This window comes from Colius striatus, chromosome 4 (genome assembly GCF_028858725.1).
Source record: "Colius striatus isolate bColStr4 chromosome 4, bColStr4.1.hap1, whole genome shotgun sequence".
Classification (NCBI taxonomy): domain Eukaryota; kingdom Metazoa; phylum Chordata; class Aves; order Coliiformes; family Coliidae; genus Colius; species Colius striatus.
This window is the reverse complement of record NC_084762.1, coordinates 57,229,467-57,373,645: the sequence shown is the minus strand read 5'-3', so window position 1 is coordinate 57,373,645 and position 144,179 is coordinate 57,229,467. Positions and strand designations below refer to the sequence as shown.

The following is a 144,179-nucleotide window of genomic DNA, read 5'->3' as shown; positions in this document are numbered from 1 at the left end:
TTGCCCAAAATAGGAGAAATGAAGGAAATTATTTTGGTAGAACAGCTTTTATAAAAAGACATTCTGAGATACTCAAAGCCAATTTTAAGCTAGTTTTATATATTAACTCACAGTGAAAAACACACCTTCAGATCCTGCAATATTTGAAGTCTTGTTTGTGAGCAACTTATATCTTCTTTTTAGCCTCTGTGTGGAAACATGTTTAGTTCACAGTTCCCAGAAGTACTGAGACAATTGTAGAGGAATAGAATTGGAGCTAGAAGATGGAGCTAGAAATTCCCTGTTCCACTGTCACTAGCTTTGCCTTTGATCAAAAAGTTTGGTCCTGCTGCTCCAATACCTTTATTTGTACCTTGGGAAAAACAAAAAATAGTGACAGTGACAGAAAGGATGTAGAAACATGCTGTCCATATTTTTCACTAGTACAAGTTGTGGACAAGGAGGCTTCATGCTTAGACAATTTTTCAGGCTAACTAGAAATAGAATCTTCATCTGTTTAAGTCTAGATAAATGTTACTACTTTCTATATTATCTCATGACTTCCAATACTTCATATAATTTCATGAAGTAGAAAGACCTAAATCATCCAAAGAGCTCAGTTATGAATAGATCAAAATTCTACCTCAATTACTATTATGGATTTTTCCAGTTCTTTCTTCAGTCAATACAGTGCCTCTGTACAATACTTCAGCTACTGCAGGATGCCACAGACTGCTAATAAAGAATGACAGTTTTAATTTTAAAAAATAATGAGTGCAGATCTAATTGCCGTTTAACAATGTGCAGAACTCTTACTGAAGCCAAATAATTGATCAGGTGGCCATCCATTTTATTAACTAATCTCAGCTGGCAGCACTGCCTAAGGTGGCAGTGATTTAAATAGTCAGGAGGCGTTGCTCAATTCTTTCCTAAATTCCCTGCTTCTTGGGTGTTCATTGATCAAATTCATTGTGTTGGTGACAGTGGCATTCTAGAGCTTTCTCTGTCGCTTCCTCCACTGCTTCTTTCTCAGAAATGTGGTTAACAGATTAACACACTAATGTTTCCAACATGCATTTTGAATGTCCTTTGAGTCACCGTCACCTGATTTCTTATTGTGCTCTGGTTTAAAAGGATCATACCCAGGAATTCCATCTCTGTTGCATTGTCATTAAAGGCGGTCTAAGTAGCTTGTGTCTACAGGTGTGTATAATGTGTATACTTTGAGTTGACTGAATTCTCGAGATAGCAGGGCAGCCCTCTTGTCTAATGCAAGGAAGACTCAGAAAGCTCAAATGGTACGTTTTTCACTGTGCCACTGTAGCGGTTCTTCACTTGAAGCATTGCTTGCCATCTTACCAAGCTGCGAGCTGATGATAAAAGCCACTTCTTCATAAAGCTTTCCTACACAAGACATTTGATGTTTTGATATCTGCATTTGTAACCTGTGAGGCACAAACAAGTAGTGTAAGTAACATAACGTGTGTGTGGTGTTTCTATTTTTCACTCATCAGAGTCAAAAAGACAATGTAAGGACAGAAACTACTGATTTATTCATCTATTTCTCAATTGCTTAGTCAAAAGACCCACAAATCTTTAAAATTTGTTATTGCAAATTATATCTTCACTGGTAGGATTTTTAAATTGTCAGCATTTTTAATTGCATTATTTATGGCCTTAGAAATGTTTTTTTCTGAAGTACAGGCAAATCATTAGTTCCCCATGAAGAAATTATGCCATAAATATCTTACAATGCTAAAGGATTTACTTTTTACCAAGCTTAGTTCCTTCAAGAGAAAGTGTTTGTAAAGTGGCAGCTATGGTGAGCCCAGTACTAACAAGAGACATGCTGATACACAAATAGACAAAGCATCCAGGAATCAAATTCAACTATCTCCCATTATCTAACCCATCCAATCGGATAATTAGGAACTACAGAGGTCTTGTGAAAGTCTTCCGTGATCTAAGACACTAGCAGCTCTGTAGCTCTTCAGATGCTGTTACTGTTGCCTGTGGGTTAGTTCTATGTGTCTTCCAATATTGCAATTTATTTTCTTGATTTTACTCTTCCTTTCGACTGTATAGTCAGCCAAGTTGCATGTACCTTGCTAAGGCTAAGCTTTCAGAGCACTTCACCACAAAATGAGTATATGTAAAATAACTATTACTAATTTAGTTCTAGATCCCTTTGATTTTCATTTTAGCGTGAAAGACCTAATATCAGTTTCAGCTCAGTCATTACATACTTTCATATGCCTCAGTCATTATATACTTTAATGTGCTTCTTGAGTTTTGGACATTACTGAAGGTACACAAATTTCAAGTGGCCTATAAAGAATGATACAATGGATTTTAGTCTAGCATTGAAGGAGAACACATATGTAATTAAAGTACATATATATATACATATATATATGAAAGACGGAGATAAATATTAATTATATGGTTGTAGCTGCTAGTCTATATGTGTCAGGAAATAGTTTTGCAAAAAGGTTTAAATTCCTTGAAATTTCTCTAGTTGAGTCATACATACTAATCTTTTTAGAAGTATGCTAAATTATCTTTTCAAAACATTATTTAATGCTTCTTTTCTCACCCTTTGGTTTTCCACAGCTAAGTGAAATACAAATTTCATGCAGATGCAAGTATATAGATATTCTTCTCTTACGTTTACACACATAAACATATTTTCTTTTTTGCAATAGAATGGGCAGAGTAGAGCTGGCTCAAGAGTCAGCAGTGTTACTGGTCTGCAAGGGATTGATATGTTAGGAGGTAACAGGAATTAGATACTCCTCCAGAACAAGAAAGGGGAGTGTGATAGTCCTGAAAAGGTCTTTGAAGTCTCTACAAAGTCTGACAGCAAATACGGTTAAAGTAGGAAACCAGGTTAGACCTGATGTCTACTTTGTTATCTAAAGTCCTTCAGTATCTGTAGCTTATGTTTCCCCAGAAGCAGAAGGAATAGCAGTGGCTTAACTGCTAAACTGATAAATCTGAGCATCCCCACATAAATTAAGAGAAAAGCCACAATTCTAACCATGCGTCCAAAAGCAGGTGAGGCCCCACACTGTGGGCTCGTACTAGAGTGGAAATTAGAAGAAAGCTGTTTCCCTTCAATATTTAAGTCGTGTAACATAGGACTGTGCTTCCCTTATACAGATATGCTTACCACCTGGTAAACTGGTTGTGTTACTTTTATATAGATTTTTAATATATATAATTTCATGCCAGCTGTTTACTTGCTATGCAAAGACTTTACAGTGACTCTATAATTAATGATTTCTTTCAATTTGTGTTTTTTACAGTCTGCTTTCCAAAGAAGGCACATACTTCTACTTGAGAGTCAGAAGCTACTGCAATTACTAAAGTAAGAATCAGGAAAATAAATGTAAATACCTTTATACAAAAGCCAAGTTTGCTATATATCATCAGAATCAACAGACAGAATTCCAACATAAGGAACAACCTCCATAATTTGGGAATCATGTTACGCTCCTCACAATGTAAAACTTTGGTGACTTCAACCACAGATAACACCAACTAATGCACTGTTGTATAAATTCTCATCACATACACCTTGTAAATTAAAGGCATTGTTTCCAGCTTGGAGATGGCATCACAGTTAATGAAGTTAGTGTTAATTGATTCATTTTAGTGGTTTGTATTCCACTAAATGCATACCTTTAAAATAGCTCCTTCATTATTATTGCAACATAGGTGCATTCAGATCCTTATTAACATAACCTGTTAAAATAGCTAAAAGGAAAGTGCAGAAGGTTAATATTAGGAGAATTTTATAATACTACATTTGCAGCGTTGTGTTTCCATTGTGCTGTCAATAGGAAATGTCATCTTTCTGGGGAAATATGAAGAAAAAGCATTTAGCATTAACTAGCATTGCATGCAAAACAGAGAGTTGGTACATATTTAACTCTTAAGTGCATGAGCCCTCTTTTTGTCCTACTCTTTCTGTGTTTCAATGAAATATTTTTGCTTCTTGTTTCTTTGCTTTCTTATTACAAAACTATCCTTTGTGTTTGTCACGTGCAACCTAAAAATAATCTGAGAGACACTTCAGCCCCTGAGAGACAATTTGAGACTTTTGCATCACACATCTTTCCTTGATAGAAAAAGCATTGCTGAAGAAGCAGTTCTTCATATGGGATTGAAAGGCAGTTTGCCTTAAACTGTGGTACAGTTGGAGCTACCCTGGTGCTCCAGGTCACTGAAACTGAAAGAAACTGAAGAGATTCAGGTTAGCTGGAGAAAATGAGGTGTAATAAATGTTTACCTACTGGTCTGGCTGCAGGGGGAGGGCCACACAGGTAGGATAGAATTTCTTGCTTATGTGTCATTATTCTTTAGGAAAGTAAATATTCCAAGATTGTGATCTTTTTTATAATCCAACAAGGAAGTTGTAAACAACACTTAAACCATGTCTATAATAAATAGAACAACATGCCATGGAAACTGTTTCCCGTTAAGCTTTCCCATAAAACAGATTAGCTGTTTCGGTCAAAGATTAGAATTAGACATAAAAATTGAAGTTTTCCCCTCTGTCTGGCTGAGACTCAAAGTTTTCAAAGGGTACCAAGAAAGACTGGACCAAAGCACGCAAAATATCGGGGCAGGGGGAGGGGGTGTTGAAGGGGTTGGTCTTTTTTTAAACCAACCGTGGTGAAACAGACTGAACAAATAAAGGTTTAAATGTTTCTACAGCATTTATTCCTACATGTCCTATTTTTCTTCACAAAAACACAGAATGAAGAGTGTTAATTAAAACAGTCCTAGTCTTTCCTGATTTTTGTTTCTTAATAACATGATATCATTTGCTTTGTTTGCACATGAACATCTTCCTTTCATCACTGACTATCACAGAAATGCTCTCTGGAGCTTAAAAAGTAGAAGAAATCTTCCTGATGATGGAATTGCAGCTCACTTTAAATTGAAGACCTAACTGTACAACACTTGCTTATTTATACTGAAGTGTATTCGCTCACCCAAACGATCTTGCAGCAGTATGTGATCTCACTTAATTTTGATTATCTGGAAGCAAGGTGGCAGATCCAAGCTACTCATTCCCCTGCCTGATTGGTTTCTGATAGCATAAATCACTTTGCAGCAATCTATTTCTACCAGCAGATGACAAAGTTTGGATGGATTTTGTATCCTGAGATGTCCATTTAATTGTCTAAAAAATGAAGTAAAAGAATTCCACCTATGTTCTTAATGATGTGAGTTCAAATATGGGGATTTTTAATATTCATCACAAAACAGGAAGGAAATAGCTAATTTATATCCAAGTTAAAATGTTATTAAAAGTTACATACATAGTATAACTATATATAATGTCAAAGCATCAAAATACTGCTGATGTATTTTTAGTTCTTTTGTCACTTCATAGATTAGAAACTATTTATTACTAATAAATTTGTACTAATTGGGCAAGCTGGAAACAACAGATTCTGAGGTGAATACAGCAGGCAAATAAAACACTCAATGTCTTTCCTATGACTATTGAATTAGCTACAGGTGTTCAAATTAGTATTCTAAGTAAACAGCCTTCCTCTGGTAAAATCTGACTCACATCACTCATTCTCAGTACTGATAATGCTGAGTGAAAGATTTTATGCCTTACAGGATATTATCCTGAGAAATGCCATCGAGGTCAGGAATGAGGAGTTCCCATTTCTAAAATAGTTTTAGTGAGTGTGGTTTTGGCTAAAAGAATTACTTCTCATTTCTTATTTGCAACTCCAGAAAGGCAAACGTGTCAAAAAATATACCCATGAAAACACAAAGTTTGGGTTCAAATGCTGAATTTTCTCTCTTACTGTCACACGAATTTCAGGGTATGTTATAAGATTCTACATTAACTCAAAATGCTGGCTTTTTTTTTTATTAAAACCAAGCTGCTATAGAACAGAAAATGAAGGTTCTTTTCTAGATAAACAACTGCCTAAAAGGTAGGGACAACTAGTAAGAGCAAAGAGTTGATTTGCAGAGAGATTTGTGCTGGAGCCTGTGCTCATTTCATGCATTTGTTATTGATCTGGAATAGAGCAGGAGAGGTGAACTAACAATATCATGATAATGATATTAAAGGAATTTTAGGACACTTCAATGATTTATTTCACTCCCTCTTCACTCAGTACCTTGGTGTCCCAGACATCCACAGTTCAGAGATTCTAGTTAGCTACCAGTTAACTAAAGCAACCCAACCGTTCTGTTTTTATGTTTTCAGATTAGTTCACTGAAGGCCTGACTCCCCAGGGATTATGTAGACAACCCCATGGCCAGAATATAGGAGAAAAGAGGAGCTTGATGATCCATTGTAACTTTGAAAGCAATTTAAAGGTGATTAATCTGTCAGGGAGATCTTGGCAGACCCTCACTGTGACCTGCCTTCATTTACAGTGCAATGTCACAGCACAGAGAGAACTCAAATTTGGTTGTGGGTTGCTTGCTGTTCCTGCACAGACATCTCTGCTGGACTGATGGGTAGGCTGCAGTTTATTGCCAGTGAGCCAGGGCTGATGGATCAACAAACAGGTGCATTTTGGTGATCCCCAGTTTTCTTGTGGGTGAGAGGTATGTGGGCAAGAAGAAGGAAACGTGTTATGCTCTCTTTGAGCCTAGCACTTGGACATAGACCTAACTCATACAGTTTTACATACCTAGAGGTAAGTGCCTGCACACTAAACTTCAGAACATGCTCTGGCACCATGGCATCAGCAGCAACCCCACATCACACATATCTATACAAAAAGGGTGTCCTCTCACTTGTTTGCAACCTGATACTCTGATTTGTCTCCCACACTGTCCGATTTGCCACATGGTACCTTGTTGTCTGGATCTTCCTTCAGCTCACGAGTTGCTCCCAGGACCACAGAGGACAGCAGAGGCCAAAGCCTTGCCCTAAACCTGCTCTAAATCAGTTCCCTGGTACTTGTGAAACTGCACACTCCCCCAGTTTCTAACAGGGACCATGCTGCATGCCTGCAGTTTTTCTCTGTCAGCCCTCCTCACCCCAGGCAGGGCCATACATCCCAATACAAAACCAACAAGGGGTTGTCACCTGTGACCAACACTCACCATGGCATCTGGGCGAGGTGGGCCCTCCCTGCAGCCCTCACTGCTGTCAGAGGCAACCTTTCATGTTGACCTGAGTTCCTGAAGTGTTGTATTAACCCTGCATTAATCAACTAATGTATTAACCCTCTATTAATCCACTGATATATTAACCCAGTAGTCACTTTGTATTACTTATGAACACATGCATTGTATATTAATGGCTGTTTAATTCTATTAAACCTGTATCTTCCACTCCAGGAATTTAATCTATTAATGTAACACCATACAGGCACTTCATCTATTTTGAGTTTTTTTCCTAGCATGTAATTCCTAGGACACATCAATTATTTGAAAGAAGAAGAAAAGACTCACCAAATCAAACGTCCATAACCCTCAGCTGCAGTGCTAAATCCCTAAAGAAAGCAGAGGGATTATCCCAGGAGAGCAGAGGAAGTTTATTTTTCCCATCCAAATCGAGGCATGCATTCTGGCAAGAGCTTTCACCACTGGAAGGGACTGCAGGGTCCATCCTTTTTTCACTCCCTTCGTCTATCCGCTGCCTTCACAAGTCTTCAAAATTAGTTCACTTTTAAATGGCACAATGGGGTTATACAGCAAGAAAGCAATTTAAAGAGATTCATGTAATGCTGCAGATTCTAAAGCCAGATGTTACTTTTAAGATCTTGCCTGGCTGTACCATGCCATATAAGCACTGTGCACAAGGGAGCGCCCTGTACTGAGTAACAACATTTGTGTATCAAAAGCAATACCTCCTCACAGATATTTCAAAGCTTAAGTGAAATTTTCATGGTTTTGAGCTGAAAGTATTTTTTTCACTTTTTTAGAATACTGTCCTGTGTATCAGAAAAAATCATGTATGCCTTCTAAAGCATCCTGAAGCCATTCCTATACCTGGGACACTTCTTGGATTCCTTCTTTAAGGTTTTTCACAACAGCCTTACTAATACCTTGATTAGTTGCAAACCTGGCAATAAGACTGGGGAAAAGAGTGAAACTGGGAGGGCAAATTGTTATAAAAGTGCAGCAAGTTATTTAAAAAGAGACGTCCAGAAGACTGATGGATCCAAAATATTAGACATGGGATACAGCCAAATTTGGAAACCTTCGCTAACATGAAACAACAGAAGTCAACAAGATTGTCCAATGTTTACAGAGGGAAGGGAAGGATGAACACATAAAAATGCAAAAGAGTTGGGAATGGAGAGCCACAGCTCCTTCCCTGTGCATCACTTATGATTGATGAAGCATGGTTATGAGCACATAGCAGAAATAGTGTCCTCCAGGACATGATAAAGAGCCAGTTAAATCAACTGGTCTAATTTACACTGAGAAGTCATGTATTTAGGGTCTACTGCAGGAGACCGTTCTTATTCTCATTACAGTGCAAGTTTCCTTTGGCATTACATAGCTGAGATGTCCTGAATGGAGGTTTTCACCTGCTGTAAACATGAGGACATCCAGGATGTACAGCAGTGGCAAAAAATATTGATAAATCTGTGGTCCAGGTGCAGCATTCAGGAAGACTTAGTTCCTCCTTCTCATGAAGCAGATGAAGCTCCCTTTGCTGAACAAACAGAAAAAAAAGTGAAACAAATATATCCTTCTGCAAACATGCAGTATAAAAACTATAGGTGCTTTTGTGTACCTGCCTGAGAGCGTCAGTTACCACAAGACAGATGCAGTCATTCACAAGCTCCATCACTCACTGGCTCTGCAGCTTTTGCACAGCATGTGGATATGCTTTACTGGCATATCCCAACCAGAATGACTGTGCAGATAACCTGGAAATGATGTGTAGCTCTCTGGGGCAGACACACTCACTGCATGGCTATATATTTGTAATAAAATCTTTGTACACTCCTTATATGCTTTGGTCTCAAAGAATAAATGCTTTCTCCTAAACAATTTTAGTTTGAGCACCCCATCAAACAACATTGCAATTCTTTACGCTTTTACCTCAGTTTCTGTTGGAAAGCAAAAGCATTCCACAGCATGTTATAGCTCCTGATGTGTAACAGAGCACAAGAAAGAAAACGGGCTTTTGCAGGAACTCTGTCAACCTTTTTAGTTATCTGGACAGATGATATCCAAGGTACTGTTGATATGACCCAGGTGCCATCAGACTGTCCCAGTGGTACTGCTCACTGGCCCTGAGCTTCGGCTTTTAACATGTCATATTTAATAAATTTGCTGACAACTGTCAATCATAACTGCTGGCTTGTAATGTCCATGCAGTCAGTGAAAAGACCAAAGAAAAGAGGCTGAAGGCAGGTAACTAGTCGGAAGCACCACTGAGATTTTGAGTCCTCTTTGTTTATGTGACTGTGCGAATTAAGCCTGCCTCCCCAGAAACGTGTCCGTATCGCTGCAGGAAATCGAACACAGAGGGTCAGCTTCAGCTGGCTCACATTAGGCATGCATTTATAGAAGTAGAACCCTGAATATTTATACATAGCACGAGTTAGTAAACATTTGAACAAGTCAGTTACTGTGGGAAAAAGTCCTATAAATTTCACCAGGCTCTGGAAGAAGTGTTATTTATTCATTGTTAAAATCTCACAATGTCTGCAGCTGTTCTTACAGATTTTATTGAGACTGGAGAATTTATACTGAAATAATTTGCTTTAAAATAATGAAACTTGAATGTGAAACTTTACCCTTCTTTGAAATTCCCGTTTCTTATTTTATCAGGTGCACATTTTCATTTTCTACTTCATATGTAGAATACACCATCAGAAAGATCCTGCTTGAAGCTCAAGTGGAAAAACGCAAGTACAGTCTTACTTAAGCACTTAAGAATGTGTCTTTCCTCTTCATGGTCTCTTTCTCCTCTCTGCCAAATATTGATTAGCAAACATCAATTACTACAAACCTGGGAAAAATGTGCAATAAGATAGATTGTCAAACTTGTGGTCATTTTAAAATTGAGTCACAGTGTTTCAAAATCTTGTTATGGTTTAGGTGAAGAGGATTCCTATAGAATCACATGCTTCGTACATATTTTTCCAGTCCCATATATGCATATATTTAGTCCAAGAATTTCCATGAGTCTCAAGCAGAATTCTCTGGCAAAATGCCCTCTGAGGGAGGAATCAACAATTCCCAGTTTCTGAAGCCTCTGTTACTGACTGATTTCTCAGCTGCAGGGCTCAGTAGCAGTGAGGGATCGTTCTCCATCTGCAGCCTGAGAAGGTTAGACAGATCACGAAGAACAGTGTTGGAAATGTAAATGCAAACTAAATTATTACTAAATAAGATAGTATTATAATAATATCTAAATAGCCTATTGCAATAACAATATATTAGTATAGATGCTGTAAATTTCACAGGGGATTTCAGATGCAATTGAGAGGTTTTCAGATATCATTAATGAAGGGAATATACAATATTTTCAGGGCTAACCAAAAATGTCTTCTCAGTTTGGCACCTTCAAAAGTGATGTTAATAGTGTTTTTTATGTTACAATCTTTCATTGAGTGAAATTACCGTTTCTCAAAGATTTACTCAGTGAAAGAGAAATAATTGAAATCAAATGGCTCTGAAGATCTTAAATGCTAGCCAGCTTGCAATTTTTATGATTGCATCTGCCCCATGTTCTTGATCATATGGATTCATCTACTTTTGTTGCCTCCTGCACAATTTTGAAAACATGAAATGAAAATGAAACACAGAGACATAAAGAAATTCTGTGAAATGCAACTTATTACTCTGATTTTAGACTGGGGATAAGAGAGGAGAAGATAACTTCTACAGTTTTACGGGCTAACAGAAAGTCTGTATTTGCCACCTTAATTTTGCACAAAGAAAAATAATTATTCTCATTTTGAATTACTTTGGGATTTTCAACCATCTAGATAACAGCAGTGATCATAAAAGGAAAGAGTAAAACTAGATAGCTTTAAAGCATTGGTACTAGTATTTTAAACTTCTGTAGTCCTTAGTAGAATTAACAAGTTACTTAGGTTAAATCCTTGTTTAAATAATGTTTTCTGTATGATACAGAAGAGTTTTCAGGATGTTATTCTTAGTGTTTGTCAAAAAAATAATGATGCTCTGAAAATTGCTTTTTATTCTTCCACATATACAGTTCTATGTTGTTGTTTTTTAAAAAACACATAATTCACACTGAGTATCACATTAAATCTAGCTGAGCTCTTAACTCGTCCTTATTAAATAGTAAAATAAAATAAGTTATTTCAGTATTTATTTACACAATACATGCAAAAATGTAAAAGGTTACTTTTAAATAATTTCTGTGTAGACTGTGTACTCTATTTGTCAGTAAACGGTTGAGAATTTCTCCTGTTTGGAATTTCTAGCCTTCTATTTGATGATGGGGATCATAGAGGATATTAGATAACTGCCTTCCAATAATAGGCCATGAAAATATTCAATGCAAACAACAATACAAATAAATAAAGAATCAAATAAGAAAGAGAGACTATGCTACTATGGAGCAGGCATAATTTATTTCCTCTCTAGAAAGTAGTTTCCTCAACTTATTTAAGTATAAAACAAAAAAGCACATCCTCAAAAATAAATTATTGCCTTGAAATTTCCCCTCTTTTTTTTTTTTGAGTATTCTAAAACTGTATTTGTTTTCCTAGTTACCTGTAATATCTCAAATTCAAGTGCAATGGAAAGAAATCACAAAAATAATTCCCCACATTATGGCATTCAGCTGCAAATTCCACATAAGAGCGTGCAGATACATACAGAGTTATACACAGGTTCAAATAACATGCTCACTAATTTCAAATCTCATAGAATCATAGAATGGTAGCGATTGGAAGGGACTTTTAGAGATCACCTAGTCCAATCCCCCTACAAAGCCGGTTCACCTAGATCAGGTCAGACACAAACATGTCCAGGTGGGTTTTGAAAGCTTCCAGAGAAGACTCCATAACCTCCCTGGACAGCTTGTGCCAGGGCTCCATCACCCTCACAGTGAAGTCATTTTTTCTTGTTTAAATGGAACTTTTTGTGTTCCAGTTCCTTTCATTACCCCTTGTCCTGTCACTACATACAACAGAAAAAAAGTGATGACCCATCCTCCTGACATCCACCATTTAGATATTAGTAAACATTAATGAGATTTCCCCTCAGTGTCCTCTTCTCTAGACTTAGTTCCCACAGCCTTTCCTCATAAGGAAGATGCTCCAGTTCCCTGGTCATCTTGGTGGCCCTCTGCTGGACTCTCTCCAGCAGTTCCCCGTCCCTCTTGAGCTGGGGAGCTCAAAACTGGACACATTTAAATACAGAGAATGTTAGTTCCTGTCCCAGAGTATTCTAGATGCATAAAAGTAACTAGAGATATTTCCAATGCAATTCACTTTTCAACCAAGAATAAAGGATCAGTATGCTAGCCAACTTCTGAAATGAATTTGCTGTGTCTCAGTCTTTTGTTTATCACTGAAAATTGCAGCTGAGGATGCCTGGAGGAAAAGTTTAATGTAAAAGCAAGATCTTGCCTCTAGGATGGACGCTGGGAATCTGATCAACTGCACCTGCATTCTGTCATCATACCTCTTGGCTTCACTGTCCCAAACTTGGTCTCACACCCAAAGAAGCTGTAAAATCAAGATGGCAAACAACCACGGCAGAGTGATTTGGTACAGGATAGTAGCTCCTGAAGGCTTCATACTGAGACCTGCTAGAAAAGGGTGAGAACATAGAAACAATAAGAAAAGTGCCAGGCAAGATTCTGTGGTGATTCTATGGTGACTCTGAAACTCTGAGTCTAAAAAAAATTAAGCTGCAATTAACAGTGGCTACACTTGATACCTTCTTTTTTATCTAAAGTTCTGGAAATTTGACCTCCAGCCTGGCCTTTAGTATTCTATAATTCTTCAAATGAGTGAAGTAACTGCAAATTAAGCTGTGAAGCTATCAGTTGAACTAGGAATGGTTTGGGGGGGAATGCTAAAAAAATTATATTTTTGTAAAGAAAACATGGTAAATGCCAATTATAACTTGTGTTTGCATGACACTGTCTGCAATGGTCAAAATGACCAATGACCAGTAAAAAAGGTTTTCCTGTACAGAGATGGAGTTCATATTTACTTATTTATTCATGAAAATGAGGCACGGAAATTCACTTATTCTCAGAGGTCCTTCATGAAACTTTGACTGGGATCTCTGTCACCAGGTTTCCAAGATGTTGGTTCTACTGCACATTTTTCTTTTAAGTGGACACAACTGTATTTATCACTTAATTGCCTTATAATTCAAGCGTTTAGTTTTTAAATTTTCTGATGAATTCACAAGAGGTAGAAGATAAAGGAAGGTGAATTCTTATAAAAGGCAGAAGATAAAAATACAGGCACTATCTTAATTTAGTTTTATTGCTTTATTAGTATTTGTTTTTGCACTTTCCTATCAGTATCACAATCACTTTTTTTGTTTGTGTGTTCATGTGTCTGACAAGTCTGCCTAAGAGCTCTTGTCCTGGATAAGGAAGCCGTAAGTTTGACCAAAAAAATGGTATCGTATAGGGAGAGTGGAGGCTGGAATTCATTGGGTAAGGAGTTTGAGGCTGAGCACAGAGGAGAACTAGGGATGTTTTTGCAGACTTTAGGCCTCAATCATAAAAAATCTACATTTAAAAAAAAAAAAAAAGTTATGTCACTTCCTATGGCAATATTGCAGATGTTCAAATGGCAGAATCAAATGTGTTTGAAGGAAAGGATTTACTCTCTCAACATTTATACGGTGCTCAAAGAAGCAGGTATCAAGGTCACATTGGGACCAGCCTACAGCACAGGAACTAGGCAACTTTCTGCTCAGCTTTTCAAGTGTTCTTTGTACCTCACGCACTAGCATGGCATTGGACAGTCATTCCAGACCCTGTCCATACATCCTAGAGTCTTTATTTCACAGTCCTAGAGTGATATCCAAGAACACTCTGTCTCCTGGATAGGCAACTTTTATGACAGCATTTACCCCTACTGAGGCAGAGATAGGGAGCAAAGGGAATGACAGATGAGAGTAGTTGTCAACACTAAGCTGTAGATGCTTTTTGGCAATTGTGGGAAACCTTGCTGTGACGAGAAGGATCAAATCTTGCTTTTGACTTCTTTGTGGGAAGAGATTGTAGACAGCTGAGGAGAGGTCTGATGATATAGTCAAAATAAACAGCATGGCTGAAGGCTTTTTTTTCTAGGCGGATTGTTCTAAGTGCTGAAAATCCTGGTGACCAAACACATCAGACTCTTGTAGTCCAGCCAGGAAGCAAGTGAAGCATGAGTAACTGAGTAAAATGTCACTATCTGCCAGCATGGGATGGGGTCTTCTAGCCAATCAAAGATCATAGAAAGCATTACTCATGGGTAATGCTATGTCTGAACTTAGCACAATCAATGAATGCACAATCAAGGAATGCAAAAGGATTTCTAAATTATAGATTCAGTTGATCAATTACAGATGTGTATCGACTAACTCCAAAGTAGGCTGCATTTTGCACTCCCCAGAAAGGCTTTCCTCACATCATGATTCTTGTGTGGGTTCTGTTTCACACAGCTGTTTTTCATCCTTGGACTAACTTTGTCCAAGTACAGAGCCAACAAGACAGAAACAGCAGCATGTCTGTGAAGAGCAATGGACAGAGAAGACTGTATCACCTACCTTTCTCTAGAGCCATCTGACCTAAACAGGTGATAAAAAACATCCAAGAGATCGTTCTTGAACTCCACATGTGAACAGTTCAACGATATCTAGCAATTATTCATCACTACAAGCCTGCAGAAAGGACTGAAAGCAAATTAGTACATTTTCGAGCACTCTTCCCTTTCAGAAGAAACAACTTAATTTCATGGCTGACCATCTCAAGCGCTGCGGGAGGATATTGGAAGGGTGTGAACGTGCTGGTCTCCTCTAGTCATTTCTGTTAACGTTAGTGACATTTAGCCACTCAAGCTAAATAGCTCTGTAGGTCAATGGCCAGGCCTGCGGTCAAGTGATCCTATTTCTTATGCAGAGTAAGTACTTGCTTGTTGGAGAGCACAAGAGGTGAACATGTGGTCCACTCCTGAGCTCTGTAATGTGTGCCATTTCATTTCTTCGGTTAATTGATTCTAATGAAGACTGACGATTTAGTGACTGGAGCAGTTAAACGCAATGAGCCTGATGGAATATTTTTTCCAATTCTTTTTCAGCCATGAGAATCTTTTACTTCCTTACTTGTAGCACAGAAGAAACTAGTGTCTGGTCAAAACAGATATTCCGTAGTGTTACTTTACGTTTGGGTCTATATTTTCACTGCAGTGGAACAGGAAAAAGTAATAACATCTGTTTACTAATGGGCAGTTGCCTCAGCACAGCTATTCAGGATTTTTTTGATGGGAAAGTGTAACTCGCACCAGCAATATTTCTTGACTCAGAAAACTGTGAATAGTAGATGTGTTATGTATATATCCTTTCAATTCTGTCAGAAGATTATAAAAGCTGTGCAAACAAAGCAAACAAATTACATATTCCAGAAATTATTTTCTTTTCTGCATGGTTTCAGGTGGCCATTTCAATTCATATCATTCATTGTATCTCTACCTGTACTAAGCGGAGGCAAGATCGTTTCCTGCAAATGATTGACACCAGCAATACAGAATAAAAATAGAATTTCATATGCTTTAGGAAAGCTACTATATTACCTCACACATCTATTGTTCTTCTTTGAAGGAATCAAGAAGCCTGTAGACAAAGAGAAAAAGTTAACATACTCTGTAGAGATTCAAAAAAGACATTTGACAATATTTTAAAAAACACTGACAAGAGCTAGCAGGAAAAGCCCATGTGCTACTGCAATTGTTCAAAAAAAAAATAAGAGGCATAGGAGTAAATGCTAACTGTCATAGGCTACATGGACCATCTCTGGGACCTGTGCTCTGATCCAAAGTGTTTGTCATATCCAAAATTACCACAAAAAGGTGTGACTCAGAAAGAGACATGGTGTGCTGGTGATACAGTTATACATCATCATGACGGCTGACAATGAACCACAGAAGAGCCTCAGGAGACTGAGTGACTAAGTATGAAAATAGTAGAAGAAATCACATTTATATAAACAAAAATAAAATGACACATGCAAACACAATCCCAACTTCACATACAAATCTAATGATGGCCTCAAGTTGTCCATGCTACCAGGGAGTGAGATATAATAGGTAGTTACACGATTAATAAATAATGATTTATTTTTAAAAATAAGGGAAATGCTACAACTTATTAGGAAATGAATACTAAGACAAAAAACATCATGATCATAATTAATCATAATTATTAATCAATTCTGTGTTTGATTATTTTATTATCAATATTTTTTAAAATCAATTATGTGTATTATGAATACCAAGAGCTTGATTGAAAGAGCATAGCAGGAATGAAAAGGCAGAGAAAAACCTTGCATAGATAATTTTTAACTACAGAGTGGCCTTCCTAAAAAGAAGAGGTAGAACAGATTAGCATTAATAAACCTGGTGAGAGAGATCTGGCAATATGGTAAGAGGTCTAGAAATTGAGGGTGGCATGAAGGTCATAAACAGAAAATCTGTTCTAAAATACGAGAGACATAAAATAAATTATATTGGCAACAAAATGCAGTGCAGATACAAATGTGTAAATCATTACACCTTCGTTTTCATCAGAAGGATAGCTGCAAACTCTTACATGAACAGTTTTTAAGGTGCTTGAACCTACTAGCAACACTTCAATGTTTACTGCTGGCTGAATCTTCCTTATGCTTAGTGAGACACCTGAGAAACCACATTCTTTTACTTGACTCCCTTCAGATACATACAACTTTGGAGATTTTTGTGTTGCAAATAGTAAGATGTCAGTTGCTGACATCTACAAACTTAAATTCTCTTCTCCTCAAAAACAAGGTGGCCTGAGGGAACCACTCCTGGTCTGTACTGTCCTCAAAATAATGGCCATGTGTGGCTTGGGAGAGTGTTGACAGTAAGGGCAAAAAACAGAAATAGTGCCACAGTATAGATGACCATGGGAGAGTGCTCAGGCTCTGATGCTGTTTTCTTTACAGATGCAGACACTGATAGATGAAGAGGAAAACCAAGGGTATGATGCATCTTCACACAGTCTCAGGGGAGCCTGGGAAGGCTGTGGTGACTGATCACTTCCTTCTTGTGATTCATGGGCCACTTGCTGTAGAACCATTTAAAAAACTTCCAGTGCGGACGCTTTCTCTATTCTTTTTTATGGAGCACATATCCACAAGTAACCTGGGACAAGGACTGTAGCGATATCATAGATATTTCTGTTTAAAATGTGACATATAGACTTGTATCGACAACCAAAGAATGATGGCAGGGGTTCTTTGTAACCATCATACAGTCCAGAGCTGTGTGAATGATGTCACTGTTTTTGGAATCATTCCTAAATCACATGAAAAATACTCACAGGCTGCAGTAAGTGCAGCTGAACTTTGCCAGCTTTCATTACAGGCAGGCAGAATTAGCTTTTCTTTCCCACAGGACTTATCAGAGAATCATAAGACACGATGACTGGAAGGTATCTCTGGAGGTTTCTAACACACCTTCCCACTCAACACAACAAGGTCAATCATGGCTTTAGCTGAGTCTTGAAAATTATAAGGAGATTCCTCCATCTCCCTGGACTCATTCTCTAGTCCTGTGCTATCAGTCTAAGAAGTTTTTTCCTAATATCCATCCTGAACATCCCTGACCACAGTCTGTGGCTATTGCACCTTCTTATGAGGAGAATGACTTCACGCAACCTGCTGGCCATGCTCATCCCAGTTTAGCCCACTATGCAGTTTGCCTTACTGTCTACCAAGAACACAGTCATGGCTCAATTTTGGCCCCTATTTGTTGCCTTTTCCAGGAGGGTTGCTACTCAGCAAATGTCTCTCTAGTGACAGAGGAGCATGTCTTTGTGTCCATAAAAATGGACAGGTTGCTTTTTCCACCACATATTCAAATATAGAATGGGATTCAGCCCTTTTGTGACACAGCTAATGAGAAAGTTCAGATGAAAGGAATGTGAATTAATTAGTGGGTCAGCAATTATTATTTTGTTTAGACAAAACATGCATCAGGAACCCAAAATGTGGTGACTTATTGTAGACTTCATCTGTCCTTGCTTTCAACAACTGCAGAGAAAATGGCTCAAAATAAGAAGTGCAATTCTGTTTCCATAACGTGTCCTCTGCAAACAAACAAAAAAGTCTGTCAATAAGGTTCTTAACAAGCCAAATATATTCATCCACTCCACTACCATCTTCATAAACAGAGAACGAATTTACTACATAAAATGTGTGAAGTGGGGTATTCTCCAGTGCTCAAGGATTGTACAAATTGCCAACCTCATGACAAGATATCAGATAGTTGCTCACTGCCATTACAGTCTGTTCTTTACCTGATTCAGAGTGATAAAAGCCTCTCATTGAGATTGTGAGTATATCTGGTTATACTGTATGAGGCTGTGACTATGCAATCACTTCAATAGCTGGTTTCAGTAAATATCAAGTAGCACATACGTTGAAAGCTAGATTTGCTCTTGCAGAGCAGTCAAAGATCAGCATATTATTTTCAGCAGGGAAAAAGCCAGAAGAACTTAAATCTACAATCCATTCTCCAGGAACTGGAAACCTTTCTGACAAAAAAACTTGTACACAAAAGATCAGCAATATAATGAAGTCAGCAAAATAAAAAAAATAAATGCATCCCTGTAATATAGAAGCCAAGTTTACCAACTACAAATCTGCAGTAAAATGCCTGGAAAAAACACACAGTAGACTTTCAGCCTTGAGAGTGCTTTCTCCCTCTTCTGATGTTTCAGCATCAGCAAGCACAGGACACTGTTCAGACCCTCTGAGTGAAAAATGGTACTGCTTCTCTACCATTTGTCCAGCTAGCATGTGTTTTGCTCTGACTTTTCTCCATTACTGTAGCTATGTCTTTACTATGCCCACATTGTTTCTTCATAATTGTGGAATAAGCTCTTGAGCTCTGTATTCTCCAATTCTATTTAGGTATTGGGGGAAAAAAAACAAACAAACAAACAAAAAAAAAAACAGAAGCAGAAGTTATGACAACTGAGGCTAAAATTGTTCAAGTTTTTTATTAATTAGCCCATCTGTTGCCCTGTCCTACTGGATGGAAAGCTTCCCCCGTGAACCAATTTTTTTGTAGTCTGACATATAGTCTGAAAGGAGGGGACACACTGTGCTTCTTCCAATGCCCTTAACCTGAGGCAATCACATTAGGCCTCGGTCATCCCTGTCAAGAAGGCTGAAATTTTTCCATCTCCATTCAGTTCAGTTCTATTTCTTTCCTAAATTTCATAGACCACTTTGTTTTAATGCATCCAGCAATCTGAGTTCTTCCTACAGTCCTTCAGAGGGCCAGCCTGGAAGCCAACTTTCTTTTCATCCCACTCAAAAATACTTCTCTTGCATGAGCCAAAACCCATACAGCATTACTTGCTCCTACTTTACCCTCTGACATACCAAAGCCCTGCTCTCATGCATTTACAGCAGAGCACTACAACATCTTTCCTATGTCATAATCTCCTACAACATGCAAAGTCCTTACTCTGGTCCATAGCCACAGCTCTGCTCTTATCACCAGTGGGGGGATCATTAGGAGGACACTGCTTCCACCTGCAGCCTATAGTATTACTCACAACACTTGTGTCTAAATTAAGTTAATGCTACTTTCCAAACTGAAATGAAGGGGAATCTTCCTCTGTCAATTCCACGGTATTTTGCTCCTCATTCCTTTAAAATCTGATGTTACCATAAGGCATTTATGCTAATTTATTGCTGCAGATTGCATTGCTACAGATAGCAGAATAAGAGTTTTCTGTTTAGATTATGGTTCTCTGTGAATTTTACACTGAAATAAGTGGTCAAATTTCTACACATTCTTTAGTCATTAACATGTTTTCATAACAACAGAGGGAAGGTCTGGGAAAAGGAAAAGGAATGGAGAAGTGCCTAAAAGGCAGGTATCTTCCAGTGATGGCATTCCATCTTCACAAAATATTCTACTTCTTAGGTTTTTGCAAGTCAAGCAGTAGTCAAGATCAGGCATCAAGAACATTCAGCAAATCTTTCAGTTTTACAGTCTGGCTACACTCATACACTCATAGTTAGTGCTGAAAGTGTTACACTTAGTCATACTCCTCTTACTTCACACCAACACTTAAAAAGTTTGAAGACTTTCCTGATTGATGAATTTGCTCAGGAACAGATATCTTTTTAAGCTGAAGAATATACACTAAATTTGCTGGTTTGGAAAACAAACTGAATTTTAACAGAACTAAATAAGTGTCTAGCACAGCAATTTTACTGCTATATTCTTATTGAAGCAACTTTTCCTTAAATTGCCATTAGCAATTCCATGTATTAAATTCATTTTAAAGATTAAGTTCAAAGGAATCACTCAGGTATATAATGATGAGTCAGTATTGTTAATATCTTGACCATGCTTCAAGTGAAAAAATGCACCTTTCCTATCAGACCATCATGGATGAACTCTACTATTTGGTTTGAATGAGACTAGTTTAAAGCATGGGAATTAATAGTTTTAAAGTTGTCTTTGAGTTTCCTTTAGGACAACCTACTTTGATTCTACAAAGGAGAAAGTTAAAGACAAGGTTTCCAGCTAGGATAGAATAATCCAGACCCAAGGAGTTGCATTACTCTTAGCACCAGTTGAGCCATATCACTTTTATTAAAGCACAAGGAACAATGTTATCACTGGAAAAAATGGTAATGTCTTTTCAGACTACTGATAGCCACAGGAAAAGGGGGAAAAAAGAAGCCCATAACAAGTTTAGTTTCTTTTTATGAAACTTCTAAAAGAGTAAAATAAAAATCTGAGTACCCAGCACATTGATTTTATATCTTCTTTTCCTCTTTTTTAAGGTAGCTTTCCTTTCCTTTTTCCTTTCCTTTCCTTTCCTTTCCTTTCCTTTCCTTTCCTTTCCTTTCCTTTCCTTTCCTTTCCTCTTTCATTTTTCTTGTTTTTTGGGGGTGGTGGGGTAATTTTTTTAAGAGCAAGATACGTCTCTGTTTTGGACTCTTGCCGACTGACTCTTCCCGTTTTACCATTTGTTCTGCTAGTTCAATAATACCCAGTAGGTGGCCTCAGTGCATAAAGTATTTCTTCTTTACTCTCTTTTACTAGTTCTGCCTTGGTTTTTTTTATTGCAACAATTTTGTTTTCGTTAGAATCTCCTGCTTTTGATCATCTATTTTCAACATTTCAGAAACAGCTATTTGTTAAGTACTAATTCCTTTAAATATTACTCGTTTTCTGTTTGTGAGCAAAAATTCATTCCGTTTGTAGAGTGCAACATTCTAATGATTTAGAAAAAGCAAAAACAAGATCCATACAGTTCAGCTTTGGTTTAGAGATATCACCCATATATTTCTCGATTCTCCCTTTATGTCACATTTTCCATTCCTCCAGGCCTAGAGAAACATTTTCTTTAGAGAACATGACATATTACCGAAGTCCAGATAGACATACGCTCACAAACATGGAAGACCCCTGTAGTCTTCAGCTCTGAATCATTCAAAGAGCTGATGCTGACTCTTGTTCTCTGACATCTTCATCTTCAGAACTCAAGTAACTTTTGGGATACAGTCAGCCTCCCTTATGAGCAAGGGAGGCTTGCTACATTCATCATCCTGTGGGAACGCCCTCAAAGACAGGAAGGTTCTTTTGATATGAAAAGCAGGAAATGCATTCGTAACTGATTGAAGATTATATTTATCCTTCATGTGGGAAATGTTTCTTAGTTTCTAGGTAAGTGAGACTACCTACAGCTGGGATCGCTGACACAACATATTTGCAGATTTTTCTATCTTCAAAGACCAGAAAGAAATAAATGCAAGTATTTAAGACATATTCAAAGTCATGTATCTGCCCATTAACACAAAACAGGAAATTATGAATTGAGGTAATTAATGAAGTCACTTCTGTAACATTTTGTCTTGTCTCTGTATTAATTCTGTGTTGTAATACATCATGCAATAAATCCTGTAACCCAAGATCAGTTGTCATTTTCACTGTGACCTACACTGAAAGAAATGCCAGTGTATTTGTGAAACATATTTGCCCATGACGTATGTTTGACTAGCATGGATCTCTCCAAACCTCCTGACCCTATTTTTTGTAGATAATCAACATGTAAACTCAGTCTTTGGCTATTGCCAGTAAGCTAATAAGACATACAGTCTTATAGCTTTCCTACCATAATGAGGCCTGAAACCAATTTGGCTAGGATCAAGGAAATATGAAGCCTCCAAATATTTCTGGAATTGCCTCACTATAAACTTTTTCAAAAAGGCAGATTGAAATGTCCCATAATAGATGTGACTGTCTGCATCAAGCAGAAGATATTTTTAGATTCTTGTTAACAAGGGCTTCCTAAGGAGAAGCTGGTGTCTGGTCCCATCGTATGCTAACATCACTCTCAGCTAAGCCTGGGATCATCACTGACCAACAATGTGGCCTCAGTGCTGTCCTCAGACTTCGTTTACATGGGGATGCTAAGGAAAATATCTAGTCAAGACAAATTAACCAGTCGATGCACATAACTGAGGCTTTATCACATTGTCATTTAGAAGAAAGGCAGTTTTAGCTCAGAGTAGGCTAAAATACAGTGACCAAGGTTACAATGAAAGAGAGTATCCACATAGGGCTTTAGTGCAACTTAGCATATATGCATTAGTTTATTTCAGATTAACGATCCTGAGTGTCCCAGTGCAGGCAAGTTCTAAGAAAACAATGTTAGCCAAGATGAAAACTTTGGTTTGCATTTGTCTCCTCTATAGCCTGCTCTGCTGCCATGGAGACAGGCAGCTCTGTTAGGATCTAGTAATCTCATCTTCAAAGAAACAAAAACATTCTTGGTGAAAGACCCTGCAAAGCTATATTTGCCCTAAATGTGATCTTGCACCCTTTATTTAAATCCCACTTCATCACAAAAGGAAACAAAGCTGGTCTCTGCCACCCTTCTTTTCTTCTCATCTCTTGCTCCAAACAGGAATTAAAGCTCCTAAATTATAAATTGTTCCATGGAAAGCACAACTAATGGGTCCTGCACAATCCCCTACATCTCCCAAGCACCAACATAGCAACCCTGTCTCCTCTCTCGCACCCCTTTTGCTCCACAGTGCAACCCTTTCAACACATCCACATCAAGGCAGGACCCTACAATACTTTCAGTCCACCCTTGCGTGGCTAGCTCAGGCTTCTCTGTTCACACTCTTGCTGTCTCCTCTCCATAGCTCACTCTCGCCTCTCCATAGCTCCTTCCAGTTTGGCTGAGGACTGACAGCACCCTCTCCAGATAGCACTGGAGGACTGGCCAAGCATTGGCTGCTTCTCAGAGCAGGCAGTGACTCAATTCTTCCTGTGTTTCCCTCAGTTAGACAACAACTCTTCAAAAAAAAAAAAAAAGTATGGAAATTTAATTTCTATTTCCTTCTGCCAAATATTCCTGATTTAATTACTGGTAGGGCAGCCAAAAGACACTCTGGTTAGTAACGTGTCGTTGTGGTCAGAAACCACGTGAGATGAGCCTTTGAGACAAGAGTCCTGGGGTCTCAATCCATATTAAAAAACAGTTTTCCCTGTGCTCTCCATGAAGGGATTTAAGCTCATTCCTCGTTCCTTTGTCTATGGAACAGAAATGTGAAATTACTTACAAAAAGTAACTTTCAGAAAGGTGCTGAGACTTTAAGACACTGGTTGTATATTGGGATACTGCTGTTCTTTAGCACTGAAGAAAGAACAGAGTAGGTCCTCTAACCCTCAAGAACATATTGAAATGAGGAAATTAAAACTGCATTCAAGTGCTTGGGGATATTTGTATTTTGAGGGTATATTCTGAATACTGAACATAATTTAGGAGGAACTCCAACTATTTTGAAAGAGAGATAAAGTGACACATGGAAGCTATTTTCATGTTAGCTGGAGAGACATTGAAGGAAATGCAAATTTAACCCTCAGACTGGGAAGGACAAAACTGCAGCACATTCCACTTTCATGAGATTTAAATAAGTTTCCTCTTTGCCACAGATGAGTAGACAGAGCCCTCACAAGCAATCATAGATCTCAGCTCTGTTCCTTCCACAAGCTGCTGCCAGGAAATCTTGATCTCTTATTTCTTACTTCCCTGGAGCATTTTATATCCACAAGGTTTTACCTGATTTGGGTGACTATAGTGATTATAAGCTCTTTGTTAACATACCTATACTGTGCATAAATTACTGAGAAGTCATTGGCTTGGGCTCACCTCCCACCCAGTGCACTGATTTATCCCAATCAATGTAGTAATTTAACCACTGCAATGCATTCTCTGTTTCAATTCAATCTTGGGACAAATTCACCAGGCTGAGCATGAGAAGTGTCTCACCCTCACCGTTTCAAAGAAAAATAATCAAGCTGTTACCCTCATTATAAAGAGCCATCTCCAGATGCAGCACACCAGGTAACCTCAGTTAACCCATAACTACTGAACCCCAAATTAAACCGCTGTCTATGTTATGTCCAGCAACAGAAAATGTGAGATGGAAAGCACCGGGTTTTTACTTACCATTTTGCCCAGAATTAATCCTATTTCTGCTAAATTTTGCAATCACTGATTTCATTCTCAGCCACATTACTCTTAACACAAAGCTATACTTTCACAGACCTACCATGGACTCTCACAATCCCCTCTTTGCTGTACATTAGCAGCTCTAACAGGACCATGGGAGTCTGCCAGCAACACATGGTATAAATTTTCACTTTGGCCATTCTGGATTTCTTAGGGAATCTCTCTTCTTTTCTTTTGACCATATAAATGAGGTGAATCCTCTATGCCCCAGTGATAGTGCTCTCAAGCTGCTCTAGTTCATCCCCAAAGCTCTCAACTCAGCATCACCTAAGACTGGAGACACAGACGGATACCAGCAGACAATTCCAAGTGACTATTGCCAGTTCCAGAGGCAGAGCTAAGGTTCCAGTAGAATGTACCTTAACCCCTCACTCTGGTTTTCAGAGATCGGTGTGTTACTAAACTCCACATCCTGAAAGGGCATGAGAAATCACAGAGTGATTCTGGCAATGTGTTAACATATTTTTCTGTGGTGAAACTGGCAAGATTATGGGGCTAATGACCTGGCTCTTAAATCACAGACTCACCCACTTCCCCTTCATCCTTCTGCATGCAATCCTCTCTTCCCTCATGTGACCATCTCATTCAGAAAAAAATAAGACAGATTATCTCTTGAGTCTTCTGTGCATCGCTGGCCCTGTTTTTCTTGTTTCAGAGCGTATGCATGGTGTTCTTGTTTGCTATAAACTTAGTCATAAGCTTAACAAGCCTGTATTTTACCTACATAAACTATTCTGTAGAGTGGAAAATACAGACTAGAGAAATTGCATTTGAAACCGATGTGGAATATTGAAAAATAATACACTGCAAAGACTGTAGCTACTTTCACCTGCAACTGTGCTTCTAAGTGTTGCAAAACAGACAAAGTTTTGAAACTTAATCAGATGTGGAGAAAGGGGGGAAGATATCTTCGTCATTCAGCTTGTGTGATATGCTTGTGCTCAGGACTTGTAAAAGGGTGTGTAATTTTCACAATAAATACCTTGTCTTTATTGAAAAAATGAAAGCCCCTAAAAGTTGCATTTTCACAGTCAGTAAACAAAGAACAAAACTGTGCAGAAAAGACAAGTTAAAGTATTATAATCATCTGGACAGGTATGATCATGCAGATAACAAACAAGGAAAGTAAACGTAGAAGAAAAAGAACACATGTTTAAATTAAAAATTGGCAGTTTACTTCAAGCACCAACCTGTAAGGGAAGAAAATCCTGCCTTCCTAACATATCTAAGTGTCAGAGAAGATGTGCAACTCCAGGAGACGTGAACACGGGCTTAGAACTATAGGAACATTACCTTGGAAAAGAACTCTTCTCCTTTTAGCAATAGTACAAAGTTCTTTTATAGATGTACCTGTACAAGGTAATTGAATATGTTTTATTACTAAAGTACGTTGACCTATATGAGGTAAATAAATCTACCTACTGCTGACACAAACTTATCCTGTACGAAGCCACAAATATATACTGACCGTTTAAAATCTAAGCTGGCATTTGGACTTCTGCCCACAGTGAGCTCTAGTTCATATCTTACCTCTGAGCCTTCTTATCTCTGATGTTTTCGACTCATCTCCAGTTCTGTCAGGGCTTGTGAGATTATTGCCAGCCATTGGAACTAAACACAGCATGATGACAATCTTGCCTGCTCTATTTTGCATACATTTAATTGCACTATTATGAAAGCCCAGGACTTCCTTATCACACTTGTCCCATTTTTCTTGGTAATAGATCAGATTAAAGTGTCACATCTTGGCGTGTACCTTTTACTGTGGTTACTCCAGGTCCTAAACAAATGAAAGAATGCATCACTACATCTACGCAGCAGGCGGCAGAACACGGAAGACAAAGTTCACAGGATATATTGATAAAGAAAAAAATGGGAGAAAGCAAATGAAAGTGGAAATGTGGTGCAGGGACTTTCTACAAAGGGACACCAGAGATAAGATGCTGAGAACATACAGATAAGTAATGACTTCACTGGAAGGACTGGGCATTAGATATGGAAACCAGACAGCACTGGCTCAACTGTTCAGGATAAACAACTGGATGGCTCAATTGCTTCAGGTAACCTCATGCCCTTCATTGCATAGGTTTTTCACATAAGATATCACAGTCACACAAAATCACAGAATAGTAGGGGTTGGAAGGTACCTTTAGAAATCATCTAGTCCAACCCTCTGCTAAAGCAGGTCCATCTAGATCAGGTCACACACAAATGTATCCAGGCAGGTTTTGAAAACCTCCAGAGGAGGAGACTCCACAACCTCCCTGGGCAGCCTGTGCCTGTGCTCCTTCACCCTCACAGTAAAATAGGTTTTTATTATGTTTAAAAGGAACTTTTTGTGTTCCAGCTTCATCCCATTACCCCTTGTCCTGTTGCTAGATATAATAGAAGAAAGGGATGTCTCAACCTCCTGATACCCACCATTTAGATATTTGTAAATATTAAGGAGATTTCCCCTTAGTCTCCTCTTCTCTAGATTAAACAGCCCCAGTTCCCCCAGCCTTTCCTCATCAGGAAGATGTTCCAGTTCCCTGATCATCTTGGTGGCCCTCTGCTGGACTCTCTCCATAAGTTCCCCGTCCGTCTTGAGCTGGGGAGCCCAGAACTGGACACAGGACTCCACATGAGGCCTCACCAGGACAGAGTAGAGGGGGAGAAGAACCTCCCTCCATCTGCTGTCCACACTCTTCTTGATGCATCCCAGAATGCCATTAACCATACTATCAAAACTACATACAGAGGAAATTCCTCTATACTAGTACAAACACATCTTCTTTAAAATTAGATTGTTTTGTGAATTACATTAACCTATCAAATCTGAGGTCTGTGTACTGCAATGACCTTCTTAAATTCAAGGGTTAGATATTTTATAAACAGTTAATGTAACCAGAATGTAAGTCTAAATATACAGGGATGAGATGAAAACTGCACTTTCCAATGTAATTCTTCATCACCTGACTTTCAACAGAGAAGAGAAGAGGAAGAGAAGAGGAAGAGAAGAGAAGAGAAGAGAAGAGAAGAGAAGAGAAGAGAAGAGAAGAGAAGAGAAGAGAAGAGAAGAGAAGAGAAGAGAAGAGAAGAGAAGAGAAGAGAAGAGAAGAGAAGAGAAGAGAAGAGAAGAGAAGAGAAGAGAAGAGAAGAGAAGAGAAGAGAAGAGAAGAGAAGAGAAGAGAAGAGAAGAGAAGAGAAGAGAAGAGGTCTTTTCAGTTGGAAGGGATCTACAACAATCTACAACAGTCTGTCTGTCCAATTCAGGGCTGACCAAAAGTTAAAGTCTGATGTTAAGGGCATTGTCCAAATGCCTCTTAAACACTGGCAGGCCTGGGGCATAAATCACCTTTCTAGAAAGCTTCTTCCAGTGTTTGACCACCCTCTCAGTGGTAAAACACTGAAATGTTGTTCTTTTGCAGGAAATGTGATTCATTTGTGGCTTTCTGTGGCCCCACACAGTATATGCTGTTAAAAGACAGGCATACATAATTTCCAGCAACACCTAATGACCATCATCTCTCAAACAGTCACTATATCTGAGTTACAGTACTAAGAAAGCTTTTAATTTACAGGGTTTTTTAAATTATAGGGCCATCAGGAAATAGTGTTCAGTATTATAAACATTGCTAGGGAATGTGTTAAATGCCTCAGAGAAAAGTTTTGAAGTGTTTACAGTTCAATTTTCCACATGGCAAAGCAAGTTTGCCCAACATGAAGATTTACAGGGAAATACATGAAATAAAGTGCAGTGGGTTTCCTTTCCTATCACATATGAATACTGTGACGGGAGGAGAAATAGTTGGTAGATGAAGAAACACAGGCCTGTTTCTCTCAAAAAAACACAACAGAAAAAAAAACACAAAAAAAAAAATCCCAAAACACCACAAAACATATAAAGCACGTTACAGAAGCAAGCAAGCTACTGGGTGAATTTCTCTTGAGCAGTTTGCCTCCTACCCAAATTTCATTTACATTTCATTACATGCAAAAACAGTCATATGGAAGTGAAATACAACAGAAACAGAAGTGATTAAGAGGTGGGCAAGAAACATCAGTAAATTGTGGAGACAGATCTAATTATATGAATTATATGCAAGAAGCAGGAAGAGTAGATATGTCAGCCATTATTTGTATGGGTTTGGAAAGAATTCTGCCTGTGGCCAAGGTACTCCCATAATTTTTTGTTGGAGGAGCTCTGCACTTTACAGTAACCCTTTAGTAAGTTGCAGTGAGTAACCTACTTAATGGTTGGCATCATTCAGGCCTGAACCCTCCCTGAGCCAAGGAAAAGAAGTCAAAGAGTGCCTGTAAAATGTTTCTGTCCCCCACTAGCTCCTATTCAGGCCCCTGCAGCAGAAACCTCATACTGCAGTCCTAACCTGAGTAAGGCAGGCTGGCAAAGCACGTTCCTATGTGCTTTATTATCCCAGCTGTGATTAGGATTCACTTAAGGGAGGATGGACTATGATCTGTTTCTGATACCAAAAGAGTGGAACAAAGCATAACACCAGCAAAGGGAAGGTTGCAGTAACACAAGGTAAGCCAGGAATTGCAGATTATTTGAGCCTTAAACATTACAGGCATGGAAAAAGAGATACCAGCCCTGGCAACACAGAGAATCAGGTCTGGTTGTCATATGACCTGTACATTAAACCCCAGCATGATGAAATTAGAGTGGCAACCTGCTCACATGTTAGCATCCAGGTGTTTTCCCACTCGTGGAAATGTCACCAAGAGGGCATATCAAAGGTCTAAGCTCAGAGAAAACCTCTCAAGACCCACATTAGCCTATCAGGCACCTAACTGTTTTATCAGGTGTCATGGCTCAAGTGCCATTATGGCTGCATGGGAGTTCACCTGCCCTCAGGTACTCAACTGAGCTCTGTGCTGAGGCCAAACCATGGGACTGGAACATCTTTCTTATGAGGAAAGGCTGCAGGAGCTGAGGCTTCTTAGCCTGGAAAAGACTGAAAGAGGACCTTATCAGCACTTGTTACCTCTTACTTAGGTTACTTAAAACGTAGAAGTCAGGAGGATGGGGCGATACTTATTTCTGTAGCGACTAGCAACAGGACAAGGGGTAACAGACATAAGCTGGAACAGAAAAAGTTCCACTTGAACACGAGAAGAAACTTCTTTTCTGCGAGGGAGCCCTGGCACAGGCTGCCCTGGGAGGTTGTGGGGTCTCCTTCTCGGGAGGTTTTCCAAACCAGCCTGGACATGTTCCTGTGTGACCTGATTGAGGCTAACGCGCTTTAGCAGGGAAGCTGGGCTATATGATCTCATGAGGTCCCTTCCAACTCCTGCCCTTCTGTGATTCTGTCATTCTCTACGAACGGCCGGCGGCCCACTCAATGCGGGGCAGCCCGCTCAATGCGGTGCAACCCGCAGGTGCCATTTTGTGGCGTAAGAGGCCCTAACACCTCAGGCAGCTTTCGCAGAGGCGCCTCGGGCGCTGCTGAGCCTCCTGTTGCGCAGGCAAGCCGTGTGAGCAGGCTGAGGCCGGCGCCGCGAGACCCGCGCTCGCCCACGGCCCTCGTCCCGCAGACATCCCAGTAGCGCCCCCCTCCCCCCCCCCCCGCTGGCTGCCTCTCGCCGGCCACGGGCCAGCACCCGCACTACACTTCCCAGCAGCCCCAGGCGGGGAGCAGCGCCGCGGGGGCCGCCGGGACAGCCTTTAGGGGGCGCGGTCCCGCGGCCGCCCTGGAGGGAAAGCGGGCGGAGAGGCGGGAACGAAGCTCTAGCTTTGGCGGGCAGCGGTTAGCGGGACCCGTCTGGCTGCCAGTAGACCACCGCAGGGTTCTTTGCAAAGGGATTACAGGGGAGGGAGAGAGGAAGGCCGGTGCGCGACCGCATGGACGGAATGGGGTTCACAGGATCACAGAATGGTAGGGGTTGGAAGGGATCTTTAGAGATCTAGTCCAACCCCCTGCCAGAGTAGGTCCACATAGATCATGTGACGCAGGAACGCGTGCAGGCGAGTTTTGAAAACCTCCAGAGAAGGAGACTGCACACCCTCCCTGGGCAGCCTGTTCCTGTGCCCCCTCACAGGAAAGAACTTGATGTTCAAGTGGAACTTTTTGTTCAACCCCCTTCCTCGACCTTCTGTTTTTCCGGAGCATCAACGGCTTCGTTGCACTATAGGAAGGAAGGGGTCTTTATTTTTAGTTGTGGAGGGAGGTAAGTGCAAACCTAAATGTGAAAGACCAACTGTCTTAAGAAAAAAAAAAAAATGAAAAAAGCACTTGATCAGATCCTGTGCCTACTGGAACCAGTAATGATAGGGCCAGTCAGTACAGAAGAGGTTTTAATCTGCCTCCCAGGTGGTTATATGGGGGAAACAGCTTCTTCCTCTTGAGGACTGTTGTACTTAAGAGATTGATTTTTAAAAAGCATATATTAAATTTACTGTTTATACCAACACTTCACAGACATCCTGGAGAGGAACGGCTCTTAGAGGATTGCCATGCCTATAGGCTGCAATTGCATTTACGGGCAGTTGTTTCAAATACAAATTTGAAGTCCTGGGAGGCAGACACTGTGGCTGTGCACTACTGCCCAGAGGCTTGCCCACTTCTTACATGACCTGAGACTACCAGATATATTGTGCATCTTTCTGTTTCTCTTGGCTTTTTGGGATTTTCTAGGAAAGACTGGGCATGCAAGGTTGGTAGCTGGGTCAGCTCTTTGGCAGTGCCTTCCTGTTTTCTCACCCAATATTAGGCTAAACACAAAAAGGTAGTCTGTCAAATCACTGTGAACATGCAAAACAAAACCGCACAGACAAGTATTTGGGAGTGCAAGTAAAATGAGGACAACATGAAAGTAACTGAATCCTCAAAGCTGAAGTTTGCTTTTGTTTGCTTCTAACTGAAAATTTTTGGGACAACACTGCACAAGCTGGCCTGTGGATTTGCTGTCCTCAAAAAGTTAGTAGATCACTGTTTTTCTTCCAGAAGTTTGTGTGACCTGTCCATTAACAAAAAAACCCAACCCAAAACAACAACAAAACATCACCAGGATGGAGGTCTCTGTGGTACATGATGCTTTTCCCCACCTTCCTCACTGATCTCCTCTTAATGTATTTTTTCTTCTCAGTTTGCAGATGCCTAAAAATTTTCCAGTGGAGCTACATGTCACCATATGGCAAATTTAAGCCCAGTGAGAAGAGGTTTACTTTTCTAGTTACTGTTGTCATACTATGCATGATCCACAGGTGACACAATCTATGGATCACCATTTGAAATGCAGCAGGTAGGCTAGTATACATTGTTCTGCAATTCAGTAGTAACTTCAGTAACTAATAATTTCCCCTAATTGCACAATATAAATACTATATGCTTATACTCTAATGCTTATGAAGGCAGATAAGTCAGATAAAAGTCTGAGACTTTAATTGCACATGGCTGACATACTCATACGACAAACTGAAAACATGCACTTTACATACAAAAGGTCATTTCTAGGGGAAATTCTCAGAGACTACCCAGAGACCAGGAAATAGAAAAGCAGCATTTTCATAGTTAATCAGAAGCTGCTGAATATGCAAGTGTGTCAGCTGCATTTGCTTCATTTATCCATTGGGACCATTAAACACAGCTATTTTCTGTGAAAACACCTTTTCTGTGAAAACACTCAGAAGTCCCTGAGTTAGATTTGTCTGTACACACTGAGGAAATAGCACTTGCATGCTTTCCCTGTTCCTACACCATTTTCCTAAGTACGTGCTGCTGGTTACCTGAGAAGTAAACTACTAGGTTAAATAGCTGTTTTGTCTATCACAGTGTGGCTGTTCTTTACAGCCAGTACTCTGTAGGTACATGAATCAGTTGTGTCGGCTCAGCTATGTAATTTTATCTTTCTGAAATGAAATGCTTCTTTCTTTAAACTGCTGCTCTGAACAATAGGAACATTCTCCACAGTCACCTTATGAAGTGTCTTGTATTCATATATAAGTTAGCTGACTGATGAATCTCTGAAAAGGAGTTTCTAGTAGGCAATTACTAGAAACACTGGTTAGGAAGTAAACTTTTATGGGTACATGTTTTATAAACAGCCTTTGAAAAGGGTTACAATTTGCAGCAGGAAAGTCAGTCTGATTTCCAGGAGTAAGGGTGCTGAGGGAGAAGATAATTTCTTTCCTTCCATTGATAACTTGAGGATGACATTATCCCCTACTTTACTATGAGGAATTGAATAATCACTCACTTCATCCACACCATTAAAGAGTTTGTATTCCTCTGGTACACCCCTCTCCCTCTCAGCTCTCTACCAAGCCGTTGAAATGTCTCTTAAGCAAAAGCTACTGCATACTGTAACCAGCCTTATCACTCTTCTGCCTATCTTTCAAGTTCTACTAGATCCTGTCTGAGAAGCAGGAGGGTTAGCACTCAGCATTGAAGATGTGGGTCCACTATGGATTTAAGTTGTGGTGTGATTATTGCTTTATATTTTCTTGCTGATTTCTACCCTGGAAAACTATTACTTCACATGTTGCTCTGACATTTTTCCTAATGCTCCCAGAGCTCTTTTCCCTAGTTCAGAGATAATAACTTTGGTTTTACAAAGCAAGCGACTGTTGGCCTGACAGATTTTGAAACAAAGACCAGTCTAAAACCAGGTTCAGTGGTCATGTTTTATCCAAGTATAATTTTAGGGAAAGGGAAAGAGGCTGAGGAAAATAGTGGAACTGTCCTTCAACTACAGGAAGTTAAATGGGCAACAGTGAAGCCTTTTAAAAATGGAATTGTTTGGCTTTGAGCTGTGGAATTAACATATAGATCTCAAGCCTAATATGGAAATATATTTCAAAAATTAAATGAGCAATAGGAAATACTGACATTTCAGAAAATTTAAGGAACATGCTTCATATTCAGATAGTTGAGAAATGCCACAGTGAGTGCTAAGATCACATCCTGCATTCAAAAGTAACTGAAAGAAAAGCAGAAAAAGAATCTGCCTCTGCAATATTGAGCTGACTTCATAGGATTCGTTGTGGGTGATGTTTCATACTTAGCTAGGTGATGTCTGAAAATAAACCAAAACATCACAAAAGTAAAAATCTTCTGTGGCTATTCATAATCACAGCTATGGAAAAAAGTTTTAATTGAGCACTGTTTTGCTAGGTTTTCTAGTATAAAATACAATGAAAGATAAAGGCCTACAGAAGCAAGGATAAGCTTTTTCCTTAGGTGAGAAAGCTTAGCTGAGAATAAAGTCTCCTGGACAGGTTTCCTTTCTTCATAAACCCTGTTGAGATTTTTCTATTGCATCACTTTGTGTTGCTGTGGTATCCGTGTGCCCTTTGTCACCTTTGTCAACATGATGCAACATTTCACACATCAAAAGCCAAAAATTAGAGCTGAAGTGTGACAATCATGACACATATGAATCATATATAACACACAAATGTGCAGCAGTTTATTGTAGAAAAAAAATTATTAACAAATGCAGTGGAGGCATTTCAAACAAATGTGGGCAAACTGATGTAACAAAATCAAGTGCAAATGTGGTCATTAATATATACCAAAATTCAGTACAACTTACAAAAGGGTTGGCAAATGTATAAAAAATAGCTGGACAGGATTTTTTTTCCCATTTATATCTGAAATGTCTTTTTCCTTTTGCTCTCTAACTTTCTAACCCACAAAGCAATACATAGGCTAACAGCCTCCTTAGTACTCAAGACCTCAAAGCCCTGATTGCAGATCATCTCCCTGGTTTAGATCAGAATTTCACATCACAAAAACAGTGGCTTGCACTGCATGTAGTATTGTGTCTACCATGCATCAAAGGCATGTACCACCCTGGCACATCCAGAACCCTATGGTGAAAACCAGGTCTGGACACCTTTGTGTTCTTTTGGGAAGCTCTTCAACATAAATAAACTATTTAGTGGACCGTAGAAATCCAAGTCTGTAGATGTAAGAGAGTAACATGTAAGTCTAAACCAAACTTGGCAAAGCAAAAGTGACTTTGTCTCAGGTTCCTCAGATATCAGCTGGATTACTCAACAGGTTTGGGGCTCATCTGAAGTAACCAGATAAACACAGTGAAAGTTTGTCCAAGCCAGTACACTCCTATAAATGCTTTGTGATCAATGTTCATGAATTCACATGTTCTCTGACAAAAATGGTTTCACCAAAATTTTTATGTGTGGATTTTTTTTGTGCATTTGAAGACCCTAATAATTTACCACCTAAAACAAGACAAGAACTTGAAAAGAAGGAAAACCAGAGAAAGAAGATTAGGTCTGGCACAGAATAATTGTTTTATTCTCCCTCTGTCATTTATCATCATGTGCAGCCCTCTACTTACCTGCAAGATTGCCCTGACTTTCCATGAGGGCACAGATCAGCAAGCCCTGATGAGGCATTCATCACAGCCTTACCTGGGAGGTTTAAATTCTTTGGTTTATTACACCTTGCTGTTTCTATCCCATGTTCTCTTCCAGTCCCTGCTTATTCTGATCTTAGAAGGCACTCTCCCACCCATGGCTTTCATATAAACTCACTTAATTAAAACCTGGGTAACTTTTCTGTTTGCTGGCTATCAGCTCTGCTGCCTCATTTCCCAAACATCACTACAGACCTCAGATCTCTTTGCTAGTTTTGCTTCCCTGCTGTGTCTCTAATTTTTCTATGTCAGAAACGTTGCATTACTCTTTGTCAGGAAAAACAAAAAAACTTTCCAAGTCCCAAATGGTATGAAGCTGTTTCACTCTGCTTACTATTCAATGAGGATTATGTTATGATGAATTACCTTATTTTTTTCCCCCAGTTTCTCTCTTTAAATCTATCTTGACAGCCTGTACACATCTGTATTGTAAATGATGTTTTAGCCCAAATTCCCCAAGTAACCACTTTAAAGATGTAATTTCTTCATGGAACAAGGAGATAAAATTCTTGTGGGCCCCTTCCTCCTGCTGCAGCACGGGCAAGTTCTGTCAAAAAGAGAGATACTACAAGGAATATATACCACAGGCACATAGGGGAGCATGCAAAAACAGTAAGCACAGGGCTACGTAGCAGCAATGTCTTTGCAGATGACTAGAGCAGGCTACTGATTATCAGTTGGTATTGCATCAATATTATAGCTTGTGCATTTGCAAGTAAAATCCTAGTAGAGTAGTTGGAAAACACGACAGTACTAGACAAGGCCGTGATTTAGAACACCACTTGGACACATACTTAATATTTGAGTGTATGCTTTAACATTTCTGTATCACACTAGAATTCCTTGGACCTTTTCTTTCATTGGTCTTATGGTTCTGTATAAAGTGGGTCAGTTCTGGAGGTACATGGAGCTCAGCCAGTGCTGCCTGCTTGTGTGAGCAAGCCCTCGCTGCCACTCCCAACTAATTCATGCCAAAGCATGTTTGAGATCAATAGACTGAACACTTCTGCACCCAGAAGGGACCAGAGTATGCTGATTCTATCCCCCTTGCAGGGAATTCAGTAACAATGTCAAAGAGGTGATGCTGCTACTGCCTTCTACACTTCTACTGTTGTGTACAGGTGAGAAACTGTCCTGAGAGTTCTAGTGATTTGAGGATAAGTTCTGGGTCCCACCTTTATGAGTCCACATCTCAGCTACGATGACTAGGCATTCTTCTGCTCAAGAGAGAAGAAATAGAAGGTACACACTGTAGGGTAGGTACCCTGTGGTTTTACCTGTGTGACCACAGAGAGGACAGGAGAAAATGGGATGGAGAACCTACCTTGACCTCAGAGGCACAGGTACATGAGTTGCAAAGAAAACCAACCACAAAATGGGATCCTTCCTGGAAAGATTCCTGCCCAGTTTCCAGTGGTCAGTTTTCCAAACAAAATAGAAGGGCTGACTCCACTTCTGATCCTCTTGAAGAGACTTCTGATTCATGTTTATAAAAAAATGAGCAATGAATAGTATGACTACTACTAGAGGGACCCTGCCTTCAGCCAGAGGAGGAAACAGACAGCTGCTTTTATTGGACTGTGTGGATTCGATAGCCTGGCATGTGAGATCCAGAGGAGTACAAGGCTCTAGTGGACACCGGTGCCCAAGGTACCCTAGTACAAGCTATAAAGGGGCAGAATCCATCTGTATTTCTGGAGTGGCAGGGGGATCTCAATAGCTCACTGTGGTGGAAGCTGAAGTGAGTCTAATGGGGAATGAGTAGCATAAACACCCCATTGTGATTAGCCCAGGGGACCCATGCATCCCTGGCATAGACTACCTCAGGAGAGGTTATTTCAAGGACCCAGAAAGGTACCGGGGGGCCTTTGGTAGAGCTGTCTTAGAGACAGAGGAAACAGAGAAGCCGTCCCCCTGGCTCTGTCTGTCAGAGGGCCCTTCTGCTGTGGGGTTGCTGATGGCTGAAGAATGGCAGGTGCCAATTGTGACAGCAGCTGATTCATTGACTGCATGAGGATGAGTATCCTAGTCACTGTGTAATTGCATTTATCTATCTTGGACCAACCCTTACTCTCTGTTTGCTTTATCCTCATTTGTTGTGAAACATCCATAATCTAGATTAAATGGTGTTGTGAAGTCAGGTCAGTATCATAAACAATCTACCACAGATACACATGAAGTATGTGCTACTGGCTCCACCATTCCACTCGATATGCCAGTATCTACCCAACAACAAATGCCAAGAGTCTTCACGAAATTAAGGTTGGCCAAGATACAGTTCGGCCCTCGGGAACAAAAAAAACAGCTATGGACTATCAGTACATTTACATAGCACATGTACTACAGACAAGCAAAAGTGAAAAGTTCCTCAAACTTGTTCGTAACAACTTGAAGGACCTTGAAGGTTCCTTTGAAAACATCCAGCACGATCTTACATGAAACACACAAACAACCCTGTGGTGCACACCTGGGATTTTGCCAGCATTCACAGATTGGTCCAAAATAACCCAGTATGTGGTAAGAGAGAGACATCTTCATCTAATACAAATTAGTTTAGTTCTATTTCTGGATGTGAATCAAAAGTAATGATTTGTGTCTTCTTTGGCCCCAGCTTGTGGAAGACAGTAACATGTGAGTCTTTAAAAAAAAAAGGGTTTATTTACCTTAAGGCTAATTTTAGACTTTCATCATACGGAGTAGTAAACTCAAGATACTTGCTAAGTTTTATTTCAGCAAGTTTTATTCAGTGTTTATTACTTGCAGGAAATCTTTGCAAAAGCTGGGGAAAGGAGCCAGGTGTCTCACCTTCTAGCCTCAAGCTCTGATCATAAGGCCAGTCTCAAAGTTAAACATTAATTTCCAAGTATTACTACAAAGCACATGCTTTATTTAAACCTTTTTGAAAATCAAATGAATGGAGAGGTTTTTTTTTTTTACACTTCCTTAAGTGAGCCACTGTAAACAATACAATCCACAAAAAGAAAGCAGCAGCCAAACCCAAATGTCATCAGTGTCATTGTTTGGCTATCATTAGCCTCCTGAATTTACCGCATTAATACAACAAGATATGAATGCCCATTAAAATATTCTAATCCAGCAGTTAAATATCTCTTCTTTGAATCAAGAGGGTATAGCAGAGCCTATAGTCAAAAGCCTAAACTCTGCACCTGAAACAAAATACCTTTTGATCTCTTTCAACAATACTTTAAATAGGAGGTGCAGGGAGAAGCAAGAAAGTATTTACTTAAACAGCACAGCACCTTTTAACTCCCTGCTCTTTTTTTAACTATGGGGAGCCATTTGTTTCAAAGCAAGCAAACAAGTAAATCAACCTGCTTTCTTACGAGTATGTGTCACCAAGTGTGCTCTCCATCCTTTCTCTCTGAAAAATGTAACAGTCCTCATAATTTCTTTGAGGATTACTGGATCAAATAGCTGCCTAAAGCTGTTTCATATTCTTATTATACAGTATATCAAACTTCTGTAAAACAGCAACACAAACATACCAATCTGGAAAGGAGGCATGTAAATGATCTCAGTGACAAGAAAATAACCTCAATCGTATTTTTATTTCTGGTGGTACTAAGCATTCTCTCCTCATATGGACTTCCCTTGAAGTTGTGAATATCCAGCACCTTACATTTTGGAGTTCTGCTGCCTGAGTGTAAGGTTAAAAATATCCTCTAAAACAACGCTGCTCTAAGGGACAAAACCATCAGTAAATCAGAACACTTCACTGCATCACCGAAATCAAGACTCTGCTCTGACTACAGCTAGAACATATTTTACAAGCTCAATTCTCACTCCTTCCCTTGGAAGGCCACCCTCGGGAAGCGCCGCATTCCGCCCGGGGAAGCCGCATGGCATGGCAGGGCACAGCTTCAGGTGAGGCCTGGCGCTGCACAGGCTAGGTCGCCTCTCTACACCGGTGCGGGTCGCTTTCCATTCAGCTACAACCACGCCAAGTGCGGTGATTGTCTTTATAGGGGCTTCCTTAAACCCCTGCACGTACGAAGGCCGACGCTGCCCAACGGATTTCTCCAAAGTCCCTTCGAGGCCGAGCTACTTGGTCCTTGAAGCCCACTACCCAACCTCCGGCCTCAGCAATGAGAAAGGGGGGCTGAGATCCCCCACTAGATCCCGGGGCAGTAACTTTCCTTCCTGTGGGGAGGCGGCCCTACAGCTGCCTTCCGCCTGCCCGGGCCTGCCGCAGAGAGCAAACGCCCCGCCCCCGGGGCTCACCCGCTGGGCCGGCAGTCCCGGGCAGCACACAGCAGCGCAGCCACAGCCAGGCTCGGCTTTCGGCTGTCGCGGAGCCCGCAGCCCTGCCGCCCCGCCTCCGGGCATCCGGGCAGCGCCGCGCCGGGGAGGGCTGTCAGCATAAAGGTTGAGCTGTGCCCTCTCGCGGCACTGCTTGCTTTCCATCCTGGTGGCTCGGCTCTCACGCCCGCTCCGGGGCTGCTGCGGCACGCCAGGCAGGCGGTGGTGGTCTCTGCCCCGCGGCCCGACAGGCGGAGGTACCCCTGGTGCGGCTCGCGGTGCGGGATGGGCGTGTACGGCTGCTCGGCTGGGGCATCCGCCCTTCCAGCCGGCTCCTGCCCCTTTTTCTCGTCCCTATGAGGGCAGGCCCCGTGCTCGAGGCGGAAGCTGGGCGTCGCAGTGGGTGGTGGGGTCGAGGAAGGCCTGAGGAGGGTGGCGAGCTGGTCGTCGCTGCTGAGAACTAGCACCGCGGTGTTTCGTGATGCTTACTGGGTTGGGCGAGGCGTACTAAGCGAGAGCGGGGTTCCCCAGCGTCTCCGTCCCAGGTAGTGAGGCGGGTATGGCTGCGCCTCAGCCCTTGGATACTGCCTTGTTTGACGGGAGTGCTCTGCTTGGCGCGGGGCCGGGGCAGGAGTAGGTTCACAGCCCCGCAGATGCGGTGTGCTAATTCGTGTTTGCCAGGCTCTGCTGAGACGATTGCGTGATCAACTTTTTACTCCCGTGGCTAACAGACAAGTCCCGCGGTTCAGGTGCCTGCCTCAGGTGGGCTGAGGTGCCCACCAAGTTCTGTCCTTGTGTTTGGTGAGCACTGACAATCTGCAGAAGCCACAAAAAAGTCGGCACTGGCGAAGTTGTCAGCGCTTGGAAAGGAATCTGCCTGATAAGCCGTTGTAAAACCTTTGATGTTTCACTACAGTATAAAAGCCCTCCACACGTACATCTGTGTAGCTGGAGACATGTTAAACAATCAGAAGGGCTGAGATTTTGTGTATGCCAAAGATACCTTTGGGTAATTCACTTCCAAAGAGAGTCTTCCTCATTTTAGTTGAGGAGCTAAAATTAGCTAATTTAATTGTCTGTAGGATATGCTTGGTTAGGGTAGCAGATGTAGTCGGTGGGACTAATGCAGTGAGCCAGTGAGAATGGAGGGCTCTTGACCCAGTCAAAGCCAGGTTATGTGAGAGACATGTCAGTGGAAATTAGGTGTCTAGTAGGAAGATATGGGATGGTGTTCTAACTAGAGAAGAAATTAATATGAGCTCTGAAAAGTTTTCCCATGCTCTTTTAGTATTTCTTGTATTTCTTACGAGTGTTACTGCCTTTTGTCAGTGCCAGAACCTCTGCACGCACTTTGTCACATTCTAAAGGGAATGAAGAGCTGAAAACAGTCACCTTGCAACTCCTTTTTCAGAAAAACAAACTTGTTTCCTTACCCACTATTTTTTTAACAAATACTTTTCTGTTATTTGAATAGTTTTAAGATGTCCTAATACTTCTGCTATAAAACTTTCTGAAATAACTGGATCTATTCTAGCAGTGGCCTATCCCTTTCCAGGACTGGCCTTTTCCCAGCTCAAGACTCATGATAACACATGTATGTCAACATACTACGTTTCGTGAACTTTACTCAGAGTAGCAGAGAGCTAAGTAACTTATCTCTTAGCACTTACCAAACATGATTACCTATATGCATAGATAGCAATGTTAACTAGGAGATGTGGCCAAACTGGGCGTTTTTTGTGCTTGTTAATTGCGTTTGTTAGTGCTAAAGGTTGAAGTGTAAGCACCAGCATGCTCTACCTTTACTTGAGAAGGAAGATAGTAATTCTTCATACCGTAATTGGTCAAAGACTAACCAAGGATGCATTTCTTGCGTAGCATTCATATAGTGGGAAATAAATAGCTTTCTTTGAAGGACTTAAATGCCTGCTTGCTGTCAGCATTACTGTGAGTATGGAATGTGAAGTTAAATGCATACCTGAGATGGTATGATTCAAATTCATGACACTTTCTTGGTGCAGAGGGGTGAGGAGAAGAAAGTCAGCAGCTTTGCTCAATTGCAAAAGCAGGCTCTCATTGATAATGATAGTACCAATAGTTGAAAAACTCGTAGTGACAGCCAGTAATTTACCCGGCATGTTTTGGACATTTACAAGCATACTGTATTCCAAAGCTCCCTATGCTGTCAGTTTTCAGCAAGATTGAGACTGACTTGGTCTGCATATGACTTCTTGATGACAAGGAGTGCCTACAAAGCAAAAAAGTTGTGGTCTTAGAAGGAGAATTTTTCCTGACCTGAGGTACTAGCTTGTAAGTGCTAACTTTGTTTGATCAAGCTGTTTAGTTTTGATCTGTAATTGCCATGCATGTCTGCCTAAGATGCTCAAGGGACAACTATATTTTTTTTAATTCTAGTTTTTGAGCCCACATTCTGTCAGAGCAGAAATGGAAACCCATGATGAGAGGGGGGTAGTATCTAAAGCAGATGAGCTAGGTGTTTCCTGCCTCTGTGAAATGGTAGATCATTTGTGTGCTTTGTTCTGGAGGAGAGTAGGAGCAACCTGGTTATGTTCAGAAACAGGGTCAGATGTGTGGATGTAAACCTATATATTTTTTGAAACAACCCTCAGAATCAGGATAAAGAAAATACTTAGAATGGATCTGAAAGTGCTTTTCTATTTTGAAATATTGAGGTTTGTATTTTCTCTTTTATGGTTTATTCTATCTGGCAAAAATTTTCTTTTATCAGGTATCTGAAGAAATAGCCTCAAGATGAACTGCTTCCTGGAAACATTAAAAGTCTTAGGACTTCTTGTTTGTTACTTGCTGGAGACACTGGTGTTCTTGGTGGTGCCTAGAAGGAAGAAAAATGTCAGCGGTGAAATAGTATTAATAACAGGAGCGGGAAGTGGTATTGGAAGACTCTTATCCTTGAAGTTTGCTAGCCTTGGAGCCACAGTGGTTCTCTGGGATGTTAATCAAGAGGGGCTCAAAGAGACAAGTAGACTGGCCCGAGAGCTTGGAACAGCGAGAGTACACTCTTACATCTGTGACTGTAGCAAAAGACAGGAGGTCTACAGAGTAGCTGATCAGGTAAAGTATCTTGCTTGTTGCTTTGACACGATTTTAAGATGAGTGCATGCATGTGTTTATGATGTATGATAAATTTTAGTGACTTTATAGCAAAAGATTAAAGTTAATTAATCCAGAATGTATTGTATGTGCTACCCGTTTTAAAGAAAATTGGGATTTTTGGAGTTGTCTACCTCTATTCATTTAAAAATAAAAGAGCTGTTTCTCTTTCTAGTGGCTAATTTTAGCTGGGCAGCTTCCCATTCGTTCAATCACTGAGCAAGGACTTACGAATGAAGTGTAGAAAATCAAGTTATGGAAGCTCGGGCATTATTTCAAGTTCTGTCAGCATTTTACCAAAAGTAAACCCTAAACACCATATGTTGTAAAAAGGATTAAGTGCTTAGGCAATTTTTAAGTAATTCCGTGTCTGTGAGTAGATTTTTGTGGACTCAGTCAGAATTACCTTGAATTATCGGAATGTATCTTGAAGTCTTAAATATTTCCTACTTTCCTTTCTGAAGCGTTTTGTAAATATAGCATGTGGTTAGATATTTTGGGTGGACTAGTAGAATTGCCAAAAGCTAAAATTGCTTAACAGTTTCCATTATAACAACCTGTTCTCATTTGCTTAAAATGTTGCTAAAGTTAACTGTTGGACTAGAAAGTTTCCATAGTGAGTGTTTGCCTGAGGATGAATTCTTAAAAGTTCAGCTGTCTTCAGGAACATCTGTTGGCTGAAATAACATTCCTTTTTTGGTGCCATTTAAGGAGCTCTATCCTTAAACACTTTAAGAAGCATTTTTCTATCTGTGCAAAAATGACTAGAACAAATTTCTGATAAGTGAAGCTTGTGTATGACTTGTAGGTTTTTAGAGGCTGGTACTGTTGGTTTTGTGTTCTGGTAATGTTGATCACCCTTGGTCCCCCTTGAAGTTCCCATTATACCAGCTGAGCTGCACATCTGTCCCTGCAGAGCAGTTGCACAAGTCTCATTGCAGACCTGTAACTGCCTCCTGCTGAACAGGGGGGTGGAGGGAGTAGTATAGTGTGAAAGACACTGGAATGAAGATGAAAACTAACCTTGAGTTTTTAGGCTCCAAGGGCTAGCACTTCAGTCCCATGGAGAAAAGCAGTAGCAGAGCCTTTCTGGACAACTGTAAAAAGAGGGTGCAGATGTGTGTGATAGGGATGATAAATGCAGAGGTAAACAGGAGTGAAGAAGTGGTAAGAGGGTCTTGGTGCACAATTCCTTGCTTATAATTTGTTAGCAGTTCACTAATAGCTGAGCCACAAGTAATCCTCCCAGCTGATCCATACAGAAAAATAATTAACTACAGTTACTTCGGAAATATCATGTCCAGATGTGAACCATGCTGGGGACTCTCCCATCTTACTAGTGACAAAAAAGACTGTAGGATTAGTGCTTGATGTCACTGTTTACCTAATGCAGTGTAGTAGACTTTGACTCGTACTGTGCAGCGTCAATCTTTGTAAGATGAGGAAGCACAGTTCCAGGTTTTGTTATTTTCCCTTCTGATGATTCAGCTTTATGCAATGATTTGGGAGTTTTGCAAGACTATAGTGGACTAAATTCATGCAGGCAAGACAGGATATGGTCAAAAACGTTGTGCCCAGTAAAACAATCTCAAAGCCAAAATGAAATGTATGTGAACCTTAACTACCTGCTTCTTGTATTTCAGCAGCCACACAGAGAGATCAGGAAAAAGTTACTTCAATAGGAAGAAAACCCAAAAGCCTTGCATGTGTGATGTCCTTGTTTCTTTCCTATACCAATTGGATGAAGGATAGCATATGGCTATCAAAAGCTATAGTTGAGAATTTATTTCTTGTGTCCCTGTTCTAGAAGTACCCAACTCCAAAAGGAATGTGGTCTTCTCTGACCCACCCCTCCCTCCCTCAAGTTCAACTAAACTTTAAAAATCTAGGACTTTGAAAATAACTCTATGCTTTTTGATCGTCCTACTTGTGAGGAAACAGAAGCCTTCTCCTCATTATCATGCTGCAAAATTGCATCTGAGCTCACATTGAATTCCAAAATCTCTCTTGCATGGTACTTTCTTGGCTGTTTTATCTACTATTTTTTCTTGTTAGTTATTCAAGATGACAGTTTGCAGCCAGTTTTCCACTTTCCTGAGAATCTTCTTTCCTTTGTAGAGGAACAGCAGTAGAAACATGTTTCCCCGTGGTGGTATTTCATGCTGCCTGTAAAACATGTAGTGCTTTCTTCTGCCTCTTGTAGGCACTTAGAGGGGTTCATGTTTCTAAGAAAGTAGACACTTTGGGATGCTGTTGGGAATTGTGGGAATTGCTTGCTGCTTTTACTTTTTTAATATTTGGGATTAAATATAACATAAACACCAAAACAAACAGGAAACAATCTTAAGGGTTGGAATGGACCTCAAAAGTCCAACCTCCTTGCAAGAGCAGGGCCACCTAGAGTAGGTCACATAGGAACTCATCCAGGTGGGTTTTAAATGTCCAGAGAGAAGGAAATAATGTTTAGACCTGAAAAAGATGTTTAACTAGATCAGCTGTTCACATAATACTTGCCTTAACTAGGCCTAAAACACCTGGAATTTACTTTCTTGCACTGTGAAAATGGAGAAATGGAGAGTTCTGGAAAGTTGACATTATTCCCCTCTGCCTCCCGATAGCTAGGGAAAAGGCTCAGTAAAGATCTTCTGTACGTGGCCTCAAAGCAGAGTGTGGAAGTCTGGGCTGAGAGTCTTTGGTCTGTCATGCACAGGGGAAAGCCGAGACAAAAACAGGAATTGAAGCAGCCAGTTTGCAGAGGAAAGAGCTGACACATCTGGCTAGTAGGGAAGCAGCGTGAACAGAGGAGTCATGAAACTGAAACAGTTTGTTGGCGTTGCAGGAAGGCACTTGAGTCTGCTTTGAATTCCATCCAAAGTGTGAATCTGTTTTGGAGGACTGAGTAGAGATAGGTGGTAAAAGAAGAGGTTGTTCAGGTTTTTGCTACTAGTTACAGAGGGATTGATCAAGGTTCTGTTCTTATTTCAATTCTCCTAACCTGAATGCCCTAATCATCAAATCATAAACTGTAGATACCACACCCCCCACATTTGTCTGTCTTTTGACACAAAAGAAGCATTCAGGTATTTGCTGTTTGCCCCAAAGGGTAGTTTTGAGGTACTGGTCCATGCTTCCAGAATTGCTAGATCTGACATAAGGCAGTATTAAAGCATCACTTACTAATGATTAAATTTATGTCTCTGCATACTATTTTCAACTTGTCATGAGGAGTACATACTCAGGTTGGAGGAGCCTTTGACAAGTTGTTCCAGTCTCCTATGAAGATCATCTGTCTACCCTTCAGAAATATTTAAATCAACAGCTTTTTGAGGAGACAAGACAGACAAGAATATGTGATCAATGAGCAAGGTGGAAAGGGGCTCTGGCTGCTGAATTTATTGTAAAAGCTATTGTAAAAGCTATTTATTGTAAAAGCTATTCTCCCTAGCTATCTTAAGAGGGCTGCTTTCTTTTTTTTAAACCTTTAGTTTAAAAACATAGACAAAATTGGAACAAGTTTAAGGAAGATGAGGAATTTAAGCTGGAATAAAGCATGGGTGGTAAATTATCCTTTAGTTCTTCCCTAGCACGTGTGCTTATGCTTCCTTCAGTGGCTCTAGGCACTTGGCAAAGGAAATGCCAACAAGCTTCTACACCATGAACCCCAGAAGCTTATAAGGATTTTTGCCTTCTGTGAATGCATGTCTTAATCTTTCTTTTAGAACCCCACAAATCTTGTTTAATTTTCATCAACTCCTACTCCAGTTTTCTCATTTCTTACTTTCTCATACCAATGGAGTCATGATGTTATTTTAGATTGTCTTCATGAGGAATAAACTTGTAAAAAAAAAAAAACAAAAAAAACCCAACCAACCAAAAGAACCCCCAAAAAACAAACCTTTTGTTTTGAGAGGCTCTTAAGTTCCTGACCTGTAAAGTTGCTTGAAGTAGTCAAGATAACTAAATAAAAAGGTTGTAAGGAGGAAATTAGCTTTACAGGTAGTCTTTCCTCACTGTCTATGCGTGTGAGATACTTCTTATTAAAAGTGATCATTTGGCCATTCTAATTCCAACACAGAGGACAGAAAACTCCATCTGCTCCTCCAGAAAGCTGTAGGAGGGTCTGTTTTAATGTGCGTCCTGTGGAATGAAAGTGAAATTACTACTAGGGGGAAAACTACTAGGTAATACATGTTGGTGTTTAACAATTGCAGTCAGGAGAAGTGGAACATGTGGAAAACAGCATGAAGAGTCTTGAAATATCTGAAATATTAAGATGGTACTAAGTATGTGCTGCCCTGTGCAGTAGGAAAGATGAACAGTGGGACTGTTGGGAACCAGGAAGTTAACACTACCAACAAGGAATCCAGTTTTCCTTCTGCTCATCGAAAGATACCATGCAAACTGGCTTCAGCCTTCAAGTTATATGGCAGCACTGCTGCTATGCTGAACTAGCTCTGTGATAAATACAAGAGGGCTGGAATATAATGCAAGGAACCTCACAAAGGGGAAGTTGATATACTGCAGCCCTCCACATAGACTTGATGTACCTGATTTTGGTCAGCTCACCTGAGGATCTATATACTGTGCCTTACTGCATGGTGTTAGTTAAGCTCTCTGCAAGAGAGAATTATCTGGGATAGTCACTGCAAGAACAAGAGTGCTGAAAGCAGAAGCCTGTGTGGACCTGTTGGGCTCCACATCTCAAAAGAAAGTCCAGTTTTAAGCTCAGTTCTTAAAAATCAGGGGAGAACATGGAAGAACCTGAGGTGTTTCGATCTGTAAGAACCGTAGAATCAATTTGGTTGGAAAAGACCTTTAAGTTCATTGACTTCAACCATTAACCTAACACTACCAAGCCCCTTGCTAAACTGTAGCCCTCAGCACTTCATCTATGCATCTTTTAAATATCTCTAGGGATGGTGACTCTACCACCTCCCTGGGCAGCCTGTTCCAATGCTTAATAACTCTTTGAGTGAAAAAGTTCTTCCTCATGTCCAATCTAAACCTCCCCTGGTGCCACTTAAGCCTGTTTCCTCTTGTCCTATTATTCATTACAGGAAACACTGACCCCCCTTTTATATAGCTGTAGAGAGTGATCATGTCTTCCCTCAGACTCCTCCAGGCAAAACAACTCCCTCAGCCACTCCTTGTAAGACATGCTCCAGACCCTTCACCACCTTTGCCTGTCTCAACATGCTCCAGCACCTCATCGTCCTTCTTGTAGTGAGGGGCCCAGAACTGGACACAGTATTTGAGGTGTAGCCTCACCAGTGCCAAGTACAGGGGCACAATCACTTCCCTAGTCGTGCTGGTCACACTATTTCAGATACAAGCCAGGATGCCCTTGGCCTTCTTGGCTAGCTGGGCACACTGCCAGCTCATATTCAACTGGCTGTCAACCAACACCCCCAGGGCCTTTTCCATGAGGCAATTTTCCAGCTACTCTACCCCAGGCCTGTAGCATTGCATGGGGTTGTTGTGGCCCAAGTGCAAGGACGCAGCACTTGGCCTAGTTCAACCTCATGTGGTTGGTCTCGGCCCATCGCTCCAGCCTGTCCAGGTCCCTCTGAAGAGCCTTCTTGCACTCAAGCAGATCTACGCACCCACTCTGCTTCATGTCATCAAAGAAGTGTAATAAGCTCAACTTAACTGAAATGTGCAGTATTTCTATTTCTTATGTTTTCACATATAAAGCTTGGAAAGCATGTTTTATTGCATAACATCTTGAGGCTTTTTTTTTTTCTTTTTTAGGTTAAAAAAGAAGTTGGCGATGTTAGCATCCTGGTCAATAATGCTGGTATTGTAACTGGGAAGATGTTTATGGATGCTCCAGACTCACTTATGGAAAAAAACATGGAAGTGAACACAATGGCACACTTCTGGGTAATACCTGCATTTAGCATATATGTATTAAAACATCCCTTTAGCATATTTTCAGTGCTAATTTTACCCTCTGGAGCCGAGGGAAATATGTAGGGATATACAGCTCCTTGTAAGTTCATTCGGAAATGATATAAGAAATTACTTTCTATGCCTGCAAAATAAAAAGGTTGGAAGAATGGATCTTTTGGGAACTTCTGGTGTAGGTAGGTGGATGCAAAACTGCTTCATATTTAGAAATGCTCTTAAGAATTGAAGTTTACCATTTGCTAAATTCTGAAGCTAGTTGTGTGTTATAATAGCTCAATTTTAATTGACATGAAACAGGCCCAGCATAGAAGTTGTTACTCTAGTAACAGAAGTGTTCAATTCTGCTAGTTGCTTTGTGGTTATGGTAGTTTCAGTAAGAAATACCACATGTTCAGACAAAAAAGTGGGGCTTTTGTCCAAAGTGAATAACTTAATATGCATTTTCTCCCTTGCAGGGAAGGCAGGCCATCTGCATGGTGTTCCTATAATAAAGAGCTGCAAAAGGGGATATTAAAACGTACTTCAGTTTCCTCATAAATAAATTTAATCACAAAGACTAAATTCATTTAATTGAAGGATGACATCAAATTCAAATTATTGCTTTTTTACAAAACTTTCAGTGAACACTTAATTCTCATTTGAAACATTGCGGTGCCGAGAAGGAAACTTATTTAGCTGAAGCGGTATCTTTAGCTTTCGGCAAGTTGCTGTCTGTCTTAGAGGAGAAAGTGTTACTGATGGGGCCTGGAAAGTCCCAGCTTAGTAGCTGAAGGTTAGAGTTCAAACAACTAACTTTTTTTCTTTATTCCTTTCCTCCTTTCCATAATGGAAAGGGAGGAAGCTTATATAAACCGTAGGGAGGATTTTTTACAAGCACCACCTTTTAAAATATTGTAGCGCACAGCTTACTTAGTGAAATGTTTCATTGCAACTCTGACTGGTATTGCAGACTTACAAGGCCTTCCTCCCAGCAATGATGGCCTCTAACCATGGACACTTGGTTAGTATTGCAAGCTCAGCAGGAATGACTGGAGTCTGTCGTCTTTCAGGTAGGGTATCAAAGCTAACTTTGATTTAAATCACTAGTTAAACTCTACAATTAGTAGACATGGGGAAAAAAATCCTGGTTTTGAGTTTCTGGGTCTTTGCATATAGGTAAAGCAAATGGTCAAGCTTTCAAAACAATTTGACCTTAAATAGACCATTCCTTTCAAAAGAGTTTTCCAGATGCTCAGCGGTGCTGTGAAACAGGTTTTCCTGCCAAGGCAGTTAGAGAATCTATGAACCATATAGAACTTTGGAAGCTAAGAACTTCAGTGTTGTTAAAGTTAACCTGAAGTATTGGATAGGGAAGAGGTTTGAGTCCATTTTTGCAAGCACATTCTCAAGCGAAGCAGGGCCCTGTGCACATTTCCCAAACTCAAAGTAATACAGAAATCTGGCTGTAGTATAGAGGCAGAGGTGCAGTACCTCATTTAGCATTCTTTCACAGCAATTCACTCAAGAAGACCCATACAGTGATGGAAAGAAAGTGTTGAGGTTAGGACAAACTCAGAAAGCATTTCTAGAAAATGCATGCGAAGAGAGAGGAAAATTAAATAAGGTGACATAGCAGTAATAGAAATTTAGCTTCAAGGCAGTGATAACAAAAACACATTGAATTCAAGTTGAAACTCTCTCCTATTAGAGAGTCTTGAAAGCTTGAGTTTGATGCATAAGAAGCTAAGGCATGAATTCCAAGATAAGGTCTGGTATGAAAAGCTAATTTCACTTGCAATTGTTCAGGAGAGAGTGGAAAAACAATAGCAGGGATGTGATGAGAAACCCAAAGTCTGCCAGCCCACAACAACAGTTGGCTTTGGAGAGGGGAAAGTAAAGATGGGAATCACATCAAAGGCAAGTTTTATTAGTAAACCTAATCCTCAAAACAGTTCCTACTCTGTTGTGAAGTATTTTATTAGCAGACAGTAATTTCCTGTAGGTAGTATGCATGTGTCATTTCTTTACTATAGTGCGGCTGTTGTATACTGTAAATAAACCAAATGAAACTGTGGCTAGTTAGTTTATGTGTTAGTTAGAACATAGTTTTGTCACTGTGTTCTTTCAAAAACTGTTACCTCTCCTGTATACGTGTTCAGTGGTAGGACTCACTAAACCCGTTTAATTTACTAAACTTTACTAAAATGTTTAACTGCAATTAATGCTTTATTTATTTTACAGATTACTGTGCGAGCAAATTTGCAGCAGTTGGATTTGCGGAGTCAGTTGATTTAGAGATGAAAGACCTGGGAAGGACTGGTGTTAAAACCACAATTGTGTGTCCTTACCTAATAAACACAGGAATGTTTGATGGCTCTAGAACCAAGTGAGTAAACTTCTGTGAGGTTTTTGTTGAACTTGCATGTTTAGCATGTTATGTACTCCTGTTCCCTTTATGAAAATCGTGAGCTAGGCTTTTCTCTGCTTGTGTTATTTTTAGGGCCTCAGATGGGTGTGAAGTGCTATCCCATGACTGGGATTCATTTAAACTGAAACATGAAATGTTATTGGTGTCCTTTCCTCTGCAGAAGGAAACACTTCTGCTGCAGTTGTCCTCTCTAGTTTCTAAATCTCCATTCACCTCATGAAATCAGTGACATAGCTTTGCTCAGTAGGCTTGTATAATGACAACATTTAAGAGTGAAATAAAAGCCCAGGGTATCTTAATATGAGGACTATGGATTTGTCTTCTGAGAGATTGTACAAAGGGAAAATAATAATTGCCTCTCTCCCTAATATTATGAAGGTTCTGTTGTTCATAAGATTTGTGGTATTTATTTCTTTTAGTTGAATAACAACAAAATTAGAGATACTGAGTGAATCTAGAGCAACTTGTATTACAGTAAGAATTCTTTTCCAGGTGGCCAAGTCTGCTTCCTATTCTGGAGCCAGAGTATGTGGCCGAGAAGATAATCACTGCCATTCGTCGGGACCAAGAAATATTGCTGATACCACGATTTCTTTATTTCTTACTTTTTTTGAAGTGGTAAGTTACGCCTTGCCTTCTTTTACTCTCTGTTTTCCATCCAGGTATGTTTCAGTTATGTTTGACTAAAAGTGCAAACCAAGCTTCTACTTGTTGGTGTGAATTTCTGTTAAGTTTTGTGTATTTCTGGAGTTTTCTTAATTTCTATGGGTTCAATCTACCCTTAGACCACAGAATAATGAGGAATGTTTAACTGACTTGCTGACTCCATTGGGGTGCAGTTTTACTGTGGGCTGTAGAGACTGGGTCTGCTCCAGTTACTGCTTATCTGGTGTCTTGCCCCAGCATTAGGACACTTCCCAGTCTGGCTTGCAAGAGAGAAATTCATCTATCTAATGACTTAGTCTGTCAAATGAGTGTAATGGGTATTTTGAGGGGACCAGTGGTACTACATTCTGGAGAGTATACTGTCTTTGTAGCATTAGCCAGGTAATACTAATTTTGGCATAAAATTGCAGAACTCTTTCCATGTCTGTTTTGCTTTTGTCTTTTTCCCTTCTCTGCTTTACAGTATCATGCCAGCAAAAGTAACTGTTCTCTTTGCGGAATATTTTGGGATCTTCCGTATCATGGATGACTTCAAAGGTCGGGCGAAGGAGGACTGAACAGGCACAAAATTAAGAGACCAGCAACTGTGAAGTGCACCTTATGAAAGACGGTGGTAGGAAAGGTCTACTTCTCTAGCAGCTGTGAACTTCAGGCACCTCACTTCTCCTTAATAACAAGTTTTAAGGAAGTGGCTTTTTAATTGGCTCTTTATCAGCAGCTTTCACTTTCACTGGATTGAAAAACGGTGTCCTTTCTTTTCACCTCACTGTGGAAATACATTACTTGAAATTAGTTCCTTTAATTATGTCTGTTCTAATACCTTAAATATGATCCTTTATCACAAATTAGTAATTGCCAGCTTTGTGGGGAAGAGAGTCCAAGAAACCACACATTTGGCAGGGAGCCAGGAAGGCCTCTAGTGGACCCGATTTCTCACTGCTGTTCACTGAAGCATGAGGAGGGGCTGTACTGCTGGTGCAGTTACCATTCCCTGGTAAGCTGAGGAATTTGAGAGCTTCCTGAAGCAAAAGATTTGAATTTATACAAATGGAAATTTTGTGAAAAGAAAATATGTGCTGTCGTGGTGAAAAAACAATCAAATAATTCATTTTTGAGGTCATGGTCTTGGGACTCACAGATGGCTGAGGATGTCGGGGCAGGAAGAGGGAACTATGTTAATTATATATTTTTGCTGCTAATCTAGTTTTTGTCTAATTTATTTTGAATGCTAATCCTGCATGACTGCAACTTTGTAGTAAAGTCTTTGTATCTTCTAAGTACAATTTTTAAAGAACAAATTTAAATGTTCATCTTCTATGCAAAATAAATGTGTAGTTATAAAACCTAAGGCTGCAAGTCTAGGTGGGCTACTAAACATCTTGCCAAGTAAGATAATGAGCTCCGAAAAGCAAAGGGATTACCGAGCAAAGGGATTACTTCAGAAAAGAATGATGCTGATAGAACTGGAGTAAATGGGATTTTGACAGCCATAGCTTGAGTAACTGCATTGTGTTTCGCTTCTCTGAACTGGGTGGCAAGTTGCCTTGTCTATAGAGACTTGTTTTACTTTCCCTTTACTCTTAGGGCTATGCATTTATTTTGTACATATGCTGAGGAGGCCTTGCCTATTTTGACAGTGGCTGCTTAAACTGAAAGCCCCCTTGACCTTTGCTAAATCTAAAACAAGAAAAAGGAAGACTATACCCTAAATATATATCATTTATGCACATGCTGGCGAAACCCACCTTATATCACAGTACTCTGCTGTGCAATTGGTAACAACTGCAGACTAAGACTAAAATGCATTGGTGTGCAATTAATTGAAGGACAATATGGAGAAAAAGGTGATTTTTTTTTTTTTAAACCTTTATTTTTTTTATCATTTTTCTTTCCCATGATGGCCTGGAAAGTACCTGCTCACTAATTGTATAGACAAGGGAAGTTTTACCAGTGGAGAATGGTTTACGTAGACCTACTTTAGTGATGATGAGCAAGAACCACTGAGTTAAAACAAGAGTGTTAAAAATAGCTTTACCTTTATGATGGATTGATGAGAGTTAAAATTCAGACTGATGAAGAAAACGTGTCTTCATCTCCTTTCAGATCTGCAGCTTTTCTATGTCAGCAGTTCTCCTTATTATACAGTACACTCAAGAAATAAAGTTACTAATTAAAAAACAGATATTGCCCAAGTGTGCTGTCCATACATACGTTGCACTCTTCGCAAAGTCAGCTACTAATAACTTTGTGGTGTATCTATGTCCTGCAGGCTCCTCACCTTTTTATATTAACAGAGCACATTTTTCCTCCTAACTGAAATAGGAGGTGTGCGGGATTGTGGAGCAAAGGAGGAAGAGAAGTGGATTATGCATATGAGCAGTATGTATCAAATTACAGTTCTTGTGAGAGCAAGTAGCCTTTCATTCTTAATGTCTCTGTGAACACATTCTGCTGAGGGAAGTGGAAAGCAATGAGTCTGGCTATGGGATTTGTGGATTCTCAGCAGGTTCAGGTTTGTCACACTAGGAGGATCTTACCTGATAACTTGTGCCAGAGAGGTACATCTCCATAAGGGTTTTAGTACCTCACAGAATCATTGAGCTTGGAAAAGACCTTCACTCAGGGAAAGGTCAATTAAAGCAGGTTCTGTTCTATTCTAGGCTGCTCAGTACTGTATTCAGTCAATCAAGTTTTTAGTATCTACAAGGCTGGAGACTCTACAGCTTCTCTGGGCAACCTATTCCAATGTTTGTTCACATTCAGTTTAAAAACAAATAAATTAAAATTATGTTTAAATTGAATGTACTTTTTCCAATTCATACCCAGTGCCTCTTGTTCTTTCAGTGGATTCCACTGAGTCTGGCTTTGTGTTTTACACCTTCCCATCAGGTACTTAATACACATATTGAGTCTTTTTTTCTCTAGGCAGCATTCCCAGCTCTCTCAACTTCTTGTGTGACAGGTACACCAGGACCTTAATTGTCTTTGCAGCCCTTCACTTGACTCACTGCAGTACGTTCATGTTTTTTAGAGACCAAGTTCTGCAGTAGGTTGAGTGTGCGTAATCTGTCATTACAGAGCTTCACTAGAAAACCTCTGCTGGCTCACTGTCCTGGCAGAAGTACACAAATACTTTATTGAAGTGTGCTGCTACCACTCTGAATGTCACGGTCACTATCAAATTACTTCATGTGACTGGAGGATTGTACCTATCCTGTTGGTGATTTTGATCTCTTGTGTTAACCTGAGATTGCATGACACAAAGTTGTATCCTGGAGGTCAAGAGGTCAAGCAGCACAAATCCTTCCTCTGTGTTCAGGAGGTGGTATGGAGTGAGTGTTTGGATCTTCCAATGACATTTTCTTGAGATAAAAGATGGCTTATATCCAAGCATAACAGTGATTTTGATTACTTTCCTGATGCCAAGAAAGACTCTTTCCTCCAGCTCTCAGCAAGAAAACTCTTCAGGGAAGGACTGCTTTGAGACCCAAAGATAGAATAGAAATGAAGATAGAATATGAAATGGAAGAGCATCTCAGTTGTGACAGCTTCATGCCTGACAACGGCAAGAGACTGTATTCTGAAGTACATCAGGCAGCTCTTACGGACAAATTGCTTGAAACTGTAGTCTATAACAAAAGGACTTAGTCCTAAATTTGACTGGGATGGCTGCATTTGCTTGACAATCACTGATACAGTGGTTCAGAAACAGTCCAGAATGTGGTATTTTGTTTCCTATTTTGTTTCTTTTCTGTGTGAGTTCATATTCCTGTGGTAGCAGAAGTCTCTTTCCTCTTATGCTTCAAAGCACCAAAAACATAATTCTTCTTGGCACTAACTTGATCCTCTGCATAAGACTGAGGAAGAAAACAATACAAACTCATTAGCAGCTGAGATACAAGCACCATTATTATTTTATGAATTTGGAAATCATACCCAAGAGCACTACACAGCTGCTCAGAAGCTCATTTCCAGAAGGAACTAAGCAGCTAACTCTTTCCTGGTAACTTTCCTAGGGGTAGTTGATCTTCTGAAGACACCTGTGTGGACTGCATGCTTTGCTAAGCAGCTGTCCAAAACTATAGGCTTTGTAAAATAAATATTTTAACAAAATAGCTTCTCTGACTGAGTTTTTCTTTGCTGTGACAGTCACAAGAGACACATTTGGATCCACGGCTTTCAGATATTCTAGGAGAATGCAGAACCGCTGTCTCTCGGGCAAGATGTAGGAGGATCATGTTTCAGTAGGTGAGGGAGCACTACAGGCAGTGGCTTTTGTCCACTCCTTGTGTAACACACTCTGTAGTCTTGGGTGGTTCCAGCTCAACAGACCTTTTCCTCTGCTTGCCAAAGCTACCAGACTCCCAGCCTGAAGCTGAACAGATAGCATATACCTGAGGAAAGCATAGTTTTCCATAGGGAAAAGGGGTGGGGGAAAAAAAACTTCACCTCTTCCCTTCACCTCAGTGATATTCACCCTAGGAATAAGAGTGGGACACAGATGTACAAGAAAACGGTATGACAAAGGCATAGGCTGTATGCCAAGGTGCCTTGCAGGGGTGGGTCTGCTGCGTAGTGACTGCTTCATTAAAACAATGCTTGATTGTTAGTATAGCTGTGGTGAGTGATTCAAGGTGGTGAATAACTACATCTAAGGAACTGTATTTCTGCAGGACTTATATTGGGATAGTCTTTCAGACTCCCTGCCCAGCAGGAAAGAACTATAAAAAAGACTCGAGAGGCAGAGCCCCTAAGACAGGGTCTGGCATATTCTAATTCTTCCTTGTCTCCATGTCTTGAGGCTCAGAGCATCATCCCTGGACCCTGGCACAGAATTACATACCATGAAGATGCTGTTTTATCTAGGCTATGAAAGCTAGGGGATGGTGCGGTCCCACTGGGGCGGAATCTGCATCATTTGTATGGTGTGCATAAATGTAAAAGCAGTTTGCTCAGAGATGAATGCAGAGTGAGATGTGGTAGCTGTAGTAATCACATCTGTAAAGGGTGTGTATCCAGAAGGGACAAATCTCACCAGAAGAGCCAGGTGAGATAATTGTCTGAAGTGATTCTTTTGGGGAGCGCATCATTGCCATGTTCTGATACTGAGTCAGTCAGTCTGTGACAAGGGGTAAGATGACGAGGTATCTACTTGAAATCTGTGAAAACAAGTTCATTTCACCAAAAAAAAAAAAACAAACTTGAAGCAGGTAGAGCTTGCTTGTAGAAACCGTCTCCACCTGCAGTCACAGGCAGAAACCTGCTTCTAAGCTTCTTGATTCTGAGATGAGGACTTGGAAGGCAGCTATTAAGCTAGTTTCTTCAACATTGCCAATGAAATGCCTGACTGCCTTCACTCATGCTTGCTTTTAGATACAGACAATTTTATCTGCTTGAAAGATTATGGATTAGTCCTTCGCATTCAGGTAATTGAAAAACCAAAGTATCTTTGTTTTTCATTTAAAATGGGTCTTATTTTCAGATTCCCTTCAAAGGGGAGAGCACTTAATCTCTTCACGTCCAAGGAATCATGTCCTGATGTCTACTTCCTAGATATGGAGAGAGGCAGCTAGGTTTGATGGGAGAGAGCCACAGTTTTCAACCTAGAGAAGACGACTGGAGGATGGATGGAAAAAGCAGTGAGGAAGTTTAATTTAGCAGCTGAAATGTGAGTCCACTAAATATGAGAAGGGATGCAAGAAAAGATGGAAGGGTGATATTGTTGTCTAGCAATTAGTTGGTACATGGTCTCTGTATGGGAAGTACCAGAAGACATCTTTTTTGTCCACCGGATTCTTGAAGGCTGAGCCTGTTTCTACTAGAGGAATTTCCTGAGCTAAAAAAGGGTAGGTTAGCTTTGTGTCTTAAAGCCTTGTAAACAAGGTGTTTTGTAAAGAGGATAAACAAAGGGTTAGGCACTTTGGAAGTATAGAATACAGGATAGGAAGAGGGAGTGGTGTATGCATAAATATATATATATATATAAATACGTATATATGCATCTATATATACTTCAATTATACATACATGAAGTATAATATTAAAGTTCTGTTTGAACTCTGCCTGTTACAGAGGTAAAAAGAGGTAGCTCAGAGCTGTTGTGAGTAAAGGAGCAATGTCCATGCTTCCTGAGGCAGACAGAGAGGCCTTTAAATCCCACTACCTTAACTAGTTTCTGAATTTGGTGTGCCACAGCGGATTAGAGCTTTACATCTGAAGCCATGTGGTAACTTACCTGTGCAATGCGTTCCCTCTTGGATGAAACAGCAGGCATTTTATGGGGTAGCATCTTGACTGCTAAGAACCCAGACTAAGGAGATGCTGGTATATTCAGGTCTGTTTTTTATTCAACCAGCCACAAGACTAACCTTTCTGACATAATTTTTTTAACAACATTGGATGTAAATAATGGGTTTTGCACATCCAAAGGAAGAGCTGTTGCACTATTTCTGCTATGGAGACTTGTCCTGTGATCATGTGTGTACATATGCTTTTTGTCTTATTGTATTACAACAGACAAAGCCACAAAGACATAACGTGAATATCCATCCATGTTCTTAACCTGAAGTTATTGGTTAGTTTGTGTTTTTTTAATAGTATTTTCTTAATATCCAGAAAGGAGCACTAAAAGCGCACACAGATCAAGAGCACAAGCTAGGAGAGATGTTTAGGGGCCACACCATCCGTTGGCTGAGGGTTTTTGAGGAGATAAAATAGTTTTGAAGTAGATATAATAGAACAAATGATGCCTTTATGAACCAAATATGAATTCTTTTACCTATTTTGAAGGACGTGATCTAGCCACTTTGAAATCCAGGAAATCACATGTCTGTTCTTACATTCCTACATGTAAACCATTAGAGCTTCTGTGGTGACTAAGGAAGTTCTGCATTTATTAGGGCTGCACACCCATTTAATCCATGAAATCTGTTTTGGAAGACACCCTTTGCAACAGGACTGGTCTCCAGATTTTACACACTGTTGCCGCTACCTGCAACACCACCAGGCCGCCCGCTGAGGGGACAAGGATCACCACACACTCAGCATTGATGATACTTTATTCCAACCCCTTGTTTACACCATGTGCTTATATCTGCTACCACCAGCACCTCCTCTCACTCCACCCCATGCCCACCTCTTCTGTACCTTCCACCTCTCACATTACAACCCGAGATCTTCCGGACGCCTACCACACACCTACAAATATTTTGAAAGAACATTTTTGCCACCAATAATCTATCGATCTTTAAACTGTAAAACAAAGATAACCTAAATGAAGAATGACTTGGGGTGTGGAAGGGGTGGGAAAAGGCAGTAGCCAAGATAGCCTTTTGCAGAGACTTTGAGGTCAGAGACTGCTGAAAGGTTATGTTTGTTCCTAACTGGGGAAGTAAGTGCTCTTCTTCTTTCACCACTGTGTAAGCAAGCACGAAGCTTCAACTTTTGTTGGGATACATTGATAATATCTGCTGATCAGGGGCAGGTTGGTCCTGCATCTAACTTTCATCAACCAAATATTCATGGCAGTGTGTCAGTAATGACCTACTAGCACTTCAAAATTTCTGGAAGTACCTTGGCTTTCATCCTGTTACCACTCCCAAGCTGAACTGTAAGGAAACTTGGATAGAAAATATTAAGAACCTTTGTATTTCCTCTGCATAGAGATAGGACTGCTATAAATTGATTACTGTTATTTTAGAGCTCTTTAAAGATGACCACCGAAATGGATTGCTTGTAAATGGAGTATAATCCCTTAAGAAATAAGATCTCTCTTAACAGATGCAATTATCTTGAGAAAAAAAGTAATACCTGCGAACTTACATATCCATACATTATGCTTAACTTCAGAATAAAGTTAATAGAATGGTAAATAGCTTCAGTAGTCTGGAGTCTTCCAACACATTAAATGCCTGATGGTTTGAAAATGAATTGAGGTAGAAAGGCAAAAAAAATGCAAATCACAGTCAGTACAATGCTGATAATATTTGTTTGTCTCTAAGATTTGTGTGTGCTGTGATGCAACTAAGGACACAGTTTAGCAGTGCCTTTCTGCTGAGGTCAAAATAGAGGGAGGAGAGATAAAGATGTGCTCTTCTTGAGGATGGAGCCAATCTCCCCATAGATATTGACATACAACAAAGAGCCCAAATTAAACAACGTCCAGCAAAATAATTGTCACTGTAGATAAAACTGATTTTTTTTTTTCCTTTGCACTTACTAAATTCTGTCCTCTTGATGATGGGCGGTGATAGCCCAGGATCAGTGTGTCCCCACATGTAGAAAAGCGAGAAAAGGAGGCAAGAGGCCTCCATGGATGAACAAAGATCTGCTGGGACAACTTGGGGAGAAAGCAGCCATCTGTGAGAAGTGGAAACAGGGCCTGATTTCTTGGGAAAAAGATGCACTGGCTAATTCCCTAGAAGGCTGTGCTGCCATTCCTTGAGATCTCGACTGGCTTGAGAGTGGGCGGAGACGAACCTCATGAGGTTCAACAAGGACAAGTGCAGAGTCGTGCACCTGGGAAGGAACAACCCCACACACTAGTACAGGTTGGGGGTTGAACTGCTGAAGAGCAGCTCTGCAGAGAGAGACCTGGGAGTCCTGATTGATAATAAACTAAACATGAGCCAGAAATGTGCCCTCGTGGCCAAGAAGGCCAATGGCATTCTGAGATGCATCAAGAAGAGTGTGGCCAGCAGGTCAAGGGAGGTTCTTCTCCCCCTCTACTCTGCCCTGGTGAGGCCTCATCTGGAGTCCTGTGTCCAGTTCTGGGCGCTCCAGCTCAAGAGGCACAGAGAACTTCTGGAGAGAGGCCAGCACAGGGCCACCAAGAGGATCAGGGGACTGGAACATCTTTCATATGAGGAAAGGCTGCGGGAACTGGGGCTATTTAGATAAGAGAAGACTGAGGGGGGATCTTATTAATATTTACAAATATCTAAATGGTGGGTATCAGGAGGTTGAGACATCCCTTTCTTCTGTTATATCTAGCAACAGGACAAGGGGTAATGGGATGAAGCTGGAACACAAAAAGTTCCATTTAAACATGAGAAAAAAATATTTTAGTGTGAGGGTAACAGAGCCTTGGAATAGGCTGCCCAGGGTGGGCGTGGAGTCTCCTTCTCTGGAGGCTTTCAAAACCCACCTGGACGTGTTCCTATTTGACTTGATCTAGGTGAACTTGCTTCTGCAAGGGAGTTGGACTAGATCATCTCTAAAGGTTCCTTCCAACCCCAACCATTCTATGAAAGAAGTAAGTAGCTGTAACTGTATTTTCTTCAGCCATTCAAACTATTGCTTGTTAGATCAAGTAGTACAAATCAGTACCACAGCAGGTGGAGAAAAAAAATGCACGCTGGTTCTTGCCAAGGTTCACAGCAGAGGCTTGGAGAGGATCTTCTCACAACGTCTGCTTGCTTGTCAGCAAGGGCAGTTGGTGTGCTTCTATCCCTGAGAACAGGCAGCTGGCTTATTATGCTACTTCTGTTGACTATTAAGGGGAAGAAGGTACTGACACTGAAATAGTCAAAAAGACCTGTCAGTCAGATTACTTTTTTTGTGTGTGGTAAACTGGCATTGGTTTGTGTCTTTCAAACAGCCTCTGTTTGTAAAAGACGTTTAGACTCACCACACAGTGACAGCAGGTTTTCCGTGGCTTTCTCTGTGGCAGCTGGCTGGACGTGTGCAGTCCCATGGGGATGTAGAGCCCGGAAAAGATTTCCATGCAGCTTTTAGTTTTTTCTGCTGTCTTTCTCCACCCTCACCAACCCAGAAAACGGTGATTTGAAACAGCAAGTTTTCAGAAGGCTTTTCTAGAATCTCTTCTCTTTTGGGGAACTATTTCCACTTTCTACATTGCTAACTGGAAAAACAGTGAAACATTCCTGACCAGTATTGCTCCAGTTTCACTGTCCATGAGCTATTCACTGACTGGTTTTCTGCTAAAAAACCAGCTTTACAGCTATGCCTGTGAAAAGCCCTACCCATGAATGAGCAGTTCCACAAGGAAGCTTTTATTAAGCGAGCTCTCAACAGGGTTTGTTGAAGCCACAGTAAAATCTGTGCAACAACCTCTAATTGCAGCAAATTTAGATGTGCAAGCAGGAAAATTCTCCCAGCTGCAGCAAACAATTTTCTTGCTAGTCTGCCTTGACAGCTCACTGTCACTTGAGGAAACGGAGCCAAGCTATCACTCTTAGCACTTCTGCAGGTGATTCACCAGCAGCTGAGTTATCTCTGTCCAAGCATAGCACATCCAAAACCCAGGGAGGGGCGGATGGCTGGGGAAAGGAAGCACAACAAACCTTCCTCCACTAATTCATGCCATCTGGGAGTGACAGCTCATAGTCCTGCAGCTTTATTTGCAAAATATTGTTTACAATTTTTATTACAAAGTCCATAGGGGAAAAGACAATTTTATTTAACAGTTCATCATCGTTACACAAACTGTTGTTCTGGATTCAGCTTCAGAAAACAGGAAGCAATACTCAAAAGATGGGTTTGTCAGACTTTTGTTTCAGACTTTTGTTGTTAGGAAGTCGAACAATTTAGATGGGAAAATTGGAACTGAACCCACTGTCATGCAATTGGAGTCTTTTAGTGTTATGGGTCTCTCTGGTGAGCCACAGAGGATATGAGCTGTCGCAGAGTTTTGACTCATGACTATGGTTGGTGGTAACCCCAGGCTTACATAGGAGGTCTCTTGGCCTAAATGTTCATAACCAAACAGAAGGGCAGCAATCACAAATGGTGATCTGTGAGCAGATGTTGCGCAGTGCCCATAGTTCATGTGTCCCAGTGCTTGCACCATCACTTTGCTGAAGTGTGAAATTACATCAGTCATTAACCTCACAGAAGCTGTTCCCTTTAACCTGCTGGGTTAGCTAATTTGATCAGCTCTGTGAAGGATCCAGCAAGTGTGAGAACTGGCAGAAAGGCGAAGATGAGACCGCCCCTAGGCAAGGGGATGGGATAAAGGGAGCAGGGTCTCTTCATCTGGCAGTGGTGAGCTGTTAGATAGCTCAGACCTATAATTTAACTCGCCTTACAACATTTTGTTTACTGATCTCAGACAGCACTCGTTTTGAAAAAAGAAAATCAGTAATAATTAGTTGTTTTCAATCTGTTGCAACCAACAATTAAACACCAAACTTTGCAAGATAAAGGTACACAATAGATTATTCATTAACCCACAGTGCAGGAAAAACAAATTCACAGACTCTGTAATACTTTAGAATGCTTTGGCTACAGTCAAAATTTGTTTCAAAAATAATTTTGATCTGTTGTTTCCACAGAGGAGCATCTGCTGCACTTCCACTCTGGGTTGAAAACAAGAGTTTGTGTCAAGGGTGGGAGTGAATGGGGCAGGCATAGTTGTCTGTTCAAAGGAAAGGCAAACATTGGCTTTACCTCAGGACAAGAAAACTGGACTAGAACTAGGCTACAGGTTCCCAGATCAGCTCAGTTGCTGCAAGGGAGCATGAGTGGAGGCAAAATATTCCCATATATTCTCTCTCTTTTTGCCCCCACTTGCCCAGACAGAAGCCAGGAATTTAGCATGTGGTGCAGGTTCTAGAGGAACTTGAAGGAGTATGATATGAACAGTTAAAGGTCGGGACTTGAGATGTATCAAGTAATTGGGCATTTCCATACTGTTCATGTAGCCTTAGACATACCCAAAGAGCCAGCAGTCACAGGGAAGAAACGCTGCCTGAAATCACAGCTTCCTGTTCTGCAAACCTCATCTGAAACTCGTAACATTTGGGCCTGGGCCTATGAATACAAGAGTCTTGCAGGGATACCACAGCTCTACAACAAACAGGGCACAGGCTGCAGCATTTCCCATCCATGTGCGCTAGGGGAACGTATCATAAGCGGTCAAGGCTCCAGACTTCACCACTTGCTGACGGGAACTTTGATGTTACAGGTGTATATGAACTAAAAGTTCTTCAAAAGATTGAAGTAGCCACGGCCTAGGTCTGCTTTTTTTTTTTTCTTAAAAAAAAAAAAAGCTAGATTTTCCATTGGCAAGAAACTCCCTCTCCAAAAGGGGTTTATTTTTTAAATTAAAAAAAATTATGTGTTTATTTTTTTAACATAAAAACATAGTTCTGTTATTACATACCAAATGAAGTCTGCAAATACTCTCAAATATTGCAGAATCACAGAATGGTAGGGGTTGGAAGGAACCTTTAGAGATCATCTAGTCCAACCCCCCTGCCAATGCAGGGTCACCTAGGTCAAGTCACATAGGAACATGTCCAGGTGGGTCTTGAAGACCTCCAAGGAAGGAGACTCCACACCCTCCCTGGGCAGCCTGTGCCACTGCTCCATCACCCTCACACTGAAATAGATTTTTCTCATGTTTAAATGGAACTTTTTGTGTTCCAGCTTCATCCCATTACCCCTTGTCCTGTTGCTAGCTACTATGGAAAAAAGGGATGTCCCAACCTCCTAACACTCACCCTTTAGATATTTGTAAATATTAATGAGATTCCCCCTCAGTCTCCTCCAGACTAAACAGCCCCAGTTCCCGCCGCCTTTCCTCATCAGGAAGATGTTCCAGTCCCCTGATGATCTTGGTGGCCCTGTGCTGGACTCTCTCCAGAAGTTCTCTGTGCCTCTTGAGCTGAAGAGCCCAGAACTGGACACAGGACTCCAGATGAGGCCTCACAAGGGCAGAGTAGAGGGGGAGAAGAACCTCCCTTAAAATATTCGGTTTTTCCACTCTGTTCCCCCTTGCTTGCATGATCCTCACAACTGAGACCTAACTTAATAACATACAAATAGCTTAAACAGTTCTCAAAGAACAGGGGAAATGCACCTCTAGTTTGAGAGCTAAAATGTGATTGCTTCACCAGAGGAAAAACATGCACATGGTCATACGTGTGCAGTAAACAATGATGTGCAAATGCCTACTAGGATTGTGTGCTGTCTTCCTCTCTGGTTTTGTTGTGGGTTGCTGTTTTTTAGGGGAATGAGGCCTAGAGGTTTAAATAATAGAACCATTGGTATAGGTTTACCTGGGAAACTATCTGTCTTCATATAATAGAGTTAGAGATGGCCACTTCAGAGGTGCCACAGCTGCTGCTCCTTGCATCGTGCTTTTTTCAGCAAGGCTGGTAGAATGTGTTTTGCATGAGGAATCTGGAAGTTGTGTTTTTTTCTCAAATAAATTTTTAGCTGTCCTTAGTAGCAAGGCAAAATTCATGGCAGACAGAAGGAGCACAGAGCTACTGCAAGACATCATCCTTCTCTTATGAATTATGTTTTTGTAGCACCTGTAGAAATGTACCAGTTACATTGATCTGTCTTATTTGGAATAGAAAAACAGTTACTTTGGTTTCTTACTGCTGTCTTTACTGAGTCAAAATACATTCAAACTCTGCTGGGTGGCCAGAGGTTGTTCTTTCAGTATGTCTAGGTGAAGCCAATCTTTAGCGATGCTGTGTGCTGCACCCCTAGAGTAGGTTGTTACATACAGATGACACATCTGCTTCAGGTCTCACTCAAAGAGCTTTGATTCTGCTTAGCCAAGAGGGAATGTTCCAAAAGGCTGTCCTCATTTACAGCAACTTGTGACATTCTGAGGTTCACTTGGAAGAAGAATTGACACCTAAACTCCCCAATACAAGTACTGCATTTTCTTACACGTTTAACTCCCATTTGAGAGACCCCTACCAGTCACTCAGAAGGGTTCAGCACTGCTGCTCAGTCCTTACAGTCCTGCTAACAACTACGCTCAGATCCATCACTGAAATTAAGGAGCGTTCATGTGCATGGAAGTTGCTGGCTCAGGTTGTTAGGACAAGTTGTGTCAGTGGGCGTATTTTGTGGTAAATCAAAACTAGTTTATGGACACAAGGAGTGAAATGTTCTTATTGGGTTATAGTAATGGATAATACTGTTAATAGAAAAGAAATCAAAATACAGTGAGGTCACTGAAGAACAACTAGTTTGTGTTGTTTCACTTATTTTGAAGGGTCCACATTTTTTTTAAGAAATTGCTTTTAGAAGGGTTTTTTTTCCTGTTGTCAGAGTTGCTAAAATTTAAAAATAATCAAATGCTTCTAATTTTAAAAGACTCAAAATCTCCTTTTTAACAAAAATCATGTGATAGTTTCAGCCTCAGAAACCAGGAAATGACAGCACAGTCTAAGGAGCATGTACCTTAAACATACAACTGGCAAGCACATACCCTCATGATCAAATGCTAGTGTTTCAAAATAAAAATTTCTATCTCACTTAGCTAACAAAACTTATTCCAGTGGCTGAAGTAGTAACATCTAATATTGGCTTGCCTTATTATTTCACACGATATCAAGAAAGACTTATTAAACCCTACTTAAGAAAACAGAGCAGTGGGCATATGCTGGGTAATGATGTAGAAGGGATAGGTTAAAGTGGGATCACGGCAGTGAAACAAAGGGTTTGCAGATGCATTACTCTAAGAAAAGCCATGCAAAGGACTTGCTTTCATAACATGGTGTGAAGCTGTCATTCTGGCAGTTGAGTAAACTGTGTTTCACAAAAAGAGTGCTACCTACCCAGTAATAGCAGGACATATTAAACAATTGCTGTACTGTCAATAAGGGGAATGAAACAACGTCTTCTTCCTATATACCTTACAGAAATCCGAGTGTTATGCAACTCTTCAGGGGTTTGAGGTGGGAGGGAAAAGCTGTAACCTTTTTTTTCCCCTTTGAGTAAGTCCTGTTAAGGTCATTTGGATAAATACTGTGGGAGTCAATGTTATCTGTGAGCTGCCTGACAGGCTCTGTCACACAAAATCAAAAGCACATGACCCATAATGTCTCATCCAAGACCCACTGTGAAGATGCAGCATATCCCACAGACATCCTTCAGTAGGGAAAGTGATATAGGGAGGCAATTTCTGGCAAAAAAATAATTAAAAAAAATCTTTTCTCAGAGTGCAATCATCTTTCTCTGGAGAAGTCACACTTAATTATAAAAAGCGCCCAACTTTTGTGGTTCTCAGTCTTTGGGGATAGAGAGAGATGACTTGCTGTCCAGAAATGTTGAAATCTGTATTGAATATGGGCTTTTGAAAGAAGAGCTCTGCGTATGCCAAAGCATTCACTACCCACAAAAGAGATTATGCATGTGAATTTAACACAGTGAATGGTTCCCCTTGTTAGAAACCCCAGAAATTACTGTGAGACTGAAAGCGGAGTCCTAGGATGCCTTCTGGTGTCACGACAATTTCCTATTCCAGCCCCTGTCGGGTTTTTAACCACCGATGAAATGGAAAGCAGTGAACCAGACATATGAAATAGCACTTTTCTTAGGCTTTCCTTTCAAATCAGGATTTCTTGAGTTCCAGGGATGGGTTGTGTAGCACAGTATTGATCCCCACTTAAAAACCTGGAGGAGTAGCTCTGCAATGAGCACCGCTGCCATGCTCCCGGCAGAGCTGTCCTCTTTCAGCGGGAAACCTCCCAATACCACGAGCTCTGCTCCTTCCCCTCCAAAACACTGTGTGAACCAGATAGCTTAGTAAGCACCAAATTATACTGCCCTAATAAAAATAAATTTCTTGGCAAAGTACTTGATTTGGCTCCATCTAGTTTGATGAAAAGCGGTTTAAGTCGATTTGCTTACCTAAAATCTGCTGAATATGTTCTTGCAACACCACATGGCAAATGTCATTTTAAAAGCTTGTGCAAGAACATCTGTGAACCTCATGTGTCAGAAACATCTCATCAAAAATATAAATCCCTTACTGAACAGAAAATATTATTTCTCTTAGGTTAGTACAGAATCTAGCAAAGCTGAACTGGAAACAAATCACGAGGAAAAACTTGCACGTAAAATCACTCCCTACAAGTGAAAAGCTATTCTAGACAGGGAGAATGCAAACAAAAACATAAATGAAACCATCAACATTTTAAATTAGCAAACTGCTCTAATTTTAGAAAGTTCTCACTGCTTTACAGAGACCAATTTGTAGCAACCATCAGCCACAATTGAGCTCACTAGCACATTAAAAAACGACCAGTCTGTATTTTCAGACCAGTACAAAATTGAGCAGATCTGTACCCATTCGGGCCAAAGTGAGAAGGAGATTTCCCTGACACAAGGAGCAGCTGGCTGTCTGCAAACATTCAGCTTTAGGGCAGCTTTTCCAGCAGGCTGATCTCCTGCAGCTGCCAACTGGAGAGGACCAAGAGAGATACTGACGCTCTCTGCCAACTCCTGCCTGGCAATTTTTCTACACCGCAGAAAACCAAAGCAGTTTGTGAACTCTTCTTGTCCCACAGCAACCTTAAAAGAGCTGAGGTGTTAAAGTATTTAACAACGTAATTGATTCTCAGGGTTTTGAACATTAAAATTTAAAGGGCAGAAACCTGAAAACCACTTTTAACTCCTTTTCTACTCCTCATACACATGTGCTTGCAGCCCTTAATTACCACGTGATCGCATCTAGAACTAAAAAGACTGGCACACTGTCAAGAAGACTACTTAAACCACCCAGCTGGAGATGCTAGGCTCCTTCAGAGTTGTGTCTGCTTTTAGCAGCCTGCCACCCCTGGAATCATGGACCTTGTGTACAGCTTTGAACACCTAAGCCCCTTTTTCAAGCACAGAAAGGCAAGCTTTACCTGTCGTAACAGTGGTGGCTTCAGCACTTGATCCTTGTCTTTTGCTGCTCACTCAGACACCCTACTTTGTCCTTTCTACCTCAGGGGCACAAGTGTAGCTGCAGCTGCACAGTGAGGTGCCTTGTGGTCCTTCCTTTCTCCCCATCTTTCTCTTTGCTATTTTGCAGCTGGATACACTCCTGAGGCTAGAGGCCTGCACCAGCACTGACAGCGGGGATCACAAAGAGGCACCAGCTGGAGGGCGGGAACAAGGGACCTGCAACAGCAGTTGCTGAAGGGAATCACTGAAAATATGACCATCAGTGACACCCTGCAGAAAAAGAAGTTTCCTTCAGGTCACTCATATGCTAGCAGGCCACAATCGCTTCCCATATCTGATAGGGTTAAATGTTTATTCCATAATTCCCAGCAGTGCCGAGGTGGGGAGAGTCCCAGTCCATCGGCACTGACAGTAACATAGTGCAAAGAGGAACATGAAGCACCAGGGACTTGTGATATCGAAGTGTTTGGCAGCTACAGACTCTAGATGCCTTTACACAGATACACCCAACAGCTGAACATATCCTTCGGGATCTATGTTTTGAATCAAAGTGGTTCTTCCATCCTGTATGGGATCAGCCCAGGATCTTAAACTGTCATCTTCGAGTGACTGCTTTTGTTTACCTGTCAAGTAGACTACTTAAAATACAGGATTTCCTAAGACCCTTAGTAACATCTGTTCAAACCATTCATCCCCTGGAAACCTGGAGCCAAAGTACTGGAGACTGGTACTACAGGATATGGAAAATTCATAGCACGCGCTCGACTTCAGGATCCATCCCTTGTCTTCATTCCCTCCCTTTGTTACTTGCATTGAAGTGAGCACCACCCTGCTAACATATTCCAGCACAGCAACCTCATTCAATTCCACTATTTACAAAAAAATTAACAAAAATCGTGAGGAAAATACCACAAAACTCCTGTCAACCTACTTATCAAATGCATCCATGTTCAACACCTGCAAGCAACTCTAGGGCCAAGGACTGCTCAGGGGTCCACAAACTTAAAGGCAAGAAAAATTGAGATTCACATGTGACATCATCGTAATAATTTTGGACAGAACAATTTCAGCCTTTTATGATCAACAAAAAAATGTTTATATTCTTCACATGCTTGCGTTTTAAAACTTAAATTGATGCCCCCTATTTCCACTATTAGTCTTTGTCTGACAACTGTGAACTGCTTTTGGTACATTCAGTGAATACCTCTTTTCTATCTTGAGTATAATTTTTGTCATTAGAGATCTTCTTATTCATTTTACAACCAGTTTTCACTTTAAAACATCTCTGAAGTGCAGTTTTTAACTTGTTGATAGAACACAGAACACTGATATGATACATTCAATCTTGTTGCATGTATATACAATGAAAATCTGACACGACCCATACAGTTCCCCAACTGTATAGTAAGCAGCTATTTTTAACATCATTCAGCACTCATTCAACTGCTTTTACTGAAAGGCAGTTAATATTTCTTTCCATCCCTTCTAGTAACAGTAGATTTTAAGATATTTGCTTTTTAAGAAATTGTTGATTCATTATTTTCTATTTTAACTCTCCTGATCCGTTGCACACCTGAAATTGTGTTTTGCAATGACTGAGGGCAATTATTTTTATTTTACAGGGTAATGGACAAGACTGATATTCCCTGGCACAAAGAACATGCTTTGTGCCAAGAAACAATCCCATGAAGCATTAAAAACAAAACTAAAGCATAGTTAAGGTGCTGAAGTATAGAAGTTTAATAGTACCTTTCCAAAAGCAAAGGCTGAATTTAAAAACTTTTTGTAGTGACTTTGTGTGGCCACATTTTGGTAGCAGGAGGGCCACAGGGGTAGCTTCTGTGAAAAGCTGCCAGAAGCTTCCCCTGTAGCTGACAGAGCTAGTGTCAGTCAATTTTCAGACAGACCTGCAGCTGACCCAGGCCTAGCCAATTATTGACTGAGGTAATGCCTCTGTGAATAATGTATTCAAGAAGGGGAAGAAATTGCTGCACAGAAGCGAAATTGCAGCAGCAGGGAGTGAGAATGTGAGAAAAGCATCTTCTGCAGATAGCGAGGTCAGCGGAGAAGGAGGGGAGGTGCTCAGGCACTGGAGCAGAGATTCCCCTGCAGTCCATGGTGCAATCCGTTGAGAACCACAGTGAAGCAGAGATCCACCCCCAGCCCAGGGAGGATCCCACACTGGAGCAGGCAGATGACCAAAGGAGACTTTGACCCTGTGGGAAGCCCACACTACAGCAAGTTCCTGGCAGGACCTAGGAACCCATGGAGAGAAGAGTGCATGCTGGACCAGGTTTGCTGACAGGACTTGTGATACCAAGGGACCCTTGTTGGAGCAGTCTGTTCCTGAAGGACTGTTCTCCTGCAGAAGACCCATGTTGGGGCAGTCCATGAAGAACTATAGCCTGTGGGAAGGACCCACATGGGAGAAGTTTATGGAGAACTATCTCCTGTAGGAGAGACTCCACTCTGTAGCAGTGGGAAATGTGAGGAGTCTCCCCTCTGAGAGGAAGCAGCAGTGAAGGCTATCTGTGATGAACTGATCGGAGAAACCCATGAAGAAGGGAGGGGTAGCAGGAAGTGCTTTCATTTCTAGTTTTCCCTACTCTGTTGTGATTGTGTTAATAAATGAAACTCATTCTCCTCAAACTGAGTCTGTTTTGCCCATGACAGTAACTACTGAGCGATCTCACTGTCCTTATCTCAACTCCCAAACCCTTTGTTACATTTTTCTCTCTCCTGCCCAGTTTAGGCAGGGGAGTGATAGAACAACTTGGTGGGCATCTGGCACCCACAACCAGGGCTTAAACACAGTTCAAGAGAAACAAAACACAAAAACAGAGCATATAGGAAAAGGTGTAAATTTAAAGTAGTGAGTGGTAAGAGATAAAGAAGAGGTAGTCAAAGAGTTATTTCTGCGCCACTGAGGCTGTTAGATACAAGACAACCTCTTTGCTATAAGGGAAACAAATATGTAGTATGGAGAAAAAAAAAAATAGAGGTGGTACTTGTGGCAATGTTTACCACAGAAAGGTAAAAAAGGTTTTCCATGAGAAACAACAAATTGGCACTAATAGAAAACGTTTGTTACATAGAAGCTTCAAAAGTGGCTTGTAGGTTGTATCCACTGATGTGGCCCAGAAGAAATAGGAACTAGAGCAGGTGAGATGATTTCAAAGCTTCAAAAACAAACTTAGAAAACAGCAGGGATTAACCAATTTTTTTCCCCAAATTTGTGAACTGCTGAAGTCACTTCAAGTGTTTGCACTGCATAGCTGTTTATCAATGGATGAAGAGGTAAAGAGGTAGCCCAAGGGCAGTGGGACAGAAGAGACTGGAGGAATGGTGCAACACGATACTAATGCACCAACAATGAACATTTGAGTTTAAAAAAAACACCCCAAACAAATAATAACAGCAGGTTGTGGAATACTTCCAAGACAGATTTAAATAGATTAGAGTTGGGGCTTCAGACAATCTGCTAAATTGAACATCGCAAAAAAAACCCAAACAAAACCAAATGAAACCACACAGCCCCTAAAATAGGGAGGCTCTGAATACAAGTACCTCTGGGGTATGAGGGACCTAGAATTTAATGCCAATGTCACAATTTACTTAGCAAAAGAGGAAGAAGCCTGTATATAGAAAACAATTATGAAAACTAGTTTTAAGAGAATGTTCTTGTGTTAAAAACCAAACAAAAAAATCAATCACCAAAAGAAACATCTGTCCTAGGGATGCCACACCACCCAACTTGTCTGATGCTGTTAGGCATTATATAATAAAGGAGTTAAGCTCACAGACAGCATGAGGAGAAAGTGTTTCATATTAAGTGCCTCTCATGTCCCCTTTTAGGGAAGAAACTGCTAATAGTAGTTAGGCCATCTGCCACATGCATCAAAATGCTTCAGCATCAAAGTGACATAAAACGTCCTAGCTCTCAGTCTAAGCAACTTTGGTGGTTTTTAATGTTTCTCCAGCAACACAACTGTGTACAGAATTCTTTACACTATGAAGAAATGGCAGGTTGCTGCTCAAGGAGCTGACAGCCTGAATTAAATATGATGTACCACCATGCAGCAAGTGAGACTAGAAAGCTTTTTTGACTAACAGAGTTAAAAAATATGTAAGGGAGATGCTTTCACTAGCTACTTAACTAGCATTTTATTTAGAGAAATGTGGTCTTGCAGTTTGCTGCTAGCCTTTTTTTTTTTAATCACAAGGAATTAATTACAGAAATGTATTTTTGGGAGTTGAAGTGGAAGACAGTGTTGTAAAAAACAAACAGAAAAAAAGAGATTGGCTGTATAATGTATATATGAACATGGAAGCAATTCCAGACAGAGCAAAGGGTAATCAGTTTGTGAGAGAGATCACTAGGCAACAGGCAATTAGGGAAGTTGTAGAACGAAGCTTCCCTTTCACACTTTTCCCATCTAATAGGCTGCAACAAAACTGAAGAAACTCAACTCTGAAGTACTATGCTTCTTTTACTTTTTACTACTTCAATACTTACAGAACTATTTTCTCCAGTTGCCTCAACCTCTTGCCAGAGAACAAAAGTCTGCAATAGTGTACTATTTTTCCTTTATCTACTACGATTACTTTTTTCATAGCTATTTTAGAAGATTGACTTTAAAGATACAGTTACTTTTAGCATGAGTTAAGGGCTGTCTCCAGAGACATTAAGGCATTGTATAATATTGTATGATCTAAATTCATCCTGTTTTGCAGCAGTTTTAGGGAAGCTTCCCCTTGGCCTCATGTGAGTGCAAGTTTTGTCAGAAGACTGTGAAACAGATTCAGAGCTTCAAGACATGCAACTCCCTGCCTTTCAAAGCTTCAGCTACCAAATCCACAGAAGTTTACATGACTCTGGAGATAGATGATTTTCTTCTAACACCTTCAAGAGCACAGATGCATCACAGTTGTGGCAGCAGCAAACTTCCACAGCCAAACATACGAAGGCCTTGCACTATAGGGCAGTGGGAAAGGTAAGACGGTAAAATGTACAGATGACAGTTTGGACTTCCACCTAGACCTGGCAAAGCACCAGTAGCTGCTGCTCAGTGGTCTGCTGTGATCCATAATCAAGTGATTGGAAAACATTGTTTCAGGGACCATAATCCAAAGCTTCCCAGGCTGCACACAAGCCTCTTATTTTCCATCAGTAATTTAAGACCCTTGTCCTCCTCTTGCGTTTGTAGTGCAGAGACAGCACCAATCTTCCCTTTCTCCTGCACAGATTCTGCTACCTCTGTGGGAAGAGGCTAAAAAAAAAACTTCAGAAGAGCCAGAAGTGGGTGGAGTGAGTCTGTCTTCATACAATCTGTTGTGCAACAGCACCATCCAGCTGTCAAACAAAAAAATTAAAATGAAACATTAATGCCACTACTCAGATTTCCTCCTTGTACCACAAGCAAAATGAACTACACCTCTTAAACAAAACCACTCCTACAGCTCTTTTCTCTGCTCCTGAATTAATGATATTGGTCCACTGTGTTATGTTTTCTGTGTTAGCACCCAAGAATGTGCTTTGGTGAAAAAAAAAAGAATTTGACTCAATTTATTTCTGCCTAATAAGACTGTCAGGCTACAGCTTACTTCTGTTTTCAGTGTGTAGAATATAAGCTCTCAGGTATGAGGAAAAGATCATTATCTTTGGTTCATAACCAAAGACAGTTAATCACACTATAAAAATTAATGGGAAAAAACTCAATCAATTCATACATAAGAACCTATGTTTTAGCTGTGATAATTTACACCCCTCTTGAGCTTCAGCAGTGAAAGCAAAAACGGCAACCTTCAGTGATGGGGAAAAAACACAAAAACTCTGACTTGAATAATGGATTACTCCTGAGAGGCACTATGACACCAGGAAGAAAACTTCTTGCTTTTCATGATTTTTCACAAAGTTGTGTTCTTTAATAGTAACTTTAAGGCATATGCAATGGAAATAAATTAATAAGTGGTATCCCCTACAACAGATGACTGATTACATGAATTAAATCTCTAAGACCACTACTTACGTTGCCCTTGTATCTTCACTAAACTCAATTTTGACCTAACATCCATGGGGAGCTTATCATGTGTGTCCACTGATGATCAGGTAGTCTTAGAACGCCATTCTTACCCTATCTCGTGATCCCACATTCTTGCATTGTCTGATACTTGAAAGCAGGGAATGCATCTCCTTTTCTGACTTTCTAAAGTCCAGTACTAGATCTTTACACTCCACAAAGCAGTAGAGGATATCTATTAAATTCTAAAGATAAGTCAATCATCCTTTAAAAGAAAACAGAAACAATGGAAAACTTCCAAGTAAACATACTCAGAAAAATAAATGAGAGTGCAACAATCTACCTAAAAAAAAGGGCATTTCTACACTCAAAAGAACACTTGAAAGGAAAACTGTGGACAAATTAAGTGACTTTAAGGAATTTGAACTTGTACAAAGAAGAATCAGCATAATCACATTAAGAGATTGTTTTTTTCCATGGAACTAAAACATACAGTAAATTTTAACGTAAGCCCAGAATTTAAGAGTACAGCCACAGGAAAAGAGCAAGCACTAGAATAGTAGCTAAAGCCACAAAAGCAAAGAACATGCCCAAAGATACAACAGAGGTGACAAATGTGTATCAAGTTGGAGAGAAGGTGCCCTTACTTAGACAAGCAAAGTCACAAAACCAGAAGAGTCCAGAGAGACAAGGAAGAGGGGACAATCATCTCCCCAGAAACTGCAGGTGAACAGGAAGATCAAATAGGAGACATAGCCAATGAAGAAGTATTATGGCTAAGTTTGACTAACAAAAGCATGGAGTTCTCCTGTCACTAAGACAGGGAAAAGAGAACAAGAGATCTTCAAGAGCAGCTGTGTTAAGAAGTCATTACAGGACTACATTAAATCAGAGATAGATCAAAGCCAATAGGAAAAAATATGTTAGAATAAGAAGAGACCAAAACACTCAAACTGGTAAAAAAGGAACTGTTGCCAAATGGGGGGGGAAGCAAAAAAAAGGAAAGACTGGTACACGTAAGGGTATTAGACGAAGGTGGCAAGGAGGTAGTGGACAAAGAGAAGCCTCTATAATGAAAGTTTCTTCTCTGTTCCACACACACGTAAAAAATAAAAATGTCAACCAATTTAAAATTTCAGTGCAGGGAGTATAATTTAAAATAAAGAATCTGGTGATCTTGATTGAACAAAGCCCATTTTCCTTGCCAGGAACTCACTAGAGAACTTGTTACATGGTTTGGAGGCTGCACAGCTATGCTTACAGAACTGCATACTCAAAAGGCATAGGGTTACACTCATTCCAGTAACAGAAAAGGTATGATAATCCATTTCAAACCTCAGATGTATAGGTACAGACAGAAAGAGGAGGAGGAAAAGGAGATCTTCATTAGTTACTAGTCACATCAAATACCAAGGGGGAGGTGGAAATAGCATAAAAATCCCACTAAGCATATAAAAAGGCCTCCAGTGGAAAGAAACAAGACAAGCCAGACAGAACGACAAACAGGAAGCTATGAAGTCTTTCCAAAACAGTCTAAATTGAGGCACAACACTTTTACACCATCCTGCATGAGGTCAGCCAGAGTTCTACCAACTTGATCACATTAAGTCCTAAAGGATTTCACATGGAACTTGAGCTCACGACAGTGATTTCTGTTTTACCACAGGGTGCAAAAGCTTTTTACCCAGGACACTGGAAGATATTAGAGATAAGAAAAGAGTGTTTCAACCTAGAACACAATGCATTTACACCGATCGGTTGTTCAGTTTAGTTAAGGAATCGGTCCTACTCAAGATGAGAGTACCTGTTCAAACTGAGCTTTGTAGCCTTGTATGAGTAAGCATTTCCAAACCCAGGGCTTCAGCTGTCCAAAGAGTCTTAGATAGATGTACTATAGTTAAACCTGCCATGTCACTCAGAGTATATGTTTACACATCTGCAAGTCCCTCCCTTGCCTTCCTGCCAGCAAAGTATCTATTTACTATCCACAGAAAATACTATTCAGTTCAGACTTGAGGAGTTCAGTTCCATCTTCACCAACCTCTCTAACCTTGTGACAAGCAAAGCTTGCAGACTTGATTCATTGCAAGTTTCTGCTGTCACTGATGAACGCAGCGACAGACATGATGACAAGCTCGTTGGATTTGTGATTTTAGGTCATGGACAGTCTTATTTAATCCAGGGACACAGAATACAACTCATGAAAACAGTGACAAGACGACACGTGGTAAATCCATACTACTAAGCAGAAGAGCTGGATACAAGAAACACCTTGCTCATACCAGTCCCTCATCTTTAGAGCTAACCCATAACACTCATCAAGCCCCTCTTTTCAAACAGATTTTCTGTCAGTCCCATTAATTTTATGTTCAGCATTTCCCAGGAAGTTTGTACTTCCACAGTGTCTAGACATAAGCTGTGTTGATACCCATGTCTTCCAGTGAGAATGTAAGTACTTACGACAGGGAGTACAAATAAAACCAAGAAGATCTATCCTAGAAAGCTCACACATGTAAAAATTTAAAAGCTCATTTTAATCCAAGATACGGCAACTGTTACATCCAGTCCATAAAAAGACATCTTGCTGCTCATCAATCTTCCTACATACAGTGAAAACGGTCAATTAATTCAAGTTTCAGTCAGTAGGGCTTCCCCATTGATTCCAACATTTTCTTTCTCTCTTCTGCTGAGGGCATCTCTGGTTTCACACCATTTCTTCTCCTTTGCATCATAATGCCATGCTGAAAATACAAGAAAGTGACCATGAGAACACAGATTTCTCTGAAGTCTCTGCCTCTAAACTCCAAATGAATAAGATTCTTTAACAGAAGTACTCTTTATATCTCAAGAACCAGATACCCAGTCTGATTAGCTGATACCTCAATGTACCTTCAATGTACTGAAGGCACCCAACAGTTTACCTTGCTGCTACAGAAGACAGTGAGATTACAGTATTTCCAAGACAATGTATCAGACTTAGGTGTGATTGTCTGTAGATATTTTTCAGTAGTTTGCACAAGTGTCTAAAGGCTAAGCTAAAAGGTTATTTACTGCCATGGCATAAGGGGGGAAAAAAAAAAAAGCAGTTTAACTGCACATAGTTTCTCATCATACTTCTCTACCACAAGAGAGAAGCAAATAAAGACACCATCAACTAAGAATGAACTCCTCCTAAGCTTTATCTTAACATAAACATGACCCAAACTAATGGAAAAAATAGATCAACTTATCTTACCTCAGAATTTTGTTATGTCCATTTGAAAACTTTCTCCTAGAAATATCCAACTCAAACTCAGAGGGAAAAGTATGAAGTACCACAAGAACACTGACTCACAATCTAAGAAGGTACACTTAGGAGAACTGAGTGAAGTACTTTGATGTGCATCTGCTTAAGTATTCCAGCAACACGTGCTGAGATTGCCTAGGCCTGTAAGTCACAGCAAAAAACTACAGCACTCAACACTACCTAAGTCTGAAGAGTCCAGAAAGCACTGTGCCAGCACGAAGGTATTTAAAAGCAAAGTATGGAGTAAAATTTAGAAAATTTACCATGCTTACCCAGTATTTTCTGCAGCTTTTGTACTTCAAAAAATAAGCAGTACACATATCCTTGTTGTAGTTGTTGTCATCCATGCATTTTCTAGAGGCTTCTGTTTCCTTTAACAGGGAAAACATACTTCAGAGCTGAGGGAAGTTACTCTACTCACTGTCTTAAAAAAAAAAAAATCTAACAAGTCCCAGAACATCTATGAAGACAGGAGGCAGCTTCTCAGATGAAAGAATACTATCAAAGCAAGCAGAGGAACATCCATCAGAAAGCATAATCAGTAATTTCAAGCAATGACTTCATTTAGATATAACAGACAGTAGCCCTCTTTAAACAGTAAGGAGAGAGTCCACAGAACAGTTGTTTACAAAGATGCTTGGTCTAACCCACAAAAAGACTTTTAAAACTCAACCAAGCTTAACTAACCAGGATTTCAGGCTCTAGTTTTAAGGACAGAAAATTGAAGAGATTGCTATCAGTTGTATTACTTTTACTTAAGAACTACTCATTGTTATTTCACACCATAATGGATGTTTTTCAGCTTTTCCTATCTTCAGACTCCTTAAGAAACTTTAATACAAAATGCCAATGCTATACATTAAAAAAAAAAAAGCTCCAGAAATTGTACTATTTAACATCAAAACATACAAAAAGAAATCTCATTTCTATCATCTTACCGCTACACATGGATTTATATCATGGTGTCTAAGCTGTTGTGCATGCTTGGACATTCTACACAGACACTTGTATTTTGGCTAGAAATAGAAAAGAAACAGGTTAAGTATCTACTTTTAATAGTAACTCAGTATTAAGTCTGAACTTCAGCACATAATAAAGGCCAATGAATAAAGCACAGTTTGGTTGTCTTTAAAAAGAAAATCAAACCAGAAACAAACCATCACCGCCAAACTTCTTTTGCAAAACTGTTACTTAAAATGCTGTAACAATAAGACAACTCAGGCAAGTGCAGCCTTTCACTGAGACTGCTTACTCCCTGGTAAATTCCTGTAGAGAACGGAGCCACTGCAGTGACTCTCATATCAGCCTGTCATACCATTGAGAAAGTGACCATGCCTAGGGGAAACAACTCAATTGAAGTTGTTCACAGCCAACACAGCCTTACAGTGAGTTTAGGGGAAAAACATCGAAGTAAACTTCTGATTTGTACCTGCCTCTTACTTGGATTGCATCTATATCTTCACTGAGCTCTCCCAGGTGTAACAATTGTGCAACCATCTCCTGTGCTGCTGCATCAGATACTCACAGAAAAAATAAATGGTTTCACCACAAGGAGGGACCAGACCCACTTACACTTAGCATGACAGCTTGAATCACATTTTTTTCACTAGTTTAATAGTTTGATGACTCTAGGAACTGTAAGCCTGACAGAGTTCAGTGCCAAGAACCTACACTGATCTAAGATGGCGACACCAAGACTGAACAGCAGACCCTCCTTGCCTTTACAACTTCTCATACATTGCCTCTGGCATACATATGGCCACGCAGGGATTTGCTCTAAACAAATACTATATCTTCACCAAAAATAAATTCATGTTTACCAGATGACTGTTTTAAGCCAATGCATGCAGAAAGGATGGAGGGAGAGAGAGCTCTCCACATGAAATTCAAGTACAACTGATGAAGGGAACTCTGAAAGAACATCTTTGCTTGATCTTCTCATTTTTTTAATCCTCCTAAAAACTTCACTGCTAGCTCTAAACTCCAACTTGTTTCTGTTCATGTTAGAGACTGCTAATTGCAAGTCTGCAGTAAAATGGTAGTTTTACCTGGTATCAGCAAACAAACAAAAAAATCAAATGCTGCTCTTGGTAGCTCATTGGCAGAAAACAATTATTCACCTTTCAGAGTAAGCCATTCCAATTGAAAACGCACTTGGGAGTTAACTTTTTTGCATTCCACATGATGGGTTTACACTGCACATAAGTCTTTTAAAAGACATTAGGAAAACCTTATCCTTTCCTCTGAAAGCTACCTAGGTTCTAAGTTAACTTCACAAGCTACGCAAACGTTTGGGGTTTTTTTTTGGCACAAGAGGATTTTTTGACTAGGCACTTCCAATTCAAATTGAAACACAAGCATGTAAAACAAATGCATGTGAAGCAACTGTATAACAACTGGTCATCCCAGACCAAGGAAAAAACTAGAACAAAAGCAACATATCACAATGCCTTATCTAAATAAGTATCCCAGGCACCACATTTTTAAAAGGTTTGTTTGTGTCTGTGTAATAATTCCATTTCGTTGACATTACAGGTGTAAGTACCACCAAAACAGACACACCTCAAGATGTTGAGTACTTGGCTGACTTCAGCCTTGCTCTCCAAAAGAGTATTCCTGAGTCCTAAGATGTGTGATCATCAATGTTCATTACACAAATTTCAAATAACATTTTCACTTTGATTGCACCAGACTCTGCAACCGTGCCCAGTTTAGGGAACAATACACACAATACATTAAATAGCTACTTGGCAAACAGGCAGTTCTAGTTCTCATGAAACTGCTTAGTTCAGAGCAGGCAACTGCTTAAAGATACTTTCGTACTACCGAAACGGTCTGATAGCTCCCTGCACGTGCTTCTCTCTGCTCCTCCCTCTCTCCCTCTCCGAAGCACTTGAGGATTTGAAACATTAACAGGCAGAAGGGCGGGCAGGTCACTCCGGAACGCTGCTGTGGGATGGAAGGAGTGGTTGGGAAAGAAGTAAGCTTTCCCTCTCACAGGTTTTTGCTTCTCTCTCTTCTCAGGCGTCTCTTCCTGCTTTCGGACTACAGATCTGAACCCAACCACAACCAAAGCCTCGTCTACTCTACACGTCCTAATTATGCTTTAACATATTAACAGTTGTAAACTATACCGTGGAGGAATACATTTGTTGCTAGCGCCTTTGAACCCTCAGGCTTTTTCAGTTCATAAACCATCAAGATATTTTTCTATAGGCTCTCAACCACTGAAAAGTGTTTGGGATTTTTCAGAAATACATATGTACATACATGCAAAATTGCTAATTATGCTGCAATACAGACTACCTTATTAAATCTTAAGCTCTGGAGTGAAAGCCGTATAAAAATGCTGCGGCTTTCATCACTATTAAAGGGGGACAACGACGAGGGGTGGCAGCCGGCGGGCCCGGCCGCTCGGCACTGCGGAGTACCTCAGCCGCCTCAGTCCCCAGAAGAGGGCTGGGTGGCAAGTCAGGTGTAGACGGGGATACGCCGGTGCCCACTGCCCAGGCCCTGCCCTATCCAGGCAGGAGCCCAGTGGGGGGGAGAGGTGGTGCTGGTGGCGGAGGCGTCGACCCCTCGCCCCCGTCCTCCCGCCGCCGGCCTCTCTCCCTGCCCGACGCGGATAACGGCCGTCGCCCCAACTGCCGGGGCGCGCGCGCAGCCATCCCCTCAACAACGGCTGCCGCCAGAAATCAGCGCTCGGGCCCCGCCGCCGCCGGGCCCAGGCAGGGCTCCCGCAACCCGCAGGCGGCGAAGGGCGGATGGGCGGGCGAGCGAGCCAGCCTTACCCTCCCGCGGCGACCAGCAGCAGGCGCGGTAAGTCAGCGCGGGTCGCCGGCGGCGGCACTCACCTCCGTCGCCGGCCGTGTCCGCGGGAGCCCGGGGCGGGAGGGGGCAGCCCGTCTCCAATTCGAAAGACGTTAGCGGCTCGGGCAGCCCGCTTAAGTACGAGCGCAGCCTACCCCGCTCCCGGCCTCGCGGCTCCCCCCGGCCCAGCTCCGCTGCCGCCCACGCCCCGACGGCGCTGAGTGGCACGGCCGAGCCGCCAATGGCGGCAGCGGCAGGCCCGCCTCGGCCTTGAGCGGCGCCTCCTTCCACCAACGGGGCGGGCGGCGCAGGCCGCAGGCGCCGGCGGCGGGGCGCGGCCGCTGCCCTGACTGACTGGGGGAGGCGTCCAACCCGCGGTGCGTGTGGGCGGCGGGCGCTGTGGGCGCGGCGTGTGCGGCAGGCTGGGCTGCACCGCAGCGCATACACTACAATGGCTGCTGGAAAGACGGGAAAGCAAACAATTTCCAGGCCCGCCGCGTCCAGCCCGAAATATGGGGAAAAAATTACAGAAAAATCGGAGAACACTGTAAAGGGTGGAAACGGGGCGCAGAGGGGATGCTGAGGCTCCCGCGGTGAGTCTGCTGCGGGTTTGGGGGGCAGGCGCCGGGGTTTAGCAGGGAAATATCAGGGTTATTTAAATTATGAAGGGGGAGGAGGAGAAGGAGGGGGGAGAGGAGAGAGGAGCAGCGAGCACTGAGGAAAAGTTTGTGTTAACCATCCCTCCCTTCCATCTCTCTCCCCTCCGTCTCCCACAGCCCCCCACCACCCCGCGTCGGACCCCCCCGGAGGGGAAAAGCAGGGGAGGGGAGGCGAAGCGAGCGGTGCCCCCCCCTCTCCCCCTTCCCCTCCCTCGGAGGGAGAAAGAGATGATTTTCCGAAAAAACCTCTCTCAGGAGTTTCCTCCACTCCTCCCCTCCCTCCCCGCGGCGCTATGTTGGTTCGCGAGCGAGCGGGCGAGGCAGCGGTCTGCCCGGGGGACGGCAGGAGGGCGCGGGGTGCCCGCCGCCGACCCCCGCGGCGGGCCGGGGCGGCGGCGGCGCGGGGCAGGGGCAGGAGCTGCGCGGCCGCCCCCTTCCCTCCTCGCCTCTCCGGAGCCTGTGCTGTGAATGCAGTGACAGCGGCGAGAGGGAGCGGAAGACATTAGAGACCGCGGTGCCGAAAAATGAGGGAAAAAATTAATATAAATTCGCCCCCCGCCTCAAACCGGCCGAATTTCGCACAGAAATTTCCCCCGTGGACCTGACTACCCGTGGGGTGTCCGCCGGACCTGGCGGCTGCATCTTTGGGGGGATCCGGAGTGACTTTGGGGCACTCGACCCCCCTTTCCCGTCGTTTTTTGGACAAAAGTTTTTTTTTTTCTTAATAAAGAAACGAATTTGCCTGCTTTCCCCCTCCGAGTGGCCCAGAAGCTTTCCCCTTCCCCATCGGTGTGTGTTTAGAGAAAAGTGTGAACCCAAGTAAGTGCTGAGTCGTGTTGCATTGGGGAGGGGGGTTTGCTAACTGAAAGCAGGAGAGATCCGGAGAGAGAGAGAGAGAGAGAGAGCAGGGACAGCTTGTTGTCAGTATCATAAACAACCAAAATGGAGGGAGAACTGAGGCATATAACAAAATAAAAATCAGAAAAAAATGCCAAAAAATACCTAAAAATCGGGGCTACTCCCCCTTTTCTTCCTCAAGGTAACAGAATAAAACCCGTGTCTTCCCGAGACCGTTTTAAGGTTTCAGGGAGCAAGGAGTTAATATTTATTATTTTTTTTTGTTGATGAATTCTTTGGAAAGGCAAAAGCCTCTTATAACTCGCCACCGACAATGAGAAAACGTGAAAATCCCTTTCAGGAGAGAGAGGTAGGGGGAGATGATAGTGCAGAAAGTGCATAACTTGGGGGTAATGTGGAGTGATCCTAGATAAGATAAATGCTGTATGTACTGCTTTATAACTTCCTTTCTGAATGTTTTTTTCTGTGTTTGGGGGGTTTGGGGAGATGGGGGCTCCTTTCTTTTCCTCTGTCTTTTTTTTTTCTTTCCTTTTATTTATTTATTTTTTTTTTTCGGACCGGAATGTAATGCCTTTGTAGTGTCACTTTCCTGATCTAATTAGGATGTGTGAGGCAGAGAGTAAACCTTTCCGGTTTATAAAGTGCATTTTCGTTGCCTTTGAATTTCAAGTTTTCCTGGTGGCTCCCTCCTTTATTTAAACTGGATTCTTAAGAGCAGTGTGGGATTGAGGTAATGCTCCATAGGGAAAGCAGAGAGGGCTCGGAGGCAGGGCACCTTTGCAGCGGGTAGTTGCTGATTGCCCTGGCACGGTCAGTTCACCTGTTTGCCTCCTACAAAGAATGTATTCTGCAGTCTCCTCGTTTTATTTCTCTGAAATAACGATGCCTCGTCTTGCCTCGCATTGAAGTTAATGCGAAAGTGCTGCTGATGTTGGTTCCACGTGGGATCAGGGACATAGCAGGGCATTTTAAAGAGACAGCTTCTGTTTTCCTAGAGTTATCAGCACCTCTGCCTCTAGCAGGGGATGGGTCGTTGGTTTTGGGGTTTTTTTTGATGGAAAGGTATCAAATCGGTCCTGGTCTGATAAATTAAGATTGGAGAATAGGGGGCAACGTGCAGATTCGTTTGAATCAAAGCAATTCTTTTGTGTGTGGCAGGTCTGTAGGAGAGTTTTCTTGGTGTGTTAATTAAAGTACTGTGTTTTGGAAGAGCATTTTTTGGAATGACTGTTGCAGAAATGAAGTAGTCTCAGGTTGTTTAATATGAAAACTTAATGCAGTTCTGCTAGCTATGAATTCCCTGGGAGGAAACCTATGTGTATAGGGTAATTTCACAGACATTTTGTAGAGGTTGTGAAATGTGTTATTTTTAATTGGAATAAGCTCAGTTTTGTTGGGGACACCTGAGTTTGTTGAAGGGTATTGCAGAGCTGCTTCTATGCTTACATCTTCTCAACTGTCCCAAGAGGTTTTGGTAACAGTGAAAAAAACCTGTAGGTTTTAATTGGCCAAAGTAGGGGCTTTTTACAAGTACACCTTAGCTGTGTAATTATAACATAACTTCGAAGAATTGCCTCTGGCTTTGTTTAAAAAAGGAAAAATCATCCTAACTGTGGTCTAGTTTCATGTATGTGTGTGCGTGCATGCATGCTTTTAGCACACATTCTGGCTGATACAGTTTTTTGCTTCATTTTTAACTTGTAAATGCTTAACTATAATTACATGAAATGCTCCACTTGTCCGTATTATCTTCTTTGTATTTTAGTTTTCAATGAAATATCTTGTTAAAAACAAATGAGCATCACTTCTTAACATAGCAGTTGGATATCTTTATGAGGAGTTATGATGTTTCGTTTACACGTGCTGTGTTTCCGTAGTCTTTGTATTTATTCTATATTAAAAATTGAGTAGAGGTATGCATATACAGATCCTCAAGAGGGAAGATGGAGTACTGTGCTTTTAGAGAGACTAGTTCAGCAAATGTTTTCTTTGAGTTTGTGGAAGTTGCGTATCAATTGTGATAGCCATCTGAGTGGAATAGCACGTGTGTGTAAATGATCTGTACCTTTTCTGCAAGTGTGACCAAAGGAGCTGTGGTACAGCAGTTTTTGACTAAGATAGCCTTGTGGTTAGAGATTTTGGAAGAAATCTCCAAGTTTTCCAGTGACTCACAGTTGTGAAAATTAAATCACATTAACTACTCTTAGGCTAGAAAAAAAAAAGGCTCATTAAGGAAGAAAGATTAATCAGTTTGTGTTAAGGAATGAAATGGAACATTTTTCAAAAACTGTATCCTATGGTTTAAAGATCTCTTTTATTGTTAGAATTCATATTTTAAAGTTCTTTTCCAAGTATGTTTTACACCAATATCTTATTTTCATTGACCAAAATAACTTTATCCTGAAATGTATAGAAAACTGATAAATTAACAGCAGTACACCACGTGTTGGTGTTTTTAATGTGCCAGAGTAGATAGAGAGTAGTACATGTGCAGAACTAACTTTAATAAACTAGTCAATGGTATTGAGAACAGTATTTAGAGAACTTTTCAGATACTGTGTCTGTGACCATCAGTATTAAGTATTTCATGTGTCACTACATTTTTACCTAATTAAGATCTTCTAAATCATTAATATTGTAATGCTGAAAATAGATTTAGGCACTGGTAATAACAACAGGAAAGAAGCACATGTTGTGGAGTGTCTTTCTTGACTTACACTGAAGTTACTTTGTAATATGTATGCAACCATAGTACAAAATTCAGGACATGGGGAGAGGGAAGAAGAAAGGGTGTTCTCACAGAATTTGATAACTCTTCTGAATTGTGTTTAGTTTTAAGGTGTAATTCAGGTGGTGATAATAACAGCAGAAGATAAATGTCGTTTAGGGTTGTTTTTTGCAAACTCATTCTTTTTGTAGAAAAACAAATTCTTTTTACAGGGATGATGTGGTGTTTAATAAAAATAGAAATAACTTTCAAAGCTTCCTTCTGAGAGTTAAGATAATCTTCTTGGTTATATATTGCTTTGATTCTATGCATAGCTCAGTATGATTTTTGTCAAGATTTTTTTTAAATTAAAACACCTGAAGAAACAAATGCTAGGGGTATTTGTTGGTAAAGTTACACTGCTATTTGTAGGTAAACTGGGGAGCTGTAAATGTATTGAAATCCTTCTTTGATACCTAGCAGTCCTGTTCAAGAATGTTTAAAAGTTAATAACTACAATATTCTGCAACTGTAAAGCAAATACAAGAATCTAAATTGATACACATTCAGCTTTTATTTAATGCTTTGTTAAAGTGGTTTTTTTTGGTATATACTCTTCATTTAGTAATTATCCTGAAAAATGAGTTTCCTAATGTATAACTTAGAGATTGAAATTAAGGAACTTTTTCAAACTTTGTGTAATTCTAAAAGGCACTGCACACAAAGCACAGCCACTTCTAATGGTCGTCCATCTCTCCAGCTAGTCAGTCAAAATGGTGCCCTTAAGTCTCCTCCTTTCAGGGTAGTGCATATATTTTAAAATTAATGGGTTAAAGAGGGGACTGCTCATGTTCTAAGTAAACTACTGTTTGTAACTGTTCAAGATTATTTTGTTAAAAGAGATGTTTTACTTCAGAATCTAAAACATAAGTTTTAAAAATTTTATATCTATAACCTATTATATTTTTAAAACTAATTTTTTCCCGTAGATCCCTTCTGGGAGGGTTCTTGAGCAGGTTTATCTGTTTACCAAGGGGAGATATTCTGGAAATGTAAAATATGTTAGAGCAATTAGACAATTCTTAAATCAGTGTAGAGTTAAAAGGAGCTAGCAGCCACCACCATCGAAGCGATAGAGCACTTGCTTTCAGGGAGATATTCTTCAAATATCTGCTACTGGTGAGGATTCAGCTTCCATTGGTTTTGAAAGAAATGTGCAGTATCTGTCTACTGAACTGTTAAGCATCTTTAACCAATTACCAAATGTTTAGGTAGCCTTAAAAAACTATTTAAAAATAATTCAAATATTAGACCAAAGTAGCATTTTGTATTGATCAAATGTAAAATGTTTAAATTTGTGAAGTGCAGGGGATCTTTTTTTTTTTTCATTTATCTGAGCATTTTGATAACAGAGTTGTGTATTTTTTCTGCTAATCAAAAATCGCATACCTAATTTAATTAAATTTATATTGATTTTTAAATTGTGTGAACTTGTAGTTTGAATGTAAAATACTCATTAACTCTCAGTATTATCACTTATACAGCTGCCTGTATTTTAGTTCTAATTTTTCAAGAAATTTAGTGACCTTTTATCTGAAACTGAATGGATTGCAGTTACTGATGCGTTTTAAATGAATAGTTGTCCAGCAGACATCAAATGTGAAAAATTCTGATTGTACGCAAGTTACAAAAACCTTTTATTGAACAGAACTGGTCAACATTACTGCAAGTTTAGTGTTACTTTTGTTTAGATTAGCTTATTAAAGTATTTTTTGTCTACTTCAGTATCAGTGTTCACCTGTTGTTGCCTCATCTTAGAAGGACTAATTGGTAGAAATGAATAGAATTAGAGGGTTTTAAAAAATTTTTGACAAGATGTAACATGCTTTTAAAATAGTTAAAAAGGATGAGGCCTTCTCATAGGATATATTAAAATTGTTGGTATTTAAATGGACTCTGCATGTATTGTAAACGGCTACTGTAGGATCGTGACATTTAAATTAACCACCGTGTGTGGCAGGGTTTTGAGATGACTGTGTAAGAATATATATGACAGGGAAGAGTGGGAAAGCTTATACAATTATTTTTGTGTTGAAGGAATAAGTAAGTTTCTGTTATAGTCTGCTTTATAATAACTTTTGTCCCTTTCCTAATTCACTGTCTGTTCAGAGTGTAGAGATACCTTGTCAAATACTTTAAAATATGTGACCAAAGCAATGAGCTATTTTGCACATGCCCAATCCTGTCTGTTTTTATAGACTTAAAAGGGGGCACAAAGAGAGCAGAATGTGGCCCTGTGTGCATAATTTTGTTTTATTTGCTTAAAAGAAAGGGAGAAAAAAACCACAACCCAAGGCTGAACTAGTATAAAACCAAAAAAGTTACTTAGGTAAAACAAATTAATGTAGACAACTGTGACTGTAATACACAAAACTCAGAAGTAAAATAGCACAAATCAGCTTTGAGAAGTCAAGTAGGAATCAGGAAAGTAAAACCTAGAATTGCCATCAGGTGCAATTAAGAAATAACTGTGTAAAGGAACTTGGGAAAATGCAAAAAGTGTCTGTTACAGTAAACTTGAGTTGCTATAATCTTCTTTTGCACTTAATGTGCTAAATTCCTTTCTCAAAGGAGAATATCCCTAGAAATCAGATTAGGAGGTGTTTAAAGGGAATTATTTGTCAAAGTTGGGTTTTTTACTAAACATAGGATAACTAGTAGTAATCTCTTCTGTATTGCCGTAAATAATACTTTATTTGATAGCATTTAACTATGCAGATTGCACATAGACCTACTTACACACTGTACAGGTAATTCACCTGATAGCCTGACACTGTGTGTTACTAACTTTCACCCTAAAAGCTTTTCTTTATGCTCATGGATCACATTACACTTTGGAGACTGCCAAATATGAAGTATTCCTCATGAAATAAGATGTAGATGGTTGTTTTTTTGTCATATATGTCTTTACTGTGATTTGCCAAGTAATCAAAAAGCGAGTAGAAAAACTTGTCTTCCCTCTTTGAGTTTGTATTTGTATATAGATACAGAGTATCAGGTTTAGTGGTGTATGAGTTCTCTAAAAAGCCCTGCAAATCATCTGATTCTGAATTAATGTGATCTCATTTCACTAAATGTTTTGACAGTAGAAAGACCCTGTGTATGAAAATCAGAATTTATTGTCCCAAGTGCTTGTCACTTCTAGTAAAACTATTTATTGTGTGGTATATGTATTTATTGTGAATGTTACATTTATATGTAATACAGATACACAGATTTTAAGGAGACATCTGGCTGTTTAGAGAGCATGTTAGATCTTTTGAATCAGTTGTGATATAGGATTGCAGGGTTTTTTAAGAAGGACCTTTTTGAAGAAAAGATAGAAACTGAGATTCTGGCAGCTTACTATTAAATTTCAATCAAACCTCTATAGTTAGTAATAAAACATTTACAAGTTTGTAGATGTTAAGTTTCTTTAAACTGTTACTGTCATATGTGGAATTTTCATTTATACTAATTGTGCATTCACCATAGCTGCCTACACACAAGGCTTAATATTGCTGTATTTATCACATGAAAGTATAGATACAATGTAAATATGTAAAAGTAGAAACTTACAGCTCTTCTTATGTTTTCACAAGACGACACAATACAAAGGTGTAAATTTATGGTGTTAGCTACCTGTTATCAGTCACTGGTTCTCTTTCCTTTAGAAGTACTGTAAGAGGAGCGAGCATTAAAATAAATTAAAGCAAATGTAAAGCCCTGTCAGGGTTTTTTGCTTTGTTTAGATGGTAAATGTAGAAGTTCACAGAATCACGGTCAATACTCACGTAATTTGTGTCATCTTGGAAACTGGGAGATGGTGAGCTCCGTAGCTTAGAGTAGAGCTGAGACATAGCTGTTCACAATAAATGACAGTTAATTTGAATCTGTTGATTTTTTTTTTTTCCTTCCTCTGTGATTTGACAGTTTTCTTAATTCCTTTAAATACTGGGATTGTGTTTAGACGAAACCACTTCTAATTATACCCCAGCACAAACATATAGCTTATGGCTATATTTTAATCAGTTTCAGAAAAAGTAATAAAAATATTATTGCATTTGTCAAAGGATGGTGTTGCTCCATGCTATTTTAAATGGTGTTTAAGTACAATTATACGCATACCAGTACAATGAAATCAGGTCTATTCCTAAACAACAAAGTTACATTATTTGTTAATTTAAAAAGTTAAACGAGAATCATAATATGCTAATTATCCTAATTATTCAGGCTGATTTTAGTATGTGTTGAAATTACTTTTAAAAGTATATATGAAATATTTACATCAATCTTGTTTATTTTCTCATTACTTGTAAAATGTAATGTTTTCCCAGTTGTAATTTTAAAGGGTTTTTGTCTTAGCTGCATGAGTGTACCTTTTCCTTTGGGTATACTCTTTTCTGAACCCAGCATTCCTTTCACTTATTTAAAACTCTTGTGTTCTTCCAAAATGAATATGTGTCCCATTAAGTGTTGATATAGATTATTTTTGTAATGTGAAAATTGTGCAGAGGAGTACTGTGGAGCTACCTTGTGCTAATGATGCTGCAGAGTAACATGGGAAACTTAATCTTAATGATATTTGGATGATGGAAATAATCCCAAATTAGCTGAATATTTAACTAGCCTTTGAGGAAAAAATGTCAGGTTTTGCAGCTTTGTAGCATAAACCAAATGTGGTATCACTGTTTCTCATAAGAAATACTGAAACACACTCCTGGCATCAAGTGCTGTAGAAGACAAACAGAAATCTAGATTTACACTTTCAGAAATGATGAATGATGAAATAATTTTCTTGGGGAGGGGGGAGGAAGGTTTCAGAGGTCTCCCCTATAGTGTAATATTATTTTGTCTTTGTAAACTTGAACGTTTCATAATTTTTGAGAACAGGTTAAGTCCATCCTGAGTAAGACATTTCAGTGTCCAGTACAGCTTTTATCTATGCATCAGGTAAAACAAACTTCTTACTCTTGTACTGAAAAGGAAGTTCATTTAAGCAATTTTTAGCTTCATTGATTAGTCAGTCATTTGTTCTGAGTAGAAAGATGCTTTAGTTTGAGGATGTTGAATGTATATTATTATTTTCTATTTTTCTATAGTTTGCCTGAACATGAAAGGAGACTGTATTTCTTCAAGCCTTGAGTGAAAAAGGTGTGGTCAGGAAGGGGCTCTGATGGTTTAAATCACTATCCCTCAGTCTCAAAAATATTTAAGTCCTATGAATTCGTGATTTCAGTTGCACAGTAATGGTGCAACCTTGAAACTGATAATATAAGCTGACATGAACTCCGCACTTCTTCAGTGGGCCGATGGAATTCCCTAAAGGTTTTGTCTGAATAAGTACTTGAGTATTGTGCTGTTTGTTCCAGTTTTCACCAGGAATCAAGCCACAGAAAGTCTCTGAACTCTGAGAAATGCCTCAAAGGCTTCATGGATGCCCTAAACCTCCCCTGTTCCTGTCAGAGTTTTAGTTGTTAAGCTGCGGTTGAAGGTCAAATAATCCTTTCTGTTAAGCATCCAACTTTTATCATGAAGGAAGTACTTTATTGTTTGGTGGTAGTTTTAGCATACAGGTTTTATGTAGGCAGCTTAACAAAAAAGTTTAAAGGCAGGCAAAAATTTGCTGTTATGTTGCAAGTGCTCTGTAACTGTTCTGTGCAGTAGAACGTAAATTAGCTTTGTTTCATTGAGCTAGGAAGACTCATAGTTTGAAGAAGATGGAGCTTAACTGACTGATTAATTCTTCCGAAATAATACGCAAAAATTTGCCAACATGTTTTTGCTGCCATCAGTGTTCTGAAGGTCATCCTTCCATATCTATCTCTCTATATGTATCTCCAAATGTTTTGTAATTTAGGCCTTTGTAGGAAGATTAAGAGGTCTAGTGGATGGAGACCCTCATGTATTTGTATCCCTCTTACAAAAGAACTGTTACTTAGCAACTCTGAAAATTCATTATTTGATTTTGTGTTTGGGGGTACATCTGAGAGTATGTTGTCAAAAACACATATACTCCCTCCCTGTGTATGGCAGTGTTCAGGCCTGGATCATCTTCTTGCTTTGGATATTTTTAGACTAATTTTTTAGAGATGAAAATGTATTCTTCCCACACACACTTGTTGCGTTCATGAGTTGTTTAGGAAGTCTATTTCTTGATGTCTTTTGAGTCTGTTGCAGTGGCTGGCAAAGTTATGAAATGGTCTGAACTACAGAATTTGTAGATAGAAGAGTGAGGCTTTTTTCCCCTCTCTCATCTTGATGAGATTATTTGAAAGTTTCCTTGGCCTCTTCAACAGTGTTTTGATAAAAATTAAAACAACTAAATCGAACAAACAGTCAATAAAAATGCATGCCCCAAGTTCCTCTGGCAAAACTTATTAAAATCCATTTGGATGCTAACAGTTCTTTTCATTGTGACCTTCAAGATGCTCAGCCTTTACTTCATGATTTCCAGATATTATTGTTTCTATCTATCAAATTCTAGGTAGATCAGTAGTAAATGTACGGTATTAACTTTATGTCTGTAATGTCGACATATGAAGCATGTCCCAGGATGAGAGATTTTTATTAAAGTTGAAATGCTTCTTGGGGAGTAAGTGGTATATTCCCATCTCTTTTTTTTCTTTTAACTAAAGCATGCATTTGAGATCATTTCAGGTGGCACTCATGAAAAAGGATGATCTTTCAGGTTGTCAAGAATCAAGCTGTTTGGGGCTTTTTTATAGGTTAAACCCAGCATTTATTTTTTTTTCCTTAGCATCACTGGGAAACTGGTTGTCATTGAGGGTGCATCATGGAACAGCAGAGTCATGTGCTTCTCATCAGGGAATGCTGCTTAATGATGTAACTGCAATGTTGTAAATGTGGAAGGAGCAGACCTGCAGTGAAGGATTGGTCACTTTCTACAGTGTGAACATAGAACTGTTTTACTTTGGCTTTTACAAATAAATTAATTATTGGGAATAAGATCCTTCACGTACTTGACATTTTCATTTTTTTCTGAGTATCAAAAATGGATACTCAGGATGATTTTTACAGACCTATCAACTGAAAGGGCAATTAATGTAGCTGCATATGAAGTTAGAGTGTTTGAAAAGGACAGATACCTATTTACCAAAGATCATGGAAAACACATTTTTCTTTCCTTTCAAGACAGTTAAATATCTACTAATCTGATGATGCTCTTCAACCAAGTAAATAATACTTAGGTGTTGTGGAAGATGCATTTAGCAATAGCTTGGATCTCTCAGTAAGGGAATGTGTCTTATATTAATATATGCATGAAAATAACACATAATGTAGATTTAGAAGAGTGTGGTTTTCAGTAACAAAACCATCAGAACTTGATCAAAGGAAAAAAATTGTCACGTCAATGTACATCCATAACTTTTCTTTTTCTTGAGGTACAATATTTAGGTACCTAGACATGCCTAAGTATTCAGAACCCTGATTTTTTTTCTGGGACCTCTGCAAACACAAAGCTGCTCTTCTACATTCAGATAAAGTGGTTTCTAAGGTTAGTGAGTTTATTGGTTTTGTGAGTTTGAATTCAGAATTTAAAGTGATACGCAGAAAAGTCATATGGTACTGACTTAGTAGCACACAGTATTTTAGTTCCGTGTTGGAAGCATGTATTATAAAACCTGAAAGTAAATATTACGTGGCTTTGGAGTTGACTTTCTAGTAATGTGGATTGTAGCTAGGAAAACAAGTGTTTTGTTATGTCAGAATTGCTGTTTCCCTCTGGTGTATTTGCCTTTCATTGAATTCTGCTCTGTGATTATTTTTTTTTCCTACTATTTGCACTGAGTTGTGTTTATGTTTTTTCCTCCAAACAAATATGAACAGCATTGTATTCCTGCTGTGATTATTATGCATAACACTTCTGACTCAGCATACCAAAAGTTATGTTTATTGGAAAACAGAATTGACATTTTACACTTTTTTTTAAAGACCACTTAAAAATAGCTGTGTCAAAAGAGATTATGCTTTTAACATGCTAATCCACTAAGCCATCATACAGAATTCTGTAGGCAATGTTTTTCTTTCCAGGCAACTACCTCTTACTAGAGTCTATCTGAAAGGTTTCAGGTTATCAGAGAAATACAGGTGTAAACTTGAATTCTTAAGGAGAGAGGCTTCTGAAATAGAGTTCATAATATGTGTGTTACCAAATTGGAGATCCTTTCTTCAAAGGATTATTTTATGTGTCAGCATGGACTGGCCTGTTTAAAGGCATTCTGGTTATTTGAGACAAAGTGTTGATTAAAAATGGCATATGCAAAAACATTTTCTCAGTGTGAAGGGGCAGCAATTCCTGATTTTGATGCAGAATATAAGGTTGTGATAGACAAGTACCTGAATGGAACGCTATATTAACTATGGGAAAGAGAGAATAAAGGAGGATGAGAATTTATGCCAGCTGGACTGAAGATGCTGAGATTTGTCTGATTAGTAGTTTCAATTGCAAGTCTTACCCCATGTTCCTCTGCCATTTTGTTTTCTTAAGTTCTATTTTCCTTATTAAATCTTTGTAATTCTATACTGTCTTTGTGTAGAGTCACACAAACATGGGAAACAGCAGTACCATCTTGGCAGAAAATTATGTGAAGTGCAAAAAATATGTGAGAAAAATATGGTTCTGCCTTGTCTTTTGTCTTCAGAAATCTTAGATGTTACTCATAAAAATGACAGATAGGTGCATGTTAGTCTGAAATGTGACTGTAGTGTTACTGCCACTGTGTACATCAGTGACTAGATTTTTGTAGGTATTAAATAGGAATATAAGGAATTTGCTTGTACTTGGTTCGATTACAGTGCTGAGTGCTGAAAGAGCTTAGAAACAACATTTTTCATTTACTTTTACAAAGGCTAATTCAGAATGGTACAACATGAGTGAAAAGTTTAGTTAGTTGTAACTACTTGATACTCTATTCTGGCTAGTTATGGAGATCTATTTAATGTTATCTGACAGATTAGAGTATTAAACTTGAAAATGTGCGGCGGCTTGACTGGCAGGTTGGGACATTGCCTACTGTGATTTCCTACTGGCAAGAAGTCTGTAAAGACCATTTTAAGGCAAGTTTGGCTGTACTTGAAACTAATGATTTAGGTAAGGTTTGACATGCTGCTTTCTTCTTTAGGCACAATAAACACTTTGCAATTTGGATAAGTGTATTTTTAACTGGAGAAGTGTGTTTCATGTAATCTAAAAGACTTCTCCGTTTTGATGACGTATAGCCCTGCATCTTGAAGTGCAATTTGGTCCGTTTTTCTTACGCTGATAGTCTAAAAACTCATTGTGTTGTTGATCACTTCCATATACAACCATCTGCAAAGAACAGTGCCATAATGAGATACAAGGAGAATATGGGCAATAAGATGTGATACAGAGTAAAATGAAACATCAGAGCCTACACTGAGGATGCAGTGACAGTCCAAAGACGATGATCCTCAGTGTTTTGCTGTAAGGCTGTGTACTGTTTGTAACAGTACTTCCTATGTAATGCCTATAAATTATGTTAGTAAATACATATAAGTATTTTCAACAAGGAGTTTTGTGTATCAGAAGACTGAAGTACTATGTGGAAGTAACTATGACAATCTTCATGTAAATTGTTTTTTAAATAGTGTTGAATAAGGTGGTGTTCCACAGATTCAGTTTAAAATCGTGATAAGGAAGGAATTGTGAAGTATTTTGTTATGAAGCTGCATACTGAATCATCTTGGCAAATAGAATTCTACAGTCTTCCAGGGTTGGATTTTCACTGAACAATTACATGAAGTTACCTACATTTAAACTGATTCCTGACATTAACTGCAGTGAAAAAAGTAACGCTGAAAACTGGTACATAAACCACTTTGTGGAGCTTGGTTGTTAACTGCATTTGTAAAAAAATATGTTCTGTGATTCACTGTTTTAAATTAAAAAAAAAAAAACACACAACAACAAAACACAAAAACCAACAAAACAACAACAAACAAAAAACCCCACCACCTAGAGAGTTTTGTGTGTGGTTAGGATAGAGCATTACTCAATTTGTATGTATGGCCAGTGCAGAAACAGAGAACGTCTCTAAATTCAGCAAGTGGTGTGTGTTGTTCTAAAGGCAGCAAGTGACTCATGTGACTGTCTTAGCAGCTGGGCAGCAAGATTAGAGAGCTACTATGTACACATTCCCTTACTGAGGGTCCAAGCTATTGCTAAATGAAGTTGTATTACTGCCAACAACTGAGTAACGGGCATAAGAAAATATAGTAAATAAGTGTGTCATCAGGTTAGTGCAGTTGTTGAAGAAAAAAAAAAACTTCAAACTTTTCCAAGATTCATATTGAAAAGATTTTTGTCCTTTTTGCAGACTCAAACTTCATATGAGAATGTTAATTGTCCCTTTCAGTTTGCAGGTTTGCAAAAGCCATCCTGAAATGGCTGTTTCTGACACTGCAGGGAAAAAAAAGAATGTGAGTGAAGAATCTTATTCCAAATAACTCATTTATTTGTAAAAGTACTAAAAATATGCTTGTGTCATGAAGTATTTTGATTTTAACTGAAATTGGCAAAGCATATACTTCTTGATCACTTGCTAATTCGAAGACTTATTCATGATGTTATTCCTTATGTATTTCCTAATTGTAAGAATTTGTGAAGCTTGTTCTAAATTGTCTTTAAGTTTTCCTGGCATGCCAGTATGGATTAGTGGAATATATATTCTTTTTTTTTTTTTTTTAAATGTTTCCCTAATCAAGATTTTTATTCAAATACTTGCTTTTCCTAAGAAAGTTGCTAAATGTTTGTGACTGCTTTGTCCTTTCTATATATGTATTTACAGTTACAAAATGATATTTCAACTATTATTTATGGATTTAAACTTAAAAGTGTGACCCTGTCAAACATCTCTTTAGGGCAAACCCTCTTAAAAGCTCCTTTTGGATTTAAGGACCAGAGGACATATGCTTGACTGTTGCAATCAAGTAAATTGATACAGAAAACAAGAAGACGTGAATGTGAAGCTCCTTAGTGCTATTTTTAGTGTCAACTTTCAGACCATAATTATATTTTCAAGATGAGAATGTATTTACTGAAGAAGAGCTTTTATATTTGAAAAACCAGACAAGATGTCAAGCTAAATTCCTTATAGTGAAAGATGACCAGAAGAGTGTATGTTCCTAGCCGTCATCACTGCATGCCACTGCTCTCAGAAAGGTTGATCTGTTTGTCATTCTGCTTCAGGTTTTCTGGATTTCTACTTTCTCTCTTTTTTCTATCTAGTAATGACTTGTTTCCCATGTTGTTACTCTTTCGTATTTATTCCAAGTTTGTGTGGTTTTCCGTAACAATTATTCTCATTTATATCTCAAAGAAAAAGCTGAGAGTGTAAAATGTGCAGAGATGTTAATGCATCTGAAAACTGTCTTTTCAAGGTTGACCATCATTTTAATCATGTTTTAAAACACCTTGTTGATCTGGCTCTTTTATTTCAGCATATGTTTAGATTTCTAGTAATCAACTCTCTTATTCGGAAATCTCTTTTATAGGAAGTGTTCAGTTGGAGTGTTTTTTGTTTTAATTCATCTTCTCTTGAATGTTTCATTAGTAGGCTGTTTTAATGTACCATTTTCCCATATGAAATTGCTTTCATAATTTTTTCAGTTACATATTACTTATCAGTTGTAAAAAAAATACATTTGTGTCCTTATTAATGCTCTGCTTAGTCTGATGGTGCTCTAAGGAACAGTAAGAAACAGAGGAATGTTTGTGCATTAGTGAGTAATGTATAGATAAAGCGCTAGCAGACAGTAGCCAAGGATATACCTGCAAAATGTGTTGATCCTGTGACAACTTGAATGCTTTAGTGGATTCTTGTGTTCTGCTCTGTTCTTAACAGATTTCTTGAGATGAACCATCAGAAGTGTCCATCTGCCAACAGTCTTGGATCTTGCTGCCTTGTGTTGTGCTGCAGCAGCATCTTGGGCTCAGACTTCTTGCCTCCCCTCAAGGAAGAACTCTGTAGTAGTGCAGATTGAGTTGAGCTGCTTCCGTTTCTTCTACAGCATGCTCTGTTTGTTTAGAGCACCTTTTGCACAACTGGAAGAATTCTATAAAATAAACAGCTGTCCTGGGAGGGTATTTTCATGAACTTGAACTTTGGTTTGTTTGTTTAGAATTATGCCGAAAATTTCTTAGCCACAAATTTGTGCTGCTTCATGGAACTGAAGAGTGAATTATTTTCTCAAGGATTCTAAGGAGGAAAGCTCTCAAGCTACCTTTAGCCAAAAATACAGTATTTTCTTTAATAAATTCAATTTCCTAATGGCCAAGGAGAAACAGCCCAACAAGATTAGTGAAAAATGTCTTGTATTTGTCTGAGATTGCCTCTTGTAAGCAGGAATGGTTTAATAAAGGAATGGGAAAGATTCTTCCTTGATACGTTCTTTCTATCCCTGCTCCCTCATCCCTTTCCATCCTTAGGATGGGGAATCATCCTGATGTTTGCTTCTTACAGCTGTTAGAAAATCATGGATATTTTGAAGGAAGTTGAGGTGCTATTTCTGATGCTATTTATGTTCTTCTGGTGAGAGTTTTGCACTGTTAACTGTGGTGGCATGTGCCACCTGCCCAGTATGCTTTCCTTTGACAGGAAGACCTACAACGAAGAGGAAAAAATGTTTTGGAGGAAGTTGATAGCTCTACTCTCTGACAGCATTTCACAGAGCTAGAGTTGTAGTCTCACCATTTTCCTTGCTCCAGGGGAGGCCTGGCAAGTTGGCTGGAAGTTATAAGTTGATCAGAAGTGACTCTAGCTCTTCAGTTTTAGATGTGATCTTGGTATCTGCTTCTTTTAAGGAGTGACAAGTTTCTCAGTGATGAGAGAGAATTTCAGTGTCTGCCTTTGGAAAGAGAGAAATCTTGATTCTGGTATCCTCTGAGGAAGAAAGCCTTCAGGGGCAAGCTGAAAAGTAAAGAATGGGAAGGATCAGAGCCTAGATAACTGAAGCACTCTTCTCCAGTAACTATAGATACTGTGGTCTTTCACAGGAGAGCAGTGGACAGGAAGAATGTTTGTTTCTAAGCACTGATGACCGGGTAAGAATAAATAGAACTGAAGGAGGCTTTTGGAGTTGTATTGCTTTGTTCATGTCTTAAAAAAAAAAAAGTAGCATCCATTTTCAGGATTCAGTGTGCTACAGACTGAAAAAGAAAACACAGCAGGCATCTGTCCTTCCTCTGTCAAGCTTACAGTGTTACTCGAAGGAGGAGAACTGAGGCATGTGGAAAGGAAAGGGAGCAAAGTAGCAAAAGTACTTGTGGTTGCATATATGCACTACATCTAATGTAGTGTGTTAACAACAGTGGCTGACAGTACTGTTTTTAAATAAAATAGTAACTTCATCTGTCCCTCAATTACACAAAGCCAAATTATGTTCCTCTCAGTCATCGCCACGGGCACTCCTATGCAATCCTACTTTTCAGGCCATGGATTACTGAAGGCAAAAAAATATCCAGTGGGATGCTAGTTCTCAGAGCTGTATGTATCCTGCAGATGGGAGTTCACAAGCCAGTTTGCTGTCTGGAAACTTATACATGGATCTTGACAATGGAACATATTTATACAGAGTTCTGGTATGCTCTCTAGCACGTTTGATGTTTTTCCTCAGGCTCTGGATACTTTTGAGAAATTTTGCCCTACAGCCACGACCTATACCTTCGTGAAATAGCTGCTTGTATGTTGTTTCTGACTAGTGATACAGAGACAGCACTTTCACAACTTGCATCATGAGACTTGTACTGTAATGATACTAAAGCAGTGCAGTTCATACACAGGATAAATGAAGTCAGAATGGCTCTTGTGGTTTTTCAAAAGGTTGTATTTTTTTAAGAATCAAGTTTTTGTGGTGTTTTTTGGGGAAAACCTGTTTTGAGATTGCTAGGCTGAAATTTTCAAAACCATTGTCTTCATAATCTGTTTAGAACATAGCTTTAACTGCCTTCCACTGCAGCTGCAGGCACTAAGTATTTCTGCAAATCACTCCTTGTAGACCCATGCCAAGGACCTGGGAAATTAATGACCTCTTCCATAGCATTCTATTTAAATGACACAGAGATTTCTAGTAGAATCTGAATCCTCTAGGACAGCTTTCAATCATCTGACTCAAAAGATTGATTTCTGAATGACTAAAGGGCTTGTGGAATAAGTAATTGAGAAGTTGGCCCAATTTGGATACAGTTCACAGGAACAACACCTCTGACACTATCCCTGTCTACTTTCAAGTCTCTATCTAAAATGACAGGGATTCAAAACTTTAGGAAAAGTCTGCCAGACTCTTTTGATGCAGACAAAACTCTTTTTGCATTAACCTTTTTTTTAAATGGCAGTACTATTTTAAATGAATAAAAAGGGAAGAAACAAAACACTGAAGCAGACGCAAACTTGTAAAATTTCAGCCCAAACAATGGCAGTTTGACAAAATCATAAGTTGTCTTATGTAGAGGAGTTTGTCATATCATGGCAAGTGTTTGGCAGCATGGTGAAATATGATCCTACTGTTTCTGCAATAGTAAAATATGCTGGATTCTGACAGTAGTGTCAATTCTTGTGTAAAATGACAGAGGAATTGTCCTGCTTTCAAATGAAGAATTGTTTGAGAACTGTCGTCACAGATCTTACCAAGCCCAATCAAGGCCTGAGATGACAAATACTACTTTTAACCAGACTGATGAATGCTGATCAAATTCTATGTTTGCATTTTATTTAGTTATAATAATTACACTTGTGTGCATATCAAAGCCTAGTGTTCTGACAATGGCAAAACAAAAGCTGTGTTGAAAGGCACAGGAGCAGGGCAAGCATGCAGGGATGGATTTCCCCAAGTCTTCTCTTGATTTTCAATAATTCACTAGCCAAAGGCTTCCTAAACAAGACATGGTGGGTTTGTATTTACTAACCTTTACTGGACTTTTTCCATAACTTTTTCCTGTGACCTTTTGAGCCTTTGTAAGCTTTTAAGTGTCTAAACACTCTGTTACAAGGAGTTCCATGTCTTCACATCTGTGAAGAACAGATACGTTTCCTTCTTGAGACTGCATCCTTGTCATTTCATTTCATTTCATGCTTCCAGCTCTTTTGTTGGAAGAGCCATCAACTACCTGTCTGTTCAACTCTTATCAGTCTCCAGCCACTTCAGGGCAGGTATACCTGCATGCTGTTCAGTTGCATCTCCTTTATCTTAATATTTATTGATTGGTTTAGAGGACTGTACGTGCTTCATGGAGCATTTCCTTTTCCGTCTTCACCAATATGTTGTATCTGTTCTTGTGTCCTCCTGCCTTCCATTGTTATTCATGTTTATGCTGACTTGCTTGATGTGTATGTCAAGGGGACATTGGGAATTAATTGTTAGGGAAGAAGTGAAACAGACCACAATCTGTGATGTCTGTCTGCTGAATACTGTACATAAGATATATGAAGAATGGCAAAAATCAGGACAAAGTGATGGATAAGAAAAAAGTAATGGAACAACTTCCATGCAGGGAAGGCCTAAGTAGGCTTAGATTTTTCAGCCTGATAAGATACTAAGAAAGAATATAATAAAGATTTCATATCACAGAAAGGGGGACATAAAGGAATCATGAATGACATAGATGGAATGAAGGGGGGAGCAAAATCATTAGCTGAGAGGAAAAAGAAATAGTAGGAGATGGGTTGAGAAGAAGGTACAAGAAAGCAATTGTTAGTGAAATGTGAAATTAAGCTGCAGAATTCCTTGCTGTGGGATACTATGAGTAAAAAAAACTTACCACAGGCACAAGAGGGGACTGCCAAATTAGTGGAAAATAGGTTTATTATATTGTTGAGCTCAGGAAGTCCCTATATCAGAAATGGTGATACTTCCCAAAACATTTGCCCTCCTCATGATGTGCTGTTGGCTGTTACTGGAGGAAGTATGCTGGGCTCATCAGGCTCCGGCTCTGACCTGTGAGGAACATCATTGTGTTCTGATGAGTATTCGGGGACCCAGAACTGGAACAAATCACTCTGGTTGAGCGAAATGCCTTGATGTCACAGAACCCACATCTGTCTATTTGAACCTATATAATAGATCCACTTATGAACTAGTTAATTTTTTCTTTCTCTATTCACATCCATGAACAGTCGCGACCTGATCTAGGTGAACCTGCTTCTGCAGGGCGGTTGGACTAGATGATCTCTAAAGGTCCCTTCTAACCCTACCATTCTATGATCCCTGTCTTCCGACATGCAAACTTCAAGCTAGTGTTTTGTTATCTAGGAACTCTTAATTTCCAGCCTAAACCTACTTTTGATAAGCTTACACTTACTCTTACCCTGTTGACTGTGTCACTGGTGCACTTATTATGACCTTTTGTCTCCTCTTTTTTATTGTCCTTTTTTTGTTCTGCTACCCAAAATAATTTTTAAATTAAAATATATTACCAGATTTTTACATGGTGTTCCCAGTTAATGTCTTGGTAGTCTGCTGTAGTACAAATCATTGTATTTTCTTCCTCCAGAACCAGCTCTCTGTAATGACTTTTACTATCTGCTTATAGGATGATTATACACAAAGATTTCCTTTCTCTGCTACTTCCAACAAATGATTCATCACTTTTCAGTAGAAACCACTTGTCTCAAAGTGCACTGCTCTTTCCTTTGTTGGTACTTTGCATCCCATTTCTGTCACAGCTGTCCTTAAGATTCGTTGCAGTTTTTCTTGTGTGTTGTTTCAGTCTGCACTGGCACTTCTGGTACCTCCTAGTTTTGTATTTTCGACACATTTTCGTAGTGTTAACATAAAGACATTAAAAAAAAAATGCTGAATCAAAAAAACCCTGAAGACCAGTCTTGGCAGAAGTCCATAAATAACATCCTTTCACCTTTCAAAAAGAAATCTATTGTCATCTCTTCTTGATCTGCTGCTTTCCCTGCCATACTATTCATAAACTAACCCCTCTCTTCTCAGCTCAACCAACTGCTGCTCAGGTGATGGTACATTAGATTTCTTACTGAGTGAGACTGGAACTGTTGTGCTTCCTTTGTAAAAAGACTATTTTGTCACATTGAATAACAGCTGAGAGTTTGACATGGTTCACCTTTTTAAGATCTTGTTACAGTTTATTCAATTTTCTCATTACCGTCATGTTTTCATTGTGTCTTTGAAAACGTGCTCCAAGCAAGAGGTCGTGCTATCATCATGAACTGTATGTCCAGATATTTTTTTTCTACACTTTTCTTCAATATTGAAATGAGGCAAGAAGTGTTAATTTGGATTTGGTGCCATTCTGAGACTCTCCCATCTCATCATGTCAGGCCTGCTTCCTGTTAAGTCAGAAGATAGTATTTCAATATGAAAAGTAAGGTGTTATAAGTATAGCAGATACCTTTTATTTTAATTCACCTTTCAGAAGCCCCTGAGTTGGTCTCCGTGGTTGGTACCCACCTCTGGTGAAGAGAACTGTAAACTTGTACCTCATTTTCACAGTAGCGGAAATAGTGAGCTGAAACAGTTGCTCAGTGCTGTTCTCTGTGGTGATTGTAGCTGTTTGACAGACTTAGTTCTGACTGAACTTATTCAAAGGAAATATATGCACTGACAGTAATTGAGGTGAGAGCATCTTACAGTGCCATAAAACTCCATTAGTCTGTTCTGCTCAATCTGTTCCACTAGGTTAGTTCTTCTCTCCACCCTCTTGGATGCTGGGTCTGCAAGACAAAGGTGGTGCCAAATCACTTTGTTTAACAGGGTGCTGAAATTTCTGCTGCTCCTTACTCTGAACACCTGTTGAATCTGATTAATACCAAGAGACCATGGGAAATCGGTAGATACAGTTTTTTGGTGTCTTGCAGTTTGCGCTAGAGCTGCAGGAACCCCAGCCTGACCATCCCTGTATCTGAGATGGCTCTTCTCTGCCTTCTCTTGTTCTGGCACTAAGCCACGGCAGACTTGGACCATAATGGTCAGTATTTTTTCTCTAGGTTTAATTTAACTGGTTTAGATCTCTGGCCTGGTACGCTGTGTGGCCAGACAAGCAGCAGTGTGAGAAGGAAAGGGGGAGTGGAAGAAGCACACTGTGCCTTGACCTGTTTCTATGTGGAGGCACGCACAAATAACCAAGCTCTGGACAGGCTGACAGAGTGCTATCCTCTGTGCCTTTCAGCATGACAGATGTGTCCATCTCCAATCCCAAAGTGTTAGCCAAGGTGTTGTGCCAGAGCTGTTACCCCCTGCCTCCTAGCTGCTCATTACCGCTTGAGGCTGGTGCTGCTTTTCCCACACAGCCTGGCTTCCGGAAGGGAGTTGCTTTGTGCCTGGCCAGCTTGGGGTGTTGGCTGGGCATGGTTGCCCCTGCCTATGATCGACCTAGTAAACAAGGAGCTTCCTTAAGTGGAGTTATCTAATTCTGGAGATGACGGCTTTGCTTTTGGGATTGGGTCCAGAGGAGAGAAGGTAACTGCTGAAGCTGCTTGCCAAGGCAGCTATCAAATCTGATGAAGAATCAAGCCTTGAGGTCAACTGGCAGCAATTATCTGTATCATAGCTATATCCATGCTGAGTGATTCTTCAGTGTTTTGTTTTGGGTTGGGTTTGTGCATTAAAAAAAAATAAATTATGTCTCATAGTACTCGTTTCTGGGGCTCTGTAATTCAAGGGAAGTATCAACCCTTGTCTTTGCAAGTACAGCCTTTTGTGTGTAAACTCTAAAGTTTTGGTGACAACTGTGGTAACAATGAGACAGATATCTGACGTTCTCGTGTTCCCATTTGACATACAGACTCTTCTCTGAAAACACCTCTCTGCTTTGGTAAGGAAACAAATGATGAAGGGGACATGTCAAAATCATCAGACCCTTTAACCTGGTTTGCTAGCATTATGTCATTTTTCTTAGCTGTTTATTCACATAAGCCCAACTCTTTTTGATCAGTTTATACCTGACCCTTTAGCAGATGCTTCTGTCCAGCACTAGTCATGGCAGCAGCTTGTGCTAACCGACAGAGTTGGGAGAACACGGTGTATTTGGGGAGAGGGATGGAAGATTATCATTGCTACAGGTTAGAAATAAGTATATTGTGTGTGGTTGATAATATACAAGTGTGATCGATAATATACAACTAAATCGAGCTTTCAGCTGTCTCTGCAGGAGAAGGGGATACATACCTTTACTCCTGCAGATTTCTGCAACATCGTAGGAAGCAGGAAAGATAATAATAATTTCTACAACTATGTTTCTGTGTTACTTTCTCATGTGTTCTCAATGATAGAAAGCTTGGTTGGGTTCTGTGCTGTCAAACTGTATTACCCAGCATTAGCTGGTCATGAATCCATGCTTCATGTTCACAAGTGTTTTTTTTCCTAAAGACTGCTTGTCTGTTCAATTGCAAACACAGACAGCACAGGCACAAATCTCCACATCTCCCTTGCCTGCCCTCTGGTACTCAGATTTGGGTAAGCAGGACACTTAGAGTTTGAAATTTGTAGTTGTAATGTTATCTGTTAGAAGTAAAGAAAAAAAATCCTGATAAAACAAGCAGTGTAGAACATAGTAGATCTGTTTCAGATAAATCTGCCCATTACTGCATGCAATTAGACCAAGTGTTTTAAAGGTTTAGAAGATACTATATTTCAAGAGATCGGTTAGTGGTAGGAAGTTAAGGCTGACAGTGAATTTTTTTCCTAGAGTCCAGGTGGAAAGATCTCTTATTATAATTTATCCAGTTGTTTAGCTTTTCTTAACAGAACATTCATAGGTCATAAAACCAAGTATGGTATGACATTTCAAACCTAATAGTCGCCTGCTTTTAAAGAAATGTAGTTAATATTCTCTCAGAAGACAACACAGTTATTTTAAATACCACTTTGTGATGTCAAAATATGCCCATTTGTTTACATTTGTGTGTATTCTAAACTGTTTTGATTTTTGTTTTGTTAACTTTATTTTTAGTTGTAGAAACCTCTTTAGGCTCCCAAGGATTTCATTGGCTTTCTTTCTAGCCACTTTTTCTTGAGAAAAGGTGATCATACCTGTCACATCTGTCACAATACCAAGGCTGTGTATTCAAATCTGTTGGACTGTGAGCACTGTCTTGCTATTTGTTAGCACTGCTGCTTTGCTTCATTTCACTTCTTAGGCTTCCTTCTCCTCTTCATGGGATCCTCTGTTTTGGCGACTTTTAATTTTTTGTAGGAAATTGTCATGTGCCAGACAAAGGGAAGAGATTGCTTCTTATAACAGTTTTATTGAGAGTGCCTTCTTGTTTCTAGTCCACCTGTTAATTTGTCACTGTATCCTCTTCCTTAATCTCCTTTTGCCTTTATCTCCAGACTTCCTCACTTTCATCCTTGTCACTCTTCCATTCCTCATCTTTGGGTTTGGAAGAAGCTGGGAGGCATGGTTAGATGCCAGAAGAGCTCAGTTATTACTTACACAGGGAAACTTCATCCTGTCCAACAAGTATGCTATTCGTAGCCTTGAGGGATATATCTAAAGGGCACAGAGTTTCCACTCAAAATTGGAATAGATTAGATTATGTATACATATTTGTTGTGACTTGGCAAGTATCCCAGTGCCCGAGGTATTGAAACATAAACTTTGCTATACACGAGGCAGGCTCAACTGCATGTTTCAAAAGATGCTCTGGAGAGATGGGAGGCTGCTGTTTGGAGTTCATGGAAGTGTTATACTCTCTAGATCTGATACAGTGTAGAAATTCTAACTCGGGGTAGTATAACCATAAGATACAGAGGGGAAGATCTGCTCTTATTTAACTCTCTGCTGATTTGGATTTTGTCCTGAAAAAAATGGGATTGGTATTATTTTTCCCAGAGCCTTCTTGGCATTTATTATAAGTCTGGATGATAGTCTAGTTATCTACTTAAGTGTGTCTGTTTTAACTGTATATTGTCTTCTGGCAGTAAATCTCAAAACGCTAATATATTGCTGTTAAAAAATAAAGTACTGGTGTTTATTAGTTTAAAATCTGCTATGCTGTGATTTTGAGAGTCTCATTGTCGTAAGAACAGATGAAACTGAGCAAGTTACTCTACTGCTAATGATTTTAATTTTTTTTTCTTACCATCATGTTTTTAAAAAAAACCCAAAACCATAAAAATGCAGTCCCAAAATTCAGGTGCTGCAGATATGCTGGAGTGAACCATGAAGTTAAAACAGCTGTATTTTATGAAATTCTGTTTTGTATGGCACTTTTCCTTATAAGGTCCAATGACCAATTGTTGTGATTATTTAGAAGGAAAAAATTCCATAAGAACTGTTACTGAAAATGACTAACTTGGTATTAGAGATTTGTCACCCTCTTACAGCATTTAATGCAATACTGAAGTTGCTTAAGATAGCTGAAAATTCCAATTAACCACTCAACGCTTCAGCTGTTCGTGTGTGACCTGTTTATTATGTTTTCTTGTCGATTGTTAATGATATCTGTAAATAAATACTACTTCTGTTTGTAGTGTTGTCTTCTTAACATCCAGGCCTTTGTGAATAATGTATCTGACGTAAATGTGTATCTGACAGGAAGTTCCAACACTTGCATCATAGGGCACTGTGACCTATGGGCTTTTGCAGTGAGGAGCTGAAGTGTTTCCCCAGGTTTTGCCATTAGAGCAGTGAAACCCTTGAAGGAGAAGTGCAGTGCTGTGATTGCTAATAGACAGTGGAGGATCTGGAAGGGCGGAGTGGCTAGGGTTGCACAGTAGAAACTAGGGATGATGGGGTCAGGTTGCAAGAGAATGGCATACTTGACAGAGGGAGGCTGAATTTAGTTAAGTTTCTTTATTTAAACAAGGATTGGAGGTTGATAAAAATGGACTACTTGATATACAGTAGGTGTGAGCTGCTTTTGCTTGAAATCTGTATGTGTAAAATTACATAGGGATATGTGAGAGAGGTGGGACCAGGACTTAGCAGATCTAAAATGTATGTCCACCTCACCCATTCTTTTGCCATCTTAGTGGCTTAGAGAAGATAAGCTTGAAAACAGTTACTGCAGTTGCTCAAGCTCATTTATATTATCTGAGTAGTCTCCTAAAGGCAAAGGACTGTGGCATTTTTTTTATCCTCTTCATGATATTCTGTATGTTAAAAAAAAATGCATGCAAAATTTACTGCATTTTCTTTTTTTACTTCTATTTTGCTTTTCTAAGTATGAAAACATAAGATTCACTCAAGCAGATAATAGGTAGAATTGCCCTTTGTGAATCTTAAAATGGAGGTAGTGAGAAAGAATGTCTAGGCTGTTGATCACTGGGAAATGATTAACAAAACCAATTTACAGTGGCTTAGTCCACAGTAAGATGTTACCTTGAAAACATTTCCGTTCTTAAAGCATCATGTGTCTGTGCTGAACTTAATTATCAAAGTTAGATTGAAAAGGACTTATAGTAATTGCAAGTGAATGCTTGTTGCAATCAGTTAGTTTGCACTCTAAGGTTTCTGTGGGTTAATTGCTTGTAATTTGCTGGAGTTTGTGTTTCTTCTTACCTGGCTTACTACTCATGTCCTTCTTTACTTCAGGATCATACTGACTGGAGGTAAATGCTCCATACATGTTGGCAGGTAGCCAAGAGTGCTTCCCTTTGGCGGAGGTTGTAAGCAAGTTGGTTGTAATGATTGGTTAGTTTTGAAGGGTCTCCCAAGGCAGTGGTGACCTCTGGTTCATGTATGTCTGACCCTACTCAGATACAAATTGTTACAGGATGGACAGGTACAGGTCACCACCTACATAAATGAAAGCAGGAGAGCACAGCTGGACCTGGCCTCAGGGATGAATCAACACGAAGAACCACAAAGGATGTAGCAGAAGACAAAGAAACAAAATGGGCTTCTTGATCAGTGCCCTCATACGTGCTCAGGGCTGTGGTTTTACAAGTGACATGGCCACTGAATACAGGAGTGATTTTTTTTTTTTTTTCACCTCTGGATGGTGCAGAGTGCCACAGCAGAGGCCTGAGGTAATAGGGTAAAAACCCAGCAAATAAAGGTTAGTGGCCTTACCTATCCCATAGTATCTGCCCGGGCCTACTGCAAACACACTGTGATTCATCAGACATGAACAATACCCAAGAAATGCTACAGGATTCTGCAGAGGCTGGAGAAGGAAACAGATCCAGTAAGTATTGCATGCCCAATTGCACAACAACTTCACATGAGGGTTTAAACTACTTTTTCTGGAGCAGAGCTCTCTCACTCAGGTAGTAGCCCTCCCCATGCCATTTTACTTAACCGTTCTCAAACTTAGATCAAACTCTGGTTTTGTTATTTGCTGTGAGCTCTTCATCCACACAGATGCGCTGTCACTCACTGGCCACCTCTGAACTTCTGCACTTCAACTACTGTCCCTGCATCTCTTAATTTCTTTTGCCCTCTCACCCAGAGTAACAACTCTTACTTTGGATATCCCATACCCCAAAATTTTGCATGTCAATCCAGCAAATTCTGTTCAATCTTCACTTGTCTACCCTTACCTAGTTACTGGTCCTGCTATGCTGAAGGACTTCACTGAAACTGTAAGGTATTGGCCCCCTTGTACCTCCATGTCTTCTCTACCTCTGTGTAACAGATGCATCCCACGAGGAGCGGCATCAAGTTATCTTCACTGCCCAAGTCTTTATAACTCTGTCCTGGAGCTACTTTGCCCTATTTGGGAAACCTGGAGATCTTTTTAAGGAAAGAGGTAACCCCGCTCTTAGTCCTGATGTGTGCTTGTAGTGCTGATGTCACCACAGAGCATGTTCCTTGCTCCATGCCTGCCTTGGGGAGCCCTGAGGCTATGGGGGAGGTACAAAGCAGCCCAGCCCTGCCAGGCACAACAAGGAGCATTCTCCTCCCAGCTCAGAAGGAGCCACCGCTCACCTCCATGCTCCCTGGAGCTCAGCTCCTTGCATGGGTGCAAGGGGAGAGAACTTGGAGGCTTGCAGGGAACTGTATGTTTGAGGGGAATGTACAGATGTAGAGGATGGATATGGCATTACTTTGGAACTCTGCATTTTCTCCTGCTGCTGCCTACACTCCTGCCCATGCAACATGTCCTTCAGTTTAGCAAGTGTTGATTTGCCTTCCTTCCAGTCAGTATCATTTATCACGTCTGTGCTGCTGACTCAGGACTTTATAGTTTCTCCAGTACTTGCCTCCGCAAATAAAGGAGCTGTTGATCGCACTTTTTGATGCTTTTGCGTTTTTCATCTTGTTTCGGTTTTTTGCCTTGTGGGTTTTTTTTTTCTTTAACTCTTGCCTCCCTCCCTGAAATAGCATCCTCTCATTGGTCTCACTTCAAAGCATTAACAGTATATTTCTTTACTGTGCCAAGTCCCAAACATGAATTGCACTTTTCTGCCTCTTTTCTCAGCTGATTTGATCTCCTCTTATTTCCTCCTCACTAATCACAGCCTTCTCCAGCTTTGGTTATGCTGCCCCCCTGCTCCAGACCTTAGTCATGCTCAGTGTTTATAAATCTTTATGCAGTCTCGAATATAAAGCCATGCTGTCATAGAGTTTCAATAGTGTGCTCAGTCTTTCCTCAGGGTGAAGTGCACAAGAAATTTTGAACTGTGGTGCTATTCTGAAACTTTTACTTAGTAGGGTCAGCTTGTGTATATCTAACAACTGCTATAGAATTTTCATAACTGCAGTGTATATTACAGTAGTTTGTAGGAGCCGTGAAAAGTGTGTATGGGAGAGAGATTTGATACAAACATTGCAGGTTAAGGAAGTGTTGAGGTTTTTTCCTTACTTTTCTGATTTTCCTTTTCTTTCTTTAAGGAAGTGCTCCTCTAGTGCTCCTACATGAAATGTGTTAATAGGTGCACTTGCAGTGTATTACTGCAGTTTGCCCGTTGTCTTTATAAATGAGGCCCTTAAGTGTGCCAGGAATTTGCCAGGGAGTAATATCCTTCAGCATAAGGACAGCTAGTTGCACTTGTGTGTAGTTACAAATGTAATGCCTACTGGCTTTTTTTCTTTAAAAAAAAAAACCCAAAAAGCAGAACTCTATGCTCAAATGCTTATCCAACAGTGTCTGACCATTTCAAGTTTTGAAACAATAGCAACCAACTTACCCCATTACATATGTCCCAGAAAAACCTACAACAGCACATGTAGTATGTGGAAGTAATTTGGAAGGCATCTCGCAGTTTTGAAAGGAACACGGTGAAAAGAAAAGCTAGGGGAAAAGAATTCAAATGTGATCATGAGGGAAGAACCTAGTTAGTATTAAAACAGTTTGCAATGTGTGGGGTGACTAGTAACATCTTTATTTTTTCTGGTTTCTCTTAGCACATAAAACTGTAAACCACATGAAGAGGGGAATTAACTAAAAAATAGCCATCTGATTTCAGAAACAAAACAAAAGGTCGATCTGAACCTGGAAATTGTCAGCTCAGCTCAGCGGGAGATTGCAAAGGCAGAGTGGTGAGAGGAGGGTTTTGTGGAGAACCCTCAGAAGATTGAAATGGTTTATGCAATTCTGGAAGGGGACAAGAAACAGGCAATACCAAAGGGCTAAATATAAACAGTTGTAACAAAATGCTGGTCAAGTGCTTTACCTCCAACACCCTGCAAAACACAGAAGATGTTCCATATTAAGGCCACTATGTCAACTGAACTTAGTAGAAATGTTTCCTGACAATATTCAGGATCTTTGGTACATCACCTAGAGGAGCACTCCTTGCATGACCTGCTTTGTTTTAAAGGTCATTATATATTCATTGTAGTAGCACCATCAGCTAAATCAGTAAATCAGTTTTCTAAACACCTGTCTGAAAAATTAAATGAACACGACTATTGTGAAACTCATCTCTTCACAACTTATTTTTAAAAATAAAAAACCACACCTTTTTGATTGCAGGTTTTTTTGCTAACCTACAGCTACTTTCCCAGAGCATGAAAGGAGCTCAGACATCTTGCTGGAGAGCACTTTAGAGGAAAACATTCCCTGGGACTCTCAGAAGCATCTCCATTTCATGTTTCCATCTGCCCTCCAGGATTTATTCCCATAATGTGCATGAAACATTGATGCATACCATAGAGTCTTAAGACTATTTTTATTCCATCTTTTTTGTCATCATCTTCCTTCCACCTTTCTGGAAGTCTGCCCCACTGGCAGTCCACAGCTGTTCAAGGCAAAGTCTTGCATGTGTTTCTCCCATCATTTAATGCAGGCTTGGAAATCAGGCCAGCAGAGTCTACTAAGTTGCTTTAAAAACCAAACCAAAACAAACAAACAAAAACAACAGAGGAGAGCTCTTAAATGTTCTGGTGTCTTGGCCCATGGAGAATAAAAATTACTTTCCAGTACACAGATCTTTCATTGTAGACCAGTCATTATGAGTATTGGTGAGTGCTCACTGTGGTTAACTGTGTCCAACTGTGTCCAGCAGGACTGTGAAAGAATATGCCATAGTATTGATAGTCTTAAGCCTGTGTGTTTGGAAGATGGAAGTGAGGTAGAGGAGGGCAACAGATATGTGTCTCACAACCTGCCTCTGTGCCAGCAGGGAGCCCCATCCCTTCAAAACTATCTGTGACCTCCAGTGCACACATTGATGTGACATGGAGAAACCTCCTCATGCTATTGTCAGCCTTCCTGACCTGGTTGCCCTGCCAGTAACAAGCTGATTACCTTTTAATTTAATGATAAAGTTATTTGATGACTACATCGTTAGGACATTTCATCAGGCTAATGATAGGAGCTCTCAGATTGGTTTTCTGCTGCTGCAGCCTCCAGGGCAGTGCAAACTTCTGTGTGAACCTCTGGCAGGTTTTGCCTTTGCTGCCTGAAACTGAATCCACAAATTGTACTGTAGGTTAACTGCATGGCTTCATCTCCCTCTGCTTTGTTCAGTTCTGTAGTTCTAAATTATACATTGCTACTTTTAATTGTTTATTAATCTGACATAAAATGATAGAATTCTTAGAGGTTCAGATGTGCAACTCCTAATGTGCTTCAGTCTGTCATGCAATACAGCACTGTAAATGAGCCACTCAATGTGCCAAATGGGAGATGGGAAACAACCACAGAGCTGTGCACTTACCTCATCCACAAGGATGCTCTCATAGCAAAATGACATGCAAACACCCTGTAAAGTCACTTTAGCCAGTGCAAGCTCTTTAGCTGTATGCTAACATTACAGTACAGACAAAATTGGTACATGGACAGAGTTGTAAATACATGCAGTGTCTGTGCTGTGCAGGTTCTGAAAGGCTCACTGATTACAGCCTTGAAGAGGGATTTGCTTTGATGTTACCTGAAGTATTCTACATCTTTAGTTGTCCTTTCCTGAGGCTTTTGTGGTTTAGCTCGCAAGGCCATTGATGCAGTCATCCAGCATGACAGCTGTAGCAGTAGTAGCAAAGGTCATCATGACTAGACGTGGTGCTGCTTATTTAATGTAAAGTTAAAATCATCAATTAAGTATTTCCTTTTCAGATGGAACAGCAGTTCCTGGACTGTAGTGTGTATTGGACGATTAGCAGCTGCTTGAAAATTGGGCACTCTTTCGTACTTGTTGCCATTCTTTGCAGGCTGGGATAAGAGGCAGATGAGATGGGGCAACCAGGATCAGCATTTTAATTGGAATACCTTAAATAAATGATGTAAAAATCCTAAGTTACAAAAAAGGAACAATGCTAAACCCTGTCAACAGCTTTTGCTCCCAAGCAATGTTGTCCAGACAGTATGATTCAACACAGGGATGGCCTTCCATTACATTCTACTGCATAGTTACCACCTACACCCAAACTGTGATAGGTGTACTGGGGAGACTGCTCTTTCTTTCAGTCACTTTGTTTCTGTCTTTCAGGAGTTGTCTTTTTTGTCCTAAATGTGAGCTTCCGAACCATCTAAGCTAACTTAATTAGGGAGGTCTAACTCCTGATTTGACTCAGGGATCTTAAAGGTCTTTTCCAACTGTAATGATTCTATGAAGGATCTTCTCCTAGTACAGTCCTTGCAGCTTCTCCATGGTATTGTGATTCTTTTCAAATACCACCACTTTGCCCCTCTTATTTGACCCTGTGTTAGCTAGATGGGTAAGTACTATGCTTTATCTTTTTTTGTTTTCTTGTTTTGTAGACAACAGACAAAAATTGAGGTCAGTTAGAGGATTTCTCCAAACCCAAACAATGAACCACTGGTTTTATTATTGTAGTCTCATGTTTTCTGACTTACAGACCATGCTTATTTTTTAGGGTTAGGTATTTAAAACCTGTCCCTACCTTCTGGCACACTGTTGATTTCTCCAGCACAGCCGGTCCCTTTGTGCTATCTGCTTAGTAGACTTTCAAGTGAAATTACTGAGCAATTTGGTAAGTTTTACTTTAAAAGTTTAAATGAGGAACACAGCACAAAGTGGAATGAACGGTGGCTGTTTTTTCTTGTGGGCTGTTCCAGTTCAGACCATCTCTTTGACAGAGTAGAGATCACTAGCTGCACAGGATTGTGTTGTGTAGTGATACACGTGAGTGGAGTTTATCTTGAGTTCACTAGTGTCATCATGATTTCTACCTGTCAGACTAGAGCACCAGAAACCTTTTACTTGACTGGCTACTGAAACTGTTAGAAACATCTTGCATTATGATTCAGGCTAGATGACTGTCTCAAAAATCAAAACTTGTAACTTTCTATCTGATCTAGTTGTGCTCTGCACCCTAATTATGTTGTTTAAATGGTACATCCTAAAGTATTCAGTTTTAGAAAAATCTTCTGAAATACAAGTATGTAAAGTCATGATTTCAGGGGTGGTATGGGCCAGGCAGGCCTGCACCAGGCAAATCTGAATTCTATACCAGTCAATTGTTGTAGATGCTCTGATAAACCATAGAATTGGTAGCCACCTGAGTAGGTATGATTATTTATGAAGAGTCAAAGCAGTGTTTGCAAGAGAGTCCTGTCTTAACAAGTTGAAGTTCTTTGGAGGCATCTGCAAGAATTAGAGATGTTCTGGTTCAAAAATCAAAGTGAACTTGATCAAAAAAGCTTTTTAAGGAAACTAAGGAATCATAGTGTAAGAGGGAAGGTCTTTACACAAATAAATGGCAGATTAAAAGGTAGAATCAAAGGGTAGAAGCAGAAGGTAATTTCTCAATTAAAGGAGGGTCCTAGTTTTCTCCCACAGAGATCTGTGCCATTCAAACAGAGTCATAAATGATATCACTAACAGGATGAGCAATTTGGTAAGCAAGTTTGCTCTGAAGAAGAGAGCCAGCTGTGGAGAACAGTAGAAGGACATTTAACTGCTGAGGACTGTGCAACAAAACAAGTGTTGAAATTCAGCGTAACTTCAAAAGCATTGTGCAGAAAATTCTGATTAAGATTATGAATTTGAGCTGAGTATTAATATTGAGGAGTGAGATTTGGGGATTGGTTGCTGAATACTGAGATCATTGGTCACCAAAACACAACCCAAATGTTACAAGAAAGAAATATAGAATAAAATTGAGGGTGTCATGAGAGTGTAGCATCCAGTTGCCTCCTGAGTGCTGTGTGCAATTCTGAAGCTTGCATCTTAGAAAGGTTTTATTAAAACTGGAAGAGACTTAAGACAAAGTCAGCAAGGATGATGAGCAGCATGGAGTGGTTTTCATATGAAGAACACTTTGTAAACTAGGACTTCGGTCTTGGACATAAATGAAGTGAGGGCAACGGCATGGAGATCTGTATAGGAAGGAAGAGGCAGACTAACCACTGCCTTTCAAAACAAGAACATACACAGGAGGGAAGGTAGATTCACAGCCTTCAAGAGGAAGATGTTCTCCATAAAATTGGTAGTGGAGACACTTGTGCAATGACTTTTTGAAAGTATACTGTAGATATTAGGAACTGATTTGGCACCCAGGGGAAGCACGGACTATTGCTTGAAAGGGTGATGTGCTGTAAGTTTGTAAACTAACAAAGTACGTATGGTTCAGGAAGTCCCTGACATCACAGTAGTTGAAGGTCAGAAGAATATAAGTAAGAAACATCACAGGTCCATGACCTGTTCTGTACTTTTGGCTGTTACTGGAGGCAGAATACTGGTCTAGGTGTACTGTTAATCTAGCCCACTGACCTAGTCTCATTTTAAGATGTCTGGGAACAAAGGAAAACTTTCCTTACATCAATTCATTTCTGACCATATAGATGTATAATTTCATACACATCTTTAGGGTGTATGTGTTTACTTGTACATCTACAGGATTTGGTTCTGTTTAGGTTTTATTATTAAAATGACACACTACTATATGCAGATTAAATAGTAACCAAAGTTCACAGAGTATCATCACTTTAAAAATGGATGCACATTATTCTTGGGGACGGAGTGGTGGTGATGATGTGATCCCAATATACAAGAAAGCATTATTTGCAGGTTTTAAACATTCTAACAGTAATTACAGTATCAACATTATTTGTATCACAGAGTTTTTACAAAAACATCTATGCAGCACCATGTAGATTCTTAAAAAGCCCATAAACCCACAATTGTCAGATGAGTTAACTCTAGCAGGTTCATGTTTCCTTAAATTTAGTATGTAATCAGGAATCCTTTGGAATATTTACTAACCAAAGCTGAGCTTCCAAGATTTAAAGTGGACCTAAGTATTTTGAAATGTGGAAAGCTCAGATGTTGGATAGTATTGTGATTTTTTTTTTTTTCTTTAAATTACAAACTGTTGGGTCATGATAAAATAAACATTTGTAAGTGCACGTCCTACTTTTCAAAAAACTTAAGAAGAAAAAACAATGGCAGGCATGATAGATTTTCTTCTTCTGTGTTCTGAAAAATGTGATGTAATACTCTTTAGTGTAGCATGTTATAAGAATGAGTTGTTTTCAAAAATTAAAAAGCTGATAGTCCAAATGTCATGACTAGTACAGCTTTCAAGAATTGCAAATAGTCTTATGATCATGAAAAAAGCCATGTTGTACTCAACAGTCAAATCTGTATCGATACTTATTATTTGTGTGATCATTACTGTCCCACAGCAACCTAGCAGATTCTTCCTCCAAATGCTTGCTTTATTTGTTAATAAAGTGTATGTATATTTAACAGATGTTTACTAATAGAATCTATGTGTTTACTGACAAGAAGAAAAGTGCATTTTTAGTACATTTGTTCCCCTTGCTGCCCATATTTCACCCTAGTTTGAAAGGATCAGGGTTTTTTTCCTGCTCAACTTTATATATTTCAGTAAAGTCCTCTGTTTTCTGGATGTTTAAAAAAACCACAAGCTGGCAAAAACTTGGTTGATATTTTTGAAACATCTTAATTCTTGTATTTTTCTACCTTCTGTATAATATTCTTTGCAGCATAATCATTGTTCTGCATACAGTAAGTATTAGTAATATGCTGTCACTAACAGACTACAATGGTGCCTGGTCTTAATTTCAGTGCTTATGTTAATTCATTATGTTCTGGCTGTTTCCCCAAGGGGTAAAGTCTTATGTGTTATTATCTCTAAGTAATTCTGATGTTTATACCTAAGATTGCTGGATAGATATTTTCACTGTTTCGCCCACATCATTCCATTTTCCTGCAGCAGCTCACACAGGCAGTTCTCTGCTGCTTGCATGGATTTGGTTTATGTCTTCCTGAAGCTTTGGTGTGCACTCTTGCTGGTGTCCTACCACACTCCCTCAAACCACCTCTCTATACTGTAAGCTAGAGCTTCCATCCATGGAGAAGGATTTGCCTGAACTTAGCTGCCTGCTTTAGGAAGTTTAAGACAAAATCGGTAGAGCCTTGTACCTATTTTTAAAAAATCCAAAACAAGCTTTCTGTTCTTTTGTGATTAGTTTGCATATGTGTATGTCCTCCCCTTACATGAAACACTGCTCTATAGTAGAGCCAGTGCCTATATCTTTGAATGGTTATTCACAGTAAGTGGTGTTCAAAAATGCAAAAGGCCAGGTGGTTTCCCCGAACTCTCCATGCCATCTCATCCCCTTGAGGCCTCAGTGTGGACCCTACTTTGACTTTCCACTTTTCTCTCTCAGCTTGTAAAAGAACAGGAGCTGTAAAACCCTGTTGAGTTCCTGGCTGCTGTCAGGTAGTGAACCTATTGATGCTGTCCCTCTTGCTGCCTGTCATATGAAAGGCCACCATGGCCAGGGGCAAGGCTCCAGGGGTTGAGATCTGTTGTTCTTGCTGTTTGGCGGTGCTGTAGTTTTAGACAGTCATGCCAACTGTCCTCATTGCTTAGGGCAGAAGCATGTGTGTACACGTGTCTTGCTGTTCAAACCTCTTCCAAATTATGTAATAAAACAAGCAGAAAATTAAATGAAGTATAACTTCATGAAAGTGCAGGCACAAGCCCTTCCTGGCCTAGGCAGGCTCCCTGGTCAAACCCACCTCCAGTTTAAGTCTCACCTCAGGAATGCCCATTCTTTTGCCTTCATGTCCTCCACCATCAAAGCCTGAGCTTGAGCCTGCAGATGTAGGAATGCTCAGGCCACAGACAAACAACTCTCTTTGTTGCACCCCTTCCCCCCCTAGCCCTATCTGGCTAAGAAAAAATGGGGGAAATCATCATCTTCCTACCAAAGACAAGATTCTCTTAAACGTAGATGAAGGTGAACAGACTTCACTATCTATCTCCTTTAAAGAGCGACATGCTTTTTGAATAAATGCAAATCAGATGTCCTGCCAAGAAAAGTGATGTAGACCCCTGCATCACTCAGAAGACTGATTTTAATTCAACACTGAGAAAGGCACCTCTGAAGTCATCAGTACTTCAGTGCGAGTTAAGCATGGATTTTTTTCACCTGCTTGACTGTTTCCATTGGTCAGATCAACTTCTTCAGCAGAGATCCTCCCTTACTGAAAGTTGGTTCTCTGGAAGAGGACCTCTGGAAGTTCCAGGGTGGCAGCCGGACCTGCTGCCTGCAGCTACTCTGAGATGAGATTTCTGCTGCAAAAAGTAGCATTTTTCTACAAAGTCAGTGCTCTTATGTCAGTTGAAGTGTGCAGGAGGCATGCTCCTCCTTGATGATCCAGGAGGGATGGATGAGACTTGCAGGGCTGCAGGTCCCAGTGTGCTGCCCTGGAGTAGCGCAGGCACTTTGCCATTTATGCTCTCAGTGCCTTCCAACAACTGTCCCAGCAGAGGCATCTGAAGAAAGGAGAGTTAAATTGGCAGCTCCCCTCTCTCTGCTTAGAGAGAGCTTTGTACATAAGCCCATAGCACAAGAAAAATGGGAGAGATTTAAGTGGTGCTCCTTCTTCAGTTGCTTTAACCCAGGTGTAAATTCCTTCATCTTCAGGAGCTCAGGTGACATTTGCACAATTTTAACAGCCCCAGCTGAAAGGGGCTGACATGGTGAGATTTGTAGTTCAGTTCTGTTACTCTGTAGTGGAAGAGCAGTCTGACTATTGCTTTGGCTCTTCTGACACGCAGTAAGTGGCTACATTGACTGTCTTTTCTTCGTCCAACTTAGCTCCTCCAGCTACCCCTGAATGCTTGAACAGAGCAAGTTTCCTCCGTGAGTACTTTTTAAAATCATGTGACTATTAGTCACCTGATACAGGAAAGAAGAAAACTGGTTACCTACACTGCAGTAATTTTAGCTCTTCAAGGCGCATTCTTTATAAAGGAGTCTTTACCGATGGCAAACCTGAACTTAGTTAAGTCCATTATCACCTTAGCAGCAGCAGCACCTGGCTTCCTTGGGCTGCACGCGCAAATCCCCCTTCTTCCCAAACCAGGATGACAGTCTGTATTTCAGTTTTCCAGTCCTCACACCACACTTCCAGCTAGGACATGGACTCTTGCCCACATATTTCTCTCCCATGGCCCTTCTCCCTCTCATCAGGCAGAGCAAACCTTGTCGGCACCTTTACATCTAAAACCCTGACACAGGAGCACAGGTTTGGGATGAGCAGGGCTACAACAGCCACTGAAGAGAGAGGCTGCCACTTCCCAGGGCAACATATTGATGTCAGTGGTGCATGTGGCGGCTCTTGGCCCACGGCGTGAGTGAAGAGCAGAACTGGGAGCTGCCATTGCTGCAGGCTGCATTAGGTGGTGTGATGACGTGCATGGCACTGTTTGGGAATCCTTTGCCTTACGCCACTGCCGGTAGCCCTTGGGAAAGTTCACAGGCACAGCCTGGATGGACAGTTCTGTCTTCAGAGAACTTGATGCTGTTCATGTGAGTACATGCTCACCTGGGATCTGTGTGGACAGCACTTCCTAAAGAATCACAGTTTCCATAGGGTAAGTAACAGCTTTTCATTTCGTTTACTTAAATATTTAAAACCCAGGATCGCTCTGTAATGCTATTAAATCCTTTATCAGTACCACCATTATTGTGACACTAATGTTTCTAGGACCCCTCCTCTGGTTTAAAACTGATTAATTTCAAGAATCCAAGCTAGGTTCCCTGTTATGTATATGAGACAGAATGACAGATACTGTGTTCTCAATACTGTGTTCTCATTATTTCTCTTATTTTAAAACAAAATAACTGTGAAACTGGTTTTCTCCTTTACTGTGCTTGGACACTCAAAAAATAAGAAATGCAAGTTAAGAGAAGGATTATTGGTTGTATTTGTGTAATGTTTTCGTTATCCTTTTAGTTTAGATGTCAAATAATGTTTTAAAACATTTTAAAGTGTAGCTACTTTTTCAGATTTTTAAAAATGAACTTTATATCTTGAAAAAAGTGTGTTACTTTTTTTTTAATAAATTATTTAGTTTAAGGATAAGGGGGCTTTTTTTTTCTTTTAACTCCTTAGATGGTAGAAATTCAAATATTTTCAAACATGGAATTATCTGGGTGTTTGGGAGTTAGGAAAATTAGTGCCTCATGGATACTGGAAGATCTGATACATTCGAAAAATTATAATCTGACAAACTATAGAAGTCATATTTTGTTACTAGTTACTAAGTGCTTTTTCCACATGTGCATGTTCTGGGCTCCTCAGCTCAAGAGGGACAGGGAAGTGCTGGAGAGAGTCCAGCGCAGGGCCACCAAGATGATCAGAGGTGTGGAACATCTTTCATACGAGGAAAGGCTGCGGGAACTGGGGCTGTTTAGTCTGGAGAAGAGGAGATTGAGGGATGATCTTATTAACATTTATAAATATCTAAATGGTGGGTGTCAGGAGGTTGGGACATCCCTTTTTTCTATAGTAGATAGCAACAGGACAAGGGATAATGGGGTGAAGCTGGAATGCAAAAAGTTCCACCTAAACATAAGAAAAAACTATTTCACTGTGAGGGTGAGGGAGCAGTGGCACAGGCTGCCCAGGGGGGTTGTGGAGGCTCCTTCCTTGGAGGTCTTCAAGAGCCGACTGAACATGTTCCTAGGCGACCTGATCTAGGTGAACCTGCTTCTGCAGAGGGATTGAACTAGATGATCTCTAAAGGTCCCTTCCAACTCCAACCATTCTATGATTCTATGTGACAATACGTTTTGTGATGTGATATTTCATCAAATATTTCAACTCACCCAGTTGAGAAGATGTTGTAGTAATGCTGTAACTGTAAGCACTTCAGAGAAGAATGGTGTATCTTTGTCCAGTATTCTGCCTCAGAGATTTCCTAGCACCAAAAGCTTATGGGAAATGTAGTCTAAAAGTCAGCATTATCATAGACAACTTTTTTGTTCTGTGTATAAGAAAAAATCTTTTATCCAGTACCTGATTTATTGTCACAAAGCATAGAATTTTTAAAATTTTGTTTTCACTCACTCCTGTCAAATGTAACAAATGTTTTCATTATTCATACAATCTCCTTTTGCACATATGTTGTTAAGCTCTTTGCTTCAAACTAGTCTTACAGATCCCAATTAATTGTAGGTATAGCATTGCCCTCATCTGTATCCACTGCAGTGTGATTTTGGTATTTATAAAGTAATGAGTAAGAGTACCTGACCTTCCTCCTTCATTCTTTTCAGCATTTTAACTATATCTGACGTTTATCTTTATTTACTTGTCCCACTTGCTTCAATTTCCCCTGGTACAGTAGTCTTGCCATGCCTATAATGGCCCATCTCTGAGGACATCTGCTTTTTGCTAGAGTGACTGTAGATGTGTGGTGAGATTTGAGTACCGTAAGCGTTCAAGAGAAAACATTGAATACTGTTGAGAGGGCATTATAATATTTTAGATAGAACTTTGGGGATGTTGGTTCAAACAGAAATAGTCTGTAAATACCAACAGTGTGGGACTAAGTCTACGAGGACTTAGTCTATTATGTATTTATGTGGCTGTCTTAAATATTGTCTGCTTATTGTCAGCTATGTTAGTGTAGAGGCATCTAGATAATGAAGCTCTTCCCTTCTACCATGATAGTGGAAGATTTTGACACATGCATTGCAGAGTAACTAATTTATAAGGATCTTGCTGGGAGAGGAAGTGAGGAGCCATCAGCATTTTCTCCTACAAACAAGGTGATTTGGGGATCTCCAAAAGAGGAGGTGAGGGTTGTGACCCCTCTCTTGCTCATTAATTGAAAACAAACTTTTCACTTTTTATTCGGGTACTCGAGCTGTTTCTACCTCCTGCCCTGTATGTACAAAGCCCCAAGTAAATGCTTCTCAACTGTCAGAGAGCTTCACTTGATTGCTCTGAAGTACTTTCGCATTTAAAAGGTGTTCAGGTACACCAGTTTGCTCACATTCATGCTTACCAACAGAGGAGGCCAGGGCTGTGCAGAGCTGAATGCCGTACCAAAGGGAGGAATACTTTACTAGAGTGAATGGGAAGCGAGAAGGGAAAACAATGTGTGTGTTGGGAAATGTTACATTACTCCAGAGCTCCTGCCAAATACCTTCAACCTGCTATGCCACATGGAGTATATGCACTGTATAGGTCTTTGCTCTTACATATCTGGAAGAGCTGGGGGGGATAAACCTCCTTGTTATAACGAGGCACTGAACATGTTTTCCACTTATCCCTGTGTCATCTAGGAGGCCTTCTAGCAAGAAAAGGAAGACACGTTGCAAATTCACAAAAGGATGGTGGCTGGGAAAAGGGAGATATAAGGGAAATTCCAGAAAGGCCCTCTGGATTTGCTCAGGCACACCTAGACTTGCCCTTTATTGGGATTTACCTGTAGCATGTACATCATTAAGAAGCTTTATTATTTTTTTAAATTAATTTTATTTTCCTTTGCAGGTCACCTTTTAAGCTGCTATTTCCTGTATAATTAAGCAGAATGAAGGCATTAGGTTCTAGTAGAGTTGGGCCTAATCCAGAAATCTTCTCTTATTCAGTCTTTTCTGAGTAAGAAACTCGTCTGGGCCCATCATGTTACATGTTTTACTGTTATATCTGAATTACCTTTGGTCTATGGATTATTTTGTTTTGTTTTTAACTTTATTGAAGACTGCTTTGCTTTTGTCTAATTTTATCTCTTTATGTGTTACCATCCAGAATAGCATTAGTTGAAATGATGTAAGTATACTGCATATTGAAGTGCATAATTGCTACTGATAATGCAAGAATGATTCCTACAGTTTATAATTAACAGTACATAATGTTCTGTGCATGGGTTGGATCTATCCCTTTTAACTTTTCCTTTCCGATTCTTTCCAACTCTCGGCCTTGACACATGCCCGCCTTTCTGAGTATTGTAGTTTTGCTGAAGTCTAGTCCATTCTTCCTTTTGTTTTTCAGACCAGTAAAAATGGGAAGTACTGGATTCTGGTTTCCTCCAAGAAGAGTCAGCGGAACTGGTTAAGACCAAAATCTGAGGACTTTAGTGGGCAAACATCAGGTGTGCATTGAACAGAGGCTGTTTTAATCTTGCTTGAAGTTATTGTTTCTTTTAAATAGTATTATATATTAGCTTTTGTGTAATGTGTTTGTTTTATTTGATACTGCATATAATCATTCATCCTGCAGTTGCAAAAGCACCAGTAAGAATGAGGATTTTAAGTGATATTATGTTGAGACACAAACAGGCAATATTACTCATAAAGTTCTTTCAGCTGGTCTTTGGAAAGTGTAATATTTGAGGATCAGTGGGTTTTTTTATCTCCATTGCTCAGTCTATGTATCCACAAGATAAAAAGTGTGGTTATCTGCTATTCAGAGATCAATACTGACATTCTTAATTACCTCATCTGTTGAAAAATGATACTGAGGTAATAGTGCATACATGTTTTTAGTAAAACACTCATTGTCAAAGATTGGATCCACACTAATGATGTTCTAATGATGCATTTTTAAGGACACTTAAAACACAGTTCAAAGTCAGCCTAACTAGTTTTGATCTAGATCTTCATCTGTGTGAGTGCTCTGAGTTTCTTCTAGTACAGCAACTAGGTTACTTGAAGTTTCAGTAACAGTGATGTTATATTGACCTGAATATAGGATGGTCTCCAGCCTGAGATGTGACCTTTGCATTGAGAAAAGGAGTGAGGAATTGTCACAATTGTTATTATAACAGTTAAGACTCATATGCTGTTCCACAGCAAATGCTGCTTTTGGCCTCATGTCACACTCTGCATATCACCTTCTGCATGGCCTAACATCCTGCATTTGCCCAGCTTGATGCACGTTCAGTTCCGCCCCACCTACCTCCAGTGTTACCAGCTCACCCATCCCAGCCTCTACACTCCCTGCACCTCCCTGGCCTCGCAGCCCCATCCTAGTTCTGTCCGTTGTCCCTCCTTGCAGCAATTCACCCTCCCTCCCTGTATCCATCAAGCTATGCCTGCTTCCCTTGTCATCGATTGGGCACAGAGACCACTTGCTGCTGAACTCTGGACCAGCATAGTCGGATTAACCACGTTCTGCTGCAGCAGACTGTGGAGGCAGTTCCTTTACACTTCACTGCATATGTTGCCTCCCCTGCCTCAGGCCAGGTGTGGGTTTGGCAGGGAAGCGAAAGGGGTATAACTCACCCCATTGAGACTGTGGCCATGCAGTGGGTGCTATGGCTGCTGCACTCACGACTCTCTGGGGTGAGTCTCATAGAGGTGCCGGTGTGGTATAGATGTATCCTACGTAAGTGTAGATCAGGTTGGACTTTTTTTTTCTCTCCCCAAACTTCATTTGTCAGGAGAGATCAGGCTAAAATGAGATTTCATTCTATATTCAGGCCGATATATATAGAAGACCAGTGTGTTCATTCACAGGAAAGCAAAATTAATTCTATTACCAAATTTTCATTAAAGAAAATTAAAGCATATATTGAAAAAACTTTTCAATCCATGAAAAAAAACCACAGTGATGTAAATCAGGTCCTCCTTTTGATTACATTGGTGGCTTCATTGAGATCTTTAGAACTGGTCTTCATTTACTTTTATTGCAGGAAATTATTGCTCCTAATTTTCCAAACAACTACTTCAGTTTTTTACTTATGAACTAGATGGTTGATTATGAGAGAGAAATCAAAATTAAGGTAGTACTTTAAAGATCTGTGCATGTTTCCTCTCATGGAACTGTTGTCTCCAGCTTCAACTCATGAGTGGGAATGAGTGCAAGACAAACCTAAAATTATGAGTCTGTAAAGAAATACCTTTTCTGTTATTGGATGTCTTTAAAGAGGTTGATTGCTCCATATAAAATTTCGGGGAGTAAAGGTGGTCTTACAAAAACTTGTTGCTTAAAGAAGGTAGCATAGTTTAACCTGCCACTCGTGGGCTTTAGGGTTGAAAGGCAACAGATTTCCATCTCGCTGTGCCAGTACATCTCTCGTCTTGTAAAGACAAGGGAAAAGTTATGGAGATGAGGGAGGAAGAGGCATAGATAAAGGTATACTCAGTGTACAGATTTCAAATGGAGATCTCAGTCTGAAGATTTCATAAAAAGCAGATGTAAAAGAGGTGCATCACCTTCTCCCCCTCCCTGCCCCTCCAGGCCTCCTGTCCCTGCCTGCATTGAGAAAAACACAGACTCCTCTTATTCCTTGCTTTCTTACAGGGCTACACTGGGGGTCTTGCAAAGCACCCTTTAGTTTTGCCCCATCACACCTGGGCATTGCTCTCCACTCCCCTCTGGAGCGGTTGGCTCCTTCCATCTCTGCTGAGACTCAGCAGGGGAGAGAGGACAGCTGAGACCAGGCCCAGGCTGCCTCTGAGCCATGCAGCCTCCCCGCACTGCCAGCGGGGAAGAGTCAGTTTTGTTTGTCAGGGAGGTGGTGTTAGGTTAGAGCAGCTGCGGCCTGGTGCTCCTGCCTGGCTCCATCTGTCCCAGCAGCTGCTGCCTTCCTGCCCTGCTGCTGGGGGCTGTGGGGGTGGCTGATGGGTGAGCCCCCATCCCAGCCACGGCCGCCAGCCTCAGTGCCGCCTGGCCCAGCCACCTCACACAGCTGCCCTGGCAGAGGCCAGAGTGGACAGCAGCTGCATGCTGCAGCACCGACATGGGGGTGCAAGGAGGTTGCCATTTTTGAGAGAGAAAGGCCGACTTTTGAGGCTTTCCAGCCCTGCCAAACACTTGTGTTGAGTGTTGTCCTCTCACCATCCTTGTCACCCCTGCTGCCACAGACCTTACACTCGAACCTTCCCACCATGGGTAGCACTGGATTTTGGTATCTGTAGCAGCAGTTGTGCTCCAATGATGAAAAAATGCTGTCAGATAGCCCTGACAAAGGAGGGCTGTTGAGTGCCCTGTAATGGCAGGTGCCCGGTTGCTACTATATGTTACCGGATGATGAATTTAAAGCTGCCTGCCTGCAAGTCAAACATGAGCGTCACGCATCTCCTTTAGCTGAAAGGCTCTGGTTTAGTTCACAGTTCACAAAGCTCCAACAGGACTGATAGCCTCCCTCTTGGGCTAGTCTAAATCAGAACACTTACAGTCTTGCAGGATAGTGCAAGGAGGGTAGGGGTCTCCAGCAGTGGGCTGATAAAACCATAATCTATCCCTAATCCGTGGGATTTCTGCAGTTAATATGTCAAGTCTGCTAGCAGAGAGTTAGCTTACAGGAAAGTTTCACCTGGTGTTAGCAATCATTGGAAATGAATACATTTTTTAGAGTAGTTGCGTAGATGTGTGGTAATCACAACAAGGAGGTACACTTGAGAGCATGAGCTTTGTTCCCCCAGACTGTCAGCATGGATACTGCCGCTTTCTGTGTTTGGAGGCTTGCACATTTTCACTTTGATAGCTGTGTGCTTGCATGTGTGCGTGCGTGCATGTGTGGGTTTGTCTGTGCGAACACCACAGGCGTGGCTTTAATTCCTTTGAAATCCGAAACTGCAAAAAGCCGTCTGGGTAGGTAGGCTCTTTGCCTCATGCCTCCCATAGTCTGACAGAAACTTTGCTGTTCTCCATGAGTGCCGGGCAGGAAGGTTGTAAAGTATGATTTCAGGACATATGTGGATCTGTTCATCCTGAGCAATGCGTTTTAAGAGTTGCAACACATAGTGTAAAGAAACCTGCAGGTATTACATTAGACCAGCTGAACCTAATTTTATTTTTAAGTTTTATTCAGAAACATCACATAGCAAGTAAACTTCAAAATCTAAGTTTAGTTACAAACTAGTTGTTTCTTATTTTTTTTTTCCAGTCCCCTTTTGCTTTCTTTTACGACCACATGAAACTTGAGAAGCCATCTAAAGCTAAATCATTTAGTGGAGTTGGGCAATTCCCAAGTGTCCAACAAGAAGGCCTGGTTTAGGCTGCGATGGCCACTGTCATTCCTGGTGATTTGTCAGAAGTAAGAGATACCCAGAAAGTCCCTTCAGGGAAACGTAAGCGTGGTGAAACCAAACCAAGAAAAAACTTTCCTTGCCAACTGTGTGACAAGGCCTTTAACAGTGTTGAGAAATTAAAGGTTCACTCATACTCTCACACAGGAGAGAGGCCCTACAAGTGCACACAACAAGACTGCACCAAGGCCTTTGTTTCTAAGTACAAATTACTAAGGTATTAAACTCTATTTATCTTTCAGATTATATTATCTATTTTATGTTGGTCGTGTTAAGCCATGTAAAAGTATATATTTGTGTACGCCTTCAGCTGATTGCAGAGAGGATGTGTTAATTAAAGTAGCTGTTGGAATGTTTCTAGAATTCCAAATTACTTAAGTTTGCAAGCTAATGTCTTTGATTTTGTTTCTTAATTTATTTTCTGCTTTTGTTTTCTGTTTGTTTGTTGTTTGATTTTTGTTTTGTTGGTTTTTTTTTTTCTTTTTAATGAGTGTAGAATTTTCATTTGTATAAGGAATTGTCACAAGAAAAAGAATATGGACTGAAAATTTTTTTGGCTATGGACTTTTACACAAGTACCTTCTTACTTGCCCATATTACTCCTGTTACAGTAGCTAAAACCCACCAAAACTAAAGTGTCAATTTAAGAGAAATGGCTCGCGTTTCACTATATTTAAATTTGTCAAACTGTCTTTGTAGTGTCATGCTTTCAGTTAAAGGTTCTGTTGCAAAGCAGCCATTAGACTAGTATTTAGCTGCCATTAAAAAATGAGCACGCGTGTTTTTTGATCAAAATAATTACTTACAGAATATATCTGTGTTTAAAGGCATATGGCTACTCATTCTCCTGAGAAAACCCACAAGTGTAATTATTGTGAGAAAATGTTTCACCGAAAAGATCACCTAAAGAATCACCTACATACACACAATCCCAACAAAGAGGCCTTTAAGTGTGAAGAATGTGGAAAGAACTACAATACCAAGCTTGGGTTCAAACGTCACCTGGCTTTGCATGCTGCAACAAGTGGTGACCTCACCTGTAAGGTATGTTTGCAGACTTTTGAAAGCACGGGAGTACTGCTGGAGCACCTAAAAACTCACGCAGGCAAGTCATCGGGTGGAGTGAAGGAGAAGAAGCACCAGTGTGAACACTGTGATCGTCGGTTCTACACCCGAAAGGATGTCCGTAGACACATGGTAGTGCACACTGGAAGAAAGGACTTCCTCTGTCAGTACTGTGCACAGAGATTTGGGCGGAAGGATCACCTCACGCGCCACATGAAGAAAAGTCACAACCAAGAACTTTTGAAGGTCAAAACAGAGCCAATGGACCTTCTAGATCCCTTTACCTGCAATGTTTCTGTGCCTATTAAGGATGAGCTGCTTCCAGTGATGTCTTTACCTTCCAGTGAACTGACATCAAAGCCATTTACAAACACTTTGCAATTAAACCTTTACAACACTCAAATTCAGTCCATGCAGAGTTCTGCATCTGCACACCAAATGGTTGCCACATCGTTACCTTTGGGAATGCCTTGTCCACCAATAGATATGGAGTCTGTCCACCCTTCTCACCAGCTATCGTTGAAATATCCGCTCGGTACTACCTCATATGCAATTTCTATGCCTGAAAAAGAACAGCCGTTGAAAGGGGAAATCGAAAGTTACTTAATGGAGTTGCAAAGTGGTATGCCTTCTTCATCCCAGGATTCTCAAGCATCTTCATCAAAACTAGGGCTGGATCCACAAGTAGGGCCACTAGATGATGGGTCTGGGGAGGTTTCCCTTTCCAAGGGCTCCGTTCCTATTAGTGAACCTCTAAACACCCCATCGTTGGACTTTTCTCAGCTGTTCAACTTCATACCTGTAAATGGCCCTCCCTATAATCCTTCTGTTTCAGTGGGAAACCTCGGAATGAGTTATACGCAAGAGGAGGCACATTCTTCTATGACTCAACTTCCACCACAAACCCAGGATCCACAAGATCCTAGCAATAGTATAGGTCTTGGGTCTCTGCACTCGTTGTCAGCAGCTTTCACAAGCAGTCTAAGCACAACCACCACCCTACCACGATTTCATCAAGCTTTCCAATAGGATGTACAAAGCTGGCTTGTTGCTGTCTATTTGTAGAAATGCCTTAGGTGACCATTTTTAACTTAGTGCCTACTATAAGACATTATAAATCCTCTGCTTTTGTACAGTACCAATCTCATGAAGCCAGTAAGAAATTTAAATTAACTTTTTTTAAAAAAAAAATGTTTTGAAAGTGTTTATTCTCAGCTGTGTTTACTTTGTTGGTTTTTTAAAAAACAGTCTCATTGCATTGTTTTCATTTTCACTGCCAATTGACACATTTAAAATGTTCAGCAGAAAGTCATCCCAAGCAAACTCTCAACTCTCATCCCTTTTTCCACACTTTTTCAACCATACCAGCTATTCCGTTTTATTGATGTCAGTGGTAGAACTACCACTTTTAATATCTATTTTACTATTTGTAAAGAATCCAGTTACAATATGTATCACAAAGATTCCTGAAGATTTGGGAAAAAGATTCTCCATTTCCGAACAAATCCTCTTCCCAAACGTTGACACATCTAATCTGTTCTATAATGACAAATCTAATTTTTAAAATAAATATAGAATTCAGATTTTACTGAAAACTTGTGTGTGTATATATATAAGTCCATATATACACATGTACATATATATAGCATTTTGACTTGTATTGAAGTCATTATAAAAGGTGTTAAGAATTTTGCCGTTTTCTGGCTTAAATTTTTGTGGCCTGTTACAGATAACAGAAGAAAAAAAAATTAGCTTAATTCTCTAAAATCGTGGCTGAACAGAATTTCAACAGAGAATCTCTGCTTGCCTAAATGACAAATGTTTCAAGTTGAATTTGGAACTGTGTTGTGCTTTCATGACTCTGGTAGAGGGAAACAGGCAAAATTAACGGCTGATCTTGAAATATGAAAGTATTGTAATGTAGTAATGCAGAATATTTTGTTGCAGTTTTTGTTTTAATCCTTAACTTGCTGTTTTTTTCTCTTTAGTAGCATAGAAAGAGTACTGCATAGGAATCTTCCAATAGTGTATTCACATTTGTAGGCATCAGTCTTCTCCCAGCTGCCACCGCCAAAGGGTGGATCAAGTCCAGCCAGAAAGTGTGTATCTATTTTCCATTCAAAACTAGTGTGCAGTCAGAGAATGAATGTAAATTTGCAAATACCAGTTTTTTGGTTGTTTGGTTTTTTTATTGGAATGATCTTTTCAGTTTTGTTACATGGTGTGTTATGTCCTCCTAAGCAACAAGTTAGATGTTAATCACACTTTCTACACCTGGGTACTTGGTTAGGGACTTTTTGCCCATTGCCAAGATTTAAAGACAGGACTCTTAGGAGTGAAGTAAAAGCATATTGCTTACACCACTTTTACCTAATGCAATATATTCTATTCCCCAATCCCTACTAACCAAAAGAGGAAAAAAAAAACCCCAACCCCACAACCCTGTGATGCATGAAAGCAAACTAGATTTGCTGCAATTCCACAATAACATTCTTTTCCTTGTCATTTTTGTACAAGGAATTAAAAAATAGAAATCAAGTATGTTAGTATGTCTCAAACAATAACGAGGATTCATACAAGGTTTGAAGTGGTTAAACTAAATATACTTCACAGAATCAAAAGTTGCTCCCATTTAAGGAGCTCATGCTCCAGATGTTTTATCAGTAGCTCCTACTTTTTTTTTTAATTCTAGGAGCAATATACAGGTGTAGTTTTACTATTTTATACGTATGTGTATTTAAATTTTATTACTGAAAGATAACATTTTTATAAATGTGTTTGTGTTCCAAAGGCATTAAAATAAGGATGTATTAATAAGGAAAATACCTTTTGAAATTCTGCAAACTGCTCCTAGATTTTGGGTTTAGGAGCACATTATCTCTAAGTGGGCTTTTAGCTCTGCTTCATGACTGCTTCCTCTGGTTTCTGTGAAACAGATTGCTCGCTTACTTACATCGTTAGTTGAATGATTTGTTCAATATTGCTTTTTTTTCTCTTCACCTTTGTAAAGGAAAGAAAAACGGATTAACAGAGCACAAGGTGAAAGAAACCGAATGTAACTCTAGTTTAAATCAGCAATCATAACGCATCTAGGAAGAACTCGGGTTTATTCTCAATCCTTTAAGTCAATCCGAGATGAAGATAAGCGGAGTTAATTCCTCCACTGGGTTACGTCCCCCATGGAGCTGAGCATCTGCAACTCGCCTTGCAAGCAGAGGAAAGCTGCAGGTGCTGACGGCCTGCAGCCGGCCCAGCAGCACGGCCCAGGCAGCCTCCAGCACACACATTTCCAATCTCTAGCCATTTTTTATCAGTCTCAGTTGCCGATTAAGACTTCGTTAAGAAAACAGAACCCAACAGACGCTTTGCCAACACCCGTTTCTTAGTGCGTAGCCAGAATCCTTACAACTTTGTGCCTTAGCTTCCTGAAAAGTGATTGACATTTCACTTTGGAGTTAGACATACATTTCACTTGAGCAATAGGGACCTCAGACAAGATATTGAACCTCATTCAGTCAGGGTTTCAGTGGGTGGCTGCACCGAGTGTGTTTGCTGCCGAACTCAGATGTACGGTAACGTGGAAGCAGACTGTCACTGTAAGCAATACTACCACCATCGGAGTGCTTTTGAGTATCACTTAGGCAGAGTCAAAATTGGCCACTACTAAACTGTCAGTTTTTAAACCCTATTTTCTCTGTTTCAGAGGGATTTGCGGCGGGAGGGGGGAGGGCTGGCTGATCATGCACCACTCTTTGTGCAACTTCTAAACTTCTAGTAAGATTTTTGGATTTTTTTTTTTAAATATATATATTTTTGTGTACTTGTTGCTTGTGCTTTATTTAGTAGTAAATTGTGAATAGAGTGATTTATTGTTAATTTGGCAGTAGCGGTTTTTAAAAACCATATACTGACTGAAACATGAGCCAGAGCTGATTGCTTTATTAAGCTAATAATGAATGTTAAGAGTACATATTTTCAGGATCATTTGCCTAGTGAGCTAAACTTGTATTATAGGCCAATATTTTTTAAAATAAAGCTTGGTCAACCTCTATGTTACACATATTACAAGATATAGCACTTTCAAAAAGAAAACCTAAACCTTTTAAGAAAATTTCTTACAGGTTATGCTTTTTATTATAAAACCTTTTATTATAATTTGTTTCAAGTGCCATTAGATTACATATATGTAGGCCTTTGGTATAATGCTTTGTGTACAAAATGGTAGACATTGTAATTTTAAACAGGTACATTTTTACAGTGTTTTCTTATCAATTTGCTATATTGCACAGAACCAGTGTGTCTTTCTTAAGGGTTTTACAGTGGTTTTTACTAGGTTTACATGTTTCAAACTACACTGTCTTCTACTGCCATTTTGAATACCAGTCGAAAAAAAAATTAGGAGTTTGTCCTCATCAATCACAAACTGTGTCCTCTGGAGTTCTGGATGGTAAACTACAGCAAAAATGTTTAACATGCAGTATTTGATACAGATTCTTTTTTAACATATCCTGTCATCGCTATGCTGCTGTCAAAGTTAACTTAGGGCCTGATCCTGCATCCGCAAAGGTCGAGGGGAGCAGGACTGCATCCTTTGTTATGTCTGTCTCATACACTGGTTTAGCAGCTCATCCTGTATTCTTCTCAGTCTGTAGATAAGCCTCTGAAGTAAATGTACTTATCTGGTATGTAGTGAACCGTGTAGGCTTAGCTGCCCGTCCTGCGTCCTCCCAGTGTACAGTTAAAACCACAGCTTACTTAGCAACACGCTCAGCGTACAAATAATGCCACAGTAGTTCAAAATGTGTTCGGATAGTCCCAAAGCTTTTCTGCAAAGAGGAAAGCTTTTCTGCAATAAGGGTGTCTTACTTTTGTTGGAAGGCAGTGTCTTTTGATAACAGTTATCTAGCCCTGGAAGTGACACAGAACTATTGCTAATCATATGTAAACACTTTTCAGTATAAGCTTCAGTGGTACAGTTGAACCAGAGTGAATGTTTATCTCCTCAGAAACACTCCTGCAATATTGTTATATTGGATCATGCTGCTAATGTAACTTGGGATACAACTCCTCTCATGGTGCTACAAACCTCCCTGTCTCATTCAGATGTATTTTTACCCATAGAAAAAAAGGACTATACTAGACCTATAGTTGTATGATATATTTTTATACTGTGACTTAATTTGTCATTAATGAACTTTGTGCAACACCACGATGTATTCATATGCACTTGCAAAAGTCAAATTTTGGACATGCCAATTTAAACGCTGACAAGCCCAGCTCTTGTTCACAAAAATAGGTGACTGCTAGTTAAAATTACATGTGGGCTTTTTATATGGTGTGGAGTGAAGAACATACCGTGTATTACTAAAAGCCTTAGAACTTAGACAAAAAACTGGGAAGAGTATATTGGGGAATGATGAAAGACCTGAACCTGACTCGGATTGCTGAAATTATATTTTTAGCTAGTGGAAAAGTTATTTGGACTTGTGTGCTAAAATGTTTTAATGATAAAAGTTTTGAGTCAAAAATAGAGAAAAGAAAAAAAAAAAAAGAGAACAGAAAAACCCTGCATTCCAGACTGAATTTGTATATGTTTCTTGCATTTTAAATTTGCTATCCTGTGATATGGGAAATTGAGTTGCTTATCATGTATATGTACTTTAAAATGTATTCACAAACTACTGTTGTATTTGTATAAAATATAGACAAAAAGATTGCATATATATTTTTGTGTATAAGCTCTGTAAAATAGCAATCACATTATGAAGCTGCAGCAGAACTTCATTTTAAACATTCACATCCAAAGAAACAGACTATTTATTGTCCACATACCCTGATTATAAAATATACCTTGCTGCTATTAAACAATAGTGCTGCAGCTTCTTGTGGCCTACAGTGTTATGTTTGCTGTACAAAAATATGTGAACTCCACAAAATATATCAATAAAATTACAGAATGGTTTTAGTTAATGAATAACTTATGCCTGGCATTTCAATAGAAAATCTTGATCTGGGTGTTTGGGGTTACAAGAAGTAAATACTGAATACATCCAGTTTTGCTAGTTGTCGTTATTCTGAGCTTGCAGAGGTGTGACTGTCTTTCTAATTTATGACTAGTAAAATGTCAGTTTTTCAGAAAATCTTAAAGCATAAGCATCTGCATTTCATGATTTCACCAAGGAACAAAGTGGATGATGCTGCTGTGTCTGTGACAAGACAGATCTGAACTGAAGGAAGCAGTTGAGTTTGCCATCAAATTGCACATTGAAACACCGTGGGACGCTGGAAGGTTAGTTTGGGGTTTCTGTAGTGGGACTGCTGGTTTGGGAGACATAGGGTGAGTGATTCTCCATTGTTTCAGATTAATGCAAGTCATTGACATCAATTGTCACAGTCTGCAGGATAAACTCTAAGGGTGTGGGATATGCTAGATACAGTACGAGGGCTGTCTCTGAAGTACTGCCAGGAGAAACTCTGTTGCTTTGATCCCATAGGTCTCCCATCAGCCTGTGACGCTGCTGAAATGTGACTCCAAGGCATGGGGGGACGAGCAGCCTGCTCACCACGGCAGCAAGTTGCCTCTCTGCTCATTCCACACACTTGTTACCTAGCATAGACTGTTTGCCAGGAAAGCAGAAGACTAGCATTTCACATTTCATTGGTTTTTGGAACATAGTTAACTTCCTTAGCATTGTCTGTGTTTTCCTGCTTCTGAGTTCCTCTCTTTTCCATGTCTCGACTTACTAGATTTCTTGCCTTAGCCCAGTCTGAGAGAAATTATTGTTACAGAGGGTCGTTGGGTTTCACCTTCTCCATACACAGACATGTTTCCCTTCTGTGATCCATTTCCATTTCCCCTGAGCTGACTTCTGTGTCACAGGTTTCTAACTGGTTTGAGATGATATGCATTGTTATATTGAGAGTCAAAAGCTCTACACTTGATCCGCAATAGGAAATACCCTGCAAAACATTTATCCCTACCCCATCCCTGCGAGAAAACCACCCCGTTGTGTCACTGTCACACTCCACCCACCCTTACTGAATTAACGTGTCTTCCTTCCAAACACACACCCTCCAGAAACTCCACTAGCTTCTGTAATAAGTGCAACGGGATCATATGGATGATGGAGCAGTGGAACAAGCTGCCCAGAGGGGTTGTGGAGTCTCCTTTCTTGGAGGTCTTCAAGACCCGCCTGGACATTTCCTATGTGACCTGATCTAAGTTGACCTGCTTCTGCAGGGGGGTTGGACTAGATGATCTCTAAAGGTCCCTTCCCACCCCTACCATGCTACGATTTTATAATATCTGTGATGTATTCAGACATCTCTCGATGTCATCCCTCCAGGGCTTTCCTTCTTAAATTGAGAGCCACAGGCATCTCACCTTCTCTCTCTGCTGTAACCATCCCTTTCCAAAACTTGTCTAAGAAGTTACAGAAGAGTAGTCTTCACATATAAGCATGCCGTAGGATAAGGAATGTATTTTTGTCAGATCCAAAACTCTGATGCAGAGCTGCTGCTGGACTAGCAAGAACTGAACAGCTACATGCTGCTGGCTTCCTCACTTTGCAAATCAAAATGCTGTATTAAATTGGATAGAAATTAACTTTTCCAAGTGGCAGTTGCCGTAGTTGACACAGCAAGGGTTGATGATCACAAACAGGCAGCAAGCAGCACAGCAAGGTAAGCTCTATTACAAAATGTAGTCTGTGCTTAAAAGTTTGAGAAGTATGTTGAAGGATTAACTGCTGCTTATCATTACGAGCTGGGCCTTTAGCAGATGAACGGCAGCACTGTATTTCTGTATTTTGTACATCAGTGGAGACAGTGGTGTTGAAAATGACAGACCCAGCAGTAGCATGAAGTTTCGGGTTCCTGCTTATGTGCAATATCCCAGGTAATCAGCGTAAACTATCCCTACTCCTAATAAAGGTTTAACATCTTGCTCAGTGTTTTTATTCATATTTATTTCTCATAATCTGTGTGTCCTCAAGAGCTTGACATTTCCAGAGAAATAAGTAAAAATTTTTTAAAAATATAATTAATGCTTGTGTTGTTCAATGTCGTCGTCATGCCACAACCTTGTCTCCTTCAGGGACATCTCAGTCAAAAAGTTGTCAGCTACAAAGCCAGTTTACCCCAGAGGGGACTGAAGAGACATCAGCTATCAGCTGAGCACTCTGAAAACAAGACTATAGTGGTGCACACTGTGGCTGGGCTGGAAGTTATTTGAAATGATGCCTTGATTCTATGGATCAGGGCCCAAATTTTCACTCTTGCACTGAACTGCAGTGTACAAAGAAGACGTCATTTTCACATAAATCAGTCACATCTCTGCTTGATGTGTGTAAAATCACACAGAGAACCTGTAGAGTCACAGTGTCTGAAAATCGGTACTGTGCTTAAACTTTTGTATAGATATATGTGTGTATACATGTGTTTGTATGGGAGGGCAGCAGTCTAACCTGGAAAAGCTGAGAAATTAGTTCTAGTTCAGTTTGGTTTACTTCAAAAAGTTTAAGTCTAAATTGTCTATGGTTTATGAGTCCAAAGTGAATCATGCAGTTTGTAAAGGTATCAGCTAGTTAACACTGTGTGGCTTCCCAGGCAAGTTGGAAGAGTTTCTTCTAAATACTTGATTAATCTATGACAGACAGCAGTTTATCTAAGGGGTGCACAGACTCCCGCCAGGAAGGTGTTTGTCAGCTATCCTTTTGTAGTGTTAGATACAATTTCAACAGAAGAGGCTGTGTCCCTGAAATTAAGCTCAACTCTGCCTTCACTTTCTCTGTGTTAAATTGTTACACACCTCGTCACAGGTAAATCCTTGTGTTCCTTCACAAGCACTTACATTGAAAATGAAAATAAAATACTTAACGATGTTGCCATAAATGAACAATGTCCAAGCTGTAACACAGAGACATCAGATAACACATATCAGTGACAAATAATCACAGATCAGAGTCCCAAACCCACTGAAGTCTGTCTTCACCTGAAAGTTGTCTCCTTATTTTGCCAGTGTCTGGTTCTGTGTCCCAATAAAGTATTACAGCATTGCCCCATAGTTTATATGTTCTGAATATTTTTCTTCAGTAATATTTTTGCAGGAAGCTTCTGTTTATTCACTGATGTAAACCTTGTAACAACATACTTGAACTGTATGACCATTTTAATCAGGCAGGTTTAAAACCCTCAGGCTTTCCTGTGGCATACCAGAGTGCCCAGGCCATCTTTTCAGAGCCACTGAATTTAGCTGATCTTTCTGCCTCTTCCCATCTGCAACTCTTATGTGGTGTTTGCAGGGAGCCACCACATTTGCTGTGGCATGGAGGCACAGAGCTGGGTATGGTCTGTGTCAGTAGGATTGTGCAAGCTGCTGGGAGAGGTTTGACTCTTTTGTACTTCAGTCCTAGGCATCAGCCTTAAATTTATGTACCTGGGAAAGCAGCTGCACCCGAGCAGTAGAACAGCACTACTGTTGCCACGTGGGCCCTTTGCTGTAGGCGATTCATTTTTCTTGTTAAGCATTGAAGCTGTTTCCTAGTCCTAATGCTACAAGTCTCAAATTCCACCATTACTTTTTTGTCAACTCCCTGTGACCCACCTAGCAAAGTCAGCTCTGCTCTAAGGGCAAGACTGCAAAACTCATCTTGGATAGTTTGGCTGAAAATACTGCACAAGGTGCCTGCTACATGACAGCAGCAAACCTGCCAGGATAGGTACCTGTCTTTGCAGGGCCATAAAGTATCGCTATTGCTGATAGCCTGTATTTCACATTTTATTATCTTTACTCCTAAGTTTAGATTCTCTTAGCTTGTCTCAGGGTGCTCTTTTGCAGTTGTGATATTAGTCTACAACAGCAGGTCGCAGATTGTTATCCATGGTCAGCGGTGGTCACTAAGGCCTCAGTAAATAGCTGTGAGACCTCACCTGCCTTGCCAGTGCCTCCACCCAAACCTCAGGGCCTTCAAGTAGGGAGAGCACTTTGTTTTCTGCTCTTGAACACTTGGAGTAACCATACTGGGGAGGTAAAAAGCATCAAGCAGCTGTTTGGGCAGTTTGTGATCTTATTATTTATAAACTAGGTTTAACCTTTTAAAATGTTTATTGTTACTATGTCTCTCGGCAGTAAAAAGACATCACAATTTCTGCAGATGTATTTGTTCTTTGCATTGGGGTTTACCTCTGATTGCTTTAAGGGAGACTTGCTTGTATTTGCTATTCCAAGGTGTCATTTGTCTCACCAAAACAACCAAACTCTGAAACATGAACTGGATTCTTTTCTGGTTTGTGCTTGTACTGAAAAAAAATAAAGGTTAATCAGTGGCCTATCTTCGGAGCAAGCCTGGCTATGGACTGGCCTCAGATAATGGTATCGCTTACACCTGAGCAACTGATCAGATCAGAACTGCTTTCAGGCAACTCTGAATATCATTTAGGATCTATGAGGTGTGACTGAAAGCAACATTTGGAGTGTGAAACACTATACAAGTAAGGAAGAATGCAGGTTCATCATCAAATCCTAAACCGAGATCACAGGGACTGACAGCGAATGCAGAAAAAAGAAAACTTTGATTTGAAACTGGGAAGAAAAGCTCTCGGAAATCACTAAGGTACAGGGTAAGAAATGATGTTGTTTTGAGAGTAGGACCGTAATTTAAGTACTTAAGAGATAAACTCAGCTCCTTTAGCAAGAGCATAAAGTTAATTTAGTAGAAATACAATGCTACCTCTATATCGTAAGGCGGTTCTTAGAAGCCACTGGACAGCCAAGCCTTCAAGGGTTTGTTACGTTTTACACCAACCGAATGTACAAAGAAATAATGATTGTGAGAAGAATATAACTCTGCACTCTTAAACTCTCTGAAGTCAGTTCCAGTCCCCAGTTCTGTCCTCCTGTTTTAGAAAAAATTTGGCTGTTAAGAACCAGAATGGCAATGTACCTTGATCAAAATGTAACTCTGGTGTTTGCTACATGTCCTCTGTTGCGGTGGGTTACATCCTTATCAGTCCTTTAAGGCCCTTGCTGTCGGGGTGACTTCTGTCCAGCAACTCAAGGAACAACAGAAGCAACTAACAGTAGTGGCAAACAAAGAGTTTCTATATTCCTGCTATTGGAGTGAAATATAAACGGGTGAACAGAGCGAGACTGATTCTGTATTCCTTCTCAGCTGGAAGCACAGATTAGGTTGGGCAGCTGTTGCAGCATCGGATGCGCAGGCACGTTTTGCTCACAGAAACATAACACACGACCTTGGAACAAAGCCATCACTGCCGCAAGTTATGGTAGCTGTGACACATTGCAGCCCTCGGGGCACAGACTGTGCATTTCCCTCTTGTCACTTGTAAAACTTCCTGTTGCATTCTCTGCTGATGACTTCTTCTCTGCAGCTTCCTTTTTCCTTGAGGAAATAGCAGTGAAATGGGAAGAGCATGGTTGGAGGCTACTGTGGGTTCCCCTGGGGAAGGGTGGTTGAGGGGAAGGGGCAGCTTGTCCCCAGCAACCCTGCTCCCCTCTGAAAATGTCTCACTGGGTCATGCTGTGACCCCCTCCTCCAGCCTGTGGCAATGCTGGAGCTCAACAGGGCTGTGAAGCATGTCAAGAACATCCTACAGCAGCTGTGTCATGTGGGACATCACTGGGCCGACCCATCAGTGGGTTACAGGAAAATAACATTCACTAAGAAGAAAAGCCTGCTTGCTTTTAAATCCACTTTAACTGCATTCACGTTGAAACACGCTAGATGTCCCCCTGCTCTGGTCCTGAGGAGTCAACTTGAGACAGGACAGTAAGTTACATGAAGGCTGTTTAAATCCCAAAATACGCTCCCTTTCCCGTTCAGAACATCTGTGTGTTCCCTGGGAATGATACAACGTGTCCTATGACAGGTGCAAAACAGAAAGATTTTTGACAGGAAAATTACCAGAAAAGGGACGACTGGAAGTAGTAGGGAGGATGTGGAGTTTGAAAAAAAATGGTATGTAAGGTCTGGTATATCCCTCTGAATGAGCCTGCAACCAAAGAAATTTGGGAACAGCCCTAATCCTAACCCTCTGTTTTATGAACATAGATTTTTACTGTCATGTTCTGTAGCATTCACAATCTCCAGACATGTTCCTATAGTTGTCAGCTTAACAGGTCCATTTTCAGGCTCTTCATCCATACATCCTTCTACCTACTCCTCTCCCTCAACCAACTTTCCCTTCGAACCTTCTCTGCCACCTTAACCTGGTGAAAACTGGTTGTAGCAAGTGCACATAAGAAGGCTGAAGTTCTTGTAGAATTCACAGCAGAGATGTCCTTGCTGCTTTTATATACTCTATGTCGCAGAAGTCCATGCCAGAATTAGAACCCTAACAGCACTCAGAAAACAGGCATTAAAAAAACATCCCTTCTCTGCAGCATAGCTTCATCTGCTTACCACAGCTTGTCATACCATTTTTTCCATCGCAGCTCGCCTCCCTGGAAAATACTCTCTGTAAAGAAATATTGGAAGCAAAGACTTTAGCATAGAAACATAAACTCACAGTGCTGCTCCAAAAAGGAGTGTGAAATACCTGTTGTCTCCGTGGATTACTTCACTGCATATTTAAAACTACATGAAGGCACCTTTGATCTTCCCCTTACCCCCAAAGCATCCCTGCATAACTGATGTTGAGCGATGCCTCAAGCCAGATAGCTGCCTGGAGAAAGGGACAGCAGCAGGGCATTGCCCAGGTGGCTTGTGCCTTACAACAGAAAGCTCCCATGTTGTGATGGCATCAGAGTCCAAAGGCCTCTAGTCCTGTTCAAGTCCCTTCTGAGAGGGCGAGGAAAGAGGAGCCTTGTGTTGTCAGGCAGTCCTGCCCACAGGGTCTGTCTCACCCTGGGCTCTCCAACATCTCTAACTCATTGCACTCTCACTTGTTATCAGCTCCTATAATGCACATTAGCATCTATTTATCTAGTCCCAGCCTATCTGTTTCACACTAGCAGGTGATAAGCCAGATTCCCCATTCTCAGTGACACATTTCTCCAGATAATCCCGAATCTCAGTACCAGGGAAGGTTTCCATCTCTGACTCACTGCAAAGCAATGACTTTGAAACCCTCTGCCTGGGCTGATCTAGAGTTCAAGTAGGGTCAGAAGATGTTCTTGGGACATTAGATTTGTCTGCTGAGGTGAACAACTGAAGCCATCTCGAGATGGAGGAGAACACTCCAGTTCCGCTTGCACATGATCTGAGCACCTCTCAAACCTCTCTCAGTGCAGCTGTGCTGCATCTCACTCATCCAGAGAAGCAAAACAAAAAGAACAGAAAACACCAGGAAAACTCTGCAGGGACTACCCAGACGTAAACTCTGGAGAAACGGGCACTTCCAGTCTTTGTGTTCCTGTGGCAGGATCTGTATTGGCAAAGCTGACATCCAAAGAAAGGTTCTGAAGGGCAAGGAGGTGGGAAACGGGGACCAAGCTTTCCAGATATTTGTCAGCACGTACAGAAAGATACTTGGTGGAATATTCAAAAGCCTTTAGCTGTATCAGTCTCATGAGGCTGCTCTCATGCATGGGGAGTACAGGAGGTACCAGACACTGAGCCAGTTTTCATGAGCACTGTGAATGTGTCAAAGCAGGGTCAAAAGAGCAAAAGCCTCTATGAAAAAACTCCAGGACCTGCAAGGCAAAATTATGTTTGATTTCTGCCAGAAAAGCTCTGTAAATGTAGCAATAAGTTTACTAAGGAGGATTCAGAAATAGAATACAAACATGTAATAACTCCATGGGGCATGCTGAAAAGGTGACCAAATCTTTATGTATAATTCTGGTTACTATATTCAATGGATGATACAGAGCAATCATTTTTTCTTTACATTGCCATTAGGATGCTGTCCTCCACAGGCAGTTGAGCAACAAAACCAATCCCTTTGTCTCAGCCACGTTTAAGTGACAGGTTTTTACAACCACACTCTTACATTTAGTTCTGCCTGCAATAGCCTCATCAAATGCCAGCATTCACCATTTCAGCTGGTTCCTCTGACAATGACTTTGAGCTGTTTAATGCATCTAGGGATGGTCATTCCTGCCTAGAGCCATTGTAAAATGCATTCATCAACCACTGCTTTATTTATTCCTGGAGCATTTTGCTAGAGGCATTCAGTGGGCAAAACACTATTCTCTCGAGATTAGAAGTGATGTGAAACATGGATCTTTTTAGCTTTAAATCCATTTGCCTCGACTTTCTAGAGATTTACTTCAGGGTTAGAGAGGAATGTTTTCAGGTGAACCTGATTGTCTTCAGCTCATTGTGACAGATGCAGTTCATTTGGGGATGGGAGGGAGAATGGTGAAGAGAGGATAAAAAGCTTTGGAAGCCACCCTAGAATCCTTTCTCTCAGGCAAACCTTCCACTCTTCTGTCTTAGTAACCTCCTGTTGTTCTTGCCATCTTATTATGCCATCACCCCTTCCTTTTAACTGTTTTCTTTCTTTTGAGTTTTCCCCATCTGCAGATTTGCGGCCCTGCAGCAGCCCTTTAGTTATCCCTGGCAAAGACAGCAAAAGCTTCTTGGGGGGAAGTACTTCAGTCAGGACTCGCCGCCTGCCTCCGCGCCTGGCCTGGTGCTCCATTGATTGGGATCAGCTCTGCCTCCTACAGCCCCTAGGCTCTGGAGGATTCGGTTCTGTCTATAAAGCCACCTACCATGGTGCCACTGTGGCTGTGAAGCAGGTGAAGAAGAGCAGCAAAAACTGCCTGGCATCACGACAGAGCTTCTGGGCTGAGCTGAACGTAGCCAGGCTGCAGCACAACAACGTGGTACGTGTGGTGGCTGCCAGCACGTGTGCTCCAGCCAGCCAGAACAGCCTGGGCACCATCATCATGGAGTACGTGGGCAACATCACCCTGCACCACGTGATTTATGGTACTGGTGATGTGTGGAGACAGCGGGAGGATGACGAAGGAGGATGTGGAAGGAAGGCTTCAAGCTTGGAACAGACTATGTGCCATTCCTGTGACATTATGACTGGCTTAGCATTTCTCCACTCCCAGGGTATTGTGCACTTGGACCTGAAGCCTGCAAATGTCTTCATCACTGAGCGGGGAGTGTGCAAGATTGGAGACTTTGGGTGCTCCCAGAAACTGGATGAGGGCTTGTCCCAGAGTCCCCACGCTTGCCAGCAAGGGGGCACGTACACCCACCGTGCTCCCGAGCTTCTCAAGGGGGAGAGAGTCACCACCAAAGCAGACATCTACTCCTTTGCCATCACCCTCTGGCAACTCGTCGCACGGGAGCAGCCTTATGTGGGCGAGCGGCAGTACGTGCTCTATGCTGTGGTAGCCTACAACTTACGCCCTTCGCTGGCCGCTGCTGTCTTCCATGAGTCACCAGTGGGCCAGAGGCTCCACAGCATCATTAGCTGCTGCTGGAAGGCTGTGGCAGAGGAGCGCCCTAGTGCAGCCCAGCTGCTCCCCAGCCTCAGGGCCCTCAAGGGCAGCTCCTAGGAAAACTTGGGACTCTTGCTGGTTCTTTTCTTGTCAGCTTTTCTTTCCCTCTGTCTTTCCTTAGAACTTCATGAATTTAGCACCTGTGTGATCTAAAGGTTTGTTGCTGTTTTTTATGCTAAAAAAGAATCAGTTTTGTTATAAAAAGATTATAAATAAAGATTTAATGAAACTGAGTGGAGAGAGGTGTTTACTGTGAGAGGGGATAGAGGCAAGGATCAAGATGTTGGCAAACAAGACTTTTTCTGGTTGATCTGCAGTGTGCTGCCTTGCTTGGGGAGAAACTGGAAAAATGTGATGTGCAGAAAAATAGTTGTTTTCAAGTAAGTGAAGTACAAAGGAAAAAGGGCTGCTTTTGGGAGGTTCTTGGTACATAACACCTTTTGGTATTTGCAGAATGTTGGATACCAGTAGTTCTTTAGCTAGGTTTGTGCATTTGGGCTCTTCTCTTCGTTTTCCAAATTGATGAATGCACAGAAATAAGTACAGAGTGTCAGTG

At 40.4% G+C, this 144,179-nt stretch overlaps 4 protein-coding genes across 10 annotated transcripts; 3 read left to right on the top strand and 1 right to left on the bottom strand.

The window, feature by feature from the left end:
• Positions 1–39,370: 39,370 nt before the first annotated feature.
• Positions 39,371–55,602, top strand: LOC104563300 (short chain dehydrogenase/reductase family 16C member 5). Of its 3 annotated transcripts, none has more exons than XM_061995545.1 (7): positions 39,371–39,629; positions 42,122–42,465; positions 48,256–48,387; positions 49,364–49,463; positions 50,635–50,779; positions 51,314–51,439; positions 51,951–55,602. In XM_061995545.1, the coding sequence occupies exons 2-7, from the start codon at positions 42,145–42,147 to the stop codon at positions 52,042–52,044; spliced, it is 918 nt and encodes a 305-aa protein (XP_061851529.1). In that variant the 5' UTR covers positions 39,371–39,629; positions 42,122–42,144; the 3' UTR covers positions 52,045–55,602. The 3 variants fall into 3 exon arrangements, with proteins under 3 accessions (XP_061851529.1, XP_061851531.1, XP_061851530.1); XM_061995547.1 differs by having other exon boundaries at positions 39,371–39,638; XM_061995546.1 differs by lacking the exon at positions 39,371–39,629 and adding an exon at positions 39,794–39,917.
• A 21,080-nt stretch (positions 55,603–76,682) lies between these two features.
• CHCHD7 (coiled-coil-helix-coiled-coil-helix domain containing 7) lies at positions 76,683–81,555 on the bottom strand. Of its 2 annotated transcripts, none has more exons than XM_061995325.1 (4): positions 81,247–81,555; positions 78,394–78,471; positions 77,728–77,826; positions 76,683–76,910 (listed from the first exon to the last, which is right to left on the bottom strand). In XM_061995325.1, the coding sequence occupies exons 2-4, from the start codon at positions 78,445–78,447 to the stop codon at positions 76,809–76,811; spliced, it is 255 nt and encodes an 84-aa protein (XP_061851309.1). In that variant the 5' UTR covers positions 78,448–78,471; positions 81,247–81,555; the 3' UTR covers positions 76,683–76,808. The 2 variants fall into 2 exon arrangements, with proteins under 2 accessions (XP_061851309.1, XP_061851308.1); XM_061995324.1 differs by having other exon boundaries at positions 81,310–81,555.
• A 114-nt stretch (positions 81,556–81,669) lies between these two features.
• On the top strand, positions 81,670–134,170 carry PLAG1 (PLAG1 zinc finger). Of its 4 annotated transcripts, XM_061995677.1 has the most exons (5): positions 81,670–81,858; positions 123,152–123,251; positions 126,993–127,176; positions 127,282–127,351; positions 127,962–134,170. In XM_061995677.1, exons 3-5 carry the CDS (start codon positions 127,110–127,112, stop codon positions 129,226–129,228), a joined length of 1,404 nt encoding a protein of 467 aa, XP_061851661.1. In that variant the 5' UTR covers positions 81,670–81,858; positions 123,152–123,251; positions 126,993–127,109; the 3' UTR covers positions 129,229–134,170. The 4 variants fall into 4 exon arrangements, with proteins under 4 accessions (XP_061851661.1, XP_061851660.1, XP_061851662.1 ...); XM_061995676.1 differs by having other exon boundaries at positions 126,993–127,351; XM_061995678.1 differs by lacking the exons at positions 126,993–127,176; positions 127,282–127,351.
• An 8,460-nt stretch (positions 134,171–142,630) lies between these two features.
• Positions 142,631–143,680, top strand: MOS (MOS proto-oncogene, serine/threonine kinase). Its single transcript, XM_010201367.1, has one exon. The coding sequence runs from the start codon at positions 142,631–142,633 to the stop codon at positions 143,678–143,680; it is 1,050 nt and encodes a 349-aa protein (XP_010199669.1).
• The last annotated feature ends 499 nt before the right edge of the window (positions 143,681–144,179 follow it).

Excerpts from the sequence above, each read along its gene's own strand:
- LOC104563300 (XM_061995545.1), top strand. The coding sequence starts at position 42,145 with ATGAACTGCTTCCTGGAAACATTAAAAGTCTTAGGACTTCTTGTTTGT. Across the intron at positions 48,388-49,363 it reads ACACAATGGCACACTTCTGG|ACTTACAAGGCCTTCCTCCC; the intron begins GTAATACCTGCA and ends CTGGTATTGCAG. Across the intron at positions 51,440-51,950 it reads TTCTTACTTTTTTTGAAGTG|TATCATGCCAGCAAAAGTAA; the intron begins GTAAGTTACGCC and ends TCTGCTTTACAG.
- CHCHD7 (XM_061995325.1), bottom strand. The coding sequence starts at position 78,447 with ATGTCCAAGCATGCACAACAGCTTAGACACCATGATATAAATCCATGT. Across the intron at positions 77,827-78,393 it reads ATATAAATCCATGTGTAGCG|GAAACAGAAGCCTCTAGAAA; the intron begins GTAAGATGATAG and ends TCCCTGTTAAAG. Across the intron at positions 76,911-77,727 it reads AAAGCTGCAGAAAATACTGG|CATGGCATTATGATGCAAAG; the intron begins GTAAGCATGGTA and ends TTGTATTTTCAG.
- PLAG1 (XM_061995676.1), top strand. The coding sequence starts at position 127,110 with ATGGCCACTGTCATTCCTGGTGATTTGTCAGAAGTAAGAGATACCCAG. Across the intron at positions 127,352-127,961 it reads TCTAAGTACAAATTACTAAG|GCATATGGCTACTCATTCTC; the intron begins GTATTAAACTCT and ends CTGTGTTTAAAG.
- MOS (XM_010201367.1), top strand. The coding sequence starts at position 142,631 with ATGCCATCACCCCTTCCTTTTAACTGTTTTCTTTCTTTTGAGTTTTCC.